Consider the following 144179-nt stretch of genomic DNA (forward strand, 5'->3'; position numbering starts at 1 on the left):
CAAGTGTGTCCCCACCCTCAGGAGAGCCAGGAAACAATATCTCTCCGTTCTCAAGACCGAACTCTCTTATCTGTCTCCCTCTTCCAAATCCTGGTGGCGTCTGGTCAAATCAGTTTCTGGTGTTTGTTCCCCCTCCATCCCCTCCCTCACCTCAAATGGCTACATGGCTGACTCCGCACATGAAAAAGCTGAATGCCTCAACTCTGTGTTTGCCTCTAAATCTTGTGTCCAAAACCCATCCCTCTCTGTACCCACTCATACCCAGATGCTCCTGGACTCTGTGTCCTTTCCTCCTGACAAGGTGGAAAAGTTTCTGTCAACCCTCGACTGATTCTACAACTGGACATGACGGCATCAGCCCACGGGTCCTAAAATCCTGTTCTTCTCTCTTTATCTCCCTCTCTTTGTTCTCTTCACCCTCCCTTTTGCTCAAGGTCATCTGCCATCTGCTTGGAAATCAGCCAACATCACCACTTTGCACAAAAAATGTGCAAAAACAGATCCTAGCAACTACAGACCAATCGGCCTTCTCCTAATTATCAGTAAAGTCATGGATTCCATCATTGCTTCGGATATGAAATCTTTCCTCTTCTCCAATGGCTTGATCTCTGATCATCAATTTGGTTTCAGACCTGGTCACTCTACTCTGGACATGCTGCTTCTGCTTTCTCAACAATGGATGGAGGTCCTCAATGCCAAACAGGAAATTAGAGCTGTCTCCCTTGACATATCACGTGCCTTCGATACGGTCTGGCACCCGGCTCTGCTCACCAAACTCTCCTCCTTTGGTATCCAAGGAAATCTCCATGCATGGCTGGTGGACGTCCTCTCTAGTTGTAGTCAACGTGTGGCCCTGAAGGGGTTTCTCTCATGTCCTCTTCCTGTTCAGGCTGGAGTTCCCCAACGCAGTGTTCTGGGCCCTGTGCTTTTTCTGGTCTTCATCAATGATCTCTCTGACTCTCTTGAAAATCCTCTCTATCTCTTTGCTGATGACTCTACTCTCTGTCGCTCCATTCCTCATCCCTCAGATCAGCAGTCTGCAGCCTACTCAGTCTCTCCAAACCTGGACAAAATCACAGACTGGGCAAACAAGTGGAACATGTCTTTCAATCCTGACAAATCTCACACTCTGACGATGTCTCTCCGAAAAGACCGACTGGACAACCCTCCCATCCACTTTCTGAATAATCCTCTCCAAGAAGTTCTGTCACTCAAGCTTTTGGATCTCACTATCTGCCATGATCTTTCCTGGGAAAACCACATTTCAAATCTGGCCTCCAAAGCCAGTCGCCGACTGGGCATCCTCCGTCGTGCGAAGTCCTTCCTTGGCACACCTGAGCTCCTCACCACAACACCACATACAAGGCTTTTATCCGCAGCTCAATGGAATACTGCTCTCCCCTCTCGGCTGGTGCTCCTGCCTCACACCTAGCTCGTCTTCACGCTGTTGAAACCAAAGCGTTCAGAATCATTGGAATCTCCCGTAATGAAGCTAACTCCAAGGGCCTTTCACTCACTCACCGCTGGCAGGTTGGTGGTCTTTCCATCTTCTACCGACTCCTCTCTGTCCTTGCCCCCCCAGCTCTCTCTGGGCTCTGTCCCCCAAATATTCCTACAGGTCGCACAAGATCTGCCTGCATCCCTCTTATGGTTAAACTGCCAAAATCAAGACTCTCTGCTCACCTTCACTCCTCTTTTCTCCCACCTCTGGAACAAACTCCCTCACTCTCCTCAATCCCACTCCACCCTCCAGGTCTTTAAAAGAGCTGTTCACCACCATCTCTTATCTTCCCCCATCCAAAACCTTGATCTTTTCTACCCCCACTAATTTCACCCCAAATCCACTTTTTTGAAATACCAACTTCTGTCCTGGAAGTCTTTGGTGTCCTTGTGTTTTATACTTCTCCCACCCCCCCCCCCCCCCCAAGCCCTCCCTCCCACACATCTCCCTGCTCTCAAATGTTGTGTTTGTGCGCTTCCCCTTCTCTCCCCATCTTGTCTTCTGCTCCCTCTTTTTATATATTTTGTTGTCCGTTTGATTTGTTTGTGAAATAAATGTTAGCTCTTTCACAAGCCTCGATTCTGTATACAAAAAAAAAAAAAAAAAAATGCTTGACCCCGCTTTTCGCTTTGTGAGGGCAGGGTAATTACAAAAGCCGAATAACATGGGGTTTTTTTTTTCGAAAGGGACAACATTACTTCAATACTTCAGTATTAACCATACCATGCCTAACTACCAAGAAACAGATACGGGCCTTTTTGGGCATGACCAACTTCTGTTCTCAATGGATTATGGACTATGTATGCTCTACTAACGAGACCGTTATATATGAGACAATGACACAAGAGGCCAGAAATAAGGTAGAGTGTACAGAGCATAGGCAAGAGTGCTTTGCAAACCTGAAAATGGCCTTAACAATGGCGCCAGCATTGGGTCTTCCGGATTACGACAAACCGTTCTTTCTTTATGTTCATGAGAAGAAGGGATTCACACAAGCTGTGTTGACACAGACTCATGGAGATAAAATGCACCCAATAGCTTATTACAGCAAAAGACTTGATGTGGTCGCACGAGGTGCACTGCCTATTGCCTTAAGCACTGGCCGCAGCGTCATACACTGTACAGAAAACTGCAGGATTGGTCATGAGATACCCCCTCATGGTTAGAGATACACCTCATGGTGCACTGCATAAAAGCGATCATGATACAGACCAATACCCATCATCTCAGCATCTAGACTCTAGAGCCATTAAATATGAACTGATATTACTACAGGCTGCCAACATAACTTTGGAACGGTGTCCGATTTTTAGCCCTGCCTCATTGTTACCTATAGAGGATGACGGGGAACCTCATAATTGCGCGGAAGTCATCCAGGCGACCACTACATCTTGATCAGATATGCGTGACACGCCATTACAAAATGCTGATCTGACTCTTTACATTGACGGGTCAGCTTCAAGAGTCATGGATGGTAGCCTAAACTTGGGATATGCCGTGTGTTCGAACCATGGGGTGCTTGAGAGTGGATGCCTCCCTCCCACCTTCTCTGCACAGAAAGCAGAACTATGTGCACTAATAGCTGTGTGTATGCTAGCGAAGGATGTGCGAGTTAATATATTAATGGATTCAGCATACGCATGGGGAATAGCCGATGACACAGCAGCAATTTGGAAGATGTGAGGATTTTGACATCAGGAGCACCAATTTGTAATGGTGACCTCATACAGGAATTGTTGCACGTAATACAACAGCCGAAGGAAATAGCCATAGTTAAATGCCAGGCACATACAAAACACACAGATGAAGTTTCAAAAGGAAACGCGAGAGAAAACGAGGCCGTGAAGCAAGCTGCGTTGCTACCAACTGTTAGCCAGATGATAAACAGGGTAGTGGCAGAAGAGTCAACACCCATTGTTGATGATGTTAGACTCTTGCAACAACAAACCGCGCAGAAAGAACGACAGTCTTGGGCTCAGGCAAGGTGCCAGCAGTCAAAGACAGATAACATTTGGCGAAATGCAGCAGGGAAAATAGTGGCTCCCAAAGTGCTCCTCTCATGGCTTGCATGGTTGACACATGGGCATGGCCACACGTGCAAGAGGGGGATGATAACTGAGGTACATAACACATGGTTTGCTCCAGGGTTTAGTGGAGTAGCCACGAGTTGGTGTCAACAATGTATGATATGTCAGCGAGGTAATGCAGGAGTGGCAAAGAGACAAAAGGTGGGTGCACATCCTCCACCTTGAGGTCTGTTCGGCCATGTACAGATAGATTTTGTGCAAATGCCACCAAGCTGTGGTTTTAAGTACCTTCTTGTAGTCGTAGACATGTTCACTAAATGGACAGAAGCATATCCATGTAAGAAATGTGATGCTATTACTGTGGTAAAATTGTTACTGAAATAATATATGTCGGTATGGTATAGCGTACAAGATAAGCAGTAACAAAGGGGGACATTTTACAGCAATATAACAAAGGAACTATGCAAAGTACTGTGGATAAAACAATCCTTTCATTGTGTATATCACCCCGAATCAGCAGGTGCAGTGCAACGACAAAATGGCATTCTTAAAAACAAATTGGAAAAGATTTGTGATCAGACAGGTTTTAAGTGGCCTGATGCGATCCGGTTGGCTTTAATGACAATGCATTCTGCGGTCCACAAATGGACATGTCTGTCACCACATAAGATTTTAATGGGACGAATGCGTGTTCCAGTAACAGTACCTTACAACTTGGAAAAGATGGACATACATTTTATGAACAATGCGGTATTGAATTACTGTAAGGCATTGACAACTGTTGTCAAAAGTTTCCATTCACAGGTGAAAGAAGCGCTGCCAAAACCCGTCACGGAGCAGATGCACCCCTTTCAACCAGGTGACTGGGTGATGGTGAAACACTTCCGGAAGCATTCTTTGCAGCCCAGCTGGACAGGTCCAAACCAGGTATTGCTGGCATCGTTCACAGTGCTCAGGTGTCAAGGTAAGCCCTCTTGGGTACATGTATCTCACTGTAAATGAGCATTTGGAGTCGGGAAAGAGACAACCAGCAACCAGCAAAATCGGAAAGATGAGCAAACTGCAAGGGTGCATGATAGTCCTGGCAATACTAATCCTCAGAAATAAAGAAATAGGGGGTATGGCGGTGGACCGAAGCCTTGTGGACTTTAATGATGACACACTGCAAATTGAGCATGATAAATAAACTGCCTTGCAGGCCAGAGAACCAAAGTCATGTCATATCTACAGCAAGGAAGAAACATGCCATAGTGCTACATGACAATAACTGAACATCCTCTGAATACTTTCTTGGCAATGTCTCTGTAGCATGCCAATTACATGAACAAAAGTAAATGCTGCGTATGATCGCAACTCCCTCATTCATCAAAGTTAGGGCTGCTCCTTTCGGTGATCCCATTCTCGAGTGAAGATATACAGTCACGTGAAAAAGTAAGTACACCCAATGTAAAGTTTTGACTTTTTCAACATATTTCAACATACAGCTATTTGATCTTCATTTCAACAATATTGATAGATTTAGGTGATTATAATATAACAAATATCATGAAATATGTACATTTTGTAGTCCATTGTATAATTTAAATAAACATAAATGCAAATTTCGCATGTGGAAAAAGTAAGTACACCCCTACATTTATCACTACTTCAAATACCTAAAATTAGATTCAGGTGCACCAGCTCAGGTGCAAATGATTAGAACATTGTTAGAGAGGATCTTGGAGGAACCTGTCTTATTTAAACCTCAGACATTTAGTTTGGATTGCTCTTTGTTGTTGAAGTGTGCGGCGTCACCATGCCGAGATCTAAAGAGCTCTCTGAGGCCTTGAGAAAGAAGGTTATAGATACCTACTAGTGTCTGGGAAGGGATTTAAAAAGATCTCCAAACAATTTGAAATCAATCATTCGACTGTCCAGAAGATCATCTACAAGTGGATAACATTTCAAACAACTGCCAACTTGTTTAGGCCAGGCCACCCCAGCAGGTTCAGCCTGAGAGCAGACTGCAAGATGCTGAAAGAAGTCTCTAAGAACCCTAGAATGTCGTCACGGGACCCTACAGCTAGCTCTTGCGACTGTTGATGTCAAAGTGCATGGGTCTACCATTAGAAAGAGGCTGCACAAATTTGATCTGCTTGGGAGGTGTGCCAGGAGGAAACCTTTGCCTAGGTGTTCATTGGCAAACTTTAGTCTTGCCCTGATGTTCTTTCTGGACAGCAAAGACCAGCACTTCTGGAACAATGTGATCTGGACAGATGTCAAAGTAGAGCTATTTAGCCACAGTACCAGAAGACATGTTTGGCAAAAACCAAAGACAGCATTTGACCACAATAACCTGATACCAACTGTAAAGCATGGTGGTGGAAATATAATGGTTTGGGGCAGCTTTGCTGCATCAGGGCCTGGGCAGCTCACCATCATAGAATCCACTATGAATTCTTCATTGTTCCGGAGGGTGCTTGAGGATAATGTGAGGCCATCTGTCGGAAAGTTGAAGCTCAACCGAATATGGACCTCGCAACATGACAATGACCCTAAACATACCAGTAAATCCACCAAGGAATGGCTGAAAAGAAAGAAATGGAGGGTTCTGGAAAGGCCAAGTCAAAGCCCGGATATGAATCACATCAAGATGTTGTGGGGGGATTTGAAACGAGCTGTGCATGCAAGAAACCCCTCAAACATCGCACAGCTGAAAGAATTCTGCATGGAGGAGTGGGCAAAAATTTCTCCCAGTCGATGTCAGAGACTGGTAGACAGTTATAAGAAACGCCTACTTGAGGTTGTTTCTGCCAAAGGGGGCAATACCACCTATTAGAGCCAAGGGTGTACTTACTTTTTCCACATGCGAAATTTGTATTTATCTTTATTTAAATTATACAATGGACTACAAAATGTAAATATTTCATGATATTTGTTATATTATATCACCTTTATCTATCAATATTGTTGTAATGAAGATCAAATAGCTGTATGTTGAAATATGTTGAAAAGGTCAAAACTTTACATGGGGTGTACTTACTTTTTCACGTGACTATGTGGATATTTGGTTCACAGACAGTATCGTCCGAAGCTAAACAAAATACAGCAGACAGATGCAGCGGTGGAAGCAAAAATAGCTGAGATAACGAGAAAATGGAAGCAAGGGGGATATGGTTGTACTGACTACGGTAATTGGTAGTACCCCATCGGAATGATTGTAACCCCATTGAGGGGAGAGAAGGTGACTGACAGCATTTGGTATAGGACTAACATTGCTTCACTATTTAAGGGGGAAGGATTAGAAAAGTACCCACCATATTTTGAGGTAGTGAACAGGGAAATAGGGATGGTCTGTTTAGTTCAAAGGAATGGTAGTGGACTCTACCTGGGAGATTCAGTGCCTGTATTATACTGACCATGGGGAACAAGAGGTAACTATAAAAGGAGTAACCGATGAGACAGAAATAGGGATAAACATCTGGGAAAACAACCTTGTGGCACCGCAGGCTTCATTAAACGGTACCTATTTTGTATGTGGGCACAGAGCATACCCATGGCTATCAGTGGGGTGGTGAGGGGAATGCTTCATGGGGTATGTGCTTCCAAATATCCACATTCTGTAAAGAGTAGACAGAAAAGGTCTATTTCAGGAGTTGAAAGGTTCTTCATGATAGCCGTTCCTTTTTATGGAGCTAGGAAGGCTGCTGCTGATTTCACTAGTATGGCAGCTTCATTAGAAAAACTTGCGAATGATACAGCTGAAGGATTTACTGAGATAAATGCTGAAATGGTTGTGATAAGAACAGTAGCCATGCAGAACCGCATTGCCCTCGCCATACCCCTGCAGCACAAGGTGGCACATGTGCTGGTGTGGGCTCAGAACGTTGTACGTATATTCCAGATAACTTGTAGCAAATTGACAGTTTGGCCACAAAGATAAGGGCAGAAGGTCAGAAGTATCGTGACTACAATAAGGAATGGTCGGTAGGATCATGGTTAACGAGTGTTTTTGGTGGAATAGGAGCAAGTTCCATTCACTATTTGTTAATTCGTTTTGTAATAATTCTAGGAATAGTAATGGCGATGGCGTGTTTGAAGGCCTTGATAAATATTTATCGAAGAAAGATGACAAATACGGAGATGGTGTTTCGAGAAGAGGAAAGGGAAAGTTTGGGGGAAAACGAGTCCGAAAGAAATTTTCACCAATATTTGGATGATGAGCCGAATGGATTAAATCATATGATGTTGCAAATGAAAGACGAAAGCCATGAGGCTAGAGTGATGAATGCGGAGTGACGATAAAGAAGTGGGAAGGATGAGAACACATGCTGTGTTGTGGTTTTGTTAAGTCTGGGTTTATTACCTCCAGGTTATGTTAGTCGTCTGGGAACTGTTTTTACAAGTAATTGCTGGATAGTGTAGTCAATTGCTTACAAAATATTAATTTCCTTTTCATTTTAGCTGTTGACATTTTGCATTTAAAATTGGAAATAGGAAAATAGGAAAATATCATATATGGAAATTAATATTTTGTAATGTGAAAATATATGAAAATATATGAAAATATGAAAATTTATGAAATATGAAAAATGAAAATATATGAAACCATAAACCAAACCATAAATATATGAAACCTCACCATATATGAAAAAATAAAAAATAAAAAACAATAGGAAAAATATATTCATTAGTTGTGGAGATAGTGGCGATTAATATATCCATATATGGTGAGGCTTTGATGTGGGTGTGTATGAGAAAATGTACTACAGGACTGGGTTTTAGGAACATGACGATGCTGAGAGGAGCTGAATGTGGGTGACGAGTCAACAAACCTGAATGAGCCTTCTGAATAAAAGTGTCTTCGGCACAGTGTTGGTGGTTAAAAAAAAAGAAAAGAAAAGGAGTTTAGTCATTTTGTCGGTACTACGGATCAGACAAATGAGGAAAAACCTTGAAGGACACAAGGTATCTTGGGGAAAGATGAGTGCTGTGAGCATGAAAATGTCATGCTGAAGGAGATGAGATAATAGACATGAGCGACAATGTGGATTAACAGGAGTACCTTTCGCTTTTTGACAGTAGTCCACTTGTACACAAATACGAGTTCGTTTCGTTATTTTTTATATGCATGTGAGTGAATGAATGAATGAAATGATGAAATGAAATGATGAAATGAAATGAAATGAATGAAATGAAGTGAATGAATGAAATGAAAGTGTATTATTATTGTGCTAATGGCTTGAATGCCTTTGTGTTGGCAGGATCCTCACCACTGTCTTGTCTGCCAGAAGGAAGGGATCCACTTCAGGGAATTTGTCAATCTCAAAGATTCCAGGGTGTTTGAGGGGCCCTGGATGGAGATTCCGGGGGCAGTGAAGCATAATTCTGGCGGGGAGAGAAGACGGGCCTGGGCCAAGAGTAGGGTGGTGTCAGATTGTCAGAGATGACAAAAAGGAGGGCGCTGTAGGGGTAGAATTGGATAATTGTCATCTCTGGACCAATCAGAGACAGCCATGATCAGAAGCATGTTGGGCAAATGCATCACGTGACCGAGTCGAGCTAGGCAGAAGGAAATATGCTTGTTTGGGCAGGGTCGGCTGAGAGCCATTACACAGTTGCTGGGCAGAACTACTTCTTTGTGCTGAGCTGGCAAAAACATGTTTTATCTGTGGTTTGACCTCGTGCAAAAATATGAAGCCAAGGGTCCGTTCTTACAGCCGTACATCAGCTTTTGTTCTTATCTCATGCTCGAGCTTGCCTTCTGCCTTCCTTTTGTAGTAAAACAATTTGTATATATATTGGATTCAGTTTTGATTGGGATTCAGAGATCTGCTTGCCCAGTGTCAAACATTTCTCTCCGTACTTACATAATTAATAAATGGTCCTTTATCAACAACAAAGTGAAAGCAGTCTTTTTTTTTATATATACAGGAGAACTACTCCCACACATCTAGAAAATTTGTACAACAAGAATGTGAGTACCTCTAAAAAATGTGAACAAGAATGTGAGTATGTCTATAAAATGCATACAAGAATGTGAGTCCATCTATAAAATACGTACAACAAGAATGTGAGTACATCTACAAAACACATACAAGAATGTGAGCACATCTATAAAATACATAAAACAAGAACGTGAGTACATCTATAAAATACATACAACAAGAACGTGAGCACATCGATGAAATACAAACAAGAATGTGAGTACATCTATAAAATACATACAAGAATGTGAGTACATCTATAAAATACGTACAACAAGAACATCTATAAAATACGAACAAGAACGTGAGTACATCTATAAAATACGTACAAGAATGCGAGTACATCTATAAAATATGTACACCAAGAATGTGAGTACATCTATAAAATACGTACACCAAGAATGCGAATACATCTATAAAATACATACAAGAATGTGAGTACCAACACCAGGGCTAGGAAAATTTGCCCTATTGTGGGGCAAATTGACCCCAGAAATCAGTCAATTTCCCGATGACCAAACGGCTTCAATGGAGGCGACGACCAAATACGGATTTGACTACAAGCACGGGGAGGAGGAATGAAGGGGAAGCAGCAGAAGCGCGTACCTGTAATCCGACGGCAGCTCTCGATCCCGCAAATTAATGAACTCGAACACGGAAGGTAAAATGTACAAAAAGAATGATTTATTACGACCCCGATACAATGGAACGCGACAAAAGATAAATAATGATCCTAGATTGGGATCCTGCACACAGACCTTAAATACGAGACACAGGAATGAATTAATAAAATAACTGTCCGTCGTGTACTTGTGAAAAGTGGTGCGAGCTTATTTGTCCGCCGTGGGTGTCTGTCGTCCAACGCGGCACCCTCAGTCTGCCTCGCTCAAGCGCTCCGCCAGGCCCCGAGCGACCCGCCCCGCTCCAAGCTCCTCGCCGACCGCACACGAGGTCCCGCCCACTCACAGCACCGAGCCTCGCTCCCAGCACCAAAAGCACCGCAAAGGGCAGAGCACCGCCCCAAGCTCCGAGCACCGCTCCAAGCACCACAAAGATGACGAACCAACGACCACCAGTTAAGAACGCAGGGAGGAGCGCGAATAAACCCAGGCAAAAAGAGAGTGAAGCATGACGGGTCCAGCGCAGAGGCAAAAAGAGGGCGAATGGCGATCTCCAACACGAAGGGGTCCAGCGCGAAGAAAGGAAAATGTCGTCAAGCCAGTCCTTTTGTCACCTCACGTGTCACGTCAATCCCTTCTCTCCCCCAACCAGAGCCTCGTCTCTCGACCTCTCGAATGTTCTGACAGTGCTGGTGCCCTCCCATTGGCCAAGTGCTTCCCACCCTGTGGTTGCTCGCCCCTCCCCCTGGCCAATCAACAGTCCTCCTGGGCGTGGCTCCCAGCCTTGCTCAATGCTTGGTCACCCATGGTAGTGTACTGCGCAGCTGCTGCCTGCTCGTCTTTCCAGTCAGTCATTGTAAGGGAAGGGAATTATTTAATGTGTTCTCTAAGGGATCTGTCTAATGTCTATGTCAATGCTTTGTCATAAGGGACACAGGTTTGGCGACAGAGGGGACGACAAACGAAGGAATTTTACCCATAATCCCTGCACTATTTAGCACGCCCCGCCCCCTCGTGGTGGGTACACCAATACAGCTTATAACGACAAACCGGGCTAAACATAGAAATTATTATTACAGGTAGATTCCCTATCCCGACAGTCGAGTACCTACCTATACAGATCTATCTGACTCTATATATCACTCTACCCAAATTCATAATACGTACAAGAATGTGAGTACATCTATAAAATACGTACAACAATAATGTGAGTACATCTATAAAATACGTACAACAAGAATGTGAGTACATCTATAAAATACGTACAACAAGAATGTGAGTACGTCTAAAATACGTCATATAAAACCACACAAACCAAGCCCGGACAAGGATATGCAATCTTTTATTACTCGTTCTATTTGAAGTTTGTTGTGTTGATGCTTTAGAGATTTCTGTTAAAATAGTAAAATTAACAAGCGTTACGCCTAGGTACCCCGTCGTTGAAGTGATGTGAGTTGACAAAGTAGAAGACGCAAGGCGGCCATCTTGGATTTTGACGTGGCGACCCAATTTTCAATGGCGTTCTTCCTTATGCCTAGATATACCCACACACCAGATTAGAAGTTGGTACTTCGCTTATTTTTCAAGATATTCCGCTCACAATGTTCAGATATACATGGCGTCAGACATACATGGCGGCGGCCATCTTGGATTTTGACGTGGGTTGCACCCACACACCAAATTAGAATTCGGTCCTTCGCTTACGCACGCACGCACGCATGCACGGGAAAACCATAGTCCCCCTTTCGCTCCGCGGTGCGACGGGGGACAATAAACTGAGGGGTTTTAGGTAGACCGTAAGGTGAACTTAAAACATGTGACTGGAATTAAAATTGTAAATTTTTCTGACCATTTCAGGAATAAATCTCCCCGCTTTCTTCCACCTTGTAGTAACATTGTTACAATGTCTCGACCACTTGATGCGACAGGCGAGTCGATTCCGTTTAATCCCACACATGTATAATGTTTAATGGATTTTTCTTTCAAATCAATAGTACGAGGCATGCCACCCATCGCTTCGCTGATGGGTTTAATCAAAAGACAGCATGTTCTACTTTACCAATACATTGCATGTCTATCTGTCAATCTCAATGAAGATGTAAAGTGAAGTGAAACACACAACAAAGATTTTATAACACATCGTTGTTGTTGCTGTTGTTGTTTGTGCGCTTGTGTCCTTTATAGATTTGTCTATTGCTTTGAGAAATATTCTTCATATTCTCCTTCTCCTCTCTATAAGAGGCGAGGTCCAATGGTATCAACCTCCTGCTCTGCCTTGACCACGATACTCCTCCACTTCCCTCTGTCCTCAGCCAACTTTCTCCACTCTCCAACCATCCCTACCTTAGTGACATCCCTCCTCACACAATCCTCCCAACTCAACCACCTACCTCATTTCGTCTTACCTTGCTCCCCAAACCTACCCGCTCCCTTTGCCATTCTCTCTTCCTCTATCTGCACCAAGTCTTCACCCAACATTTTACCAATCTCAGTCTCAAACTCATTTCACACCAATCTCCTCCCTCAGTTCATCAATTCTCCTTCTATCCACCCTCTCTCCCACAATCCTGATCTAGTCGTTCGCATACACCTGCAACCTTTGGTGTTTGTCGATAAATATTACCATATCAAATTTTGTGCTCTTTCCCTGTCCTTCTAAAGGGTTCCTGCTGTCGTAAAATAATAAAAGTTACCATTGGAATCCCTGTATTTAGCTATAAATCCCACTTCTTCAAACCCAAAAATAGGGCATTTAAAACTGGCATCTGCATGTTTAAACGGACTCAAAATTTGTTCCAAATAAATCGATTATTACCTTTCCAACCAAATAAATCGATTATTACCTTTCCAACCAAATAAATCAATTATTACCTTTCCAATCAAATAAATCGATTATTAGCTTTCCAAACAAAATAAATCGATTATTAGCTTTCCAAACAAAATAAATCGATTAGCTTTCCAAACAAAATAAATCTATTATTAGCTTTCCAAACAAAATAAATCGATTATTAGCTTTCCAAACAAAATAAATCGATTATTAGCTTTCCAACGGTACCATTTGAATGATTTTACGACAGCAAGAACCCTTTAGAAAGAAGCCCGACATGGACAGACGCTTCTCCTTTTAGTAACAGAAGACAATGTACTCTTTTGTACAACACAAACAGAAGATGTGTTCACACTATGACGCGGTGTAATGTCAAGCCTGCGAAGAACCTTTGAGAAGTGGAGCCAGACTCACTTTCTTGTTTGCTCCTCCATCAAATCCTCAGTTGGGGGAATGGCACCACAGTTGGCTAAAACAATACCAAAGACTAAAAACGTTACATGCTGCTTCTTTACTCAACATTCAGCATTTGAAAAGGATAGAGCACAGACAAACCATAGGGTGACAATCATAGCACATGCATGGTAGACCTAATGGCCTCCACCTACTGTTACGTGCTCCTCCCCAAACCCCCTGGTCACGGTGTACCTCCGAGCCCCGAGAGGAGTCATGGCAGAAAAATGTGTTATTCTGTATGTCAAAGATCAATGGTGAAGCCACACCAATTGTTACAAACAAACATTGTATTAAGATCACACAAGAATAACAGTAAAACAACAATAGTAATCAATTGTACAACCAATATATATATTTCCTATGATGGTACCATCAGGTTCGTACAATATAACTCACTGTGCTCTAAGTGAACGAAAAGAAGAAGATTCCCAATGTCTCCAATCCCGGCTTCAAGCCAAAGTCGATCCGCTCCAGCGATCGTCAGAACAATGCCCAATCGAGACCAGAATCCCGTTGGGTTGGCAGTTACAGTCCTGCTGCTAAAGCTGTGCAAAGGCGCCCTCAAGATGACTGGGAAATCACACCCTCGGGTATGGACGTTTCACGGCTCCAAATCGGCGACACGCAGATTTTCCACTCAAAAGCCACGTTACACACACACACACACACACACACACACACACACACACACACACACACACACACACACACACACACACACACACACACACACACACACACGATCAACATCTGAATGCGGTGAAATGGTCGAAGCGAGATGAAACCTTGAGCGAAGCGCAAGTCCTGTGCGAGGTAAAAATGGCCGACGGCCCGTTCTCATGGCGTAACGGCACGACGATGATTCTCCTCGGAATCAACCGCCAAAACCTGACACACAGGTTGATCTGTCACAGCGATAACAACTCTGTCGCAAGAATCCCTTTCCTGGTAAACACCAATGTTCACTCGTGACTCGTTCGTCAATAGTTCGCTCAGGAGCTCAAAGCAACTCAGCTTTCTTGTCCGACTCTCGCTCCGCCTTCTTTTCCTCCTCTTCCTCTTCGTCTTTCGGTTCCGGTTTCATTTTAACATTAACTTTTTTACCTTTTGAAAATAGTTCATAAACAATAAACCTTTTCAAAACAATAGTACATGAAATCAAAAATGTTTAGTGGATGAAAACCACCACAACGGAAGTGAAGAATCCGTAACACTACGCTGAAGTGGCTTAAAAGAGCCACTTGTGTTTTATACTTCTCAGACCCCCCCCCCTTCCCATGCCCTCCTCCCCCCAAGCCCTCTCCCTCCCACACATCTCCCGATGTCCCTGCTCTCAAATGTTGTGTTTGTGTGCTTCCCATTCCCTCCCCATCTTGTCTTCCGCTCCCTCTTTTTATATATTTTGTTTGTCCGATTTGTTTGCGAAATAAATGTTAGCTCTTTCACGAGCCTCGATTCTGTATACAAAAAAAAGAAAAGAAAAAAAAGAGAATATTCATTTTAAAATTGACGAATAAAAAAACAAAACAAGAAGATGTCATGCAGAGCAGACACTTGCAAAATCACAGTGCATTTCAACTTTTTACAAGTGGAATCGGGGATTGTCTAAACTCTAAAGCATCAGACACATACATTGAAGCCCAAAGGGTAAAGGAATGCAGATCAGGGAAACATTCGATAGTCAATCGGGGCCAGTTTGCCTCACCAATAACATTTGAGGAAACCGAGGAGGCCACCAATATCACCCTCACCCTCAAAGTTGCCTTCTGGTTGTTTGGATCCTGTTGTCATTGCAGGGCAAGTAACCCAGGGCGGAGAACGGACGTGCTCGGGAGGGGTCTGTTTGGACATATAATTAGCTGCAACATGAGCAGTAGTATCTACCACAGGGGGAACACTGCTAATTCCAAGGCACTCGGAAAGGGGTACAAACTGAAAATCGATCTGGGAATCAGTAAATAATGTGGTCTTGAGGTTGCACATCATGGGAATCCACAAAATTTATGATGTCATCTGGCACTTTAAGAGCAAAGGACTCAGAGGGGCTCTGCGCTGCCAGACTATAAATACTTCACTGCATTGTGGGGCAATTTCCCGAGAACAGATTTGTACAAGGAGCTGTCGAAGTGACAAAACCTCAGCTTCAAGTTCAGCAATATCCACTGATGGTGAGAGATGTTTGAGTGCTTATTTATCAACAGTAAACCCATCGTTTTCACTTAGAGTACACATTAGACTAGACATAGGAACCCAGAGCCGAAAACATTCCTGACCAACACCTTCACTGAAACACTTCAGAAGTGGACAACTTCCACCTAACAAGAGCATGCCATTCTCCGATGTATCATCGTACAAGTGTGCCCTTCTACTTCAAAAGGTAATACTGCGTAACAAGGAGCACCCGCTCCAGGTGGGGGTCATGTTATTAGCCCCTGTTTGACTTCGTCCAAAACGGGGACTTATGGATTGGGTCTCGTAGGTCCGTCCGTCCATCCACAACCGTATCTCGGAGATGTATGGACCGATTTTGTTTATACTTGGCACAAAGACAAAACATGATGGTATACATATGCACGCCATTTTATTTTGAGATCAGATCCAAGATGGCCGAATGGTGGCCATTCTGTTACTTAAATGTGTTCCTGTAGCGACCCATGGGTCCCCCAAAGCTCGAGACCAGCAACAGAATCTCCTGGCCCAAGCCGGTGACGTAACCGGCAGCCAAACCGCGGCGCCGAGGTTATAATCCTTTGCACCTGTCGGTCACATGACCACCAAAGCGTGCCTCGCCTGAGAGGCGGGGCTTTGGTTCTGATGTATGCTTTTTGGTTTGGATATATATATATATGCGAACCCGATAAACGGGCTTTTAGAGTTCCCGAGATGATTATACAATAAACATCTTCTCGGACGAGTTTGTGTCTTGTCCGTCACTTCGTCCGTCTCAAGCAGGAGCGCTGCTCCTTCACTGGTGACCCCGAGTTTACGACACGCGATGGACACGGCAGTGTCCCTCAAACTGCCCACTTTCTGGGAAGCACATGCCGCCGTCTGGTTCGCTCAGGCGGACTCCCAGTTCGCCCTGATTGGCATTATGGAGGACACCACGAAATACCATTACGTGGTCGCCGCGCTCGGCTCCGTGACCGCCGCCCGCTGCCTGAGCCTCCTCCAGAGCCCGCCCGCTGACGGCAAGTACGACGCCATCAAGGCACTTCTTCTGGGCGCTTTCGCCCTCTCCCCGGCTGAACGCGCACGACGCCTGCTCAACCTTCCTGAGCTCGGCGATACGCGCCCGTCCGAATGTATGGACTACATGCTCGCGTTTCTCGGCGAGCATCCCTCGGATTTCCTTTTCCAAGAGCTTTTTCTCCGCCAGCTCCCGGCCCAGGTCCGGGTCGCCCTGGCAAGCACGACCATCACGAACCCCCGCGACCTTGCCAGGGAGGCCGACAAGATCGATTCGGCAAGCCAGCTCGTCGGAGCGGCGAGCCAGCTCGTCGGGGTGGCTGCTGGGAGCCCGCCCGCCGCCCAGTCGGTGCCCGCGGCGCAGTTTCCCACCCACCCGCCCGACACCCGCGACGCAGCTTCCTTCCCGGAGGCCGCCGGGCCGGCGCGACTGGCAGCGGCGAAGCCGCGTCGCCCGGTCCCGACGCGTCGACCGGAGCCCCCGCCAGACCCGGCCTGGTGTTATTTCCATGCCAGGTTCGGGCGGCAGGCCCGATCATGTCAACCCCCGTGCACGTTCGGCAAGTCGGGAAACGGTCGGGCCGGCGCTCACGACCAACCACGAGCGCCGGCCGTTCCGGAAACCTGCTATTCATCGCGGACCAAGCGTCGGGGCGGCGTTTTCTCTGCGACACCGGCGCTCAGCTGAGCGTCATTCCCGCTTCGGCGGAGGACAGGCGAGCCGCCATTTGCGGCCCCTCCTTAATCGCGGCCAACGGCTCCGCCATCCGCAGCTTCGGCCCACGCACCGTCGCCCTCCGCTTCGGCAGCCAGCTCTTTCGCTGGGAGTTCGTGATGGCGGACGTCCACATGGCTTTGCTCGGGGCCGATTTCCTTTGCGCCCATGGGCTGCTGGTCGACGTTAAACGTCGGTGCCTCATCAACGCCGAAACTTTCAGCTCGCTGGCGTGCGCCTTGAGCCGTTCCGCGCCCACCGAGCTTTCCTGCGTCCTCCCGTTGGCAGATGACTTCGCGCGTCTCCTCGCAGAGTTTCCGGCCCTCACGCGACCGACGTTTTCGGCCGTCACGGTGCGTCACGGCATCGAGCATCACATTCCCACTACGGGCCCGCCGGTGTACGCCCGAGCTCGCCGTCTCGACCCAGCCAAACTCGCCGTCGCCAAGGCCGAGTTCGCCGCGCTGGAGCGCCTCGGCATCGTGCGGCGCTCCGACAGCGCCTGGGCCTCGCCGCTGCACATCGTCCCGAAGCCGGGGGGCGGATGGCGGCCAGGCGGCGACTACCGCCGCCTCAACGACGCCACTACCCCCGACAGGTACCCCGTCCCGCACATCCAGGATTTTTCCGCCCGGTTGGCGGGGCGGACCATTTTTTCAAAAGTGGACCTGATTCGGGGGTACCACCAGGTGCCCGTCCACCCGGCCGACATCCCGAAGACGGCCGTTATTACACCTTTTGGCCTCTTCGAATTCCTCCGGATGCCCTTCGGCCTCAAAAACGTGGCACAGGCGTTCCAGCGCCTGATGGACGGCGTGCTGCGCGACTTGCTGTTCCTCTTTACCTACCTGGACGACATCCTCGTCGCCAGCACGTCCAGAGCCGATCACCTCCTACACCTCCGGACGCTGTTCGGCCACCTCAGCGAGCACGGCTTGATCGTCAACCCGGCTAAATGTCACTTTGGTGCGGCGACGATCGACTTTTTGGGCCACCACATCACCCGGAACGGCGCCATACCACTACCGGCCAAAGTCGAGGCCATCGCCGCTTTCCCGCGCCCCCGCTCCGTCAAGGCGCTGCAGGAGTTCCTCGGGATGGTGAACTTTTACCACCGCTTCGTGCCCCGAGCTGCGCAACTCATGCGGCCCTTGTACACCGCCCTCTGCGGCCAGCCGGCGAAGCGCGACGTCGTCTGGTCCACGGACATGGACGCTGCTTTCACCGGCGCGAAACGGGCCCTCGCCAACGCCACGCTGCTGGCCCACCCAGTACCCCATGCTCCCATCGCCCTCACCACGGAAGCCTCCGACTACGCCGTGGGCACGGTTCATGAGCAATGGGTAAACGGGGCCTGGCAGCCGCTCGCGTTCTTCAGCCGGCAACTCCTGCCCAACGAGTTGAAGTACAGCACTTTCGACCACGAGCTCCTCGGGCTGTACCTGGCCGTCCGCCATTTTCGCCACCTCCTGGAGGGCCGCCCGTTCACGGCCTTTGTCGACCACAAGCCATTGATTTTCGACATGGCCAAGGTCACGGAGCCGTGGTCGGCCCGCCAGCAGCGCCACCTCTCCGCCGTGTCGGAATACACCACGGACATCCGGCACGTCGCCGGAAAGGACAACGCCGTGGCCGACTGCCTTTCTCGAGCCGGCGCCAACGCCGTCCACCTCGGCGTCGATTTCGCCCTGATGGCGACGGACCAGGCCACCGACGGCACGGTGCAGGCGCGCCGGGTGGCGGACACAGGCCTCCGCTTGGCTGACGTCCCCTTCGCGGACACGGTCCTGCTTTGTGACGTCTCCCAAGGCCAACCTCGCCCCGTTGTGCCGGTCACCTGGCGGCGTCGCATTTTTGCTTCGCTCCACGGCCACTCACACCCGGGCCGGAAGGCGTCCCAGAGGCTGGTGTCGGCACGTTTCGTCTGGCACGGGTTGCGACGGGATGTCCGCGACTGGGCCAACGCCTGCACACCCTGCCAGCGGGCCAAGGTCCACCGTCACACCCAGGCTCCGCTGGCTCCTTTCACCGTGCCCGAGCGACGTTTCGACCACGTGGACGTGGACCTGGTGGGTCCCCTGCCCCCATCGCAGGGGTTCACCCACCTGCTTACCATGGTGGACAGGACCACCAGGTGGCCGGAGGCCGTGCCCCTCGCCTCCACCACCACCACCGCCGACGTGGCCCAGGCGTTCATCGCCACCTGGGTCGCGCGTTTCGGCGCACCGGCGGACATCTTGTCGGACCGCGGCCCACAGTTCACGTCCGAACTGTGGGGCGCGGTCGCCCGCACGTTGGGCGTTACCCTGCACCGCACCACGGCCTACCACCCCCAGGCCAACGGGTTGTGCGAGCGGTTCCACCGCTCCATGAAGGCCGCACTCATGGCCGGCCTCCAGGACGAAGGCTGGGCCGACCGGCTCCCGTGGGTCCTTTTGGGCCTCCGCACGGCTCCAAAGGAGGACCTCCAGGCGTCCACCGCCGAGCTGGTGTACGGCCAGGCCCTCCGCGTCCCGGGCGAGTCCTGGTCCACCGCGACGCCACCAGCCCCTGGTCCACCGCGCGCCAGCGCATGGACTTCCAGGAGGCCGCCCGTTTCGCCCCGGTGCCCACGTCCCGCCACGGCGACCCCCAATCCTACGCCCCCCAGCACTCCGCACGGCGGAGTACGTCTTTGTGCGCCACGACACGCACAGGGGGCCTCTCTGGCCACCATACGACGGACCCTTCCGGGTCCTAGGATGGGACAACAAGTCCTTCGTCGTCAGCATCGGTGGCCGGGCGGACCGGATTTCGGTGGACCGCCTCAAGCCGGCCCACATGGACGTCGGCCAGCCGCCACGGCTGGCTCCCACCGCGGCGAGGCCACCCCCCGTCCACTGCACCCCCCGTCTGGCCACCCGCCCCCACACCGGACCCCCCCCCCACGACCAGCCAGGGGTGGTTTCGGTCGGGTCATCCGGACCCCCCTCAGGTTGACCTTCCTGGACCAAGTCGATTCTGGGGGGGGGGGGGGGGCGTGTGTAGCGACCCATGGGTCCCCCAAAGTTCGAGACCAGCAACAGAATCTCCTGGCCCAAGCCGGTGACGTAACCGGCGGCCAAACCGCGGCGCCGAGGTTATAATCCTTTGCACCTGTCGGTCACATGACCACCAAAGCGTGCCTCGCCTGAGAGGCAGGGCTTTGGTTCTGATGTATGCTTTTTGGTTTGGATATATATATGCAAACCCGATAAACGGGCTTTTAGAGTTCCCGAGATGATTATACAATAAACATCTTCTCGGACGAGTTTGTGTCTTGTCCGTCACTTCGTCCGTCTCAAGCAGGAGCGCTGCTCCTTCATTCCTAACCATTTATTGAACATGCATGGTCTGATTTTGTTCAATATTGACAGAGCACAGCACATGATGGCATATCGTGCACCTCACTTTATTTTGCGATATAATCATAGATGGCCGACTTATAGACTGGCAGTCATTTCAGTTGTATTAACAAAAAACAAACAAAAAAAAACAAAAAACTGATATTGACCACGTCCTTAACCATGTCTCGGACATGCATTTAGCGGTTGTTCAAACTTACCACACAGATAGCGAATGATGTCTAACGTCATTTTTTTTCGGGATTAGATCCAAGATGGCCGACTGGCGGCCACTTGGTTACTTAAATATCCATGTCGACTGGCGGCCACTTATATGTCCTCCATCATTTCTCGATATGCATGGGCTGATTTTGTTCAAACTTGGCACAAAGACGATACATGAGAGTTTACATATGCAGAAGATTTTGTTTTGTAACCGGACCAAAGATGGCCGACTGACGGCCTTTAACTATGCACAGCAAAATTATCAAAGCCACGGTGGCTTTGATATTTTATGTCTTTTTCTTCTTATCTTGATTATTAATACCATAGCAGAGAGCCACCCAATGGGTGATCTTGTTCCAAGAGTCTTGTTTGTCCAATGTATCTTGCTCGTCCCCTGCCTCAATGGGCTCCTCTGGCCATTCTCAGGGAACAGCCTCAGCGCCAGCGAGTCTGGCATTTCACTCAAGGAAACTGGCAGGGACGACAAGCAGCCATAACGCTTCAGGACTTGTCTCCTATATCTACCGCCTCTGATAATAATTCAGCTTAGGAATTCCTACACAGAAACCTGCTCTCTCTTATGCACAGATTTAACCCATCTTGTCTTCAGTTATCTTTCTCATCCACCCCACCCACTCTTGGTACTCTGAATCATGTGGCGAGGGTTTAAAAACTTTAAAAAAAATTTATCTGCAGTTGCTTGAAAACAAGTTGCTTCAATTCATGGCTTTATCAAACCATCGCAGCCAGAAGCTGCATCGTCAATGATTCACAATATAAAATGAAAAAAATTGCAATGACTAATAAATCTACAAAAAAATAAAACAAATTAAAAAGTACTACTTCTTTAAAAACAAGCCCGAAAGTCCAACAGACAGCAGCTGAGCCGGGCTTGTTTGATACTTTAGTTGAAGAGGATAGTATGACCTGTGTGGGGATACCAGATACCATTTAGCAAATAATAAATTATTTTTGCATCAAGACACTGGTTTATTCTGTTTCAAGTCAACCATGAACCAACCATACACCGCTTCAATGTAGAAACTTTGCAATACCGATCGTGTATCGTGTACCGATGATCTCAACGGAGGTCCAGGCGCGCAACGGAGAGCCAGGCGCGCAACGGAGAGCCAGGCGCGCAACGGAGATCCAGGCGCGCAACGGAGATCCAGGCGCGCAACGGAGATCCAGGCGCGCAACGGAGATCCAGGCGCGCAACGGAGATCCAGGCGCGCAACGGAGATCCAGGCGCGCAACGGAGATCCAGGCGCGCAACGGAGATCCAGGCGCGCAACGGAGATCCAGGCGCGCAACGGAGATCCAGGCGCGCAACGGAGATCCAGGCGCGCAACGGAGATCCAGGCGCGCAACGGAGATCCAGGCGCGCAACGGAGATCCAGGCGCGCAACGGAGATCCAGGCGCGCAACGGAGATCCAGGCGCGCAACGGAGATCCAGGCGCGCAACGGAGATCCAGGCGCGCAACGGAGATCCAGGCGCGCAACGGAGATCCAGGCGCGCAACGGAGATCCAGGCGCGCAACGGAGATCCAGGCGCGCAACGGAGATCCAGGCGCGCAACGGAGATCCAGGCGCGCAACGGAGATCCAGGCGCGCAACGGAGATCCAGGCGCGCAACGGAGATCCAGGTGCGCAACGGAGATCCAGGCGCGCAACTGAGATCCAGGCGCGCAACGGAGAGTCAGGTGCGCAACGGAGAGTCAGGCGCGCAATGGAACCAGGTGTGCAGCCAGGAGCCAAATCAGTCGAAATCCAGGGCAGTTCCCGTCTAGCCAGCAGCCCAGGGAGCACGGGCACTAAGGCAAAATGCAGAGCCAAGAATGACACCACTCACGACTGCCAAGTTCTCAGGCATTCTTCCATCACAATCCTTGCTCAAAACCTCGCTGATGAAACCCACCTCCAGAAACCTCCCGGCCACTGCAAGAGTGGCCCGAAAGGTCATGAACCCAAACATCACAAAAACCGCCACATTGACAAACAGGGGCACACAGTCCATGCTGGCATGGGAGGGAGGGTGCACCTCGCCGGCACTGAGACCATCAGAGGGTCGGTCATGACAGAACCACGTAGGCCTCAAAGGTAGAACACCAGCACCGAACCGTGCAATACAGGGAGCTCAAGATGTCTGGGCAATCATTATGAATCCATATTGAAGCATTCAAACTCCCTCGTTTGCTAAATTTAAATATGAATGAAAATAAACTAAAAACAAAACTGCAAAACTTAAGGACTTTTCACCACGAGACGCATGCACAATACCGGCTAATCCCGGGATTAGTTTATTCTATGTTTCGAGTCAACAATTAACCAACCATACACCGCTTCAATCTATAACCTTTGCAATAACGACAAAGGGATTGCAGTGTTACGATTATATTTACTATATTATTAGTATTAACGCTATTAGTATTATTACGAAAACAATACTACTGTATTAAGAAATCTTGGCTAATTTATCCGAAGCGGCCTGAAGGTGAGCCCTGAAGGCATGAAGCCGAAGGCCTATAAGTACTGTCGTTGGAAGACCCGTAACACCGATGCTTTCGATATTTTATGGTCATTTTAACAATCGGTTTGTTTGTGTTTCACACTGAATGAAAAATGTAAAGGTAGAGCATAGCAATTGTGATATATGACAGGTTCGACGATATGTTCGGCCTGAACGAAATTGGAATCAAAATGCCGGAGTTTGGAGAGTCAGCCGCCATACCACCGTAATGACATCAGACGTAATCACATCACCCTGTCATGTGACCAGATCCTCAGCTCTGATTGGTATACGTTTGAGGGGACATACATACATACATACCCCACCATAAAATGCCAAATAACATATGGTGCAAAGCCCTGACGAATCGTAATTGTTCATTCCGATGCAATGACATCAAGTTAGCAATTAAATATTATTGTACCGAGTGAGTTACGCACCATCCTCGCGACATTGAAAACACACAACACTCAGATTACGCACAAGTTTTCTTCACAACGGTTTGACAAATTAAACCAAATGTGCCAAGATTGGTGTGATTATATTAGAATAAAAAAAAAATCCCACAGAGTGATGAATATTACATCACCATGGTTATTTAAACCACAATAACAGATAAAGGTGTGTATTGTCAAATCCAAGCCTGGACCAGATGAGACACAAACGTGCTTTGGATTGGTTCATATATGAATGTTGTATTTCAAACAATCGAGTGCAGCACAAAAAACACAATCCAAGGAATACATGCATCATGGCAACCTCGTAAGCACGTCTTCAAACTTTCATATCAACTCCCAATTGGAGGAGATTCAAAATCTTAGACGAGGCTTGCAATTCCCGCACTCAAGAATAAATGGTGGATTCACTTGAAAAAGTGTACTTGATCGCATGTCTGCACGCAGTGGGGGTACGGGGAAGGGTGGCAGCGCGTGCGTGCAGTGGGAGTACAGGGGGAGGGGGCAAGGCGTGCACACAGTGGAGGTATGAGGGGGCAGAGGAAGGAAGGATAGGCCAATCATGTGACAAATTACCTGATGGATAAACAGATGCCCTTTCCGCAGCTCACTCAACACAAAAGCTAATTTTAGGTACAGGTCTTCTCTCTTTCTGCTTCTCACTCCATGTCCAAGTAACAAACACATAGTACCACAAGCAGGCAAAGCAAAGAAGCACTTTTATACAACTTTATCTTGATTATTATTTAAAAAATAATTAAGCTCAATATGCAACAATTCATCAATCCTTTTATGGCCTTCATACCTTGAAGAATAGACTTTGCACAGAGCACGCAACGGTATTGCCAAGATGGACCATGATGGGACTAAACGCTGAATATCATGACGGATTTTCGTGTCGCTGAAAACGCTGAATATCATGACGGATTTTCGTGTCGTGATTTTCGTGTCGAGCGCAACCTGCCGAGGATGGTGTTATTCAAATGGCCAAAGTAAAGGCATGCCCACTCCGAAAGCAGGAATACCAAAAGAGCATCGAAAAAGTTATTTGATAATTTGGAGCCAAGTCGCATGTTCATGTCTATGGGGGGGGGGGGGGGGGGGGGGGGGAGGGGGGAGGGAAGAGAAAAAAAAAAAAAAAAAAGTCCTTCAACAGGAAATCAACACAGCGACCTAAACCCCCGATTATGTCAATTTCAGCAACAAGGTTATCTGGGCAGATGCTGGACACACAATGGTAATCAGCAGATGAGTGTTTTGCACAACAGGAGACCTTCATGATTTGGGCAAGAACGGTCAGGTGGGGTTGATTGCCAGGGGTGAGGAGCAGGGGTTGGTTGAAATAACAGTAAGTGCAAGACAAAGGCATAAATGAAAACAATAATTATGAAAAACACACGAGACCAATCTTTGATGTTGGGACCACCAGGAATTACTTTCTGTACCTGGTGACCATTTATGTGTAACACCCTAGTATCTCATACAATAAGTCTTGTGAAGATCTACATTTAATAACCATTCGGTTCCGAGGCTATTGCATCATTTCTATCGCTTCTTGGGTGGCGGTACGGCTGAGCGTGGTGGGGTCACAGGGCGGCCCGAGTTCAGGCCACCGTACTGGTACTTTGCTTTCTTCTCAGAAGGCTTCAAAATCTGGAACAAATGCAAAACGTCACTCCTATTACAGCTCACCTCATACCAGAACAAAGCAGCCCCTCATTACATCAATTTATAGAATACTGAACTTGCTGAAAAATATTGTCACGTCCACGTTCGATGAAAACCAGCCTTGGACGGAGAGCCGAACAGTCAACTCCGAGGCAGTAGTTCAAAACTTGGCGGTATTATTTTTGGCACGCGCGGGCAAAGAAAACCAGGAAGGGTGTTTACCTCAGACAACCACACGGGGCTTATTCCTCAAACCCATAAACACCGATAGGAGACAAGGAAAATTCACAATAAAAGAAATGAAATGCAACAATAAAGGATTTGATTAAATAAATGCAAGACAGTAAAATGTAAAAACGATAGTTCTACTTGAGGGACCCTCCATGTTGACAAATACACACTGGGGAAAGGTAAAAGAAAATAAATGTCCCCTTTTTATGGCACTCAGCTATGGTCTTGACGAGCACTTTTGTAAGTTAGGTTGACGAGGGGACCGCGCGTCGAAGCACCCAAACAATGGCGCCGGTCAATCAGGCGCGCACCCCGAGCCATGAAGCGGCAGCAAGACGTTTTTTTTTTTTCTCTTTCCTCATTCCTTCTCTCTCTCTCTCTCTTTTTTTCTCTCTCCCTTTTTTTTCCCCCTCTTTTTTTCTCTTCATTCTCTCTCTCTCTCTCTCCCCCTCTCTCTCTCCCTCTTTCTTTCTTTCTTTTCTCTCTCTCTTTTTTCTTTTCTCTCTCTTTTTTCTTTTCTCTCTCTCTCGCTCTCTCTCTCTCTGAAGCACAACATGGCCACAACATCAAACAAGAGCCCCTCCTTCAACGGGGTGACCAATAAGAGTGACCATCTGCCATGAAGCCAGCCCAGCACCAGCAACAGCGAGAAAATGGATTCTTCCTCTTTACTCCTCGCTCTCGAACCTTCCAGCTGTCCAACGTCACACTGTCGAGTCACCCGAGTGCTGTACATCACCCCATTGCTCCTAACCAATCATGAAGCTCGGGGTGTGATCTGTCTGTTACGAGCCGTCGGGGGCAGAGTTTAGTCTGCATTGGCAAATGTGCTGGGTTTTTGTTGGCCCTCGTGGCATTGTGGGCGAATGGAGCCCATTGTATGGCTGGCTGAGTGCATGTAAAAAAAACAAACCCACAAAGGAAAAGTCACAAGGGCAATTACACACTGGGGAATTACTCTTACACCCTGTCTACTTAACACAAAAGCCACGCCCCTTATGGTGACATGCAAACACTCTTAACCTGACAGGTTCCCTACTTACAACATAGAGATTCTTCTCTTCACGTCCACGGTCCATGCTAAAACCTCTACATTCCTATCTCCATTATGGCCATTCGTCACCTACCCCCATAAACATAACAATATCAACCAACATATCTGAGCATAAAACAGGAAGCAGGGGAGGAGCACATGTGGTTTAAGTTGTAGGTTTTGAAGATCGAAAAATAATATTGCAAACCTGGAAAGAGCACATAAGGGTTTCATCAACACTCATCATGCCTCCTGCGTTGTCAAACTCTCCACAGTAGTTCGGAGCCGAGAACAGGGTCACCAGCTGTCGCTTGGCAAAAAACTCGTATCCATCCTCCACCACCTGGCAAGGTAGTCGGTTTGAAACGTGGTTATATAAAAACAAAACAAAAAAAAAACACAAAAAAAACACCAAAGCACTTTATTCATGAAAAGGCGTCGGCAAGTACAATACAAAACGATACGCACTTTTAAAATACGAAACAAATACGGTCGATAAACAAGTTAACAATTACATGAAAGTTTGATCTGCTAAAGTTTTTGTCAAACCACGTGTAATATTTTTATTTTTAGAAGCTTGGAATAAAATATTAAATTAAATGCTTGTTTTTCAACAACGACTTCATGTCTTGTTCAAGTCATGAAACAATCGAGAACAAGAATCCCCAGTTGATGATGCATGAATAATCATCGTGCTGAAACAGGAAACTGTAGCTGCAAACTTAACGGCAGAAAAGAATATCGCACTGTATTCTATTTTGTAAAATGTAAGCATCACAGTAACAAAACAAAAAGCTCAAAATCAAAAACGTCAAAGTTATCCAGAATCGTACAACTCAGAATATGGTATCCAAACTGTTTAAAATAGAAAATGACGGAGGAACAAACAAATCAAATTGATTGGGGTCGATCAAACATTTTAATTAAACAGTTTAAAATTAAACCTTCGTCGTTTGTTGTTTTACTTTCCAGCAAGGAATTGAGTTAATTGCCAATTGGGAGATTTTCCTTGACGATTTGATTGGGAGATTGACGTCCGTATAGTCCGTGGGCTGAGTAGGGTTTACATGCACCCCCCCCCCCCCCCCACAACTTAACTTCCCGGGTATGTCCATGTACCCCCCACCCTAGGGGTTAGGAAAAACCATGTTAACAGAAAAAAAACTCATTCCCTCATAGTTTGACCTCTGGTGACCTCATTTGCATATAACACATCATTGTAAAGAGTGTCCCAGGACAAACATTTTGAGGGGTCATATGCAACCATAGGATGACTAGGTAAAAAGTTATGGCCATTTGAATTTCGCCTACCCCTAATTTTCGGAAATCACTGACACAGGGGGGGTAACATCAAAATATGCGTGGGAGGTACCTTGGGAATGAGTTTTTTTTTCTGTTAACATGGTTTTTCCTAACCCCTAGGGTGGGGGGTACATGGACATACCCGGGAAGTTAAGTTGGGGGGGGGGGGGTGCATGTAAACCCTACTCAGCCCACGGACTAGTACAGGTAGAGGAAGAAACATGGCTGGAACTGGTGAAACAAACAGAGTCTGGAATGAGCACTTCACGTGGCTCAGAAGGCAACGATGCAATTCAGGTGAGGTGGTTTTGAAATTGTAAACAACGGTGTTGTTTTGACTTGGGGCTCCTAACGTATAAATGATTGCATCAATCAAGGCTTACCTCATTCCTTCAATATAATTTTTGACAGAAACAGTAATGTAGCCGAGAATGATCAGAGTGCAAAATAACTCCCCAATCACAACATCAGGAGGGTAAGGGTATGGCATGGTGGTGACGTGACAATCTACCCTTCAAACAGAATTAGTACCTTAGCATAAAAATAAATAAACAAACAAGGAATATGTCGTGCATAGCACGATACTTGGGAAATACCTAAAATATGTTGTTGACCTTTGGCCAATGTTGAGCTCGAAATTTTAAAGGATTTGCACATCAAGTCTTCAAATTTATCCACAAATTACTTTGTCAAAAAAAAAAAAAAAAAAAAAAAAACCCCCCAAAAAAAACCACCTTTAGAGGCCATTTTTCCCTGCAAGCGGGGGTTGGCCTTTTTCGGGGACCGTGGTTGTTGTTGTTGTTTTTCGGTCCCCTTTTTGAAGCAATGTTTTACGGCCGGATGCCCTTCCTGACGCCAACCCTTTTTGCCGCCTTTAACGACAAACAGGGAATTACCAGTGAACTGGTACTCAATTAGCCGACCTCGGAAGGATGACAGGCTGAGTCAACCCCCCTGGCGTTAATTCAGCGATCGACCGAGATTCGAACCCAGGATCCGAGGATCCTAAGCCGGCACCCGAGCCGCTAGCCCAACACCAGGGTTCGAGAATTACTTTACTTTACTTTACGCAGTTTTAGTTTAGGCAGTTTAGGCAGTTTAAAATTACTTTACGTCAATCGGATGAAAATTGATTTTAGAAATTTGACCAAAAATGTTGACTTTTGGCCTATGTTGACCTTTTCACCTTTGAACCTCAAAATCTATAGGCTTCTTCCTTACGACGAACTCTTCCATGTTGTGAAGCTTCGTGAAGATCTGTTTAAAATTGTGACCTGTAGCCGATTGACATATACAAACAGAAAAACGCACACGACCAATCGCTATACTTTAAAAATCGATTTTCACAAGTAATAATTTAAGATTTAATGAGAACAAAGCACTGCACCTGCAGATCTACATTTACATTTTGCCAAATGAGGTTTCATTCAACCAGACTCGGTGGTGTAATAGTTGGAGCATCCACTGCAAGTCTGGGAGGTCAGTGGTTCAAACCCCGGCTGAGTCATACCAAAGACTTTAAAATGGTACGTGCTGCTTTCTTGGTTGATGCTCACCATTTCAAAAAGGATAGATTGCTGACAATCCACATTGGTTGGCATCCACGGGGAGGAGGAAACTCCTCCTGAGGAAATGCCCTGCTGAGCGGGGTGAGCAAAGTGGTACATGTCATGAAATTCTGTCTAACGTCTGAACCCAGGTGTCATGCGTCTTTTGTCCGCTACGCGACCGTTATAAGAACTCGGTCATTCAGCGCTATGATCATACCTGAGACATTTACCATATGCTATGCTGGTGCATAAATAGATGATACGTACTGCCACTTTGTTACGGCTGGCTTGTGCTCATCTGTAAACTCATTACTAGTTCAGATGTATGCTGAATATTGATATTATGTTCGCTGGTTCTCTTTACAGGTATTGTTAGGGCTCGATTGATATTAAACTCATGATCTGAGCCAATGTTGTAACTCTGATTCTTACAACAATTAATATCAATAGTCTCTTGTCTTGATCGACAACGATGACTCATAAGCTGATCCTCGTCCCAATCTTCGGAGCGGATCCACAAGCATCGGACTCAGCTGCCCAGCCTCAGCACCGCTTTGACTGCTGGGAGTTACCTCGGAGCCCAAGCTGATCTCACGGATGAGACAAAGCTCGCAGTGCTTAACTCTCGCGTGTCCCATTCTGTCTATCAGTACATTTCTCAGTGCGTCACGTACGATACTGCTGACGCGGAACTACGTCGAATTTACATCAAGACTCCAAGTGCGGTCTTACAGCCGGTACCTGCTCTCCTCACGACGACAGGACCCCTTGGAATCCATCGATCACTTCGTTCAGGATCTCCGCCGTTTAGCGAAGGACTGTACAGGTGAACCTAGATCCCATGAACAAGTCTGTGATGATTTAATGAGAGATGCATTTGTTTCCGGAATACACTCACCGATGATACGTCAAAGATTGCTAGAAACTGCCGATCTAACTCTTGAGACTGCCCATAAATCTGCGCTCATTTACGACGAGGCGCGGAGACAATCGGAGGCATACGATCGTCCGTACCTCACTGCGGGGCTAACCGGTGAGCGACCGGAGAGGGCTGCGGCAGCGGAGCGAGCGGATGCTGAACCTCCGCTGGAATCGGGGACGACGGACACTCGAGGCTGTGGGCCCAAGCATGACCGCTGCTGCTGCCGCAACCCCATCTGCCGGGGGTACTGCAAAGTGCTATTATTGTGGAAATCGAAATCATTTGAGACCAGTTTGCCGCGCGCGCGAAGCGACGTGCCATTCGTGCTCACAGAAAGGTCATTTCTCAAACTCGCCCGACATTGTCCGTGCTTTTCGCACAGTCCGGGGGCACAATCTGCATCCCACACGAGCTTGACTAGGATCCACTCGCAGCCTACAAGGCGCCATTGCGCGCCCTTGACTGGGATCTCCCCGGGTGGGCCTCATGCCCTTGACGGGAACTCTTTCATCGCCTGCGGGGCGATCCGCGCCATGCTCGACACTAGCTGGCATCGGACCCGCGTGCATGGCTCGATCGCCACCTCTGGATGTTTCGACAACTACAGGGCCACCCGGGTTAACCAACGCTGTTATTCCAGTCATGATTGAGGGACAGATGGTCAACGCCTTGATCGACGCGGGCTCTACTGATAGCTATGTTGAATTGCGGCTCGTCCAGAAGCATGATTGGCCGATTCTCGGGACAACGCGCAGCGTTTTCATGGCTTCCCAAGCTCTTTGGCTGCGTACCAAAGGCGAATGCCGGCTGAAGCTAGTGATCAATAGCCGAATGTTTCCGGATGTGCATTTAATGGTTTTACCAACGTTATGTGCAGAAGTGCTACTAGGTCACGATTTTCTCCGTTGACATGGACGGTTGGAAATGGAATTTGGAGGCGACAATACTCTGTGTGTGCTCTGGCCAGGATGGAAATTGAACCCCTGACGCTGTTTCCAAATTTGACTCCCGACTGCACCCCGGTTGCCGTTAAATCGCGACGATACTCGCGGGCTGACACGCAATATATAGCGGAGGAAACTAGCCGACTTCTAAAGGAGAGTACAATCAAACCTCGTCGATCGCCATGTAGGGCTCAAGTTCTGGTAGTCCAGACAGAAAATCATCGCAAACGCATGGTAATAGACTACTCGCAGACGATTAGTCGGTTTACGCAACTGGACGCCTACCCACTCCCGGGATTGGATTCCCTGGTTTGGCAGGTAGCACAGTACTCGATATACAGCACATTAGATCTCCGCAGCACGTATCATCAGATCCCTATTGCGGAGGCCGACCGCATCTACACCGGGTTTGAATCCGGACAGAGGTTGTACCAGTTCACTCGATTACCTTTTGGGGTTACAAACGGGGTGGCTAACCCTAACCCTAACAACTCGGTGGCAGGAAGGGAATCCGGCCAGAAAACATTGCTTCAAAAAGGGGACCACGGTGCCAGAAAAAGGCCAACCCCTGCTCTGCGGGGAAAAATGGCCTCTAAAGGTGGTATATATATATTGAATAAATTCACATATTTATACTTAAATCTCCACAGAACTTTGCAACTGTACTTTATCTGCTTCAAGGAATAGCAAGACATGCTGCAGGCTTCTCTAGAGACAAAGGTCCCATACAATCATGGTTGGTAAAACAATGTGATGCTTAATGAGATGGTGCATCCTTGTCGACTGGATAGCCAATGGAAAACATCGATACAAACTCTGATAAAAACGGTCTCAAGCATTTTAGCAACGATTCCACCTTGTGCTGTTCAGTTTCTTATCTCGGTAACGGGCTATACTCCCGTGTCATGGTCGACAACAATAAGGAAAAAGAAAAGCAAATTAGTCACAAACATGGACTGACAAAACTCAGGGGTCTTGAACGTCACTGGATCTCTCTCCAAAAGCACAATCTGAAAAATACTTATCATTCTTTAATGGACACGAACCAAGTTCCCTCTGAAGCATCCGCAATGACATGTTTGGCTGACAAAAGTCAACTCATGTCCAAACCAGGAGCCAATTAATCGCTTTTCCTTGACAGGTTCCATTGGTACAGCAAAACTCGATGCATTTATAAAATATGAAGTGTGAATGACATCAGTCATGTAGAATATTTCAGAACATGTGCAGTTTAATGCAGCATGTGTTAACAGGTATGCCGTATCTGACGGGATCGAATGGATAGACAAAATTAATGTTGCTCTTATCAGTCCCCGACCAGTGTATACCGGAGGGGACTATAGGTTTGCAGTCAGTCCGTCAGTCCGTCAGTCCGTCAGTCCGTCAGTCCGTCAGTCCGTCAGTCAGTCCGTCAGTCCGTCCGTCACGCAAAGAACAGTTTTCCGGACTTTTTTTCTAAACGCTTAATGCTAATGATTTCAAACTTGGTACATGGTTTCCTCATGATAAGTTACAGGTCAAGTTCGAACCTCACGACGTTTCGATCATTTTCGACAAAGTTATGGCACTTTGAACTTTGGTAATTCTGATAATTCTGATGGTCCTTAACTCAGTGCCATTTCAAGTTTTAATTTCCTTTAAAAAAGATTTTCTCTGCAATAATTGGACCGATTGAGATCAAATTTTCACCATGAAGGACTCGGTCTGTAGAATATTTTAATGGTAATTATGACGTCACAGGTCACGTGATCAACAGCGCGACACAGCGCGCGCTTTCCGGAGGGGTGGAGCCAAGCCGAGCAACATATATATATATACACATCGATCATTGATCCTGAACTGGAAAATATAATAAATTACTGATATTTAGCGACTCGAAAGGTTCTTTAACAACTTATTTTCTCATGCTTCTGCTGACCTGTCCACAAGGTGTATAAATTGAAGTCCCGAGTGCGAATCACAGGTGAGCCCGACCTGAGGTAATTAGTGATTGGGAACGATTCAGAACCTGTGGATAAATAACCCTTGGAAAATTCCCCAACAGTTTTCCGGACGACAGACTGCCGGTAGGGGACATGTATTGCAGCGCAATACTCAGAATGCTTGTTCATTTTGATGAGCATTTCTATTTTTCCCTGGCCAGGTAAAAAGCTTATACATCACATACTAAAATATGCAATTTTGCGTCGGTCTGTCTTATTTTTGACCATGATACATTCGGTCGTTACTTATCCAATCTGAACCAAACTTCACAGGACTAAGGATAACACAATGAAGATTGTAGCCAATTCATTTAACCCTTCCCCCCATCCCCAAGTGGGACTTTTCCACCAAGGGGTTTTCCCTATCAATGGGGCTGCATTTTGAGGTGTATATCTGTTTTAAGATAGCTTCATCATGGCGTTTTTCCAAGGCCGCTTCTAAAATCAAAACTAATGATAATAGCATAATGTTAATGTTAATACAAAACAATATAAATACAAACAAGAAGAAAAAGACAAAATGTCAAAGCCCCCACCGTGGTTTTAGTAATTTTGCTGTATGGAGTTAAAGGCCGTCAGTCGGCCATCTTTGGTCGAATGACAAAACAAACTCTTCTGCATATGTATACTCATGTATTGTCTTTATACAAAGAAGAAAAAAGAAGAAGAAAGAAGTGTTTTTGTCTGATTTTGACAGCTGTACCAAGTATAGAATGAACGACAAAGACTCTTCAACATCATGATGTCGACCTATATGCCTCCGCGGGCTCCGCCCACATTATTACATCATTATACATACTTGTACCAAGTTTGATTTAAATCCCCTCAGATGTTCTTAAGTTATCACATTTTACCTGACATGAACTCTGACCTTTGACCTCTTGATGCCATAATCCAATCAGTTAATGTTTGCATCATATGTACTTGTACCAAATTTGTTCAAAATCCCATCACTGGTTCACGAGTTGGCGCGGCTACATAACTTTTACTTAACATGACCTCTGACCTTTGACCTCAAAACCAAATCACTTCATCTTTGCATCATAATCTTTGTCCGGTGGATGTGTGGAGTATCATTGAGAGAGAGGAAGACAAATGATGAATTGTGAAAGATGATGGGAATAGAGCCTGTGATTGATGCTGTGAAGAGGAACAGGTTGAGATGGTTTGGTCATGTGTTGAGGAAGGATGAAAGTGACTGGTTGAGAAGAGTGGTGGAAATGAATGTGGAAGGAAGTAGGACGGGGAAGACCGAGAAGACTTGGCTAAAGGTGGTGGAAGAAGAAATGCGGGCAAGGGGGTTAACAAGGAGAGATGCAGAAAATAGGGCAAAATGGAGAAGATTGTCATGGGGCCTGCAAGGCTAACACCCGCTCTAGCAGGGAAAATGGCCTTAAAATGCCTGTTGTTGTTGTCGTTTGCATCATAAGACATACTTGTACCAGCTTTGGTCAGAATACCATCACTGGTTCACAAGTTATCACGGTAACAGGGTAACAGGGTAACAGGGTTTTTACCGAACATGATCTGTGACCCCAAAATCTTAACAGTTAAGCTTCACCACATTATGTGGTGGATGGAGGTTATATTTTCACCCATCTGTTTGTGAACAAAATATCTCACAAAAAGTTGTGGACGGATTCGGACGAAATTTGGCAGATATGTAGCGTACGTCACAAGGACTAAATGATGAGATTTTGGTGAAGATCCGGATTCGGCTACTATAATTGTTTCAGTGATTCTTCACCATTCGAAGATAGGGCCAAAAACGATACATAGAACATCTCAAAAAGTTGTGGACAGATTTGGACGAAACTTGGTGGACCGGTTGGGTGTCTGACAAGGACAAATAGTTTCGATTTTGGTGAAGATCTGAATATGGATTCGGAAATGAGAATTATTTAATTTTTTAAGTGATTCTTCACCATTGAGTGATATGGCCAACCAGGCAGAGCTATGCTCTCTACTGAATGCCGTTCTAGTTTATACCTGCATGAAGTTTGGCCAAGATCCCTTCAGCCATTCTCAAGTTATTGCGGTAACAAAAACCTGTCACGAACAACACGAAAACATAATTGAACACAAAATTCCATTTCATAAATCTCACCTGGTGAGCACGGCAAATTAAGTCCAAGTCATGCCGGTTCAGGAACTTGCTCACAACATCAGCGCCAAAAGTGAACGAGACCCCACGATCGTTTTCACCCCATCCCTGCACATCTTTGTCTGGGTCCGACCAGAGCAAATCACATAGCAGGCCTAGAAGGCAGAACAGATGCGCATTATAGTAAGATTGCGTCAGAATATTTTCCAAAAGCTCAACATCACTAAAAACAAATTCTACAATGGACAGTAGTAGGACAGGCAGAATGACAAGGCAGAAAATCTTTAACCTATATGTAGTGTTATCAACAACTTTTGAAATGATGTACAAGGAAAGCAACAGGCCCAGACTCTTCCACATGAAACAAACAATTCAAATCTTGAACTTTCACTCCACCAGTCGACACAAACGATGCTCAAAATCAGAGCTGTCTTTCCCCTTTAATTTCAAAGATCAAAAAAAGTGCTCTTCCCAGTTTCTGGAATATTTGCTTCAACACCGGTGAGCTTCAATTGTTTGTTTAAATGTGGATTGAACTGTAGATTCATTGGAGCTATCCATAATTTGTGCTTTCCATGGCGACATGCAAACACTCTTAACCTGAACGTTTACCCTGCTTACGTACATCAAGGTGGGCTTCTTCTTCACGTCACACAGTCCATGCTAATTTACACAATCCTGCCTTCACCAAGGTATTTCATCCCCACCCCCCACAAACGTAACAATACAAATGGGTCATAGATCATGTACGTAATTTCAGATTTTTAGGATAAGGCATTCGATTAAAACATTTATGGCTGGTATAACTTACAACTTCATCGATGTCATCATCATGCATTTGTGCTCGTCCCAGCACTGGTGCAAAGTGTTGAATCCTTCCAATATGGTTTCAAAACGGTCATACTAAATACCGAGCAATACTGAATGGGTCGGAAATGTTGCCGATCACTACTTTTGCTGTCTCAATATGTGTGCACAACTCAGCTTCAACCACAGTTCGTAAAACTTTGGAATCGCCACTTGATAATGCTCTTGGTATCATCATGGACAATTCTTTACTTTGTTCTGCACATCGCCAAAATTTGTCAACCAATTTCTTCCATTTAATAATTATCCAAGATGGTCACCTCAGAAGGAGTTCGTTAAGAGTTGACCTGGAATCACCAAACAGTCATTGAATTGGTGGAAACGCTCTCATCCCATCACTTCAATTTGTTCCCCAATGAGTCGAAGCTTCATTGCAATAAAAGAGGCTGGTTCCGGTCTCAAGTCATGTGACCTCCGCAGTGTGTGTGCTAAAAGCTGCTTATTTTCATGCAACACTGGGGATGTTACACAAATTGCATGAGTGGATTAACGTGTATTTTTAACCCAACAGTCAGCACCAGAGGTCCTCTGAATTAAGCCGTATGTGCACAGTGCCAAACTAGTCATCTATATATGATGGAGCAAGTGTTTGTATGCATGTATGTATGCCTGCTCTTCACCCATTGGTTGGACAGCTGACCTGACCACCCACAAATGTAACCTGAAATACTTAACCTAAAGTACCGAGAGGACCCAAGAGTCCCTCCACCCCCCACACCTGCCCCCACCAGCACCGAGGACATACAAGACTGAGAAGTCCCAGAGGACCCAAAAGACCGAGGACCCGAAATACCCCAAGGACTCCAAATACCCAGAGAAACCAAAAGACCCCAAAGACTAAAAAGACCTTCAAGACCCAATGGACCCAAAAGACCGCAAAGACCGCAAAGACCTAAAAGACTGAAAATACCATATGGACCCCAAAGACCAGAAATACCCTGAAGACCCAAAATACCCCAAAGACCCTTAGACTCCAAAGACGATGAAAACAAAAAGACCCCAAAGGCTAAAAAGACCCTGAAGACCCAAAACACCATCAAGACCCTGAAGACCCAAAAGACCCAAAAGAGCCTTAAAAACCCTTAAAGAGGAACCCAAACACAAAAAAAAAATTCTGAAAAAAAAAATAATCATTGGCAATCATTAATCGCGGTTTAATTTGAAGGGGATTTTTTTTGGCCAATCACAAAGTGCCGAAAAAAACCCGAGGTTGTCGATTTTTGAAATTGCCAGTGCACTCACATTGTGAACTCACCTTGATCCTGCCGGCGACAGAACATCGAGAAACGGCGCATTGCGAGCTCGGATTACTATACTGATTGGGGATTATGAAAGGGGAGGGAGGGGTGGTCGTGGGGTATTGTTAGCTAGGGTGATGGTTGATGGGGGATTGTGAGGGGATGGTGGAGGGTGTGGGGGGTGTGGGATTGGGGTCGTGGGTATTGTTAGCTCGGGTGATGGTTGAAGGGGGACTGTGGGGGGAAGTGGAGTGGGGGTGGGGAGGGGGGTTCATGCTTGATGGGCGATTGTGAGGGGATGGTGGAGGGGAGGGGAAAGAGGGAGGTGTGGGTTGGTTGAAGGAATTGTTAGTTAGGGTGACGTTTGATGTTTTTTTTTTCTGGAAAATCGAGATGCCTCAAAAACCAAGGCCATTGAACTTGAACAGAAATCAGCAAGAGCAATATTACCAAAGGAAATCAGCAAGAAATCCAAGTCAAAGTAGTTGTGTCAGCAGAAAATATCAGATGGCAGAAAAATGCGTTGCACGCTTGGAACAAGATCACCCGTCGGGTCGCCCGTAGGGCGGGCACTCCGAGTACTACCAATGAGAAACATCAATTTTAGACGACTTCACAAAAAAGTTGCAAAAAAAGTGGAAAAAGTCAAGAAAGACGGTCCATGGAAACAACCACAGTGCATCATCAATGCAGAAGCAGAGATCAAAAATGCTTGTGGCGAAACTTGCAAAGTACAAAAAGGTCACACGGTTAGATGTTCATAGATCAATTTTCTCACCTGTATCAGGAACATCTGTGGGTCGCATGATGCGGCGAATCTGTTCCATAGACTGCAGGTCAGGAGATAGGCCTGCAGTGCACAATTTGCAGGTTTAACACAGCAAAATAAACTAGAAAGTAGAATTTGACACAAATGCGTCGATAGATATGACTCCACCCATGTTAGACGTCAACCCACTAACGTTTGATCTTAAAGGTCACATGAAAAATTAAAGGTGAAGGCAGCGAGGGAGGGGGGGGGGGCGCACGAGGCAGCGAGGGGGGGGCACAAGAGGGGCGTGAGAGGTGGGGAGAGGGGCGCGAGAGGCAGGGAGAGGGGGCGCGCGAGGCGGGGAGAGGGGCGCGAGAGGCGGGGAGAGGGGCGCGAGAGGCGGGGAGAGGGGCGCGAGAGGAGGGGAGAGGGGCGCGAGAGGAGGGGAGAGGGGCGCGAGAGGCGGGGAGAGGGGCGCGAGAGGCGGGGAGAGGAGCGCGAGAGGCGGGGAGAGGGGGCGCGAGAGGCGGGGAGAGGGGCGCGAGAGGCGGGGAGAGGGGCGCGAGAGGCGGGGAGAGGGGGCGCGAGAGGCGGGGAGAGGGGCGCGAGAGGCGGGGAGAGGGGCACGAGAGGAGGCGCGAGAGGCGGGGAGAGGAGGCGCGAGAGGCGGGGAGAGGGGGCGCGAGAGGCGGGGAGAGGGGGCGCGAGAGGCGGGGAGAGGGGGCGCGAGAGGCGGGGAGAGGGGGCGCGAGAGGCGGGGAGAGGGAGCGCGAGAGGCGGGGAGAGGGAGCACGAGAGGCGGGGAAAGGGGGCGCGGGAAGCGGGGAGAGGGGAGAGGGGAGAGGGGGCGCGGGAGGCGGGGAGAGGGAACGAGAGACGGGGAGAGGGAACGAGAGACGGGGAGAGGGAACGAGAGACGGGGAGAGGGAACGAGAGACGGGGAGAGGGAACGAGAGACGGGGAGAGGGAACGAGAGACAGGGAGAGGGAACGAGAGACAGGGAGAGGGAACGAGAGACAGGGAGAGGGAACGAGAGACAGGGAGAGGGAACGAGAGACAGGGAGAGGGAACGAGAGACAGGGAGAGGGAACGAGAGACAGGGAGAGGGAACGAGAGACAGGGAGAGGGAACGAGAGACAGGGAGAGGGCACGAGAGACAGGGAGAGGGCACGAGAGACAGGGAGAGGGCACGAGAGACGGGGAGAGGGCACGAGAGACGGGGAGAGGGCACGAGAGACGGGGAGAGGGCACGAGAGACGGGGAGAGGGCACGAGAGACGGGGAGAGGGCACGAGAGACGGGGAGAGGGCACGAGAGACGGGGAGAGGGCACGAGAGACGGGGAGAGGGCACGAGAGACGGGGAGAGGGCACGAGAGACGGGGAGAGGGCACGAGAGACGGGGAGAGGGCACGAGAGACGGGGAGAGGGCACGAGAGACGGGGAGAGGGCACGAGAGACGGGGAGAGGGCACGAGAGACGGGGAGAGGGCACGAGAGACGGGGAGAGGGCACGAGAGACGGGGAGAGGGCACGAGAGACGGGGAGAGGGCACGAGAGACGGGGAGAGGGCACGAGAGACGGGGAGAGGGCACGAGAGACGGGGAGAGGGCACGAGAGACGGGGAGAGGGCACGAGAGACGGGGAGAGGGCACGAGAGACGGGGAGAGGGCACGAGAGACGGGGAGAGGGCACGAGAGACGGGGAGAGGGCACGAGAGACGGGGAGAGGGCACGAGAGACGGGGAGAGGGCACGAGAGACGGGGAGAGGGCACGAGAGACGGGGAGAGGGCACGAGAGACGGGGAGAGGGCACGAGAGACGGGGAGAGGGCACGAGAGACGGGGAGAGGGCACGAGAGACGGGGAGAGGGCACGAGAGACGGGGAGAGGGCACGAGAGACGGGGAGAGGGCACGAGAGACGGGGAGAGGGCACGAGAGACGGGGAGAGGGCACGAGAGACGGGGAGAGGGCACGAGAGACGGGGAGAGGGCACGAGAGACGGGGAGAGGGCACGAGAGACGGGGAGAGGGCACGAGAGACGGGGAGAGGGCACGAGAGACGGGGAGAGGGCACGAGAGACGGGGAGAGGGCACGAGAGACGGGGAGAGGGCACGAGAGACGGGGAGAGGGCACGAGAGACGGGGAGAGGGCACGAGAGACGGGGAGAGGGCACGAGAGACGGGGAGAGGGCACGAGAGACGGGGAGAGGGCACGAGAGACGGGGAGAGGGCACGAGAGACGGGGAGAGGGCACGAGAGACGGGGAGAGAGCACGAGAGAGTGGGAGAGGGCACGAGAGAGTGGGAGAGGGCACGAGAGACAGGGAGAGGGCACGAGAGACAGGGAGAGGGCACGAGCGACAGGGAGAGGGCACGAGCGACAGGGAGAGGGCACGAGCGACAGGGAGAGGGCACGAGCGACAGGGAGAGGGCACGAGAGACAGGGAGAGGGCACAAGAGACAGGGAGAGCACACAAGATGTAGGGAGAGGGCATAAGTGGAAGAAACATCCGATGCTCCCCACTCGAGTTATGGTCGGCAAAATGATTTTCAAAGGGTACACGACCTTTCACCTGCTCAATCTAAAATCGAATCCTGTCATCTTGGTCCATACGTATGCAAGCAAGGTGGAAATCTCTCGAGTGGTTCACAAGTTATTTCAGTGAATGAATGAATGAATGATCGTTTCCAGGCCATTTTCCCCGCTAGAGCGGGGGTTAGCCTTGCGGGCCCTATGACAATCATGGTTCCCTGTTTGAGGCAATGTTTTTATGGCCGGATGCCCTTCCTGACACCAACCCTTGGTTGCCTCTTACGATGCGCAGGGATACGTTGTACCTATTCTAAACCGGGGTACACACCGTGATCATTCATCCCAGCAAGCTGGTACTCAATTTGCCGACCTCGGAAGGATGACAAGCTGAGTCAACCCCCCTGGCGTTAATTCAGCGATCGACCGGGATTCGAACCCAGGATCCTCGGATCCCAAGCCGGCACCCTAACCGCTAAGCCAACACCAGGCTTTCAGTGTACACAGATATTCAATTAAACGACACTTGACCTTTTGAATCCAAAATTTAATCGGTTCATCTTTGTATTCCAGTCCGCAGTTGAGCCAAGTTTGGTCAAAATCACTTTAGCAGTTCACAAGTTAGTGGTAACAAAAATCTGGTATTTTCAGGGAAAGGTCCCACATTTGACCTTTGACTCAAAAATCCAATCGGTTAATCTCCGCATCATAATACGCCTTTGTACCAAGATTGGTAAAAAAAAAACTACCTTCAGTGGATCAGAAGTTATCACAGTAACAAAACTTTATGACAGATAACCCAAAAACTGCCTTCGGTTATGGAGGCATACAAATGCAGTTAAAATCCAAAAAGTACAAAAAAACAAGGTTCAAAATTGCATTTATTTGATTTATCTATGAAAAGTATTAAATGCCAGGCCATTGCAATACTCACAAGTAGTCTGCAATGGTAATCTTGCTTTAGTTATCGTGTTCCGAGAAAATCATTAAATATTCTCTGGCAGCGAGAAAAAATAATCACGTGGACGGTAACCTCCGGATAGGATGCAATCACACAGACAGCCACCATTAGCTGAACTCCAAGGTGGCCGAACTAAAACGTTCACAGGCTGCTTTGATCGGTTGCTGCAAGTTGTGAACCAGGTAGGCTATTCATGCAACATCTATCCAATAAATTTACACCAACTCTTCAGGGGGCCAAAAGTAATCAGAATGTGGGGAAAGGGAGTTAGGGTGGGCGTGGGGGGCATGTGCACTGCCCAGTTTCACCGAGAACATGAGACGAGACACTTGACCCATCTCCGGAAGCACAACCTCCCATCTCACAGGGAAATGTATTTATTTATTTATAAACATCGACTCCTTACCTTCAACACACTGACAATAAGTAGTTGTAAAACTAAACGTGGATGCACATGCCATCGAGGGCCTTAAGCCAACTTAACCCCTCCCCACAAGGGCAACAGTATTCATATACTGTTGGACCCAGATATTCACTGTTCATACATTGTGACCTGCTTCTACATTCGCGGGCCTGTGCCCCACGTATTCACGGGATCAAAAATTTTTTAAAATTGTTCTTTAGTTTTAAGTCTCAAGATTTCTTTATTATAATTCTACATGCTACCATGTCTCCTTGCAACCATTGAAAATGGTTTGAAATACCATGATACTGTTTAAAATACTGTTAGCCCGTGTAATATACTGCTTTATTGGCAAGGCCAAGGCTGTGGGGCGTGCTCTCGGGAGATCATAGTCGATGACGTCAGAGCAGGAAGTACATACAGTCATTCACAAAACACGGAACCACACACATGGATCAGGAACATAGCACGACATAGTCAGCACACAATTAAAAGTGTGCTCCCCAAAATAGTTGCCATAGTAACTGCTTGGCCTTTAAGCTTTAAGGAATATACGGGTATTCTGTATTATCTTACGAAGAGGCACAAACACAAACACAAACAAACGTTGAGCGTAACAAGCACTCCCATGCAATCTCCAATGGATAAAAAAAACAAGACCGATGTCTAACAATGGCAAAGCCAGGCTTTTTTTTTTTTTGTATGCAAGATCAAGGCTCGTGTAAGAGCGAACATTAATAACAAAAAGACAAACGGACACATTAATACGAAATAAAGGGAGCAGGAGACAAGATTGAGAGAGAAGGGGAAGCACACAAGTACAACATTTGAGAGCAGGGACATCGGGAGATCTGTGGGAGGGAGAGGGCTTGAGGGGGGGGGGGGGGTGGGAGAGGTATAAAACACATGGACACTGCAAGGACTTCCAGGAAAGAAGTTGGAATTTCAAAAAAGTGGATCTGGGGTGAATTAGTGGGGGTAGAAATGATCAATGTTTTGGATTGGGGAAGATAAGAGATGTTGGTGAACACCTGTTTTAAAGACCTGGAGGGAGGAGTGGGATTGAAGAGAGTGAGGGAGTTTGTTCCAGAGGCGGGAGAAAAGAGGAATGAAGGAGTGAAGGTGAGCAGAGAGCCTAGATTTTGGCAGTTTAACCATAAGAGGGTTGCTGGCAGATCTTGTAGTATGACCTGCAAGATTTTTTGATACTTTAGTTGAAGAGGATAATATGACCTGCAAGGGGATACCAGTTAGTAGTTACCAGTTAGCAAATAATGCAAGTAATAATTTTTTTGACTTCAGGCGTGGACAGCCGGTTCGTGAATGACTTGGATAAAAAAAATAAAACAAAAAACAGCGAATGGCAAACGATGAACCAATAAATTCCACATTCCTGTGCCACCTTCAGTCAAACTTCACACATTGGCAGCAAGTTCTCTATATTTTCATTGGAAACAGCATCATTCTAATCACAAAATAATACCATAGTATTATTACATCAAAATATCGTGTTGAATCAAAATTGCATTGAGATATTAAAGCAGCGAACCGTCATCTGTTCACTTCCAGAATCGAGAGCAAGGTCCGTGTCGATCGCATTTCAGTCATAATTGCATTGAGGAATTTCTGAAACCTACTACCTACCTTACGACAACTGCTGGGACCCCAAAACGTTCCGCAGGAGGTTATTATATTTCCTTTAAGTAAAATAGGCAACTGTATTGGTTACTAAATGCTGTTCCCCTGTCATGTCACAAGATCCTCAGCTCTGATCGGTGTACATTTGTGTGGGCAAAGGACAGACAAATGCTGTTCAAGACGGCATTGCCTTACAGGTTACACTGTAAAATTCCTGAGCATGCGCAGACCAAAGTGTTCCTTCCTCCCGGGAAGCTTCAGCCTGACCACTGAAAAGCTTCGAGATTTATATACAGTATATATATATACAGGTATATTGTTTTTGGCCCCATCTCTCAATGGTGAAGACTGAAAATTCACTAAAAACGATGTTCAGATCTGGATCTTCACCAAAATGAAATCAATTCGGCCTTGTCACACACCCAACCTGCACCAAATTTCAAACGAATCTGTCCATAACTTTTTGAGATATGCTCATCACAAGCAGACGAGAGAAAAACAGACAGGAGTGAAAACATACAGACAGGTGGCTGAGGTAATAATATAACATACCCGATCAACACTTTAAAGGTCCCCACAGGTATCCTTCAAGGCAGAACAAGGAAAACATGAGAAATGATTGTGTAGTATTCCCAGGTGAAGCAATGGAAGGCACCTCACAGACTGGTCTGGTTGGTGGAGATGACATGGATGATTTGGTGCAGGTACACCTTCAGACTGCAGGCGTGTCTTGTCCGACGTGCCTGCGGCCCTCTGTCGCTCTGTCGACGTGTCGGTCTCACTACATCACCCTTAATCTCCGTAGATCTCTGGTGTCTGCTTCTCTGAATCTCTCTCCTGCCCCTGATGTTCCACGCCACATTGTATAGCCAAAGCCTCCCCCCACTCTCCGCTGCAAGGTCAATCGAACCCACCCCCAAAAGTGTCATACATGCACTCTTGCAGCACTAAGGTAGCACATGTGTGGAAGCCATTTGCCAGAGAGTGTCTGATGGGTTGTACTTGGTAGTTCACATGGATGTGCCATTTGAGGTGCCATTGTAGGGTGCAAAAGGACAATGGTGGGTGTGGGAGGGGGGTGTGATGCAAGATTTAAACACCGATGGAAGATGGAAAGAAGAGACAGACAAGGGTGAGGAGGACAGGGAGAGAAGCGATCTACACATACGATTGTGGTTACAAAAACTTACACGAACACTCAAGAGATAACTAATGAATAAGTAAGCACCCAACCCAGCCATTTTCTTACACACTCGGCACTGAGGGTTAAAGTGTTAATGAGCTGATCCGTTATATGTGTAGAATAGATGTACTGTATTGTAAACCCCAATTTTGTTCCGCCTCGACTGTTGCAGGGCCTTGTCTCCTCTATATCCCTTTGTATTCTACATCGTTGAATGTGCTTTATTTCTCACCCATTTCAGAACTAGCTGATCATGGAAAACTGAAGGGATAAGGGGCGAACGTCAAAAGTTTTGTACATTCAAAGTGTGAAACAAAGAACTTCTTGCATAATGCGTACAACGGCAAAATCTTTCATCGAAGTGCCAGGAAACTCGGATAAAGTATATTTTTCCCAACAACGACAGTCTTTTTCATGTGTCTCCTGTTTTAAAGAGTGAGGTTTAGAAGTTTTATTGTTTTTTGGGGGTTTTTTAAAACCAAATGCTGAAAAGTGACCAATAGTTCTTTTATTACCATTGTAGTGAAAATATGATGAAAGTGACTGGTTGAGAAGAGTGATGGAAATGAATGTGGAAGGAAGTAGAGGACGGGGAAGACCGAGAAAGACTTGGATAAAGATGGTGGAAGAAGAAATGCGGGCAAGGGGGTTAACAAGGGGAGATGCAGAAAATAGGGCAAGATGGAGAAGATTGTCATGGGGACCGCAAGGCTAACCCCCGCTCTAGCAGGGAAAATGGCCTTACAATGCCTGTTGTTGTTGTTGTAGTAGTGAAAACATGGTTTTAGGAGTCTTGTATGAAGCACAACTTACAGCCACAATGAATCTTAAACATTGATACCGAAACCAAAACGATTCAAACAGAATCGTCATTACCATCACAGAAGGGAAAGCTCGTCTGGACTCGGAGCTATCCAATCAATTTTTATTTGCCCGCAAATTGCAGTAAAACACAACTCGGGCTGAATCTTGGGTTGGCCTGTTTGGCGGTGCCATACGAAGCGCTGGTTCAAGATGCCAAGACACCAGATTCAAATGCACACTCAACACAGAACGGCATTACAGTCAAACTAGTACCAGCCATACAAAAGCTACAAATTCTCACCTCCATGGCAGCAGAATATTTTCTCATCAACAATGGCTGCAATGGGAAGACAATTGAAGCAATCTGTAAATGTTTTCCAAAGCTTGATGTTAAAGCGTCGCTTGCCTGTGAAAAAGAGAGGAAACAATGCAAGGAAAATGCAATCAGACAGGCCACAGCGACATGGAAAGCATGGCTTTTCAAGGGACTTCCACTTTTCGTCCCCGACTCTTTACGTATAAACCCCTTATTTACCCCCGACCTATCCAAACCCACCACATGGGCTGGCACAGCCTTGGCAAGTTAAGGGCCATCTCAGGTACCAGGTGTTGCTGGATAACCAGAATTGTGCAAAGGGGCACCCACAGCTATAGAAGATGCCAAAATACGTGGTGAGTCGGTTCAGGAACTGCAAGTCCTGTTGTGCAATTGTTATGCAAATTTTATTCAAAAGGAGTAAAATTCAAAGCACAATTCATGTGGACAAAGGGCACCAAAGAAAGATGAAACGATACATTAAACCAATGCAATAAATAAATAAACAGGAAAGGCGTCGTGCAAAGCACAATTCATGTGGACAAAGGGCACCAAAGAAAGATGAAACGATACATTAAACCAATGCAATAAATAAATAAACAGGAAAGGCGTCGTGCAAAGCACAATACTTGCAAAATCCATACCCTACCCCAACAAAAAAAGTTTGTCATGGATACTTCAACTTGTTCATTTCATCAAGATTAAAATTATCAATCTTAATCAATGCTCAGGTCAATTGGATGAAAATTGATAATTTTTCAGATGAAATTTGATTTTAGAAGGTTGACCTTGAGTTGGCCTTTGACCTCAAAAATAGTTTCTTTACCAATTCAGTGACTCAACATGCAAATGCTGGTCAACTTTCAAGTCAATCGGACAAAAAAAACGATTTTAGAAATCTGACCTCAAGATGACCTTTGACATCAAACTCAAAAGGTTTCTCAGTTGAGATTACCTCTACAACTTGGTAATGTTTCATGACGATCGGTTTAGAATCGTTACCTGTAGGTGAGTGACAAACAAACAAACATACAAACACACAGACAGACAGTCAACTGAGCAATATATTTGAAAAAACTTCGATTTTGCAAGTAATAATAAAGCAAGACTACAAAGTAAACTAAAACAGCACTCGGTGGAGCGTACACCACCTCCAGGTTGAACACTATGTTTTGCATCCCACTGATACGCCAGATCTTGATTCGGAACTGAACCAAAATTGAATCAGCTTTTTCTTATCACCGAGCCAACCCATCCACCAAGTTTTGTCAAAAGTCGTCAACTTTTTGACCGACACCGAGACCGAGACCGAGACGGAGGGAGACGCAGATGGAGACGGAGACGAAGGGAGACGGAGACGAAGGGGGACGGAGACGAAGGGGGACGGAGACGAAGGGGGACGGAGACGAAGGGGGACGGAGACGAAGGGGGACGGAGACGAAGGGGGACGGAGACGAAGGAGGACGGAGACGAAGGGGGACGGAGACGAAGGGGGACGGAGACGAAGGGGGACGGAGACGAAGGGGGACGGAGACGAAGGGGGACGGAGACGAAGGGGGACGGAGACGAAGGGGGACGGAGACGAAGGGGGACGGAGACGAAGGGGGACGGAGACGAAGGGGGACGGAGACGAAGGGGGACGGAGACGAAGGGGGACGGAGACGAAGGGGGACGGAGACGAAGGGGGACGGAGACGAAGGGGGACGGAGACGAAGGGGGACGGAGACGAAGGGGGACGGAGACGAAGGGGGACGGAGACGAAGGGGGACGGAGAAGAAGGGGGACGGAGACGAAGGGAGACGGAGACGAAGGGAGACGGAGACGCAGACGGAGACGGAGACGAAGGGAGACGGAGACGAAGGGAGACGCAGACGGAGACGGAGACGAAGGGAGACGGAGACGAAGGGAGACGGAGACGAAGGGAGACGCAGACGGAGACGGAGACGAAGGGAGACGCAGACGGAGACGGAGACGAAGGGAGACGCAGACGCAGACGGAGACGAAGGGAGACGCAGACGGAGACGGAGACGAAGGGAGACGCAGACGGAGACGGAGACGAAGGGAGACGCAGACGGAGACGGAGACGAAGGGAGACGCAGACGAAGGGGGACGGAGAAGAAGGGGGACGGAGACGAAGGGAGACGGAGACGAAGGGAGACGGAGACGCAGACGGAGACGGAGACGAAGGGAGACGGAGACGAAGGGAGACGCAGACGGAGACGGAGACGAAGGGAGACGGAGACGAAGGGAGACGGAGACGAAGGGAGACGCAGACGGAGACGGAGACGAAGGGAGACGCAGACGGAGACGGAGACGAAGGGAGACGCAGACGCAGACGGAGACGAAGGGAGACGCAGACGGAGACGGAGACGAAGGGAGACGCAGACGGAGACGGAGACGAAGGGAGACGCAGACGGAGACGGAGACGAAGGGAGACGCAGACGGAGACGGAGACGAAGGGAGACGCAGACGGAGACAGACGGAGACGCAGACGGAGAGAGACACGGACGGAGACTGAGACGAAGGGAGACGCAGACAGACGGAGACGAAGGGAGACGCAGACAGACGGAGACGAAGGGAGACGCAGACAGACGGAGACGAAGGGAGACGCAGACGGACGGAGACGAAGGGAGACGCAGACAGACGGAGACGAAGGGAGACGCAGACAGACGGAGACGAAGGGAGACGCAGACAGACGGAGACGAAGGGAGACGCAGACAGACGGAGACGAAGGGAGACGCAGACAGACGGAGACGAAGGGAGACGCAGACAGACGGAGACGAAGGGAGACGCAGACAGAGGGAGACGCAGACAGAGGGAGACGCAGACAGAGGGAGACGCAGACAGAGGGAGACGCAGACAGAGGGAGACGCAGACAGAGGGAGACGCAGACAGAGGGAGACGCAGACAGAGGGAGACGCAGACAGAGGGAGACGCAGACAGAGGGAGACGCAGACAGAGGGAGACGCAGACAGAGGGAGACGCAGACAGAGGGAGACGCAGACAGAGGGAGACGCAGACAGAGGGAGACGCAGACAGAGGGAGACGCAGACAGACGGAGACGAAGGGAGACGGAGACGAAGGGAGACGGAGACGAAGGGAGACAGAGACGAAGGGAGACAGAGACGAAGGGAGACAGAGACGAAGGGAGACAGAGACGAAGGGAGACAGAGACGAAGGGAGACAGAGACGAAGGGAGACAGAGACGAAGGGAGAGAGAGACGAAGGGAGAGAGAGACGAAGGGAGAGAGAGACGAAGGGAGACAGAGACGAAGGGAGACAGAGACGAAGGGAGACAGAGACGAAGGGAGACAGACGAAGGGAGACAGAGACGAAGGGAGACAGACGAAGGGAGACAGAGACGAAGGGAGACAGAGACGAAGGGAGACAGAGACGAAGGGAGACAGAGACGAAGGGAGACAGAGACGAAGGGAGACAGAGACGAAGGGAGACAGAGACGAAGGGAGACAGAGACGAAGGGAGACAGACGAAGGGAGACGGAGACGAAGGGAGACGAAGGGAGACGGAGACGAAGGGAGACGAAGGGAGACGGAGACAGACGAAGACCGAGACGGAGACGAAGGGAGACGAAGACCGAGACGGAGACGAAGACCGAGACGGAGACGAAGGGAGACGAAGACCGAGACGGAGACGGAGACGAAGGGAGACGAAGACCGAGACGGAGACGAAGGGAGACGGAGACGAAGGGAGACGGAGACGAAGGGAGACGGAGACGAAGGGAGACGGAGACGAAGGGAGACGGAGACGAAGACGAAGGGAGACGGAGACGAAGGGAGACGGAGACGAAGGGAGACGGAGGGAGACGGAGACGAAGGGAGACGGAGACGAAGGGAGACGGAGACGAAGGGAGACGGAGACGAAGGGAGACGGAGACGAAGGGAGACGGAGACGAAGGGAGACGGAGACGAAGGGAGACGGAGACGAAGGGAGACGGAGACGAAGGGAGACCGAGACGAAGGGAGACCGAGACGAAGACCGAGACGAAGACCGAGACGGAGACGAAGGGAGACGCAGACGGAGACGGAGACGCAGGGAGACGCAGACGGAGACGGAGACGCAGGGAGACGCAGACGCAGGGAGACGCAGGGAGACGAAGGGAGACGCAGGGAGACGCAGGGAGACACAGGGAGACGCAGACGCAGACGGAGACGCAGGGAGACGCAGGGAGACGCAGGGAGACGAAGGGAGACGAAGGGAGACGCAGACGCAGATGGAGACGCAGGGAGACGGAGACGAAGACGGAGACGAAGACGGAGAGAGACCGACAAGGAGACAGAGGAGCGAGACAGAGGAGAGCGAGACGACAGAGGAGAGAGCGAGGAGACAGAGGAGAGCGAGACGACAGAGGAGAGAGCGAGACGACAGAGGAGAGAGAGACGACAGAGGAGAGAGAGAGACGACAGAGGAGAGAGAGAGAGACGACAGAGGAGAGAGAGAGACGACAGAGGAGAGAGAGAGAGACGACAGAGGAGAGAGAGAGACGACAGAGGAGAGAGAGAGACGACAGAGGAGAGAGAGAGACGACAGAGGAGAGAGAGACGACAGAGGAGAGAGAGGCGACAGAGGAGAGAGAGACGACAGAGGAGAGAGAGGCGACAGAGGAGAGAGAGGCGACAGAGGAGAGAGAGGCGACAGAGAGAGAGGCGACAGAGAGAGAGGCGACAGAGGAGAGAGAGAGAGAGAGACGACAGAGGAGAGAGAGAGACGACAGAGGAGAGAGAGAGACGACAGAGGAGAGAGAGAGACGACAGAAGAGAGAGAGAGACGACAGAGGAGAGAGAGAGACAGAGGAGAGAGAGAGACAGAGGAGAGAGAGAGAGAGACGACAGAGGAGAGAGAGAGAGAGACGACAGAGGAGAGAGAGAGAGAGACGACAGAGGAGAGAGAGAGAGACAGAGGAGAGAGAGAGAGACAGAGGAGAGAGAGAGACAGAGGAGAGAGAAAGACGACAGAGGAGAGAGAAAGACGACAGAGGAGAGAGAGAGAGAGACGACAGAGGAGAGAGAGAGAGACGACAGAGGAGAGAGAGAGAGAGAGATGACAGAGGAGAGAGAGAGAGAGAGACGACAGAGGAGAGAGAGAGAGACGACAGAGGAGAGAGAGAGAGAGACGACAGAGGAGAGAGAGAGACGACAGAGGAGAGAGAGAGAGAGACGACAGAGGAGAGAGAGAGAGAGAGACGACAGAGGAGAGAGAGAGAGAGAGACGACAGAGGAGAGAGAGAGAGAGAGACGACAGAGGAGAGAGAGAGAGAGAGAGACGACAGAGGAGAGAGAGAGAGAGAGAGACGACAGAGGAGAGAGAGAGAGAGAGAGAGAGAGACGACAGAGGAGAGAGAGAGAGAGAGAGAGAGAGAGAGAGACGACAGAGGAGAGAGAGAGAGAGAGACGACAGAGGAGAGAGAGAGAGAGAGAGAGAGAGAGAGACGACAGAGGAGGGAGAGAGAGAGACGACAGAAGACAGACGACGACAGAGGACCAGAGACGACCAGAGAGACAGAGATGACGACTGGAGAGACAGACGACGACCAGAGAGAGACAGACAGATGACTAGATGGTATTCTTAGAATACTTTGCCTGCGCAGTCAACTTGGTGCGAGCCAACTGTTCTGTTTTTGAACGTTTTGTTTTTTTGTCTTTCATCCAATATGGCTGCCAGACCACGTGAGCAATTACATCATAATTGTATATTCTCTAATATAATTGTTTCATAGATCACGCTCAATAAATTTCAAACTGATCAAGCGAAACATTGTCCATGTCAAATTATGACGTCATAATTAAGACATCAATGACGTCATCGTTAATATTTATTCCCCATGTGGAGTTCTTTACAATGAGCCATGTTTCAATTTTTTTCATGGGATGGTTTTGGAGATATGGAGGTGTAACGTTTTTCAGTTTTTCCAATATGGCACCTGTACAGCATGACCTATGACGTCATAATTATCATTAAAATATTCTACAGGAGGAAGTGCTCCTCTGGTGAAAATTGTGTCAATCGGGCCAATAATTGCAGAGAAAAACAATTCATATTGATCGAATCAAGCGTTGTACTTGGCGAATTATGACGTCATACACAAGGTAACAATTACATCATAATGAACACATCTTATTCCCCATGGGGAGCACTTGAAAATGAGCCTTGTTTCAACTTTTTCCATTGAGCGGTTTGGGAGATAGAGGTGTAACGTTTTTCCAAGATGGCGTCTGTACCACGTGACCGATGACGTCATAATTATGAATAAACATTCTACAGGCAGAGGCACTCCGATGGTTAAATTTCGTGTCAATCGGACCAAAGGTTGCTGAGAAAATGAATTTTAAAAATGCAGACACGCACTTACACCACACGAGCACCACCGAATGCCTTCGCCCGATTTTCACTTCGCGAGCGCAGGTTTATTACATGTCCCCCGTTTTTTTCAAGAAGCATTCGGATAAAATGTTAAGGGATTGTGTTGATTAACAGAAATACTCACATTCATCATAGAAGCCATATATGCGGTTGATAGACGCACACTCGTGATTTCCACGCAGCAAAAAGAAATTCTCCGGGTACTTGATCTTGTAGGCCAGAAGCAAGCAAATGGTCTCTAGGGACTGCTTTCCACGGTCCACGTAATCACCAAGGAAGAGATAATTTGCTTCTGGAGGAAATCCACCATACTCAAACAAGCGCAGCAGGTCTGTGTACTGGCCATGAATGTCACCTGTGGAATGATCACAAACTTGACTAGTCATATGTAGGAGACAAGGTCATGGCATGTGACATTGCATTGGATGTCATGGCAAAAATTCGTTGCAACCCATGGTCCGTCAAATTACTGGAAATCCACCACAGCAAGAAATTATCAAGAATTCCAACACACCTCCGTGCTGAGAATTGTTAAACATTGGGGTTGCTGGTTGGTCTAAGCAATTTCAGATTTCTCAGCTGCAATTTGGCAACAGATAGAGGTGTCAACTGCCCATTTGGTGATACAATAAGAACACTATGAATTTGCTATCGACAGTAAATCCCACCAAAATGAGGAAGGAGGGGCATGCTTTTCAAGCACCGACCACCCGCCCCCCTCACAAATAGCAAGAACTGGAGATATTAAATATTACCACAATTTAAAGGGTTAACTATAATAATGATAGTCTGCATTCCAGATATTCATTAGCAGCAAAATACTGGGAGAACAAATCATCACATTTAGCGCCAGAATAAAGCATAGGCCAGTTAGGCTATGGCCGAGAGCCCCACACCGCAGGCTTGGGTTTGTAAGTCAAAGGTCTGATTTGGGTATGCGTTTTACTCTGTTTTTTGCTTCTTTCACAGTCAGGGTCATCGTGTCTTTCAATGAAGTGTATTTCTAATTGGGAGAGAGAAGTTTCTTCTGCCATTTTTGTTAAGCAGATTCATCTTATTCCGATTGCTTGGCTGTTCAGTATGCTTGTAATTGTATGTTTAGGGTGAGATGAAGATGGGAGAAGGTTAGAGTGAGTGTCTGTTGGTTTGGTGTATAGTTCTGTTTCAAGTCTGTTGTTTTGTAGTGAGTGACGTGTCCAGAAAGTAAACTATGCACTGTGAGCTGTCAAATGTAAACTTGATGGTTGGATGAATCGAATTGAATTCATTTTGGAACTGTGAGAGACTATGGGGGATTTTGACCAAGTAAACTGGATGTCATCAATATAATGTACGCAGGATTTTTCCAAGATGCCATGATGAGGTTGTGCATAGATTTTAGCCTCTGTCATTCCCATAAAGAGGTCGATGTATGATGGTGCAACAGGGGTGCCCATAGCGGTACCCTGAGTTTGAATGTAATGTCGTCCGTTGAATTGGAAATTATTAAATTTGAGCATCAGCTCCAATAGGCACATACGTACCTTGGGTAGGTGGTATTGGGACTTGTCGTGTATCCAGTGCTTTGCAGCATGCAGACAGGCCTTCTGAATGTGGAATATTAGTGTAGAGGGATGTAATGTCTGCCGTGACCAAAATTATTTGGGAGTTCAAAGGTGAGTATGTTTCGTTCAATCTTTAGATGCGAGTCAGAAAACTGGTCGTATTCTTAAGACACGAGTGCAGATTCATTACGAGAGGACGTAAATAAGGCCACAAATTTCTATATCAGAACAGTGTGCAGTGCAGCCAGCTCCAATTGGCCTACCTGGATCGTTTACCTTGTGTATTTTAGGAAGAAAATAAAGATGGACAACGAGGGTCTTTAAGAACCAAACAAGATTTGATGGTTTAATCTACCTGAATAGAATCTACTACCTTTTAACCTCTTCGAGATGTATAAGGGTGGGAGCTCTTTGCAGGTATCACGATGTAGTTCGACATAATGACCACAGCAGAACCTTTATCTGCTGGCTTTATTACTAAGTCTTTATTATGTTGGAGATTGCGGAGTGCTCGTCGCTTTGAAAATGTGACGCAAAAATAGAATTCCTCCAGACATAAGGACAATCTTACAAAGGCAATTTCATTGCTGACTTGTTCCATACAGACATGTAGATGGGGATTGTCAACACGTGGTGCCCAGGTGCTTTTTGATTTGGGTGAGTCGTGGGGTATTAGTATTGGTGTATGTGATTGTATGTGTTGTTGGTGTTGCCTTCGTGGGGCCGATGGTGCTGGGTGGACTTTAGCAAAGTGTGTTCAATGTACCGGTATATATAGTTTTTAGCCCGATCTCTCACAGGTGAAGAATCACTAAACATTGTAGTATCTGGATCCAGATCATTAAAATGTAATCAATCCGTCCTCGTCACACCCAACCCATACACAAAATTTGTCCGAATCCATCCATAACCTTTTTTTAGATATCCTGTTCACAGAAAATCAAACAGACAACTAGGAAGGTGTGAAAATGTAACCTCTGCTCACCTTCGGTGGCGGAGGTAATAAATGTGCAAGGAAAATTAAAAAATAAAAATAATTATTTGTGCACCACTGGTTTGGTCTTTCCTCACTACAATCCTCCAATGGATGCAGAGTCATACTCCTGCTTCTCCCACAAAATATAATCTTGATTCGAAATGCTGCACGATTTCCAGTTTCCTATACTGATTGCTGAGGCAATCACTTTCAATTTATATCCTGGAAAATAATGCACTCTTCAATTCACATTTGCCAGGTAACGAAGTGTAAAAAAGAATCAGGCAAATACAGGAATAGGAAATTTGGTGGAGAGGACAGTTTATAATTTATTTTTTTATTACATTAATGAACAGGATTATAAATGATTAAATTGATATATGTGGGAAAATTACATGCCCAGACCAAGAATCGAACCCAGGTCCTCTGGTGAACCGTACCAGCTTTTTTGGGGGAGTTTTTTTTTTTCAAGATGGCACCTGTACCACATGACCTATGCCGTCATAATTATAATCAAAAAATTATATAGGCAGAGGCGCTCCTATGGTGAACATTTCGTGTCCATCGGACTAACAGCTGTAGAAAAAACTAAAATTCATACCGATAGGATGAAGCGGTGTACTTGTCGAATTATGACATCATAATGAAGGCACCGATGACATCATTAATAAATCTTAGTCCGCATGGGGAGTACTTGACAATGAGCAATGTTTCAATTTTATTATATTTAATTTTTCCATCGAGTAGTTTTGGAGATATAGAGGTGCAACGTTTTTCCAAGATGGTGTCCGTATAACATGACCGATGATGTCATAATTATGAATAAAAAAAATTATTGTACAGACGAAGGCACTCCGATGGTAAAATAGTGTCAATCGGACCAATAGTTGCCGAGAAAATTAATTTTTAAAATGCAGACACGTACGCACACCACTCAATCACTTAACCCGGCTTTTTGCTTCGCGAGCGCAGGGTAACAAGAATCATTTTATTCCTACTTCATTCACAAACATGTGTTCCCCATGCAGCGTATAACAAGTGTCTTTTAAAATCACATGTTCATTGTGTGTTTGCTTTCATACGAGCGTCCTATATCTAATCCGATTGGTTTCCCAGCAGAGCAACGGCTCTGAAGGATTTCCTTAACCTTAAATAAATCCCTAGTTGAAGAATTCCACAGGGTTATTTATGCAACACTTAAGGAAATCCTTATAAATAAATAAAAATCTACCTTAGGGGAAATCTTTCCTTAACCCATAAAGTAAATCAGGCCACGATTGTGGTTCAATATGGCACACGAGTACATCAGGCACACAAGTCAACTCAATCAACGAATTATGACATTTCTTAATGTACAATACCTGGGTGCCTAAAGAAAGGTTGCTTCTAATTGGTGGAGAAAAGCCGATGACAGGAGTGAGTGAGGGATGGAGGGAGGGGGAGGGGGGGCTCCCCATACATTAAGGATTCAAGGAAAGACAAGGATTTTCTTATATGCAAAGATCCTCAACTAAAGGATGTCCTTAAGGGAAACTTTAAGGAAATACTTAAGTAAACCCTAAAATCTGTCATTAAGGATGGTTTGTGTGACCGGGCCCATGCACTCCTATACAGTGCATTCAGAAAGTATTCAGACCCCTTCACGTTTTTCACATTTTGTTATGTTGCAGCCTTATGCTGAAATCGTTTAAATTCATTTTTTCCCTCATCAATCTACACTCAATACTCCATAATGACAAAGACAAAACAGGATTTTAGAAAGTTTTGCAAATTTATTAAAAAGAAAAAACTGAAATATCACATTTACATAAGTATTCAGACCCTTTGCTATGACACTTGAAATGTAGCTCATGTGCCTCCCATTTCTCTTGATCATCTTTGAGATGTTTCTACACCTTGATTGGAGTCCACCTGTGGTAAAAATTCAATTGATTGGACATGATTTGGAAAAGCACACACCTGTCTATACATTTCCCCCTTCATTGTAAAACTACCAAAGTGACAGTTAAAGGGATTTTGAGTCGATAGGTGTCATGGGCCTTGTGAAGATCGGCCTCAGTGATCAAGACAGCGGTCTGTTAGCTTATGCACTGCACGAATAACTATGTGGCACCCTCAAGCAGAGATTAAATCGACGTCATTAGAAACTTGTACGAGGTCATTATTTACTTTTTTTAGATTTTCAATTCAAAATATTAAATTTTTGCACAATGTTAACGTAAGAAAACTTCTGCCTTTTAACAGAGGCTGAGTAACAGACGAGTTCACTCCACTGCACATGTGCAGTATCCATCCAACGCCGCTTGAAAGAACGAGTGGCCATTGTGTAAAGCGGTACGTACACAATTTGCAGTGCATAATTCTTTATAAACTGAGCTGTGAGGATGAGATGTTAAACCCCACGTCATGCATAATGAGTGCAAATAGTGCTTCACCAAGCACACCAATCGGTGCAGTATAACATTATTAAAAGAGTGTGGTGAAAAAAACAAATTGTTAGGGTTAGGGTTAGTCCCCCCACAAATTGGACGTACATATGGAATCGCTGCATCTACTATGCATTTGATTGTTCAAAGTTCTCCGAAAATGAAGCTCCTACCGTCCCACTCTCCCAACAAGTTTTACGGTCGGTGCAAAACAACCAAAACGATGGCTAATAGAATCATCACATATCGAAAGGTTGGAGCCGATAGGCGTAATGTGCCTCAGGAAGGCGATAGCATGTATATGCCTCAGGGTTCAGGTCTCTGGTGTTAGCCGATGAACCAGCTCAATTGGAATTATCTAATCTAAGCACGATGAACACTATGCTTTTTCTCAATGCACGCAACCCGTGTTATTTTTGGCAATGATTGAGGCTGCTGCCTATACACCACCCAAATAAAATGATGTCAGAATAACCCGTTTCACGCTGGGAACAAGATCGCCCGCATGGTAAGTACTCCAAGTAATCCACGAGTAATAACATTCCAAACAAGAATCTACTGAAATACATGATGGAGATTATAAACTGACTACAAACATACAAACATAGGGGCGATACCCCAGGCGCTCACCTGGTAGAATAAGCAGTATACTGCACTAAGGGTATTTTAAACCAATTTCAATTGTTGCTAGAAGACAGGGCAGCATGTAGAATCATACCAACATAATCATAAGATTTTAAACAAACAAACCAAAAAAATACCTATTTTGGGGGCCAACTCCCCCAACCCCAAATACCTCCTAAGACCCTAATTTTTCTAATGCCTTGAACAAACATTGGTACATCATGGGTGATGAAGGTTGTGGTGAAGTTTCATCGAAATAGTGTGTAGTTTCAGAGGGAAAAGCAAATTCCTATTTTGGGGTGGGGGTCAAACCTGGATCCACTTTGACCCCGGTAAACCCCCTTAGACTCCGATCTTTTTAATGCCGTGAAGAAAAACTTTAGTCACAACACAACAAATATCATTTGTGCCAAATTTGGTCGCAATCCCATTAGGTGTTTCGGAGAAGAAGTTTAAAGTGTTTACGGACTGACAGACTGACGGACTGACGAACGGACAACGCGCCATCGCATAACTATGTTCCAGGGGAGCTTTTGGGGGGGGGGGGGGGGTGGTGGGGGGGGGAGAAGACAGGCTGTGGAATTTCCTGCAAGTTGTTCTTCAATAACTTGTACAGAGAATGTGGAATGCTCGGCTGATCAACAGCCCAGACAAACCAGTACTCCCTCAAAACTGCAAAGGGAGAGATCGAGGTAATCTCCTACAACCAAATAGCAAATTAAACAAGTTTTAAACGCCATTTTCCATATGATCACCCTCACATATATGTCAATGAGTTGAGATTTCTTCGTACAGAAATAAACAGAAATGATGAGCTGGAGTCTCCAGATATTTATACAACTTGCATGGATGCTGTCCATCTTGTGCAAATGTAAATTTATTTATGCTGGCACAAGGGAGACGGATCACTCCGCCAGACCTCACCAAGCGTGCAAATAGCTCAAGAATGTTGACACAAATCGCAGCAGCTTTAACTGTTTGTTCAGTTTAAAACGTTTTGCCTAAAAGCAAATAGCAATGCTAAACTTGCATGAAATTCCATACTTTCTGCAACAGACTGGAGATCCAGGAATATATTGTTGCGGAGATGAGGACTGTATTTTTTTGATTGTGTGCTGTATTATTATTATTATTGTTTATTCTGCGCCCCCCTACCTCCGGAGCTGTGTAAAGGTGAAAGGGCATCCCATAATTAGTCCACAAGCATACACGTCAGCCAAGTAATAGAATACCCCTGTTGATAGTTATCTCTTATTCTGTGTTCTAGGGTAAGGCTGTGTCTCCCATTAATTGAAGTACTCCATTGCACCAGTGAAAGAATAGATCCCCTTTCATTCCCATCCCCAAAATCTCCATTCCCTTTTACATCCCCTCTCGTGATTGCCGAGCCTCGATTGCCCATATTACATCCCCTCTCGTCATTGCTGAGCCCTCGATTCCCAATCACCTCCCCTCCAATAACCGCCATTGACCACGAGGCAGGGTCGGAGAAGAAAGGCGTGTCTCCACCTCGTCATAGAGGGGAGGAGGGGCATACCCGCCCGTCGTCATCGAGGGCGGAGCCCGAGGGTCGCGCGACCAACCAGGGCCGAGGTGAGCACCCCGATGGGCGTGTCCAAAACGCCGGCGGCTTAATCGCTGGAGGCGCTATAAAAGGCGCGCACGGAAGTGAGTCGTGAGTTGGTCTGAGTTGGTTGAGAGTCGGTCGTCAAGTGGAGAGTGGTGAAGAGTCAGTCAGTAGAGTCGGTGGTCAGTTGGTTGCGTTGAGGAGTCGGTGGTAAAGAGTGAGGGACCAAGAAAGAGTTGAGGGTTGGACCGGACGAGTCGGACAAGGCCTGGCAAAGCAAGCGGAGGCCGCAGCAGCAACAACACCCAACAGCCACTTGGGGGCCTGAACGGCGGTTTGGAGCAGGGCCGAAAAGGAACGGCGGCTGCTAAACGCGCCGATCGTGCTGCATGACCCCCTTGGACCTTCCTCTCCCTCCAGCCATCCACCTCCTGCCTTTCCACCCTTCTTGTGTACGTGAGTTTGTTTTGTTTGTTCTGTCCCTGGGTTAATTAAGTCTGTATAAGCTAGTATTTGCACTGTGTCACCTGTGTCTTATGTGTTGTAAATAAACTTGGTTGCTCCTTTTTGCTTGTGTGTGTACAATAAATCCAATTACTCTTCTGTCCGTCTTCTCGTTTTATTCCTTTTCCTCTTTGCATTCGTCGTTTTTGTCTTTTCCCTCATTGAGCAGCTGCGGTGCGATACAGCCAAAGTTCTGGGTGAATCGGGTGAGTCAGGGATCCTGTAACGGTCGCGGCAATACCACCGCTCGGTAAATAACATCTTAATCCGCGATCAGTCACAATATATATATAAATTATTTATTATTATTATTATTATTTATTTTTACATTTGTCATTTTCTCAACAAAATTTAGACATATTTAACCCTAATCAGGCCGGGGGCGGGGATGGTGGACCTCACCTCCACTTTCAGAAAAAAGATGTTCTTGTGCTGCGATTTCGTGACCTTCTGGTCAAGTCTTGCGCACGTTTTGATGCTAATTCTATAAAGATCGGATCGGTTGCTGCACAGTGCGCAATTTGTCGATGCTACCCACCAGAAAGTGTTTCTTCATTCACTTGAAACAGCACGTTCATATTTTCCATAGGTATTTATGTGCTACATTCAATATCTTTCAGTTTCGCACAATCACAATCTCTATATCATTATCTAATGCTCCTGTACATGCCCCAGTGTTCGTTTTCATGGTCGCCAAAAAAATTCCTTCCACTAAAGATGTGCCGCGTATCTCGCTATTTGTAAAATGTGACAAATGGAACCCGATTTCGTCCATACAACCAAATTTGGCACTCAATATTGTCTTGAGCAGCATTTCCCAACCTGCGGGAAATTTTAGGATTCCAGGGGGGAAATTTGTAGGTTTGTATGTATGTGTTGAAGTGTGTGGGTGTGTGTGTGTTGTTATATTTTAATGTTATTTATTATGTTATTAAGCAAATATATTTTATGTTTTGGCTACTTTTTTTCCTTGTTTGTTATATATATATATATATATATATATATATATATATATATATATATATATATGAGAGGGGGAGGGGTGGGGGGAAATCCGGATGGTTGAACTGGTTGAAGGGGGAAACGACAGAAAAAAGGTTTGGAACCACTGCTCTTGTGTAAGATGATTAAACTTCATACATGTTCACCTTGCCATAATCTGCATGTATGCAAAATGTGGTTTTATTTTGCCAATTTCCGGCTGAGATCCCGGGGTGGGGGAGGGGGAGATATCCCCCTCCCCCACCCCGGGACTGATCTTAGACAGAGAAAAAGGTGGTCTGCTCGAGGTGTAAGGCTTCAACAGTCAAGTGGTCATCTTAGACAGAGAAAAAGGTGGTCTGCTCGAGGTGTAAGGCTTCAACAGTCAAGTGGCCATCTTAGACAGAGGAAAAAGGTGGTCTGCTCAAGGTGGAAGGCTTCAATAGTCAGGTGGTCATCTTAGACAGAGAAAGGTGGTCTGCTCGAGGTGTAAGGCTTCAATAGTCAAGTGGTCATCTTAGACAGAGAAAAAGGTGGTCTGCTCGAGGTGGAAGGCTTCACTAGTCAAGTGGCCATCTTAGACAGAGAAAAAGGTGGTCTGCTCGAGGTGTAAGGCTTCAATAGTCAAGTGGTCAAGTGGTCATCTTAGCCAGAGAAAAAGGTGGTCTGCTCGAGGTGTAAGGCTTCAATAGTCAAGTGGTCATCGTAGACAGAGAAAAAGGTGGTCTGCTCGAGGTGTAAAGGAATCCATTTGGGAAAGAGTTAAATCATCTCAACAAAAGAGGAGGTTTATGTCACGTACGTGGGACAAGGCCATAATATCTCTCCCATGCCATGTATAAACCATCACGTGATGCCCGGATTGGTTTACAGACCAATTCTTCCTACCAACAGTGGAGGTCACATGGCGATTCTCAAGCTTCACTTCAACATCTGCCGTGACCAAGGCGAGTCGAGTCGATTCTCACAGAACCTACGGCTCCAGACCAGCAAGTCCAGATTTTTTCCAATTCTAAACTTCTACCGATTTAATTCGACTGGATAAATAATAACAATCTGCATCGATTTACTTTGCATCGAGTTTACAAACTAACAATTGTTAATATCTGGCATATCTGAATGTGGTCCATATCAGGAATGGTTTTTTGTTTTTTTTGTATACTGAATCGAGGCTCGTGAAAGAGCTAACATTTACTTCACAAACAAATCAACCAGACAAACAAAATATATAAAAAGAGGGAGCGGACGACAAGATGGGGAGAGAAGGGGAAGCACACAAACACAACATTTGAGAGCAGGGAGATGTGTGGAGGGGAGAGGGCTTGGGGGGAGGAGGCGTGGGAAGGGGGGGGGGGGGGAGGGAGAAGTATAAAACACAAGGACACCAAGGACTTCCAGGACAGAAGTTGGTATTTCAAAAAAGTGAAATTGGGGTGAAATTAGCGGGGGTAGAAAAGTTCAAGGTTTTGGATGGGGGAAGATAAGAGATGGTGGTGAACAGCTGTTTTAAAGACCTGGAGGGTGGAGTGGGATTGAAGAGAGTGAGGGAGTTTGTTCCAGAGGCGGGAGAAAAGAGGAATGAAGGAGTGAAGGTGAGCAGAGAGTCTTGATTTTGGCAGTTTAACCATAAGAGGGTTGCAGGCAGATCTTGTGCGACCTGTAGGAATATTTGCGGGACAGAGCACAGATAGAGCTGGGGGAGCAAGGCCAGAGAGGAGTCGGTAGAAGATGGAAAGACCACCAACCTGCATGCGGTGAGTGAGTGAAAGGCCCTTGGAGTTAGCTTCATCGCGGGAGATTCCAATGATTCTGAATGCTTTGGTTTCAACAGCGTGAGGACGAGCTAGGTGTGAGGCAGGAGCACCAGCCCAGAGGGGAGAGCAGTATTCCATTGAGCTGCGGATGAAATCTTCAGCTTCTGAAATGCGGAAAAATCTTCTGTTTTTGGGAGATCTTCAGCTTTTTAGCCAAAACTAAAAGAGTCAGCTCAATGTCGGGGTGACCATGTACACGCCATTCTTGCGACAACACGAGAGGATCCATCAATATTTACAAACATGGACAGAAGTCACCATTGGTGATCAAATTGCAGACTACATACAGTGCACAGTGCACACGTTCATTAATGGTATCCAATGTAAATGGTTGGCATATCATTCCATTAGCACCATGCATGTACTCCATCACAAACTTCCGAAAGATGTTTACAGTACAATATATAAAATGACCGGACAAAGACAGCTCGACCGAGTACAAAACCCCACAATTGAGACAAGATAACGGTTTGTTGATTTTGGATGCCAGTGTATAGATTGTTCAGCTTTAGCAATCAAACAGTTTACCTTTCTCGAAGTCGTTTGCAAAGACGGCGAAACGCCATGCAAAAGTCGCTTTATAAACAGAGCAAAATGGCGTGCCCACAGTTTTCTTTTTACACCAGAGTTGTCCCTCAAAAGTTACAACTTATTGAACATAACTTTTCCCAACGTATTGCACGAACATTTAAAACATGTTATAAACTACGTCAATTGTACAACACCTTTAAAAACTCATTCTGATCGCAAATATCTAAATGCTTCATCACAAATTACTAAATTTTTAAGCGATTGACCGAGCTACCCAAACCATCAATTCGGCTCAGTTCTTCATAGGGGTTTCTACTTTTTCTGCCCAGAACCTCTCAAAACATTGGGTCCACATCAGTACATCCATGGGAGACAGGATGGCCTACAGGTACACACACTCGCATCCGAGCTGTCTACCCTTGGTTTGAATCCCAACCCGGCCATAAATAGCCATCCCAGGATTTCACAGGCAGGGATATTCATCAATGAGTGCAACATCCCTCGGATGGACGTTAAACTTGCATGCTGTCGGGTCAGGAAGCATTGGTTAGTGGACGTTGAGAATCCCAGTGTGCTTCACGAAGAGTGGGAAAGCTATCGCCGGTACCATGAGCAAAGTACAAATTCCTGCCCTAACCAGCAGAGGGCATTGCCTCAGCAGCACAGCCATGCCATTAGCCAATGATACTACCCCACAGCCTTGTGCTGCATACAAAACAAAGAAAAATAAGAAGTTCGTCCAAGACACCAGCTGATTTCAGACAGCCAACCCAACAATGCAAACTCACTTTCAAACTGCACAGCCGAAGCTTTATCTCTAGAAGTTTAGCATTTATGCTCCAGTCTTGGGGATTCATGGACGAGATATTCAATCCTAACCACACAATAAATCATCCAATGCATGCGCTATCTCAAACAGCACACCATTGTGCACATGCATGCAAACAACATACGTGCATGCACACAACAACAACACTATGCTGGAGAGTTTCATGTACGATATACAGTATTCACTCATCCCACATTACGTTACACATTACATGATAATTTATCACGGTATTAGAAGCAATCATTCTTATTTCCAAATGTCCAGACCAACTAAAGATTGTGCAGCACCAACTGAACATTGCAACTGCAACAAAAATTTTTTTCCAGTTGTACAAAAAAAAAAAAATTCAAGTGTGTTCAAATCTGCATTAAAAGTATATATATATATCTGCATCGATGGAAGAAAACGAATTTGTGAATTTCAAAATAACCTCAATCAGAGCAACAATCACACATTTAGCGATTCATAAAATTGAATTTTGTCTCAAATCATTGCATAAAATACACTCACGCCCTCCTGCTCTACGAGTTGGTTATGTCACTGACCAACATTCGTTTAAATCATTCACGAGCCAGCTGGCAAAGATTTGGGGGGAGGGGAGGGGGGGGAATAATTCCGTGGCTCGCAGGGGAAGCCAAAAATAAGAGGGGCGTGGAAGGGGCAGGAATTAATCAGCTGTCATGAAAGGTTTGTTATCATGAACAGAGTCAAGCACTGATCACTTTTTTTGTATACAGGATCGAGGCTCCTGAAAGCTAACATTTATCACACAAAAAAATCAAAACAGACACAAAGTATATAATAAGGGGAGCGGTAGACAAGATGGGGAGAGAAGGCGAAGCACACAAACACAACATTTGAGAGCAGGGACATCGGGAGATCTGTGGGAGGGCTTGGGGGGAGGAGGCCTGGGAAGGGGGTGGGGTTGTGAGAATTATAAAACAAGGATACTTCAAGGACTTCCAGGGAAAAAGTTGGTATTTCAAAAAAGTGGATCTGGGGTGAAATTAGCAGGGGTAGAAAAGATCAAGGTTTTGGATGGGGGAAGATAAGAGATGGCGGTGAACAGCTGTTTTAAAGACCTGGAGGGAGGAGTGGGATTGGAGAGTGAGGGAGTTTGTTCCAGAGGCGGGAGAAAAGAGGAATGGAGGCGTGAAGGTGAGCAGAGAGTCTTCATTTTGGCAATTTCACCATAAGAGGGTTGCTGGCAGATATTGTGCGACCTGTAGGAATATTTGGGGGACAGAGCCCAGAGGGGAGCAAGGCCAGAGAGGAGTCGGTAGAAGACAGAAAGACCACCAACCTGCCTGCGGTGAGAGAGTGAAAGGCCCTCAGAATCGGCTTCATTGCAGGAGGTTCCAATGATTCTGAAAGCTTTGGTTTCAACAGCGTGAAGCCGAGCTAGGTGTGAGGCAGGAGCACCAGCCCAGAGGGGAGAACAGTATTCCATTGAGCTGCGGATGAAAGCCTTGTAAAGCCACTTACTGGCTGAAGTTCGGTTTTAAAATAGAAATTAAACTAGAGCGAAGTCACCATCACAAATCCCTTCAACTCCAACCAAAAGCAGAGTTCAAAGATCCCAAATAGTTCCACCAGGAATGACCCAATATCAAATTTTGAGTAAAAACAAATATTATGTTTTTACCCCTTTGACCTCAAGTCCCCACCACCTGAACTATGAACCAAATCCAATAAAATTGTTACATATTTCATGACGCCCCTCGAAGTTGAATGAATATACAAAGTTTCATCAAAAAACATTGAAAAATGTGCTCGTAATTGGATTTTTTTTGTATTTGACCTCCTCACCTTGTTCCAGGGAGCATGGCCAAAATGACATTGCTCTTGCACCATGTGATCACAATAACAAAGTTTGGTGAATTTCTACCCAATCATTTACGAGATAGCGAGACAGACAAACATGCACAGTCGATTAAAATACCTCCCTGATTTTTTTTCAAGAAGCACCCCGATGGATAAATAAATAAAACCCACGGTGTCAATTTTGGAACCTCCAGTAATGCTCGTGCTTGGAACTAATGGAAAGTTCTAATTTTAGAGTAACTTCATCGTTTTAATTTGGTCGTTTGAAACGTGCAATCCACTTGTTTATGTGACCTGATTGCAAAACACATTTCACCTTCATGCCTACTAAAAGTGAAAAAAAATAATTAAAAAAAACCTTCCAATGGTGATAATTTGATATCCTGTTATCAGAAAAGCCTGCTTGGGTTAAAGATTGCATTTGCGAATATCATTGGTGGCTAAAGAATAAAAGGCAACATGGTAAACTCAGAGCGTCATTGGATTTTAAAAGTTCGAGCCTCATTTTCGTAATTTTCGGTCATGAAATGCCTTCACTGAGAATAAAATAAGTATTTGAATATACAGCATCCTGATTGATTTGATTTGTTGATTTGATGATTTGTAATATTCAGTTCCAGAAAGAGGATAATAAGCTTGTTACATACACGTCAGGTGGGTCGACGACAACCGTTGACTACCTGATGGTGCGTAGGAGAGATGGGGGCACCTCAGGGACACAAAGGTGATCCTGGGGGAGGAGGCTGTTTCACAGCACCACTTGGTTGTCTGCGACATAAGGGTGAAAGGTGCGAGGAGAGCTCGGCGGGTGAAGTACCAACCGAGAATGAAGGTGTGGAGGCTGAAAGGTGATAGTGAGGGAGGCATTAAAATAGAGGCTGAGTATGGTAGAGGATGATGTGGTTGAGCTTGAACGTGGTTGGATGTCCATGAAAGATAGTCTAGTCTGTTGGGAGCCGTTGGTGAGGTATGTGGATGAACCTACAAAAGGACCACCGAGGCACTCGGAAACATGGTGGTGGGATGATGAAGTTGGAAAGAAGATTGACAAGAAGAGGAAGAAGTTCAAGGAATAGCAGAAGGTGAAAGGTACAGGCAGAAAAGGCAGAGCATGAAAGTTATAAGGCAGCCAAGAAGGCTGCAAAGAAAGAGGTAGCAAAGGCGCAGGAGGCATGTAGGAAAATGTGCGGAGAACGCTTCGATTTCGAAGAGGGTCAGAGAGCGGTATTCAGGATTGCAAAGCACATAGCGAAAGAGGTGTGATGTGATGGGGGTGAGTTGCTTGAAGGATGAAGTGGGACAAATCGTTGTGGACCCAGATGGAATTAAAGGAAGATGGAAAAGATATATGGAAATGCTGTTGAATGCAGAGAATGAATGGGATGGCAACACAGAGAGTAACCCAGTTTTAGGACCGGCAGAGAAGATAACCGAGAAGGAAGTTGAGGAAGCGATAAAAGCAATGAAGAGTAGAAAAGCGGGAGGGCCGACAGGAGTTGTGGGAGATATGTTGAAGGCAGCAGGAAGTTGGGGTGTGAAGAGAATGACAGAGATCTGCAATCTGGTGGTGAAAGAAGGCCGCATTCCAGTGGATTGGGAACCGAGTACACTCGTCCCTCTATACAAGGGGAAAGGTGACCCTCTGGAGTGTGGCTCGTACCGAGCGATAAAGTTATTGGAGCATGGAATGAAGGTATTGGAAAGGGTGTTGGAGAGGAGGATAAGGAAGAAGGTGAAGATCGACAAAATGCAGTTTGGATTTATGCCAGGAAGAGGAACGACAGACGCGCTTTTTATTGTGAGGCAGTTGCAGGAGAAGTACATGGAGAAGAGGAAGAGGTTGTTTCTTGGGTTTGTTGATCTGGAGAAAGCATTCGATAGGGTTCCACGTGAAGTAGTGACATGGGCATTGAGGAAGTTAGGAATGGAGGAATGGTTGATCAGAGTAGTGATGGCAATGTACAAAAGAGCGTGCACAGCTGTAAGGACAAAGGACCGGAACAGTGGTGAGTTTGAGGTGAAGGTGGGAGTGCATCAGGGGTCGGCACGAAGTCCACTACTATTTGTAGCTGTGATGGAGGTGCTGGCTCGGAACGTTAAGGAGGGTTTACCGTGGGAGTTGTTGTATGCAGATGATCTGGTGTTGATTGCGGAAAGTATGGATGGACTGAAGGAGAAGATGAACAAGTGGAAGGAATGTATGGAGACGAAAGGTCTGAAGGTGAATATCGGAAAAACGAAGGTGATGGCAAGTGGTAAAGCATGTGGTGAGGTGGAAAGAACTGGGAAGTGGCCGCGTGCTGTGTGCAGGAAGGGTGTCGGAGTGAACTCAATTCAATGTACAATGTGCGCTGAGTGGGTTCATCAAAAATGTAGTGGTCTGAGAGGGTCATTTACCAGTGTGGCAGCTTCATTCAAATGTAAGGTGTGCACAGAGGGAGCTGCAGATGGAGGAAATGTTGAGTTGGATCTTGGAGACGGCGTGAAGCTGGAAGGTGCGAAAACATTTTGTTACCGAGGAGACATGCTGAATGGAGAAGGTGGATCAGACTCGGCAACGGTTGCTAGAGTGAGATGTGCATGGAAGAAGTTTCGGGAACTGGGTGGAACTGAGGACGGGGAAGACCGAGAAATACTTGGCTAAAGATGGTCGAAGAAGAAATGCGGGGTACGGAGGTTAACAAGGGGAGATGCAGAAAATAGGGCAAAATGGAGAAGATTGTCATGGGGATCGCAAGGCTAACCCCCACTCTAGCAGGGAAAATGGCCTTAAAATGCCTGTTGTTGTATATACAGCATCCTGAACCTGGGGTTGGCTTCGCTGTTAGGGTGCCGGCTTGGGATCCTAGGATCCTGGGTTCGAAATCCGGTTGATCGCTGAATTAATACCAGGGTGGTTGACTCAGCCTGTCATCCTTCCGAGGTTGGCAAATTGAGTACCAGTTCACTGATAATTCCCTGTGTGTCGCAAGAGGCGACCAACAGGGTTGGCGGCTGGACGGGCATCCGGCCGTAAAACATTGCTTCAAAAAGGGGACGATGGTGCCCGAAAAAGGCTAACCCCTGCTCTGTGGGGAAAAATGGCCTCTAAAGGTGGTTCTTTTTGTAGCATCCTGGTTACCATGAGCAGTTCACAACAAAACGATGGGAAGCACCACAAAATTGTCGATCAGAAAAGACAGCAGGCACCAAGTGCAGTAGCAAATGTGAACAACACTTCGGAGTGTTTTATACAGGACTGAACATGATTGTGCTTCACCTGGATGACTAGGCCGTTGCATTACAAATCCAGTGAGGTGTGCTGGAGAGCATGTGGGAATGATTTAAGCATTCAAAACGTCACTATTAGCAGGCATCAAAGGCCTTCAACGAAAAGGCAAGATAACTTTTTTTTCTTTTCTTTTTTCAAAGGCCAAAGCTGTAATCCAGTGTGAATGAGGCACAGACTTTAAAAATGGAAAAGAGCCCTGGCCTTCCTAGACTGAAGCTTAATGCTAAAAGTAAATCTGAAACTCAACTAACTTTCATCCATGGCTTACACGACCATCTCACATCCTTCCCCTCATCTTTATTACTCCCATCAACCCTCTTACTGGCAGGTTAGTTTGTTCTGTATTTCTCCATCCTACCCACTCCCACTCCCTTTCATTCATTCATTACCTTGCTTATAGGGTCAAGTAGTAAAAAATAAAAGTAATATTGTATAAATCTTATGAGGGGATGCTAAAGATAATTAAATTAAACTGGAGCACACCTCCGCCAGGCTGAACAGTTTACGTTTTGTATCCCACCAAAAGGCCAGATCTGGATTCGGACCCGAAGCAAAATGGAATTGGCTTGTTTTTGCGACCGACAACTCATCCACCAAGTTTTGTCACAAGTCATCCACAATTTGAGATATCCTACGATGTATAGTTTTTGGCCCCATCAATGGGGAAGAATCACTTTTTTAAAAATTATACTAGCTGGAACTGGATCTTCACCAAAATCTAATCATTTCGTCCTTGTCACACACCCACCATCTCCACCAAATCTTATCCGAATCCATGCACAACTTTGAGATATCTTGTTCACAGACAAACAAGCAAACAGTGGTGAAAACATAACCTCCATCCAGCTCCGGTGGTGGAGGTAAAGACACAACAAATACGTTTAATACAGACAAACATTTGAAGGACATTTCCAGCAAACAAGATTAAAAAGAACCACAAAGCTTTTTGGTGTGCACTCCTCAGGTGAAATTCGCACAAAGTGAATGGAACATGGAAGAACCTAAATAGGCCACATATTAAAAAGACCAATTCCGATTGGATGCTCTCTGGTGACAACTTCACCTCAATGCTTGAGGTGGGAGGAGCCTGTTCAGCGTTCCAATTGGAGGTTGCGGAGACTGGGGCAGAACAACTCGGTCTACTGCAGAATCCTCATCATCAACATATGTGACATAACTAGTTCATGTTACTTTTCTTTGCGCAAAAATAAATTATTTTTGCTTACTTATCATAGGATCCATGGTGGAGACAAATGTTGCTTCGAGTATTCGGAGATGTGTTAGACTTCGTCATCTGCTCTATCTTTACGATATCCACAATATACTCTTCGGCACAGTTTGAATTCTCAATCAAATGTCGCCCAATGGCAGATGCACAGCACATTGAGCTCGATGATGGAACCTTCCTACCTTCAGAGCAAATGTCAATGTCTCGTTCACTTTGTGCGGATTTCACCTGAAGAGTGCACAACAACAAATAAGTAGAAAGGTTGGATGCCACTTGTAAACCAACCAGAGCACCGACATAATTGTGAATGTTTTATTTACTTCAAGTAGAAAATAGTCATTCAAGAAAAATCATACCCTGGCATAATAAACACATTTCTCTGAAGTACGGTTCAAACACCTTGGCCACTTGAGGGCATTTCAAGGCCTTTCTCAAACATTTTGAGGCAAATTTAAATACAGATAATTACAAGGATGTTTGAAGAAATTAATTCCACATTGTTTAAGCATATGAATGAATGAATATGAATGATCGTTTTAAAGGCCATTTTCCCCGCTAGAGTGGGGGTTAGCCTTGCGGGCCGCATGACAATCATGGTTCCCTGTTTGAGGCAATGTTTTTATGGCCGGATGCCCTTCCTGACACCAACCCTTGGTCGCCTCTTTCGATGCGCAGGGATACGGTGTACTTATTCTGAATCGGGGTACACACCATGATCATTCATCCCAGCAAGCTGGTACTCAATTTGCCGACCTCGGAAAGATGACAGACGAGTCAACCCCCCTGGCGTAAATTCAGCGATCGACCGGGATTCGAACCCAGGATCCTAGGATCCCAAGCCGGCACCCGAACCGCTAAGCCAACGCCAGCATTGTTTAAGTTTGTTTAAGTTACGCCAACATTATTTAAGCAAATGAAGCATTCAAATAGAGCTTCCAGGGAAGCAGACCTCAACTGAACTGACTGGACAACTTTAAAGTAGGTCAGTTGTCTGTACTAGATTTGACTTAAGATAGCAACCTACCTTGTGTGGTAAGAGTCTCACACACCAAGTTTGATCAAAATCCATAAATATTTGTGGACGTTAGTCTTAACGTCGTTTCGGAGCTGAAAACAATATGGCGGCCTATGGCAGCCATTTTGTGACGGATCGGGTTGGAATGCAATAGCAACCTACCTTGTGTGGTAAGGGTTAAACATTCTAAGTTTGATCAAAATATGTTAATATTTGTGGACGCTAGTGACAACGTCGTTTTCATGACCAAAAACAAAATGGTCGCCTAGGTCCACCATTTTTCAACGGATCGGGCTGAAATGCAATACCAACCGGGCCCTTGGGGTAAGGATGCTGCATGTCAAGTTTGATCAGAATCGGTTGATATTTGTGGACGCTGGAGTGTTAACGTCGAAAAGTTAACGGACGACAGACGACGACGACGAGTTCAGTATGTGATGACCTCAACTGGACGGTAGTCCAGTCGAGTTAAAAAGTCAAATTATCTAGAAATTTAAAGAAATTGTTGGAGATGTTGTGGTCAAAGAAAAACTATGTGGAGTATTCCAAAGTCGAAACATAAGCTATATGTTTTAGCTTACAAGACCCAATCAAATCTCTCACCCGATACATTAAAAGTTTATATACCAAACAATGTCACTGACCGACAATAAACAATGCACACAGTTTTAATTTGCTCTTTACAGACAGTTGATCTAATTGATTGGGTATTGTGATTGGAGAGCCGAAATACATGATTGGGTCTTGTTAGTGCCTATAGAAAGTGGATATCCCCTTTCAAATTTTACCTTTTGTTGCCTCAGTCTGGAATTAAAATACATTAAATCAGAATGTTCTACCTTTATTTACAAATCCTCACCCACAACATGCAAGTGAAAAACAAATTCAACAAATTTCAGAAAACTAGTTAAAAACAAGTACAGATACATCCAAAGTACACCGCCCCATGCCAAATAAATAAATATCCTACAGCGCGGCATTGCCAGGGTGCCCCAGGTGCCCGGCAATACCGCTGTGCAGCTCATTGAGGCTGCATTGGGAGGGACAGGTGTACAATAATTGATTGATTAAATGCATAATTAAAATCAACAAATAATGATTATACAATCTTTTCTTAATCAATTGACTAATAACATACCTAAACCACCAGTGCTTCATCCGAAGCTGCAACTTTTTGAAAATTAATTAAGTCAAGAATCCAAAAAATTAAATAACTAATCAATAAAATAATCGATCGATTAATTGACGAATCAATAAATCAAAAATATCCTTCACAGCCACATCGCTTGGTCACTGTCATGTCCGAATATCAGCTTCCTAGCACAAAAAGTGCCCGAGATATTGCCCAGATGAGAAAGAAAATAAAATAATTAATAATAATAAAATATTTAAATAATTAATCAATTGGCTAATAGAATACATAAACCACCACCATTTCATCCGAATATATAGTATCTTGTGATCGAGTTGTGGATTTAATCCATTTACATTCTTTAAATGTTTTAATACTCATTTCAGTCGATTTTGGGGATGGAGGGGGAGCGGAGGGGGGAGGGGTGGGGAGGGGTGGGATGGTGAGGGTGGGATATGTATCATTTTCAGCTAATGGATTTGTCCATTCCTCCCCACCCCCACACTCCCCCAATCACCCTCCCTCAATCCTGACTTTTTTCTGTTGAGTCCATATCAACATTCTTTTTTAAAATAACCCAATGCTTCATGTTGTACATGAATTTTGTTATGGATTAAATCAATCTGATATTAAAATGTTTTAATTCTCATTTCAGTTGATTTTGGGGATGGGGATGGAGGGATATGTATTGCTTTTCGTTAATGGTTCTGTCCATTTCCACACACCATACACCACCTCCCCTCCCCCCACTCTTGGCTTGTTTTGGTCGAGTCCAAACTTGCATTCGATATATTTTCATAAAACACATTGTTTTATGTATGTCTAAAGTTTGGGTTGCATGGAATGCAGCAGAGAAAAGGTAACGTCCTCGGGTTGGAATCACCTTAATCGCTGCAGGAGTTATTGTGTTTGCTTGGGGAACAGTTGACCATTGTTTTTGGAGGAGAAGATGAAGAGGAAGAAGTACAATTAGCGATCTCCCGATGTTCTACTTTAGTTTTAAATACTAGTGTATGCTGGCGTCTAAGTATTAGCAGTTCAGAAAACGCTCGAGAATAAAAAGTATGGCTTATAAAAGGCTGATATTCTCACCCCATATTATCTTCTCAGCATATCACTGACCACATTTTATGCGGCAGAAATTTTGTCCATGCTCATCCCTCTATCTATATGGAGTACTAACAAACCCCATGATGCACAAAGCCCAATCACGTCTCACCCAGAATTGGAGGGAATAATCAATCAACTCTCACTTAATCAATTACCCCCAGGTGGCTACGATTACCAAATAAATCAACACCCATGAGCTCCCAGCCAAACGAAGTTCCATAAAACAAGCAAGAAAAGCTACACAAGGTAGCGCCTGCGAATGTGGTTACCTACAAAGCCAGTGCGGTCACCCACAACGCCAGTGCGGTTACCCACAACGCCAGTGCGGTTACCCACAACGCCAGTGCGGTTACCCACAACGCCAGCATGGCTTTCGCTATTCTTTCTCTAATGGTGACATGCTATCCTTAATTATAATGGATCATTTCAATGGGTCATTGGAGCTCAAGGGTGAAGCTCAATTAGTTGCTTTGGATATCTCAAAAGCCTTTGATAAAGTGTCATAAGGGTCTGCTCCACAAGCTTCAGTCACATGGTGTATCTGGAGGGATACATCCAATCATTTCGGCTTTCTCTACAAATCACAAGATGAAGTTGGCACTTGAGGGTCAATCTTCTCCTACTTGCTCCATCAATTCTGGTGTTCCACAGGGTTCTGTCCTTGGTCCCACTGTGTTCCTTGTTTATATCAATGATCTTCCTGATCATGTTCTGTCTCAGCTAGCCATGTGTGCTGATGTCTCAATTTATTGTACATCTGCCGATTCATTCAACGCCACTCGTAATGAGGTTGGAGTTTCTCTGGACAATGATTTGGAGAATGGGTTGAAGTGGGGGCACGAATGACTGGCTGGTGTTGTCCATGCCTTGCTCTAGAAACAGGTCATTCCATTCTGTGCACATCGGATCTTCAACCTTGACAGAATCAGAGCTTCGGCTTCTTGGTCTGGACTTCTAACCTCCATTGGGACAAGTACATTTCTGGTATTGCTAAGAGTGCTTCCAAGCGAGTTGGTTGTCTTTATCGAGCGCAGAGGTATTTTTGTGTCCTGATGCGGTTTTGTACCTGTACAAGACAACTATACGTCTCCTCAGAGTACTGTTGCCACATTTGGGCGACAACCTGCCACGTATCTTTACTTGATAGGGCCCAGAAACTCATCGTCAACCTGGCTGGGTGGAGATGGGTTCAACTCTTCAATCGCTCTCACCGTAGGTCGCTTGCCACTTTTGGTTTGTTCTACAGATATTTTCATGGTAAATGTTCTGTTGGACTTCATAACTTGGTTCCTTCCATATGAGTGCTTGGGCAACAGGATGACAGTTTATTGCTGGGTCAAGATTCGAAACCAGGCTACACAGCTTAAAAACGAGTGCAAGTACCTCGAGGCCATCATGCCAGCCCTGACAAAAACGAATCGCTAAACCGTAACGACATTTATGCAGAATTCCTTTACAAGTAACAGTTACAACATAGAACTTCCAGCTTCAGCTTGAAAGATACAAAACCACCGACTGCTAAAAGCCGTGTCAGCTGATATACTGCGAACCAAAATATTTAGGCTTTCAAAGCCTTTTTTGGCAATGCCAGCCCAGCCAGCAGGACGATAAATAATAATCAATCAGATGCATTTCAAGCTCATTGGGCCTTCCATGGAGAGCACTTCCTTTTATGAAATAGAAAACATAAAAAAATTATTTTTTTAAAACAAGCCTGCAGTATAAACAAATCCGAGCCCACATGGCCAAAATGTTATGTTTGGGGATCACTTGCTGTTCGTTGAGAAATGCCTTTTATAGCAAAGGCTTAAAAAACCCCAAACATTAGAACAAAGCTAAACATATGTACTTTTGCCTCAAGTACATAGTCAAACCAATACAAATGGACTTTGTTCCAAACCCAAAGCTCCTGATCAAACGAAAACATACATGTGAACCCACAGGGCCAGAATGCAGGATCATGCCATAACCCTTTTTGGTTTGGGAACAACTGGCTGTTAACGGTGCAGAGTGGATTCCCTTGTGCTAAACCAAGAGCTGACTCATCCCTTATACTCTCATCTCGAATACCACATCATCTCCGGAATAGTATACATGAACCCTTGGGTCGACACCAACACTTGCTGCAAACGTCCTCCTGCCCAATAGGCGGTCACCTGCTATGGATGCACCCCACTTAAGTAAGCATCCATTACACCCTTTACAAGGATTTACAATTTTAGCCAGGAAATAAGATATTACAGTTAATATGGAATTCCTGGGTTCAGCTGCCTCAAAGACCTCAAACATAAATGCCACAAATGATTGCAAATATGTGCCCGAATTCTGTGCCTTTTGCACCGAAGGTGGAAAACTTTCTGGCAACCCTCGATTCTGACTCTGCAACTGGACCAGGTGGCATCAGCTCACGTGTCCTAAAAACCGGGTCCGTTTATGCAAGAGTGGTCGAAACGCTAACAGCAGGTCCACCACCTCCTGCGTAATCGACGTGACCATTTATTCTGCATGCCAAGCCTCCAGAATGAGTGTTCTGGTCCTGTTCGGTGTCAAACCCATAATGCTAACCCTATCCCACAGGGGGTGTGTACTCTGCCTTGAGACCTAGTGTAGATAATTGCACTTAAAGGCCTAGCGGTCAGTCACGATCACGATCACGATCACAATCACAATCACAATCACAATCACAATCACATCTCTCCCACATATTCACCTCCACAACTACAGATACAGATATATAGTTTTATTGCTATATGCATCCATGAATATCACAGAACGACGGACACTGTGTACACCACCCTTGCTCTGTCCTCGACCCTCACAATAACTCACGAGCGTGACGCCAAGTTTTAATCTTACCCTCACTCCTGCCCCTTTCAATACTCTGCGATACACTCGGTACAAAAGGCAGAACACAAAACCCCTTGGTTTTCACCGTGTATTAGTCTGACAAACATTAAAATATATATATAAAATAACCACATTTAGAGGCCATTTTTCCCCGCAAAGCAGGGGTTGGCCTTTTTCGGGTACTGTGGTTGTTGTTGTTTTTCGGTCCCCTTTTTGAAGCAATGTTTTTATGGCCGGATGCCCTTCCTGCCGCCAACCCTTTTTGTCTTTTACGACAAGCAGGGAATTACCAGTGAACTGGTACTCAATTAGCCGACCTCGGAAGGATGACAGGCGTTAATTCAGCGATCGACCGGGATTCGAACCCAGGATCCTGGGATCCTGGGATCCTAAGCTGGCACCCTAGCCGCTAGCCCAACACCAGTCTGACAAACATTACACAGCAATAATTGCAAATTGCTCTACAATTACAACTTCAGAGTTGCTCATTGCGGTGGAATCGATATCTGAATCCACGCTCGAAATACACCGTTGCCCCATGTAAACCGTCATTTGAATCAAGGTGGGTGTTCTCATTATGACATCACTGGCAAAAATCGACACTTGAGCTTTTTTGGCAATTTGTGATTTGCAAAAACAAAAACAAAATTATCTTAAAATTAGACAATGATTCATGATTTTACGATTTAATTATTTTTTGGTGTGTTTGGGTTTCCTTTTAAGTTACTGTGCATTAGTCCGAGAAACATTACACAGCAATAATTGTATATATAATTTATTAAATGTTTTTTTTCATGACTCCCTAGTCCATGTGAGAGGACATAGTTCAGGCTGGCCTGGTATGGCTAGGTTTGAGGTCTGATGGATAACTGCTTAAGGCTTAATTGTTGGAGAGGTGCAGTGGTTGATGGGACAGGTAAAAGCCAAACATTCCCTCCCATGGAAGGGCTGGAAAAGAAAAAGTAAATGGTGACCTGCTGGGAGTGAGGACGATAAACCTTTTGCTTTCTGCATGCCAATGCAATATGTATTGCTTTGTGCTTATCCTTTCAGTAAACTCAAGTTTGAACACCTGAGTGCTGGTTGAACATCGATCCATAAAGCCGGGGTTTTGTGACAGCAAGATGATGATGAAAGAGAAAATTGTGAAATGTATTGTCGATACAAAAAAACAAAAAAACTAGAACGGCACTCAGAACATACCTCGGCCAGGTTGAGCAGTTTACGTTTGTTATCCACCGATAGGCCTGATCTGGATGCGCACCTGAACCAAAATCTAATCAGCTTGTTTGTGTCATTTAACAAACTCATCCACCTAGTTTTGTAACGAGTCATCCACAACTTTTTCAAATGTCATGATTATATTATATATATTATATATATATATATATACATATATACATATATATATCATTTTTGGCCCTATCAATGGTGAAGCATCACTTAAATTTAAAAATTATAGTATCCGGATCCAGATCTTCACCGGAATCTAATGGATTTGTCCTCGTCACACACCCAACCTGTCACCAACTTTCACCGAATCCGTATATCCGTTTTAGTTGTCACAATGGCGAAGAATCACTAAACAAATTTCAGATCTGTATCCCCACCCCCAGCCCTCTTCCTTCCACAGATCTACTGTTCTCGTTCGTTTTCTCGTTCTCTCTCTCTCGTTCTCTCTCTCTCTCGTTCTCTCTCTCTCTCGTTCTCTCTCTCTCTCGTTCTCTCTCTCTCTCGTTCTCTCTCTCTCTCGTTCTCTCTCTCTCTCGCGCCCCCTGCTGGCCGTTCGTGTGTTGGGCGTGGCAAGATGGCGTGCACTGGTGTTCGTGTGCTGTAGCTCCGTGCTTGTGTTGTGTTGTCCCCCCCCCCCCCCCCATTCCTTCCTTTCCTATCGCGCTTTTGTCGTGTCCTTCTTTACCACCTGTACCCCTTTCCCTCCCTTGAGACAGAGAGAGTGAGAGAAGAGCCCAAAGGTGAGAGCAGACCCATTCGGTTCAGTTTACCTGCTCCGTCGGTGCTGTTTACCTTACTCGCGTCGTGTGAACTTTATTATTCATTATTTCATTTCGACTTTATTTATTTTGTGTCCTTTCCGCCTGGTCAAGGTGGAAAGGTGAGACATCGCCGTTATGGCGAGTGTTCGTGCACGGCAGGAAGGGTTTGAAACCCTAACAAGGAAGCATGCTTTCGTGTGTGTCCCTCCTGAAGGTGTTCCTACCGAGGACATTATCCTAGCTGTAGGGAATGTTATCGGCGATGAAAATGTCCGCGCCGCGTCGCGGATGAACCAAAAGTTTGTTGTTTTCGTGTCGGACGAGAAGTTCGTGCATGATGTTGTTAGTACCGGTCTGTCATTGAAAGGTGGGCAGTTCGTCATGGTTTCCCCGATGGACACACCGGCGATTAAAGTTATTATTTCAAATGTCGCTCCGTTTATCACAGATGATAAGTTAATGGCTGTTCTGACCCGGTATGGAACTGTTGTTTCCCGAATCTCGATGATTCCCCTGGGATGTCGGGATGAACGAATGAAACATGTTATGAGTTTCCGGAGACAAGTATTCATGGTGCTTCCTGATCGCGGCGACGATACAGGACTAAACATCTCGTTTAAAATTTCGGTAAATGATCGTCAATATCAAATGTACGCTTCGTCAGGCACCTTAACGTGCTTCCTTTGTGGAGCCTTCGGACACGTTAAAAGGTTTTGTCCCAAAGCATCTTGTATGAAGTGCGGCAAATTGGGACACACCAATGTGGGCTGTAAAAAAGAAAACGCCCCGACCGTGCTTCCTCATGCCTCGACCGTGCTTCCTCACGCCTCGACCGTGCTTCCTCACGCCTCGACCGTGCTTCCCCACGCCTCGACCGTGCTTCCCCACGCCTCGACCGTGCTTCCCCACGCCTCGACCGTGCTTCCCCACGCCTCGACCGTGCTTCCCCACGCCTCGACCGTGCTTCCTCACGCCTCGACCGTGCTCCCCGACGCTCAAACCGTGCTCCCCGACGCTCAAACCGTGCTTCCTGGCGCTCAAACCGTGCTACCTGAAGCCCCGACCGTGCTTCCCGACGCCCCGACTGTGCTTCCTGATGTCCCAACTGTGCTTCCCGAGGTCCCGACTACGCTTCCCGAAGCCCCAACCGTGCTACCTGAAGCCCCAACCGTGCTACCCAAAGCCCCAACCGTGCTTCCCGAAGCCCCGACTGTGCTTCCCGACGCCACGACTGTGCTTCCCGACGCCCCGACCGTGCTTCCCGACGCCCCGGTGCTACCCAAACCCAGTGAGATGGCACTTGGTGATGCTAGTACTGCTGACGAACCCATGAATGAAGAACTTGTCATACTGACCAAAAAACGGAAAGCACCACTAACAAATAGCCCTGATGGTGCGATAAAGAAGGCTGTCTTAGGCAGAGACACTGTCTCTGCAAAAGAGGGCAAAACGTTTACAGCAAACGAAAATATCGAACGCCAAAGTGGTAAAGAAGATGTTACTGATTTCCCAAGCTCTGAGAATAAAGCCGACATTGATCCGAACAATGCGGCCACTTTTGAGCCTGAACGCGAAGCCCCACCAGTCCCCCCTCCAGTAGCTGAGCGGACTGGTGACCAAACAAATTGCTCTGTCTCACAAACAGAAATCGTAACCCCGGCTACGCAGAGATCTGCAGCCATTTGCCAAAGCACACATAAAGAAAGTAAGCACCAGTCTGCTCGTGAGTGTGTACCAGAGTACCCAACGAAATCTCAGGAGATGCCTCCAGAGGAGCTCGTGAGAGCTGCAAGTAAGGCCCAAGATCCAGGTGGGACATTGTCAGACCTGTCAGAGTCTGAGGACGAGGTGGAAGTGACTGAGCTGTCACAGTCATCAGCATCTCAGTCACAGATACCCCCCCAACACATCGTGTCGTTTCTAGCCGAAACGTACAGACAGCGCAACATAGTCATTAAAGACCATTTTGACGATTTGGCTGCATTCATCCACACTGCAAAATCCATAATTAAAACGCCTGAACAATTTGACCTGAATAAGTCACAATACCACAGGTTAAGAAAATTCATCACACGTGCAGGTGTAGAGTGTTCCCAGCCACAGGCTGATTTCATCAATACAGGATGAAAACTATAAAACTCGCAACCTTAAATATTAACGGTGGTGGTGCTAGACACCTCCGCCAGGTTCAAGTAAAAAACATATTTCAACGGAAAAAGGTGGATGTGATCTTACTTCAAGAAACTCACATCACACCAAATGTGGAACATAACTGGCATCAACTTTTTAAGAGCCAATGCTATTTCAGCAATTTATCAGCTTCATCTGCTGGAATCGGCTTCTTGCTGAAGCCAGGCCTCGTGTGTGAGTCATGCCATTTTCAGGAGGTAATAAATGGTCGGCTTAGCTCTCTCAAACTAGTAAGCCATAACTTCCATTACACCATTTTTAATGTGTATGCGCCAAGTGATAGCGTAGAGCGTAAGTCCTTCTTCACCGCAATGATAAATCACTTAAGATCAGTTGATTTTGATCATTGTGTGTGTGTCGGAGGTGATTTCAATTGCACCTTCGACCCATCGGTTGATAGAAATTCTGCCGAACCCCATCCTGAGTCCCATGTACACTTATCCAATTTTTTTAGCACAATGGGCCTCGTTGATGTTTGGCGGTTGCACCACCCAAGCACATCCCAGTACACCTGGTGTCGATGCGCCAATAGTCGAGTATCCTTGGCAAGGCTTGACAGATGGTACATCAACGTACCCTTTAAAAATACTGCGGTTTCTTCAAATATTTTTCCTTCCGTGTTTTCAGACCATCATATGGTAACCCTAAACCTTTCCTTTCCTCAACCCGCAAGTAGGAGCGCTTATTGGAAGTTTAATGTTAGACTTCTAGAAGATGGTATGTTTAAGGAAGCCTTTCGTGTTTTCTGGGCAAGTCTAGTAGCAAAGAAATCTTCCTTTTCTTCATCCAGCATATGGTGAGTAGTGTAATAATGTTGCTTCTGGGACACCTCCGTTTAACATGGGAAATCCCTATCTAATGTCATTTACCCCCTTGTCTTTTTCAAAAATCATAAACACCTCTATTTCTCCCACCCTCATCTTTATGAACCTTTTGTCTGTAGTACCTATCCTTAATGTTGTTCATTAGACCACTCAAACACTACAAATATTTGTTTTCTCTTATAGACCTATCATCCTTCTTCTACATATCATCTGGCAGATTAATCTTTGACCCACTCAAACATTGACCCATTCACTTCCATATTAATTCTTTCCCTCCCTCATTGCCCCTAAAGACCTCTATTTCTCTCACCCTGTTCTTTACGAACCTTCTAACCTTTTGACATGCTATCCTTATTCATTAGACCACTTAAACACCTGTGATCCTTCTGACCTTATGGACCTTTTAACCTTTTACTCTTAATATCATCTGGTGAATATAACCCACTCAAACATCGACCCGACAAATATTTGTTTATGCGTGGGAAATAATTTAATTCTCTTGCCACTCTCTTCACCATCTAATATATTAACAAAAAATATGTTTGAGTTTGGTTCTTTATTAAGATATTTTAACTGAGCTAAGATAAAATGGTAAACCTCCCTCAATGTTCTTGTTTGAGCACCTCCAGTGCCACACTTTTTGGTAGGCTCTGCCCACCTTTTGTTAAGCTCCGTCCACTTTTTGGAAAAACCCGCCCACTTTTTGGTAAGCCACGCCCACCTTTTACTAAGCCCCGCCCACTTTTTGTTAAGCCACGCCCACTTTTTGCTATGCCCCGCCCCCTTTTGCTAAGCTCCGCCCACTTTTGCTAAGTCCCACCCACTTTATAAACTCTTCAGCATTGTATCATTTCCAGGTAAAACATTACATCATTTTCAGGGAATTTCCATCACATCATTTCCAGTTAAGACACGCCCAGGGAATTTCCACAGGAAATGACACACACCCAGCCCTTCTTATAAAAGGCACCGACCACACAGGCTTTTTCAAACACGCTTTCTGCTTCACTTGAGAATGGACTCCTATGCCGAAATGGAATGGGATAACTTTGCTATTCCTTGGAGTCCTACTACCTGTGTAGAACTCAACCTTCAGATTGATGAACTGGACTCGAACCTCTTATCAATGGAGGTAAGTTTGTTTATTTATTTATTTATTTATTTAATTAATTATTTATTTAATTATTTATTTTAATATTTTTTTTTAGATGAGACTCGTGTAAGAGTTAACAAAGTTAATTTTAATATTCATAGAGCTTGATTTATACAAATAAAAAATATTGTATTAAATTAATACATTGTTATTTTCTTTCACAGGAAATTGTATCTGAGATACGAAATGAAAATTCTGCTTTTAACACAACTTGGGATGAAGTTATTTTTTTGTTTGAAGACATTTTGAACAACCAAGACCCCCAGAACGAGTTCTACCTTGATGACCCAGCCAAAGAGTTATACCTTGGAGATCCACAAAATCCTGAAAAAGAGTTTTACCATGATGATACTTGTTGTGAGTTATCAAAACAAAACCCACTGAACAAGTTCTACCTTGATGAGCCAGAATACAAGTCATACATTGGAGACCCACAAATTTCTGAAAATTGGGAAAGGGGAGTTCTCCCTGATGGTCCGCAGTTATACTATGTGAGACACATCATAGAAACCCTAAAAAATTGGGCAAGGAGAGTTCTCCCTGATGGTCCGCAGTTATACTATGTGAGACACATCATAGAAACCCTAAAAAATTGTGAAATGGGAATTCTCCCTGATGGTCCGCAGTTATACTATGTGAGACACATCATAGAAACCCTAAAAAATTGGGCAAGGAGAGTTCTCCCTGATGGTCCGCAGTTATACTATGTGAGACACATCATAGAAACCCTAAAAAATTGTGAAATGGGAATTCTCCCTGATGGTCCGCAGTTATACTATGTGAGACACATCATAGAAACCCTAAAAAATTGGGCAAGGAGAGTTCTCCCTGATGGTCCGCAGTTATACTATGTGAGACACATCATAGAAACCCTAAAAAATTGTGAAATGGGAATTCTCCCTGATGGTCCGCAGTTATACTATGTGAGACACATCATAGAAACCCTAAAAAATTGGGCAAGGAGAGTTCTCCCTGATGGTCCGCAGTTATACTATGTGAGACACATCATAGAAACCCTAAAAAATTGGGAAAGGGAAGTTTTCCCTGATGGTCCGCAGTTATACTATGTGAGACTTATCACGGAAACCCCAAATATTTCTGAAAATTGTGGTTCTACCTTGGGGACTTCGAAAGATGGTTATATTTTTGGAGACTCGGAATGGGGGTTTTGTTTTGATGACTCGGAATGTGATACCTATCTTGGAGGCTCAACAGGAATGTGGTTATACCTTGGGAACTTGGAAAGTTGGTTTTATTTTGGAGACTCTACCTGTGGGGTCCATCTTGGAGACTCTTTGGATTCTAAAGCAATGAACAATGTTCTTTGTTTAATGACGCTTGATTTAAGCAATATCAAGAAAGTTCGAGGAAGAAAATGCTGGAAAATTCTTTCTTCCCATTTCTACTTCTTCAAACTTGAAAGCCTTGAAAGACAGAATTGGAAGAATAGGAAAAAAAATAAAAATGAAATACATATTTTTAAAAAAGAAGAAAAAAAAGATTATGTTAGGGTTTGGGTGGGATTTTGAATGTGAGGGTTAGGGATGGGGTTGGGTTAGGGATGGGGTTGGGTTAGGGTTGGGATTTTAAATGTGAGGGTTAGGGTTGGGGTTGGGTTAGGGATGGGGTTGGGTTTGGGTTGGGATTTTGAATGTGAGGGTTGGGGTTGGGTTAGGGATGGGATTGGGTTAGGGTTGGGATTTTGAATGTGAGGGTTAGGGATGGGGTTGGGTTAGGGATGGGGTTGGGTTAGGGTTGGGATTTTAAATGTGAGGGTTAGGGTTGGGGTTGGGTTAGGGATGGGGTTGGGTTTGGGTTGGGATTTTGAATGTGAGGGTTGGGGTTGGGTTAGGGATGGGATTGGGTTAGGGTTGGGATTTTGAATGTGAGGGTTAGGGATGGGGTTGGGTTAGGGATGGGGTTGGGTTAGGGATGGGGTTGGGTTAGGGATGGGGTTGGGTTAGGGATTGGGTTGGGTTAGGGATGGGGTTGGGTTAGGAATGGGTTGGGTTAGGGATGGGGTTGGGTTAGGGATGGGTTTGGGTTAGGGATGGGTTTGGGTTAGGGATGGGTTTGGGTTAGGGATGGGGTTGGGTTAGGGTTTGTATATTATTATGACTCACTCACACATACACAAAAGTTAAGCCCCAACTGGAAAGTTGAGGGATTCTGTGTTTGGGGTTCACAGATTTAAAAACGTATCCCCATTATACACACACAAAAGTTAAGCCCCAACTAAAAAGTTGTGGGATTCTGTGTTTGGGGTTCACAGATTTAAAAACGTATCCCCATTATACACACACAAAAGTTAAGCCCCAACTGAAAAGTTGTGGGATTCTGTGTTTGGGGTTCACAGATTTAAAAACGTATCCCCATTATACACACACAAAAGTTAAGCCCCAACTAAAAAGTTGTGTGATTCTGTGTTTGGGGTTCACAGATTTAAAAACGTATCCCCATTACATTTTATTTATTTATTTATTATTTTCAAGGGTATTAGCTGCTTACTTGTGTTTTTTGTAATTCTTGCGAGTAAAATGAACCCAAGATTTCTTCTCCATTTAAATCATATAATTTGTAGGTCCAAGGGACTGTATCCATTACATCAATGATTTTAAATAATTCACGAGTCCATTTTTGTGTATAACCTTTCTCAAAATGACTTTTCCATTTGTATATTCTTACAATATCACCAACTTTAAACTTGGGCTTTCTCAAATTAATCTCCTTTTCATATTCTAATTTTGTAAATGTTTCTGATGGTTTTGATTTTGTTGATGAATGAACTGTATTATTGTAATTATCTACAATATCCTGAATTAAATACACCCATTTTTGAGAACCGAGTTGTGTGAATTTTTTATATAATTTCTCTTTTAAAGTACGATTAAAACGCTCAATAACAACTGCCTTTCCTTCATTAAAGGTGCTGTATAATTTAATACCCTTCCCCTTAAGAAATTTCATGAATATTTTGTTATAGAACTCTGTTCCCTCATCAGTCCATAACTTCTTTGGTTTCCTTTTATCCCGATCAAATATTAGCTTAAAGGCTAACATTAAAGTATCACCCCTTTTATTTTTTAAAGGGACAACCCAGGCAAATCTACTCCTCAAATCAATAACGGTTAAAGCATACCTGTATCCCCTGTCATTATTCAATTCAATTAAATCAGCGGACCATATGTGGTCGGTGTATTTAGAATAAACCTTCCTTCTTTTAAACTTTGTGATTATAGGTTTGTGTAATTCTTCAGCCAAAAGCTCCTCAGTCTTGATGACATCATTAGAGCCTAATAGTTTTTTGAGGAATAACCAAGACCAAGTTTCAATTTAGCATTTATCAAATTTCTCACAATAAACCTATCAACTTTCTCTCTCAACGTTGGATTTTGTATCAAAGACAAATTATACAACATTTCGCTGTCGGCTTTATGTTTTTCAGTCAACGTAGTGGTTTTCCCATAAGCAATATCATGCTTCATACACACTTCATCAACCCTATTTGTAGGTTTAGACCAAGGTTTAGGATTGTCAGCCTCATCTAATCTTTTATCCAAGTTTGTTCCTGGACCACAGAAAGAATACCCTGGAAGGTGTAATTCCCCTGGAATTCCAGTTGTTGTAAATTTACTTCCTGACAGAAACTTTTGTATGTCTCCTCCTCTTTTAGGAGAGATGAATTGGCACTTTTTAGAGCCACATACTTGACATATTCCTTTTTGATAAACTCTATTATTTTTAGCTTTAACATAAGAGATATTTTTAGATTTAGTTTTCTTTTTACATTTGAGACAATAACTCATATTTATTTATCAGAAAAATTCCGACAGAGTATCAAAACCTTTTTGGTTTTCAACATATACATTTCAATCTTTATTTTTAAAACATAAAGAATCCTAAGGAATGCCTTCACTCTCTCCTCCATTTATTTACAAATAAAAACTAACTAAAGTCAATGACACCAACATCATCAATCACATAATCTTTTCCTTCTTCTTCTTCTTCTTCTTCACCACTTTCTCGTTTAAATCTCCTCCCTGAAATTGAAGACATTGACGTTCTTATTTTTGAAACCATTATCTTCATAAGAGTTGTTAATTCTTTAATTTCCTCTTCGGTGCGTTGAGATTGATTTATTTGCTTTAATACACTCAATCTTTTATGAATCTCAGTGATTTCCATCTTTTTATATTTTTCCTCCCTCTCTCTTTGCTCCCTCTCCTCCTCCTCCATTTTCTCCCTCTCCTCCTTCTCCTTTTTCTCCCTTTTCTCCCTTTCCTCCTTCTCCCTTTTCTCCCTTTCCTCCTTCTCCTTTTTCTCCCTCTCCTCCTTCTCCTCCCTCTCCCTTTCCTCCTTCTCCTTTTTCTCTCTTTCCTCCTTCTCTTCTTCAACTCCTTCCTCATCCCTTGCTACCCTTGAGTTTGAACCCCAAAGAATATTATACATATACTCATCTGGATTTTGAGATATTCTTGTATCTATAATTATTTTTCTCATAATAGGATACCAATAAGATTTGTTGACGATTTCTAAAAGAGTTTTATATTTCATAACTTTGAGAAGTTCATTTTTATTTAATATTTTAAACAAGTCTCTATTTGTGGGTTTAACAATATCAGTATAAGGCCAGTTTTTTATGACAAAATTCCCATGTATATGCTCCAAATCATAAGGTATGTAATACCGAGCACCCTTTTCTTGTAGGTATCCTTGAATACAAAAATTATAATTCTCTTGTAGTCTTCTTCCTGCCATTTATGTATCAGAAATATATGTGAGATTAATATTATGACAGGTAATACCACCCCATCTTCCCACTACCAAATCGGTTTGTATTCCTCGGCTTTCTATCCTTATCTCATTACCTTCCTTCTTTGTCATGCGAACCATCGCTATACTATCATATATTTTTATTTTCTTAAAATCACGTATTTGTTGTTTACTAATTGTACTTCCACATAAATCCTTATCTTCACCAAGTGGATAATATTCTTCTTTACGAGACTGATTTAAATCATGTAGGTCTTCTATGTTTATTGAAAAAGACCAATTATACCCTAAATCAGGCATATCATACCCCCATTTATTAATTCGCATATTAACTAAATGTCCTTCTTTATAAAATTTAATTGTAAGCAGGTAGTTAAATTCAATGAGGAAAGGTGTATGGTCAGTATAACCAGGTGTTGTGGTTGTAAATTTTACTTGTTTCACAAAACGTGCTGTTTTCTTTAAAGATATATATTGTGATAAATCACTGAATCTAATTAAGTCATTCGCATCTGTAGGGTTTGGATAATTGATTAATTTATAAGTATTCTTCATATTAATATTTTTACTTACACTATATTTTTGTCGTTCAGCCTGTGCCTTTGTATAATAATTTGATAAATCAATATCCTGAGAGGATTTTCCAAAGATAGAACCATCTTTTCCAACATAAGTCATTTATATTAGATTAAAAATGATATCATAAAAATTTTCATTATTGTTGAGTTGAAATAATACATATAAACATAATTGACCACAACATTTAGAATTAATTTCTTGAACTTGAAATGTTTGATAAACACCATTCTGTAAGAATTGTATTACTTCAACAGGTGGTGGCATACCATAACTATCAAAATAATATTTATCCTGACTATTATGAATACAAACCCAATGAGAACCATTCTGTGTGTCTAAATTCATAATAATATTCTTTGTATTCTTATTTATATGTATTAATTCATCTCTCATACAAATAACCACATTATCAATTTTTAGTGTTTTACAATACTTAGCTAGTTCTATATTTGACGTTGTATTCTTTCCAAATTGTTTAAACCATTTATCCATTTATTTATGAGAAAGATACAATCCATTACCCCGTTTAGTTAGTTTAACACCCGCTTGAGCGATAGAGGAAAGCATATCTCCAACCAACAATCTAGCTTTATCAGGTAGACTTTCAAGTTTTTGAGCAAAATCTACAATTACACCACTTCCACTAATTTGTTTCTCCAACTCCTTGTTATGTCTTTCCAATTCTTTTTGAGCTTTTAGTTGTGCCTTCCTTTCGTTAGCAGTTTTTACCGCTGCTGAAATACCACCAGTCAATGCTCCCGCCGCACTTAAACCAGCAAATAAAGGAATTAGAAACGGGAGAAATCCTCCTCTTGACTCGTCTATTGAATATTTCTTTAACATAGGTTTCGTCATTTTAATTTTAAGTGATCCAACATCATTTAGTGTTTTTACTTGTGTGTGTGTGAGTAAAACATCAATTCTTACAGCTCCTTTTCTTTGAATTGTATTAACATTAATAATACAAGGCTTTTGATTTTGAATACAAGATGTTAATTTATTAAGATTGATTTGATTAACATATACCCCAACCATTTATTTATGAGAAAAAACCTATGTGATATTAATCATAACACCATTATCTGTATTAATCTGTAATTCTGTTTCCTCCAAAAGCAAACAATATGCATTAACCTCTTCACTCTCCCCTCTTTCAATGTATAGAGAAGTATCCACTCGATTAGACTTTATAGTTTCCTTTTGAGAACTCAGGTCAATTGCGTAGATTGTATAAAGTTTTTGAAACGCAACCATATCCAAAATAGGATCATTATTACCATTACTTTCACACACCTTTTGGTAGGACTTGTAGGCTTCCGCATAATCATTTTTTTCCCAATCAATTTCCAATCTATCTCGCGGATAAAATGTGCCATCAAGAGAAACCCGAAGTTGTTTCACCTTTGCATTATCACTCAGGGCATTATTCTTATTAGTACCGTCCTCTCCATCTGGTTTTTTAAAAATGAGCCAGAGGTATCGTGGCTTTCCTTGAAGAACACCTAAATTCCAAGTGTAGGTAGTGTGTTCCAGTTTAACGTGTTGACATCTTCTTTTAAGGTATGATACATTTAGCGGTTTCTTTGAGTTAAGTCTTCTATTTAACATCTCTTCCGTTTTAAGATTAGGAGTATATTCACTGATATACCAACACAAATCATTAATAACAAATTTATTATTTTCTCCAAAAGCATTTTCATCCCCAAAAAGCAATCTATTTACATTATCATTCCTTTGTAGTTGAAATCTAATTTTAAGCCCATACAAAACTTTATCATAATCACAAAATCCAAATATACCTTTCAGAGGTACTGCTACGGTAAAACTATTCTCAGCTTTTGCGTCATCATTATACATTGACTTCCTTTGACTATAACCAGGGTCTGCGTTTGTACCCGTTGACATATCAGGAATAAAACCCTCAACAGCTCCCTTACCCATTCTATCACTAAACGAATATAGTGTAAATTTCATCATTTCAGATGTAGCAGAGACATAATCAACCGCTTCAACCTCTTGTGTTCCAATATACAGGCGGACACTGTCAAACATTTTCCAGAAGAAATCATTTACGAGTGTAGCATTAGTATTATTCGCAGCCTTAGTGAATTTAAATTTACACAGCAAGAAACTATCAGCTATATTCAAGTAAGTTTGTTGATTATTTATTTCAAAACTTTTTGTTCCGTTTGAATTCCAGTCTGTTCCTGTTATAGCATTTACCTTAAAATAGTCTTCCTTTTTAGTGGAGTTTGAAATGATAATCGTATCATCCAAATCATAGATACTATCAATCGCTTCCATACTTGTATTTATATAGCATTAAAATTGTTGAAACCCTGACCCAAGTATTTTAATGATTTTTTGTCGTTCTTGTGAAGATAGTTGAGTTTTACCTTTTTTTATTTCTTTGATTGCTTGTAATTTATGAGACTCCTTTTGAGCATCTTTTATACTCTTTATAGCACCCGCAACGGAGCCCACGGCAGAAGCAGTTGAACCAATTAGGTCTTTATGTTTAAGGATGGTTGAACCAATACCCATTAGAGTATCAATTATCCCATCTCCTTTATTTCGAAATTGATGACCTACACCTCGTTGTCTCTTAGGTTTATAGTATCCTCTACCCACATACCTTGTATAGTCTGGTGAAAGGAACATGCCCTCCCCTGTAATTATTTTATATTTTCCCAACTCGTGTTTTCTCACAATAACCATTATTTATTTATTGAAAAACTTCACGTAGGTGAATTCTGATGGATATAATTTCATCATTAAAGGATATCATACGATTATCTTGGTCGGTTATCCTAAAATTTACTCTGTATATGGTTTTTCCTGACACAGGTAAATAGACAAGATTTTTTGGTTCCATATTAAATTTATAACCAATCGGGGTTGAGTATGCACTGAATGAAAATATTGTATTTGTTCTTATTCCATCGTTATAAGCACCATCAATCAAATCACAATGAATTAATACTGAATTTATACCGGAGGATATTTGGATAACATTATCACTGTAAAACGTCCCGTTATTTTCAATCTTTTTTGAAGAGAAACCCAATAGCTCTCTAAACGAATTTTCAATCGTGAAATCAACTTTATAATTATTTTTAAGTTTAATAGTTGATTTTGAAGTGTGTTTTTGAATATCTATTACAATATTTTTTGGTTCATCACCTTTTTCTTTCATAAGGCGAGAGACTTCTGAAGATATTTGAGAAATCTCGTAAGCTCCAGGTGAAACGGTTATAGTTTTATATCCACTTCCTGGATTATAACTAAACTTGTTGTTTTTCTCTGTGATATTAAAAAGGGTATTGTAAGTTTCCATTGACAACAAAGATGCCTCATATGAGGTAAGGGGGTCAAGTTGTAGTGGGTAAGGGAATGAAGCTGTGTAATCGCTCGTTGTGAAATTAAAACTAAGAATTGTGCTTCTCATCTTATTTAATATCTAATAAAATATCTTTGTATTGACATTTATTAATTATTTTCATGTTCATCAACTGATCTAAAATGGCTGAGGATTCATTAAAACAATTGTTGTTTCCAGCCTTCTTACTACCTAACAACAATAATAGCCTATTAACTAATTGTGATGGGTCATTTGGAAGAAAACTAACACCCGAACCAAGCTTACTTAAAGCATCAATAATATGTTTCTCCTTCTCATTCTTCTTACTTTTACCAGCAACAGAAACTCCATAATCAAGTGCATTTAGCAACTCAATATATACCCTATCTTCCTCTCTTTCCATATCAAGTGGTTCCTCAAAATATTTTGAACCGCTGAATCCGGGGTTTGTTAGAAGAAACATTAATCTTGGAGTTAATTTAACATTTGGTTGAGTAGAACTCAAGAACATCAATTCATCATTAAATATCAATACCTTTTCTTCCACAAGATGAAACACTGCTGGTTCTTCTGTTGGAATGAGACCTGCTCTGGTTTTTGAACCCGCCGAATATTCATTGTTTTGAAGAGCTTCCACAACATAATTAGGGGGTTGATTTACCTCCTCAAGTTTCCGAAATAATCCCTCGTCATCATATTCTAATTCACCAAGTTCTTGTTTTGTTATCTGACTAAAATCTTTGAGCATTTGAAGTTTTTTCGGAGTAAATTCTACCGTGGGTACTGTAGGTGAGTGTTGAGTTTTCAAAAGTGGTTTAAAGAATTTCTCTTGTTTTCTTTCAAAGGCTTCTTCACCAGTTAGTTTCTGTCTCCGTTTCTTCTTTATCTCTTCCTGTTGTTTAACAACTTTTGAAACTAATTGTTGATGTTCCTTAAACTTTCTTTCTCTTTCTTCAGTATTCATTTTCTGTATTTATTTATTGAAAAATATCATTTAGTATCTCATCTTGTTTCACAACAATATATTTATATTTTCCAATCGTGTGTTTCATATAATTTTCAAATTCTTTTTTACTACATAACGTAGAGCAATTATCTCTCCAAAAATTATTTACATCTATTGAATTTAACTTAAATAAAATAAAAGTATTGGCATTGTTTCTTATTGAGCGTCGAGGGAGTTGAAAATATGATTGACTAAGATATATACAATTACAAGAAGAATGTCTCCCTCTTGTATAGTAGCTATCCATTACTGTTTGGTTTCTCTCATTAACACAATCATCAAAGATGACGAGGTTCTTTTTTGATTTATCTAAATCTTGAGGTGAAGGTATATCATCCGTATTATCACTGAGAATACAAGTTATGGGTTTCGATTTTGATTTCTGTGTATCACAAAATAATTGTATTATATCTTCAATATTATAATCATTCAGTTTGTTTTGAAGTTTAAATAAACCGATAATGTCTTCCTTTTTAAGACCTGCATTAAAACCCTGTGAGAGTAGTTGATACTCGGGTTGAAAACTTGACTTTGTAAAAATTATTAAATTATCATAATCTAAAAAATTAGGACCAAGGAGCATCTTTAAAAGTAAACAGGTTTTCCCACATCCGCTTGAACCAACTATTAGACATCTCAATGAATTTGGAATGTTTTTATGGTTATTAAATTTTATCTTATTTTCCCAAACGGGTAAAAAATCATTCATTTATATATTTGGAAAACAAGTCATCCAACTTTTTTTGAGCTATTTTAGAAACTCTATATTTTATCCTGAGTTCTGGTTTAATTTCAAAATAATTCATTATTTTATTTATGTAGTATCTTGTATTAACATTTCCATTAAAATTATTTTGAATAATAAATATCATTAAACCCTTATACATTTCCTCAATACAAAGAGTCTCTTTCCTTGTAAGAAATGGTGTATTATCACCATAATGCTTAACATTCATCTCTCTTATTAATCTTGTAAAGTAATTCATTTTTGGTTCTAATTTAAAAGAGTTATATGTTTTTTTATATTTCTTATTATCATTAATTAGAATATAATCACAGAATAAACATTGTTTATATGAATCCTCATCATTAAGCCCCACTCTATCACAAGCCGGACAATTCTCTAATTTATCATATGGAGAGTCTGGAAATTCTAAATATCCTTCAGAACTTATCATATTTATGTGGTAAATTTTTACTTAAACTAAACGCAAGTTTATTCATTAATAAATACAATGTTTCAAAGCACAAAAGACAAATTTCAATCAATCTCTACTTCGGTGGAAGATATAGAAAAATATGTCAAAGATGTTAAATTGAACAAAGATAAATATGGAAATTTTTGGGTAAAACCAGTTATGGAAAATAACATGAGCCCCTCTATTTCATTTAAAGGAAGAGCTCTAACTATACCTGGAAAGACATCCATTAAAGTAAATCTAACAAAAGTTTCTCCTCTACTCCTGGCAATTTATTCAAAGCTTGAAAAAGTGATTGACCACGATACTTTGAAAAAGAATGATAAGACCATTAATAATTCTAGAGGAGACATTTGTATTTTCTTTAATAATCCAAAGGGTGTAGATCTAAGTAAAATGAATGATGTTAATATTTCTGGTGAAATGTCATTTCGTTCTATGATAGTTAGAGATTATTTAAAGATAACTTTTGATATAAAAATTGTAGAGATTGAATCTGTTAATGAAAGAAAGTATATAGATATTGATGGGAATATTTTTCTTGCTAATTAAATATGAGTCAATACAGCAGTGAAGATTTTACTATTTCATTGAACTCGGACGATAGTGATGATAGTATTTCATTGAACTTGGATGATGGTGATGATAGTATTTCATTGAACACAGATGATAGTTATGATACTAATAGTTTGTGCTCAAATGATAGTTATGAGAGTAGCTTTATTGATGACTCTGAGTATGATTCTGAGTATTCATGTGATAGTTATGACTTAGATGATTCTGAGTGAAAAAGTGTTTTAGTTTAAGCACAGTGATATATATAAAACGGAGCTGTAAAGCTCAAAAGTGTTTTATTTTAAGCACAGTGATATATATAAAACACCACGTTTTCTCACGCTATAAATATGGTTTATTGTGATACTTGCGAGAAGGAAGTAAAATATTATAAACAACATATTCTCACCGCAAAACATACATACAACATTTTAAACAAACTTTCCCCTCTTCCACCTGAAACAAAACACTGTTCTACATGTAATAAAAATATCCTCAAGAAAGGCTTCAAAATACATCTTAAAACAAATCTACATTTATCAAATTTTATCACAACTAAAAACTCTGATGGAGCATTCAAAGGACATATTAAAATAAGAGTCTTTAACTTCAAACCTCCTGAACCAGAGTCTATAGTTGATGCTGTAGAAATAGTTAAACCTGCTGTTCAAACGTTGATTGAAAAAACACTAAAGGAAATGAAACCACTTAAATTTTATATGAGAGTAAAATTAGAAATGACAAAGGATGAAGGAGTTATAGATGCACCATACATGAGAACTGAGCCACACTTTATATCTTCATATCAAGATTTTAAAACATCAGGAGTCTATGATGAACTTATTAAACAAGAGCAAGATGTGGATAATTCAATCGTAGGAAGTGGATTCAATATAGGAAAAATTATTTACATAGACATTCATATTCTTAAATCAGATCCTCTAAAAGCTTCTTCTTACATTGATTTACCCAGTGTTATCAAAAATAGAAAAGCAGTTATCAATATCAAAAATAAAGACAATAAATGTTTTCTCTGGTCTATTTTAGCACACTTACATCCTCCACATTTTCATGATGAAAGAGTATCTCATTATAAAAAATATGAGAATACATTAAATACGAAAGATCTAAAGTTTCCGATGACTTTAAATGATATTCCTAAATTTGAAAAGATGAATAATTTATCAGTTAATGTTTATGGTCTAACAGAAACAAACAACATTCAGGTTTTAAAGCTTTCTGACAATTGTAAACAAACTCATATTAATCTTCTATATTTTAATTCAGACGAAAATTCACATTATACATACATCAAAGATATTGCTAAATTAATAAAACCACAAGTCTGTAAGAGAACAAATAAAATATATATTTGTTTGCGTTGTCTTAACTTCTTCAATTCACAAGAAAGATTAGATAAACATTCAAATTATTGTGGCGAACATAAATCAACGGTAATCAATATGCCTAAAGAAGGCTCAAAGATCACATTCAAAGATGAAAATAAAAAGATCAAACATCCATTTGTTATATATGCTGATTTTGAAAGTATTTTAGAAAAAATTGATACTGCTTCTCAAGATCCAAAAGAATCATACACAAATAAATATCAAAAACATACTCCTTGTGGTTTTTGTTATTATATCAAATCATCCGTTGGTGATAAATATAACAAGTTAGAGATGTATAGAGGCTCAAATACCCCAGAGGAGTTTGTGAAACGACTAGAAAAAGACTGTGTTCGATTAACCAAGATAATGAGAGAAACCAATAAACCAATGTCCTTAACAAGTAAAGAAAAAAGGGAATTTATAAAAAACAATGTCTGTCATATTTGTGAGGAGAAAATTGGTAAAGGTCTAAAGGTTAGAGACCATTGTCATCTCACTGGTAAATATAGAGGTCCGGCTCATCAAAGTTGTAATATTAATTATCAACTCCCCTCTTTCATTCCTGTCTTTCTTCATAACAACGCTCATTATGATACACATCTATTTATCAAGGAACTCTCAAAGACTTCTGGAAGTATCTCAGCAATTCCAAACACGGATCAGAAATACATTTCATTCACAAAAACAATTCACACATCTCCTATTACTCATATCAGATTTCTTGATACATTTAAATTCATGGCAAGTCCATTGGTTAACTTGGTTCAAAATCTAAAAGAGTTTCCATGTCTTTCAGAGTATTTTTTAGATAAAGATTTTCTAACACAAAAGGGAATTTACCCCTATGACTATATGGACTCATTTGAGAGATTCAATGAAACACAACTTCCTTCAAAAGAAAATTTCTATAACAAATTAAATAATAGTCATATATCTGATAAAGATTATGTACACGCACAAAATGTTTGGGAAAAATATAACATCAAGAATCTTGGCGAGTATCACGATTTGTATCTCAAAACTGATGTGCTTTTATTGGCCGATGTATTTGAAGCCTTTAGATCTGTTTGTCGCACTGGATATGGATTGGATCCTGCTCACTACTACACAGCACCTGGATTGGCCTGGAGTGCGATGTTGAAAATGACAAAACAAGATTTGGATTTGATAACCGATGTTGATATGCTTTTGATGATTGAAAAGGCAAAAAGAGGTGGAATTTCACAAGTCTGCTCGAGTAGATACGCAAAAGCAAATAACAAATATCTTCCAAATTATGATCCAACGAAAGAGAGTTCTTACTTGATGTACTATGACGCGAACAACCTGTATGGCTGGGCAATGTCTCAGGCTCTTCCTTATGGAAAACTTAGATGGGTAAAGGAAAAAGACTACAAAAACGTTTTACAAGATGTATGTATCTCTACACAAAAAGAATTGGATGAAGAAAAAGTTGGTTATTATTTTGAAATTGATTTAAAATATCCAGAGGAACTCCATAACCTACACAAAGATCTCCCATTTGCTTGTGAGAAAGAAAGTCCAAAGAAAGAATGGTTGAGTGATTATCAACGATCGTTTGATAGAGGTGAATCAACAGAAAAATTACTTACTACATTATATAACAAGAAAAATTATGTTCTACACCAAAGAAATTTGCGACAATATTTATCAAAAGGTCTAAGAGTAGAGAAGATCCATAGGGTTCTAAAGTTCAATCAAAGTCATTGGTTAAAGGGGTACATTGATTTTAATACACAAAGAAGAACAGAGTCAAAAACAGATTTTGAGAAAGACTTTTATAAATTGATGAATAATGCGGTCTTTGGTAAGACTATGGAGAATGTGAGGAAAAGACAAAATATCAGACTATCAACATCTTGGGAACAAGCATCAAAATTAATTAATAGACCGAGTTTTACTCGAGCTGAGGTCTTTACTGAGAACTTTTGTGCGATCCATTTGATTAAAGAGAGTATTGAAATGAACAAACCTATTTATATTGGAACAACAATTCTTGATTTATCAAAGTCATTAATGTATGATTACTTTTATAATAACTTGAGGAAGAAATATCAAAATGATGTTAATCTACTTTATATGGATACAGATAGTTTTATTTTGAAAATTAATACCAACGATGTTTATTCAGACATGAAAAGAGACATTAATATCTATGACACGAGTAATTACAGTCCAGAGAGTGAGTTGTTCTCTTCTAAAAATAAAAAGGTGATTGGAAAGTTCAAGGATGAATTAGGAGGAAATGTTATGAGTGAATTTGTGGGATTGAGGTCAAAGGCTTATGCTTATAAATACATTGTGAATAACGTTGAAAAGACTGATAAGAAGTTAAAAGGTGTAAAGAAAAATGTTATTAAAGAAACAATAAACTTTAAGGATTATTATAACTGTTTAACAACAAAGAAAGAAGAGTTTAGAAAGATTAATGGAATAAGAAGTTATAAACATCAATTATATTCAGAAGAGATAAATAAGAAAGCATTGGGGGCTTTTGATGATAAGAGGTTTATTTTAGAAAATGGAATTGATAGTCTCCCTTATGGTTATATAAGTATATAAGTGATAAGATATATATATAAGTGATAAGATATATATAAGTGATAAGATATACATAAGTGATAAGATATATATAAGTGATAAGATATATATAAGTGATAAGTTAAAAAGGGGGGGGGGGTTGGGGATTTTAACGGGCTACCGCCGCCTTTTTTACTATTATATAAATGATAGAACCAAGTATCAACCAGACTAAAGAGTGGAGGTGTAATCAACCTTGGTATATAAATGGAAAACATAATGAATGTGAAAAATATCAAATAGGTATAATTGAAAAGGCAACTGGTAAAAAAATTCACAAAACAAATAAGAGAATTAATTTAAATACCGGTGAATTGGGTAAAAAAGATGGAAATATTTTTGAGTGGACGGAAAACTTTGATGGTTGTCAGGAAAATATATACTTTAATTTTAAAATGGTATGTGGCACTGGAGGTGCTCAAACAAGAACATTGAGGGAGGTTTACCATTTTATCTTAGCTCAGTTAAAATATCTTAATAAAGAACCAAACTCAAACATATTTTTTGTTAATATATTAGATGGTGAAGAGAGTGGCAAGAGAATTAAATTATTTCCCACGCATAAACAAATATTTGTCGGGTCGATGTTTGAGTGGGTTATATTCACCAGATGATATTAAGAGTAAAAGGTTAAAAGGTCCATAAGGTCAGAAGGATCACAGGTGTTTAAGTGGTCTAATGAATAAGGATAGCATGTCAAAAGGTTAGAAGGTTCGTAAAGAACAGGGTGAGAGAAATAGAGGTCTTTAGGGGCAATGAGGGAGGGAAAGAATTAATATGGAAGTGAATGGGTCAATGTTTGAGTGGGTCAAAGATTAATCTGCCAGATGATATGTAGAAGAAGGATGATAGGTCTATAAGAGAAAACAAATATTTGTAGTGTTTGAGTGGTCTAATGAACAACATTAAGGATAGGTACTACAGACAAAAGGTTCATAAAGATGAGGGTGGGAGAAATAGAGGTGTTTATGATTTTTGAAAAAGACAAGGGGGTAAATGACATTAGATAGGGATTTCCCATGTTAAACGGAGGTGTCCCAGAAGCAACATTATTACACTACTATGGTGGGATAACATGAAATCTCAAATTCGGGTTTTTTGTCAATGTTTCCAATCACACAGCACAAACGACAAGCACATTACAATGGCCCGGTTGGAATTGGATATTCTACACTTGGAGAATAAATTGGCTCATGAAAACAATGACGCCAATTACCGGTTATTGCTTGTAAAGAAAGCTCTTTTAAGGGAGTTAGTTCAAGAGAAAGCAGCCGGAACATTAATTAGACTTAGAATACAGAATGTAAAGTTATCAGACACCCCAAACAAGTCTTTTTCATTTAGAATCCTTAAGCAAGCCATCACGGCTAATCTCTTCTGTTTTGGACTCAAGAGGCAACGTTGTTGTCAACGAGGATGATGTTAGAATAAACATTATTGAATTCTTTACAAAACTTTTTGAGGAGCAGACTGTTTGTAATGATACAATGATGGATTTAACCTCTCACCTCCCCTCCCTAACTGAGGCTCAACGGTTGGAGCTTGACCTACCAATCACCCTCCTTGAGCTAACCTGTGCTCTTGCTGCCATGGATTCAGGGAAAGCTCCGGGTATTGACGGTCTACCTCCCGAATTCTTTCTGACATTTTGGGACCTTTTAGGCCCTGAGTTGCTGAATGTTTTGGACACTTCTATACAGACTGGTATAATGCCGCTGAGTCTAAGAAGAGCCGTAGTGTGCTTGCTCCCGAAAACTGAAGATCCCCGACTTTTGGTGAACTGGCGACCGATCTCCCTGCTGTGCACGGACTACAAGCTTTTTTCAAAAGTACTAGCTAATCGACTAAAAAAGGTTATTGGTGATCTAGTACTGCCAGAACAGAGTTACTGTGTTCCTGGAAGATCCATCCATGATAATATTTCTTTAATCAGAGATCTCATTGATGGTAACCGTGTTAAAGAAGACTTTGGAATGATGTCGCTTGATCTTGAAAAGGCATTTGACAGTATCGACCATAAGTTTATGCATCATGTGTTACAGGCATGCGGCCTCGGAGCAAACTTTCGTTCCTACATTTCCTTGCTATACACGGATGTATTTAGTTTAATTAAGATTAATAATGTGCTGGCTCCCCCCATCAAGGTTCGGAGAGGGGTCCGGCAAGGGTGCCCAGTCTCTGGTTTATTGTTTGCTCTTTCTTTAGAGCCTCTTCTCAATCTACTGAGAAAGAAGATTTCTGGAATAGCACTCACTCCCATGAGTGCACCGCTAACCCTATGTGCTTATGCGGATGACGTCTGCATCTTTGTAAAAGATAAGGATGATATTGATATCGTTGTTGAGTGCCTGTCAAAGTTTCACGCTGCCTCTTTAAAAATCAATTGGAACAAGAGCAAGACGTTATGGATACCCTCCCTTTATCGCAACCTTCTTCAGCCTGTACCACAGCCGCCCCCATCCCTCCCCGCAGGGTTGCTGTGGGGAAGTGAGGGAATTAAGTACTTGGGCATATTCCTTGGTTCCCCACAGTATGCTCAAAGAAATTGGGACGGGGTAATTGAGCAAGTGGGAGAAAGATTGAACCGATGGAAAAGGGTTTTACCTCATTTGTCCTTCAAGGGCCGTGTGCTAGTGATCAACAACTTAGTTGCCACAATGTTGTGGCATAGGTTCATCTGCCTGCAACCGCCGGAGGCCCTACTCAAAGCACTCCAGGGCAAACTGGTGGACTTCTTCTGGGGAGGCTACCACTGGCTACGACCCGATGTGATATGTCGCCCCTCGGCTGAGGGTGGCCACAACCTCGTCGACATCAAAGCCCACCTAATGGCCTTCCGGCTGCGGTCCATTCAACGTCTCCTCTACATGGAACATCTGCCAGGCCGGCTCCCTGCACGCCTTGTACTGCAGCGAGCGGGTAGGCTCGGGTACGGGTTTGAACTCTTTCAAATGAACCTCCAGCATGTCGACATATCGGTTCTCCCTGCTTTTTACCAAAGCCTCTTAAATGCCTGGCAGAGCCTTTCTGTGAGTCGTCAGGCGGACACATATGTAACGAAAATGCTGGCACACGAGCCTTTGTTCTATAACCCTCTTTCCCGACATTCCAAAGAGTCGAGATTTTTGCCAACACTTTATAGCAGCTGGTATTGTGAAGGTGCGGCATCTCCGACATGACTCAGGGTATGGTTGGAAATCCGTAAGTGAAATCGCCGACCTGACAGGGATTTGGTCCCATAGGATGATTGCAAAAATTTTGAGGAAAATGATTCAGTTGGGACGGCAACTTGGCCTAACTTGGACTCGAGGTACAGAAGAAGATCTAAATGAGCCGACAGTGCCTAAATTAATTGTTGAACCCATTCAAAACGATTTGCCCCCTGTTAGCGATGGGTCAAAGCTTTTCCAGACAATGGACAGCAAGGGCATCTACAAGATGTGCCTCAAGCTGTTAAATGGGAACCCTTCGTTAAATGGAGTTACCCGATGGAAAGGATTGTTACCCGGAGGACCCCCCTCCGAACCTATCTGGGAAGCCATGTACAGTGAGCCCACATCCAAAAGAACAGGTGATCTCCAGTGGCGTTTGGCCCACTGGATTGTTCCCTCTAACACGTTTATTAGACATTTTTCTCCTGTATCTGTTTGTTGTCCCTTCTGTACAGTCAATGAGGACTTGTTTCACGCATTCATAGACTGTATCCGATTATTTCCTTTGTTTCATTGGTTGAATTACATTGCACATGAAATGCATGTTACCTTTTCTTTGAGAAGTTTCGTCTTTGGTTTTGCCCCTAAACAGAATCCTGCATCTAAACTGTTTAGTTTCCTAATAGCAACTGCGAAGCTTGCTGTTTATTTAACAAGAAAAGACAAACTATCTGGCAAACCGATAGAGCACTGCAATATCATGTCGTGTTTGAATGCATTAATCTCAGCAAGATTGAAACTGGAATTTACCCTGTCCAACGAGTCCGGAAATTTTCATAACTTTGTTGATACTTGGTGTGTTGGTGGGTTTTGTGAGGTTAAAGAAAATGAATTTAGAATACTGTTGTGAAATACTGATTGTTTTTTATTTGATGATCATTGGGTGCTTCTTCTTTTTCTTTTTTTCTTTTTGTTGGCATTATTGATTTTATTGCAAAACGTGTATATTGTTACTTTTATATTTTTGTAATAAAAGGACTAAAAAGTCAAAGTCTCTCTCTCTCTCTCTTTTGTTTTCTCTCTCTCTTGTTCTCTCTCTATCCGTGTGTCAGTTTAAGTTTTTTGTTTTTTGTTTTTTTTGTTCAATGTGATTGCTCTTACACGAGCCTAGACTCTGTATATATTTAAATAATAATAATAATAATAAACCGGACATTTCAGAGAAAACCTTAGCCTGCGCTGTCTTGCGAAAAAAAAAAGGGACATGGGTGGGGTCTATGAGCGACAAATTTGATTGGTCGTGATGGTGTAAAATACCGTAATATTTTGTGTAAGTAACTTACTGCTAAAAGGAAGGTTTTTAAAGTGCCAAAAAGGCGATTTGTGTTCTCGTGTTCAAGTGCGCAATTCAACTGAAATAAAATATTTTAAAGAATGTGGGGAAAAAAAGGTTTTGGGAAGCTTATTGCCATTGACAGCACCTTTTGCACCACCTTATTTAACACATAACATTATTATTCATGCCTGTTGTTGGTGTCCTTTAGGAGTCTTCAAAAAAAGTTTCCTGTTTAGAATGATTTTCAATTTTGGTTGACTGCCAGACAGGCGTAAAACAAGACCAATAATCTAAACAGCGTAGCCATGCTTGGATCCGCTGAGTGGAGGATCTGCTGTCCCCCGGTCATGTGACCACTCCTCAGCTCTGATTGGTGGACGTTTGTGAGGGACATAGTCACGTGAAAAAGTAAGTACACCCCATGTAAAGTTTTGACTTTTTCAACATATTTCAACATACAGCTATTTGATCTTCATTTGAACAATATTGATAGATAAAGGTGATATAATATAACAAATATCATGAAACATTTACATTTTGGAGTCCATTGTATAATTTAAATAAACATAAATGTAAATTTCGCATATGGAAAAAGTAAGTACACCCTTGGCTCTAATAGGTGGTATTGCCCCCTTTGGCAGAAACAACCTCAAGCAGGCGTTTCTAATAACTGTCTACCAGTCTCTGACATCGACTGGGAGAAATTTTTGCCCACTCCATGCAGAATTTTCAGCTGTGCGATGTTTGAGGTGTTTCTTGCATGCACAACTGGTTTCAAATCCCCCCACAACATCTCGATGGGATTTAGATCCGGGCTTTGACTTGGCAATTCCAGAACCCTCCATTTCTTTATTTTCAGCCATTCCTTGGTGGATTTACTGGTATGTTTAGGGTCATTGTCATGTTGCAAGGTCCACCTTCGGTTGAGCTTCAATTTTCCAACAGATGGCCTCACATTATCCTCAAGCACCCTCTGGTACAAGGAAGAATTCATAGTGGATTCTATGATGGTGAGCTGCCCGGGCCCTGATTCTGCTCTGATATGCACCGTCAACTGTGGGACTTTATATAGAAAGGTGTATTTCTTTCTAAATAATGTCCAATCAATTGAATTGGTCACAGGTGGACTCCAATCAAGTTGTAGAGACATCTCAAGGATGATTAAAGGAAATTGGATGCACCTGAGCTCATTTTGGAGTGTCATAGCAAATGGCAACCAAAAAGCAACCAAACCATAATATTTCCACCACCATGCTTTACAGTTGGTATCAGGTTGTTGTGGTCAAATGCTGTCCTTGGTTTTCGCCAAACATGTCTTCTGATACTGTGACCAAATAGCTCTACCTTTGACTCATCTGTCCAGAGCACATTGTTCCAGAAGTGCTGGTCTTTGCCGAGGTGTTCATCGGCAAACTTTAGTCTTGCCCTGATGTTCTTTCTGGACAGCAAATGTTTCCTCCTGGCACACCTCCCATGTAGATCAAATTTGTGCAGCCTCTTTCTAATGGTAGACTCGTGCACTTTGACATCAACCGTGGCAAGAGCTACCTGTAGGTCCCGTGATGACATTCTGGGGTTCTTTGAGACTTCTTTCAGCATCTTGCGGTCTGCTCTCGGGCTGAACTTGCTCAGGTGTCCTGGCCTGAAGAAGTTGGCAGTTGTTTGGAATCTTCTGCACTTGTACTTGATCTTCCGGACAGTCGAATGATTGATTTCAAATTGTTTGGAGATCTTTTTAAATCCCTTCTCAGACTCGGAGGCATCTATAACCTTCTTTCTGAAGGACTCGGAGAGCTCTTTTGATCTAGGCATGGTGACGCCGCACACTTCAACAACAAAGAGCAAACCAAACTAAATGTCTGAGGTTTAAATAAGACAGGTTCCTCCAAGATCCTCTCTAACGATGTTCTAATCATTTGCACCTGAGCTGGTGCACCTGATTCTAATTTTAGGTATTTGAAGTAGTGATAAATGTAGGGGTGTACTTACTTTTTCCACATGCGAAATTTGCATTTATGTTTATTTAAATTATACAATGGACTACAAAATGTAAATGTTTCATGATATTTGTTATATTATATCACCTTTATCTATCAATATTGTTCAAATGAAGATCAAATAGCTGTATCTTGAAATATGTTGAAAAAGTCAAAACCTTACATGGGGTGTACTTACTTTTTCATGTGAGTGTACATAAATATACATACATACGACAAACAGAAATGCCGTTCCAGACAGCATTGCCATACGGGCTATGCCATACAAATATGGCTGCCAAACCACATGACCCATGACGTCATAAATAATTTTTCTCAAAATCATGCTCAAGAAATTTCATACCGATTGGATCAAGCATTCTACTTGTCGATTAATATCATAATGAAGGCACCTGTCACATCATCATTAGCATATGTTAATCCCCATGGGGAGGACATTACAATGAGCTAGAGTCCCTGTATAAAGAGAGTTGCGCCATGCGCTGACCCGAGATTTCTGGTCACGTGATTTCGTGGCGCCATTTTGTGTCTAACTTCACCGTGCGTGAACGTCAGCTTGGTACGGGAATGTTGTTTATTGCCAAACAAAATGACTGGTTGTTCTGCTTTTGGTTGTTCAAACCAATCTGGGAAATATAAGATGTATAGATTTCCAAGTGATAAAGTCAGAAGACAAATTTGGGAAGCGAAAGTCAGACGAAAGAGCTGGAAAGCGATCGACTCCGAGACTCTGCCAGGTAGGCCCACGCCGCTTGATGATCGATGTTCAAAAGCAATTCTATCTGCTCGGTTTTTTTTTGGTTGTCTGTCTGTTGAAAACCCTTTTAAAGGGAAGTGATTTGTGTTTGTTTATAATCTTCAAGGAGCTGACCAAAAATGCATTTCCGTGGGAAGAACCCTGCTCAATTTTTTTCGGGTAGTCCTAGCGGACCGCATATTGTCATTGATTGATGAAATGTCCCGGTACAGTGACATTGCCTGGTCTGCGGTTGGGTCGTCTGCGGGCAATGTCACTGTACTTTTTCAGAGGGAATTAATTTTGATTTTATAGGGGTGGGAAACCCATGGTCCGTTTTGTTTTCAGTTGTCTGTCCGTCCATTCAAAACTTATTCCGAGGCAAGTTATTTTTTTGGTTTAAAATCTTTAGCCTAATCGGCAATCATAAAAGCAATTTTAGGGGGGGACCTGCTCAATTTTTTTGCGGGTTGTGCAGCCAAGTCGCCAGCTATGAAACATATTAATCGATCAGGCAATATCCATCAGAGTTCTGGGCAAGGGTGTAGTAATAAATGAACGTTTCAATCTTACTAGATGCCGATGACATTTTCCTTATGTCAGAGACAGAAGCTGACTTGCAGCTTGTTAAATCATTACAATGGAAATTGAATATAAATGTCGATAAAACTAAAGTTGTACACTATAGAAATATGGCAATACCACGTACAGAATTTGTTTTAAGTGTGTTAGACTATATGTCGGCTGGAAGTCCTACACCGGAATTGCTCTCGGCACCCTTTAAAAAATATTGGATATGCCCACACTCCTTTCTAAAAGTTATTAAAATTCAGAGAACGACAGCATTGGTTTGTCTTACTTATAATGTTAGCTCTTATATGCAGTGTTGGCTTGTAATATGCATTGCCATACCACTTTTAATATCACCACACAGCTCTTTTTCACGGCAATAGCTGAGTTTTTGACAAAACAAATATCACCTGTATGTAATAATAAGACTAAATATGTGTAGTAATTTTTTTTTTAGCAGGTTTAGAATATATCACCCCATATCGCGAATGTACATGTATATCTAATCCGACACACTTAGACACAAAATGGCGTCCAAATTTGAGTTGACAACTCTCTATATACAGGGACTCTACAATGAGCCACCTTTCGATTTTTGTTTGATGGAGCGGTTTCAGAGATGCAGTTGCAAAGTTTTTCAGCTTTTCCAAGATGGTGCCCATACCATGTGACCTATGACGTCACATTTATCATTAAACAAGTACAAAAAGTTTTAATTAAAACAAAAGCCGCGTCGATGTTACACAATGCCTAGATGCAGCTGTGCCTATAACGTCGATGTTATAGGCACAGGACATTTCTATTGATTCGATTACTTGATGTTATTTTTGTGCAAAGTGAAAATATATCTCGGCAATTTCCCGTGTGTGGCGACGAATTTTTAATATATCTCGGCATTTTCCTGTCTGTTATTTCAGGCGGTGTATGACTGACCATGCCGCGATTTAAAAAAATATATATCTCGGCAATTTCCCATATGTGGCGACACGTGAACGAAGCTATGGCTGCTCTCTCCACATTATTGTGACGTATAAATTAAATATTTCATCGTGACGATTGTCATCAAATGGACGAATTTTAAATATATCTCGGCATTTTCCCGTCTGTTATTTCGGGCGGTGTATGACTGACCATGCCGCGATTTAAAAAAAAAATATCTCAATGGACTTGAAGTTACAGGCCTTTGAGAATTCATTTCGTTCTATAAAGGGCAACTTTCATCGGAATTTCTTCCCGTTTTTTTTCAACCGAGTCTAAAACTATGTTAGCGACTGTGAAAAATGAAATTATATATCGAATTTGATTTGAAATAAAACTGACAGAGGAAGACACCACGGGCCTACAAAACAGGCCTCAAAGCTATGCGAGTTAATAAAATGGTGGATATTTGTTTATATGAAGCCTCTCCCACAATGGGTGGAGCTATGGTTCCCAGAATGGGTGGAGCTTTGAGGTTTTGTCTTCTCTGCAAGAAGAACAAGAAGAACAAGAACAGCAGAGGGCACTCTATGACCAGCGTCTTGCGACGCGGCTAACAAGAACAACAGCAGAGGGCACTCTATGACCAGCGTCTTGCGACGCGGCTAAAAAATATTACACAGGAGGAGGCGCTCCGATGGTGAAAATGTCGTGTCAATCGGACCAACAGTTGCAGATGACGAATTTTAAAGGGAATAAACCTGCAAAATGCCGGCAAAAGGGACATACATACATACATACATAACCCTGTTGCAATCGGCATTGCCTCAGGTTAAGCCGTAAAAGAACATCTCTCCTCTCTGCACATGGGCGATCAGGACAAATTCAGAGGCAAAGTAGTGATAAACTCCAGGTTCGCCTTCCAATTCATGATCAAAACAACATTAAAACTTAAATTAAGTCGTCATAAACAGACATCTGTTTGTGTCCGTCTCCAAAGTACAGACACAGTGAACCAACTGATCAAGTGCACTTTTCGCTTTGCAGGAGCAGGGTAACAAAAACAAGCAAGTACAGTGACAGACTTAAACCTTACCACAGATTTTGAGTGGAGCCTCAAGCTCCAGAAGGATAGGTTGGCTGAGAAAGATCTCACGTGACTTGATGCAGAGACCACGTACTTCAGCTTCTGTCATCTGCACCGTCTTCCCTGGGCGGCAGCCTCGCACTGCATGCAAACAAAGGAGAAGAGGGAGGGTGAGGCAAAAGGAAGCAAGCTCCAATGGTTTCAACGTAAGAGCATGGTGCTATCATTCAGACCAGGCAATCAAAGTCAAAAACAAACACTTGGCCGTACTCCATCTTGAGCTAACCCCAAATACAACCTTGTCCACTTGGAGAAAAAAGCAATTGAATGTGCACACACACACATATATATATATATATATATATAAAATTTATTCCACAAAGCTGTTAAAACAACACGTCTGACAAACACCATTCACAAATAAACACCTGGTGCCAAAGGAAAATGCTTTTCCACCATGGTGCAATTTTCCCAACTTGCTCACAGCTGTTGAAGCAGATTAACGAGGAATCCTCTGCACAAAGCAAATTACGATCGATCATCGAAATACAGGCTTGCATTGTACCGCTGCAAATACAGAACCGGTATTGTACCCATTGCACTCTAAACTCCATGACCGTTTGGGTTTATACCTCTGCACATTGTGCAATGTTTCAGTTCTTTATAAAAGTGTGCCAGAAACCAACACAGAGCTGGCACGCCAAGCGAGCGAGCAGCGTTTCATGATCCAACAGGAAAATCGCAAATGCTAAGTATTTTTGCCATAACTAAAATCCCAACAAGCTGATCTAAAAATAAAAACACCATCATCAATCTATGCCAACAGCTGTTTTATCAGATGTCCAACCTGTCAAACATTGGTATCAAAGATAAGATGATGGTAAACATGAATTTCTTCTGTGGACTATTAGTCTCAACTTGTGCAAGATTAACCTCACATCAAAATAGAGATATTTATACAATCTTAATTCGGCTCACAGAGGGCCTTGTAATGTGTCTGCAACACAAGGCCAAATCTCCACCAGAGAGGCATTCCTCTTCCCATTTAATTACATCTTAAAACCTGGTTTCGTTTATTTATCAAAGGTCTTTGATTCGCTCCTTGTTTGTTTGCCAATTATTTCCCCTTTTCTTCCGGTCCCAGTCCTTTGGACTTTTGTAACCCCCCGAACCCAGAACCTCTCTCTCATAGTGTTTAAATCGAGTCATGTCAACGCCACATTCTCCCTGACCAGTTGCACTCACCTCTGACTCACTCCCATCCGATAATCAATATTCACCCCAATCCGACCCTATCCCACACCGACGAAGGATGAACACCCGAAACCTCAACTTCTTCTCCTTTCCACAGCAGTGACTGTTGATTCAATCCATCGAGCTCTAACGTCTGCCGTCACAGAATGACTAGACCTCACGGGCAAGACTAGTTCTTCACACGGTCAGGTATATTTGTTCACCTTGTATTCAAGCTCCACCGTGGCATTTTATCAACACCTGTGTGGCATCAAGTGCACCGAGAATCGTTTGCTCCATTAAGGCGTCACACTGTTATCGCTCAAATGACGGTAGATTCATCCACAAATACAGCATCATCATGTAACAATTGCCACAAAACTTCCCAACAGGGCTCCTCTTGCCTCCAGCATCAATGGAGGTGGCCAAATTGTAGAGACAAACGTTTGCAGCAAGAGAAGGCTAAAATAAATGGTTTGTGCCTGGTCATTATATTCCATGCAACAAAGCATATTGAAATGGGGGGCGATTTTTGTTTGACTGAAAAAAAAAAATCCTTCCTTTGATCAGATCTTAGTGCTTTGGATTAAAGAGAGCACCATCAGTGATAAAGCTTCAACCTGTCAAGGTCTGCATTTAAACTACGAAAAACAAGGAGTGAATCGGCCCATGATAATAGTGGATGGGAATTTCATTAAAAATATGACAGCAGGTCCTGAAGCTCACCTGGATCAGGAGCAACAGTCACTCAAACCCTCCCCCCCCCCCCCCCCCTCACACCCCTCTTCTCCCCACAGACCTCGATATTTTAATGCTGTGAACAAACTTTGGTACATCATGGGCGATGAAGGTTGTGATCAAGTTTCATAGAAGTTGTGTGTGTAGTATTGGGGAAGAGAGAAAATATGCGGTCAATACACGGTCATTCGGCATCAGACATGAAGCTTGTGGCCAAGTTTCATCAAAATCGTGTGTTTGGTTCAAGCAATAATGAATGAAGTGTTTACAAACTGACTGACTGACCTACGGACACTGCTCGATCGCATAAACTCACCGGACTAAAGTCCAGTAGAGCTAAAAAAAAAAAAAACCCACAGCCCCATTAAAGTCATGTGAAATGCTCGTTTTTTGTATTCAATTTTTTTTTTCTAAATGGCAGACTTGTTGAAGCGTCGTTTGAAGGAAAAACTGCAACCATCAGTCAAACTATTGATTTTGAAGATGGCATCGTTATTGTGGAGTCTTACTTTGCCAAGTCATTTAATAAAACTCAAACCCGATTCAGAAAGAAGTTCGAGACCAGATTAGTCCCAGACAAGTCTGCTATATTTCGATTGATAGAGGTTTAAGTCCCACAGGACAGTACAAAATCTTCATTGTCAAAGTCTCACGTCTGGTCGCCCGAGGATTGCAAGATCATGAGTAAACAATGAAGCGGACAGACCATGAAGCAGTTTTGAGGAGCCCCAGGAAATTGCTGTGTCCTCCATCTCAATAATTTAAATTATCGTTATCAAGTACACAAATAAATCTGAAGCAGGAACTAAAAAAAACATGTTTATCATCGGTACAACTTTGTGGGACAATGTGTGAATGGTTTGAGGAAAAATGCGTAGGGATCCAAATTGAGTAATACGTGGTTTTCTGACGAGGCCCAGTTTCTTTCAAGTGGTCATGTTTACTCGCCAAACAATGCATTTTGGGGTTCTAATTCTCCTGATGAAGTTCTTGAAATGCCGTTGCACGGCTGAAAATGCGCTGCAGAGGTTACCTACCATAAGCAAATCTGGCATCATTGGGCCTTTCTGGTTTCAAGATGAAGGTAAATTGGTAACTGTAACCACTGAAGGGTACTAGAGAAAGTTATCCAGAAGTTCTGGGTTGCATTAGTGAGGAAGCGTCTATCGACAATAACAAATGTATGAAATAAATATAAATATATGTAAATTGTTGTATAAATAGACAGAATTGTGCAATTGTTTCAGCAAGATGGGGCCACACCTCAGTCTCCCAACAGATCAATACAGTGGTTACAACCGGAATTTAGTCAAGATGGGGCCACACAAATCACTCCCAACAGATCAATACAGTGGCTACAACATGAATTTAGTCAAGATGAATTTAATTTTGACTTCCGCTTCTGGTCCCTTGAGCAAGGTTGCGACTTCGACCTATGCACGGCATCAAAGCTTTAAGTATTTTTCCAATTTGTGTCTGTCAATTTTCCGCTTGTTATTTTATTGTGCATGTGTTACTGTGTGTGTTTCGAGTTAATCTTGGTTTGCAATCCATTCAAACTTGTGTATAATTAAATCGTTTTCTGTTTGCACCGTGTGTGTGGCCTGGTAACGAGGCTTCCCTCACCCCACACACCAACACACACCGTTTTGTGTATTTAAGTTTTCCTTCGCTGTATTGCTTATTTCTTAGATTTTCTTTTCTCCCCCCCAACTTCCCCAAACATCTACCCTTTGTCTAACGTTTTAAATACAAAAAAAATAATTATTATTATTATTTCCTTCTCTCCTCACCCAACCCCCTTTATCTCCTTCTCTTCTACCACTCCCTTCCATCTCCAGCCATAACTAGGCTTTCAAATTCTAGTTTCCTCCATCTCATTTAAACACTTTCTCCTTTCTCTGATCGACGCCCTCACTTCACGGACTTTTCCCAGATTGGTTTTCACGGTTTTGTTTAAATATGTTTAAACTTTCCCCTGCAGTGTTTTATTCAGTGGTTTATTACAACACGCTGTTTTTCTTCCTATTTAAAAGGCTTTTTTCAATTTCCTCTTCAAAAAAAATTCAATCTTACAGTTATTCCTCCCTACATAATAATTGAATATTCATTCAATTATTCAGTCATTCCGCCCTACATTCTCCAAACTCACCTTCATTCCACCCCTCTATCGTTCTCAAACGGATCTCTGACTTCAAAACTCTCCCCCTCACCCATCCACTTCAAAACTCCCCCCCTCACCCATCCACTTCAAAACTCCCCCCCTCAACCATCCACTTCAAAACTCCCCCCCTCACCCATCCACTTCAAAACTCCCCCCCTCACCCATCCACTTCAAAACTCCCCCCCTCACCCATCCACTTCAAAACTCCCCCCCTCACCCATCCACTTCAAAACTCTCCCCTCACCCATCCACTTCAAAACTCTCCCCTCACCCATCCACTTCAAAACTCACCCATCCACTTAAAAACTCCCCCCTCACCCATCCACTTAAAAACTCCCCCCTCACCCATCCACTTAAAAACTCCCCCCTCACCCATCCACTTAAAAACTCCCCCCTCACCCATCCACTTAAAAACTCCCCCCCCCCCCCCCTCACCTATCCACTTCAAAACTCCCCCCCTCACCCATCCAATTCAAAACTCCCCCCGCACCCATCCACTTCAAAACTCCCCCCGCACCCATCCACTTCAAAACTCCCCCCCTCACCCATCTACTTCAAAACTCCCCCCCTCACCCATCCACTTCAAAACTCCCCCCCTCACCCATCCACTTCAAAACTCCCCCCCTCACCCATCCACTTCAAAACTCCCCCCCTCACCCATCCACTTCAAAACTCCCCCCCCTCACCCATCCACTTCAAAACTCTCCCCCCTCACCCATCCACTTCAAAACTCCCCCCTCACCCATCCACTTCAAAACTCCCCCCTCACCCATCCACTTCAAAACTCCCCCCTCACCCATCCACTTCAAAACTCCCCCCTCACCCATCCACTTCAAAACTCCCCCCTCACCCATCCACTTCAAAACTCCCCCCTCACCCATCCACTTCAAAACTCCCCCCTCACCCATCCACTTCAAAACTCCCTCACCCATCCACTTCAAAACTCCCCCCAGTCGCGTTGAGGGCACCTTTGCGCAGCTTTGGCAGCGGGACTGTACTTGTCATCCGAACGGGATTCTGGTCTCGATTGGACATCGTTCAGACGATCGCTGGAGCGGATCGACTGACTTGAAGCCGGAATCAACTTTGGCTTGAAGCCGGAATAAACTTTGGCTTGAAGCCGGAATAGAGACATTGGGGAATGTTCTTCTTGTTTCACTCACTTGGAGCACAGCGAGTTATATACTACGAAACTGATGGTACCATCATAAGATATATATTGATTGTACTTTTGATTAGTATTAATGTTGTACTGTTATTCTTGTGTGATCTTAATACAATATTTGTTTGTTGGTAACAATTGGTGTGGCTTCACCATTGATCTTTGATATACAGAATAACACATTTTTCTGCCGCGACTCCTCTTGGGGCTCGGAGGTACACCGTGACCGGAGGCTCGGGAGGAGCGCGTAACACTATGCTCTGCCCCCCCCCCCCTCCTCCCACAACACCTCACCATGCCTCTTCCCATCACCATCAAACCTTTTGTTCTACTCATCCTTCCCCTTCTCCCAACTCTTCTGCAATCTCCAACACACCATCAACAGCTCTCCCTACCTCTCCGCCCTCATCCTACCCTACCCCTCCCCTCCCCTCCCCTCCCCTGTCATGTACCCGATGCTCCCCTCCCTTAACGGTATGGACCTCAAACATCTAGGGCCTTCGCTCAAACCTGACTGATATCCCCATACAGGTTGCTTCTGACAAACCAGACGTAATCTGCTTAACAGAAACTTTCCTCCTTCAAGATATCTCTGATTCTTTAATATCTCTTCCTGGTTACTCCCTCCTCCAGTATGATAGACCTGAGCCTCATCCTAGAGGTGGGGTTGCTATCTTGATCAAAAACTCTTCCTCAATCTCCTTGCACTGCCCTCTCTCCACCTCACCACCAGGAGCACCTCTGGCTACGGCTTCCCCATCAATCCCACCTTCTGTTCATGTGTTCTGTAACGTCCTCCAAACAGTGATGACTCCATTTACATCTCCCTGTCTGACAACATGGACCAACTTCTATCCACTCATCCCAACTCTCTCTCCCTCATATGTGGCGACATCACCTGTCATCACGTCAGCTGGTTGGGTGTGGGTACCTCTCACACCAGCCATGGCATCTCAGCAAAGGACATCTGCGACTCACTGGGACTGACACAATCTGTCAATTTCCTGACCCGGATCTCAGTCAATGGAGTATCTTCTCTTCTAGACTTGGTTATGACAAACTTCCCTGCAAATGTCTGCTGCTCTTCTTCTGCTCCAATCGGTTCTTCTGATCATGTGCTTGTAAAAGTGGACATCTCTCTGGCCATTCTCAGAGACCCTCCTCAGCGCTGATGAGTCTGGCATTTCACTCAGGCTGACTGGCACGGTCTTCAAGCAGCCATCAATCATCTGGACTGGTCTACAATCTCTACTGCCTCTGACATTAACTCTTCCTGGGAATTCTTCCAAAGTAAACTGCTCTCATGCACAGATTTATCCCCATCTCGTCTTCAGTTGTCTTACCCTTCCTCCCGGCCATGGTACACTGAATCTTGTGGCGAGACAGTTGCCCTGAAACAACTTGCCTTCACCTCATGGAAGGCTAATCCAACTGAAGGCAATCTCAGTTCCTTTCACAATGCTCGGAACAAGTGTGTATCTACCTTCAGGAGTGCCAGGAAACCATCTCTCTGCTCTCAAAACCACCGATGCCGACACACATCCACACACACCCACGAACACTCACCCACACACACACTGATACCCACACCCACACACCGATACCCACACCCACCCACCGATACCCACACCCACATACAAACACACACACCTATCACAAACACACACACCTATCACACACACACACACACGATCACACACACACACGATCACACACACACACGATCACACACACACACACACACACGATCACACACGATCACACACACACGATCACACACACACACGATCACACACACACACGATCACACACACACGATCACACACACACACACACACACACACACACACGATCACACACGATCGATCACACACACGATCACACACACACACACACACACGATCACACACACACACACACACACACACACACACACACACACACACACACACACACACACACACACACACACACACACACACACACACACACACACACACACGATCACACACACACGATCACACACACACGATCACACACACACGATCACACACACACAATCACACACACACACGATCACACACACACACGATCACACACACACACGATCACACACACACACGATCACACACACACACGATCACACACACACACGATCACACACACACACGATCACACACACACACGATCACACACACACACGATCACACACACACACGATCACACACACACACACGATCACACACACACACACACACACGATCACCCACACACACACACACACGATCACCCACACACACACACGCGATCACCCACACACACGATCACACACACACACACACACGATCACACACACACACACACACGATCACACACACACACACACACACGATCACACACACACACACACGATCACACACACACACACACGAGATCACACACACACACACACGAGATCACACACACACACACACGAGATCACACACACACACACACGAGATCACACACACACACACACGAGATCACACACACACACGAGATCACACACACACACGAGATCACACACACACACACACGATCACACACACACACACGATCACACACACACACACACACACACGATCACACACACACACACACACACACGATCACACACACACACACACACACACGATCTCACACACACACACACACGATCGCACACACACACGATCACACACACACACGATCACACACACACACACGATCACACACACACGATCACACACACACACACACACACGATCTCACACACACGATCACACACACACACGATCACACACACACACGATCACACACACACACACGATCACACACACACACACGATCACACACACACGATCACACACACACACACACACACGATCACACACACACACGATCACACACACACACGATCACACACACACACGATCACACACACACACGATCACACACACACACGATCACACACACACACGATCACACACACACACGATCACACACACACACGATCACACACACACACGATCACACACACACACGATCACACACACACACGATCACACACACACACGATCACACACACACACGATCACACACACACACGATCACACACACACACGATCACACACACACACGATCACACACACACACGATCTCTCACACACACACACACGATCTCACACACACACACACGATCTCACACACACACACACGATCTCACACACACACACACGATCTCACACACGATCTCACACACGATCTCACACACGATCTCACACACGATCTCACACACGATCTCACACACGATCTCACACACGATCTCACACACACACACACGATCTCACACACACACACACGATCTCACACACACACACACACGATCTCACACACACACACACGATCTCACACACACACACACGATCTCACACACACACACGATCTCACACACACACACGATCTCACACACACACACGATCTCACACACACACACGATCTCACACACACACACGATCTCACACACACACACGATCTCACACACACACACGATCTCACACACACACACGATCTCACACACACACACGATCTCACACACACACACGATCTCACACACACACACGATCTCACACACACACACGATCTCACACACACACACGATCTCACACACACACACGATCTCACACACACACACGATCTCACACACACACACGATCTCACACACACACACGATCTCACACACACACACGATCTCACACACACACACGATCTCACACACACACACGATCTCACACACACACACGATCTCACACACACACACGATCTCACACACACACACGATCTCACACACACACACGATCTCACACACACACACGATCTCACACACACACACGATCTCACACACACACACGATCTCACACACACACACGATCTCACACACACACACGATCTCACACACACACACGATCTCACACACACACACGATCTCACACACACACACGATCTCACACACACACACGATCTCACACACACACACGATCTCACACACACACACGATCACACACACACACACACACACACACACACACACACACACACACACACACACACACACACACACACACACACACACACACACACACAGATCACACACACACACGATCACACACACACACGATCACACACACACACGATCACACACACACACGATCACACACACACACGATCACACACACACACGATCACACACACACACGATCACACACACACACGATCACACACACACACGATCACACACACACACGATCACACACACACACGATCACACACACACACGATCACACACACACACGATCACACACACACACACGATCACACACACACACACGATCACACACACACACACGATCACACACACACACGATCACACACACACACACACACACACACGATCACACACACACACACACACACACACACACACACACACACCGATCACACTCACACACCGATCACACTCACACACCGATCACACTCACACACCGATCACACTCACACACCGATCACACTCACACACCGATCACACACACACACCGATCACACACACACACCGATCACACACACCGATCACACACACACACCGATCACACACACACACCGATCACACTCACACACCGATCACACACACACCGATCACACACACAGACCGATCACACACACACACCGATCACACACACACACACCGATCACACACACACACACCGATCACACACACACACACCGATCACACACACACACACCGATCACACACACACACACACCGATCACACACACCGATCACTCACACACACACACACCGATCACTCACACACACACACACCGATCACACACACACACACCGATCACATACACACACACACCGATCACATACACACACACACCGATCACACACACACCGATCACACACGATCACACACACACACCGATCACACATACACACTGACACAGTCACACACCGATCACACAGTCACACACAGTCACACACAGTCACACACGACACGTTAGCGGAAGAGGCCGTCTCAAACTTTATATCCCTCAATTCATTCCTCACCTTCGAGCAACCTTGCGATCAAGCTGTCAACATTCAGCTCTCCGTCCGCCATTCTCGATGGTTGGTAGCACCACGTCTTGCCTCACCAGACCGATCTCCTAACCACAGTGTTCCGCCCAACACCCGCCAACCACGGTAACTAAATACAGAAAATTAACCACCAGAGGCTGTCTTAAATAATCTTTTTTTTTTTTAGTCTTGTTATGGTTACTACCGTGTTATAGTAAACTCTCAAAGGACATATATATGTGAGTTGTTTGTTTTTATAACCGTTTAAGGTGAGCTATGTAACATACGCATTGATTTCGAGAGAGAGAGGAGGGACCTCAGCCTTGCTAAATAAACCCGTCGATACACCTCTAGTTTCTATGAACTAGTTATTTTAGTAAAGTGATTATTTTGAATTACAACTTAATATTATAGGGTGAAATAACAAAAACGATTGAAATTTATTACTATATCAGAATCTATAATGATCATGTAGCTTCGTCGGCTTGCCAAGCAACACTGGAATATCAAAGGCCTATATTAAGAGTTGCAACGGTGCAGTGGTGTTACTGTGTTGGCAGTGATAAAGCACCCAGTATAACCCCTGCCAAGAAACTGTTTCGGCACCACGAACGCTCTGTGAAGAGTATGCAACAGAGAATAAAACAGGAGGGTCAGCGGACAGTTTGAAAATTCAGTTGGACAGGTATCTGGAGGAAGTGTAGATGGTGAAGTCCTATTACCAGTAGACGTTGCCAGTTTTGTTGTTTATGCTTATAGTTTGCAATGCGATGGAATGTTGCACAAATACTTTTCACGGCATCAAATCAATGATCTCCCTGATAAAGAAAACGGTTGGCCTGAAAACGGCACATCACGTGATCAAACAACACCTTTTTATTATGAGGAGGTTTTTGCACATAGGAAGCTTTTTGGGATTTTCTGAGACTCATTAACTTGCACTTCTGCTTTTTATTCCTTCCATACAAGGTCGAGGCTCATGGAAGAGTGAAAACAGAACGAACCCATAATATCGAAAAAGAAGAAGATACTGTTAAGGAGGGAAGAATGAGATGAAGTGGAGGAAGAGGCCACGGTGGGTGAACAAGCTGTGGGTGCAACCTCAGTGCAAACACAGCAAGAAGACAGGAAAATGGGGGTGTGCAGGTGAAACATGTTGTGGATGACGCAAAGAACCTCGAAAGAAATGGCTAAGGTTGGAGAGTGTTAATGGGGGTAGAAATATCAAGAGTATGGATGGAGAATGACCTCAGGTGGTAGCAAACACACCCATCTTGAAGCCCTGGGGGGAAGATTGGGATGGAACAGACTGGGAAAGTTGAATCCGTACAGGTGAGAGAAAAGTGAAACAACCGAGTGGATATGAGCATTGAGCCGAGATTTTGAAGTTTCATGAGAAGTGGGTTACTGGCAGATTACGTGCATGTTGCAGAAACCTGAGAATAAAGGGTGTTGATGGGGATTGGAGGTGAAGGGGGGAGAGGGAGGACAACAATATAAGGGCAGATGGTGCAAGACCAGAAAGGACGCAGTAGAAACAGAGACGCTATACCAACCTGTCTGCAAGAGAGCCGTCTCCCTTGACATTTCACGTGCCTTCGATACGGTCTGGCACCCTGCTCTGCTCACCAAACTCTCCTCCTTTGGTATCCATGGAAATCTCCACGCATGGCTGGCGGACTTCCTCTCTGGTCGTAGTCAACGTGTGGCCCTGAATGGGTTTCTCTCATCTCCTCTTCCTGTTCAGGCTGGAGTTCCCCAAGGTAGTGTTCTGGGCCCTGTGCTTTTTCTGGTCTTCATCAATGATCTCTCTGACTCTCTTGAAAATCCTCTCTATCTCTTTGCTGACGACTCTACTCTCTGTCGCTCCATTCCTCATCCCTCAGATCGGCAGTCTGCAGCCTCCTCACTCTCTGCAGACCTGGACAAAATCACAGACTGGGCAAACAAATGGAACATGTCTTTCAATCCTGATAAATCTCACACTCTTACGATGTCTCTCCGAAAAGACCGACTGGAAAACCCTCCCATCCACTTTCTGAATAATCCTCTCCAAGAAGTTCTGTCACTCAAGCTTTTGGGTCTCACTATTTGCCATGATCTTTCCTTGGAAAACCACATTTCAAATCTGGCCTCCAAAGCCAGTCGCCGACTGGGCATCCTCCGTCATGCGAAGTCCTTCCTTGGCACACCTGAGCTCCTCACCACATACAAGGCTTTCATCCGCAGCTCTATGGAATACTGCTCTCCCCTCTGGTCTGGTGCTCCTGCCTCACACCTAGCCCGTCTTCACGCTGTTGAAACCAAAGCGTTCAGAATCATTGGAATCTCCCGCGATGAAGCTAACTCCAAGGGCCTTTCACTCACTCACCGCAGGCAGGTTGGTGGTCTTTCCGTCTTCTACCGACTCCTCTCTGGCCTTGCCCCACCAGCCCTCTCTGGGCTCTGTCCCCCAAATATTCCTACAGGTCGCACAAGATCTGCCTGCAACCCTCTTATGGTTAAACTGCCAAAATCAAGACTTTCTGCTCACCTTCACTCCTTCATTCCTCTTTTCTCCGGCCTCTGGAACAAACTCCCTCACTCTCTTCAATCCCACTCCACCCTCCAGGTCTTTAAAACAGCTGTTCACCACCATCTCTTATCCTCCCACATCCAAAACCCTGATCTTTTCTACCCCCGCTAATTTCGGTCCCCTTGTGTTTTACACTTCTCCCACCCCCCCCCCCTTCCCACGCCTCCTGCCCCCAAGCCCTCTCCCTCCCACACTTCTCCCTGCTCTCAAATGTTGTGGTTGTGTACTTCCCCTTCTCTCCCCATCTTGTCTTCCGCTCCCTCTTTTTGTATATTTTGTTTGTCTGGTTGATTTGTTTGTGAAATAAATGTTAGCTCTTTCACGAGCCTCGATTCAGTATACAAAAAAAAAGAAGAAAAAAAAAGAGTAACAAGCGTTACGCCTAGGTCCCCCGTCGGTGAAGTGATGTGAGTTGACAAAGTGGAAGATGCAAGGCGGCCATCTTGGATTTTGACGTGGCGACCCAATTTTCAATAGCGTTCTCCCTTATGCGTAGATACACCCACACACCAGATTAGAAGTTGGTACTTCGCTTATTTTTCAAGATATTCCGCTCACAAGGTTCAGACATACATGGCGGCGGCCATCTTGGATTTTGACGTGGCGACCCAATTTTCAACAGCGTTCTCCCTTATGCATAGTGTTACGGATCCCGGATTTAGGTGAATTACTATTCATGTCATTGCTTATTAATGTTTATTCTATTAAAGGTTGTTGTGGTTAAATGGTTACAGAGGCTCCGGATAACAGGAGACCGGAAACGGGATAGTGAACCGGAAGAAGAAAAAGACACGAGGTCCGGGAGAAGCGGCGATCTTCTTCTTCATCGCCCAGCTCCAACGCGAGCGGTGTCGATATTGAGCAGCGTGGGGGACGCTGCGTTTGAAAGCCCGTCTGGCGAAAGGAGTTACCTGCGCGGGGTAATTACCGATTACACGTCAAGTTGCCGTGGGTTCGTGCACGGAACCAAGCATCCGGCACAGTTCGCCTCAACGTCTACAAGGACGCGTACGGGTTGCACCTTGGGCCTCGCACGCTTGGCAAGCCGCGCTTTGCTTTGCCCGCTTTGCTTTGCAAGGAGGTGTGCGCTGCAGCAGCTGTTCCCGGTACGCGACGTGCACGTTTGGAACACGTCAGCCAGGGGTTCGTTCAACTGCCCGTGTGCGGAGAAGTCGACCTTCACCTTGGTGTGGAGGAGCCCAGAGACATTGTGAGGGACAGTGACCATTGAGGGGTCGTGAGTGGGGAAAGGAGGGAAATATATGAGATGGCCATCTTAGTAAGATTGTTGATGGATTGTTGATTGCTGATGATGGATGGAGAATATATTGTTACTGATCGCGGATTAAGATGTTATTTACCGAGCGGTGGTATTGCCGCGACCGTTACAGGATCCCTGACTCACCCGATTCACCCAGAACTTTGGCCGGATCGCACCGCAGCTGCTCAATGAGGGGAAAAGACTAAAACGACGCATGCAAAGAAGAAAAGGAATAAAACGAATAGACGGACAGAAGAGTAATTGGATTTATTATTTACACAAGCAAAAAGGAGCAATCAAGGTTTATTTACAACACATAAGACGCAGGTGACACAGTGCAAATTTTAGCTTACCTACAGACTTAATTAAATACCCAGGGACAGAACAAACAAAACAAACTCACGTACACAAGAAGGGTGGAAAGGCAGGAGGTGGATGGCTGGAGGGAGAGGAAAGGTCCAAGGGGGTCCTGCAGCTCAACCGGCGCGTTTAGCAGCCGCCGTTCCTTTACGGTCCTGCTCCAAACCGCCGTCCAGGCCCCAAGTGGCTGTGGGTGTTCTTGCTGCTGTGGCCTCCGCTGCGTTCCCAGGACTTGTCTGACTCGTTGGTCCAAACCCTCAACTCTTTCTTGGTCCCTCACTCTTTACCACCGACTCCTCACCGCAACCAACGCAACCACTTGACCACCACCTCTACTGACTGACTCTTCACCACTCTCCACTTGACGACCGACTCTCAACCAACTCAGACCAACTCACGACTCACTTCCGTGCGCGCCTTTTATAGCGCCTCCAGCGATTAAGCCGCCGGCGTTTTGGACACGCCCATCGGGGTGCTCACCTCGGCCCTGGTTGGTCGCGCGACCCTCGGGCTCCGCCCTGGATGACGACGGGCGGGCACGCCCCTCTTCCCCTCTATGACGAGGTGGAGACACGCCTTTCTTCCCCGACTCGAGCCTCGTGGTCAATGGCGGTTATTGGAGGGGAGGTAATTGAGAATCGAGGGCTCAGCAATGACGAAAGGGGATGTGATAGGAAATGGAGGTTTTGGGGATGGGAATGAAAGGGGATCTATTCTCTTTCACTGGTGCAATGGAGTACTTCAATTAATGGGAGACACAGCCTTACCCTAAAACACAGAATAAGAGATAACTATCAACAGGGGTATTCTATTACTTGGCTGATGTGTATGCTTGTGGACTAATTATGGGATGCCCTTTCACCTTTACACAGCTCCGGAGGTAGGGGGGCGCAGAATAAACAATAATAATAATAGTACAGCACACAATCAAAAAAATATACAGTCCTCATCTCCGCAACACTGCACCCTCCTCGTCTTAGGCACGTCCCGGGCCTACAACTTTTATTTTTAGTGTGACACGTAGGTGTAGTTCCCTCTATTTTTAACCTGACCCTGAGTGCGACAGTTTTAAAACATAAATAAATGTGTCCCGCTGCTCCATTGCACCCTGCCTAACAGACTTACGCCCACAGTTAACCGAATTGCGGAATGGTCTTCAAACTATACACTGACGGTGGGAAGCGTTATTTACAATGGCGCTATTTTTATTTACAAAACTAACCCAGGACCTGTGATTGTTCTTTCTGGGGGGGAGACAGTCTGCTCTGCATCGACGCACCATGAACGCACCCAAAAATGCACCAATACAAGCACCCTCAAGCACCAATCGGTGCAGTCACCATTGTTCATCAATAAAAATAAACCAACAACCCCTAACCCTGCAGGTGATCTCTTGCTCTTCGGCTCCCTCTGCTGGTTATTATTATTTCTTCCAGTTGTTGTCTTTTCCTTCATTTTCTTACTGGCGGCCTATTTGAACTGAAAAATGCACCCAATGTGTCCTTTTTATTTATTTTATTTATGGCCCACAGGGCCGACTAGTGTGGTTCACCTGTGGGGCATCGGTGCCCTGTGGCCAAGGTCCGCCAGCAAGATTTCGGGCCCTCATGGCCGGTTCCAGCAGAGGGGCCATGCCCCAACCCATGGGGTCCATAAGTGGTGCTCGGCCACAGACATGTGGTCCATAATGTGGTGCATCGATGCAGACAGCTGGTTCTGGGAATTTCGGGTGCACAATGGCCGACCCACGCACGCTCCCCTCGGCACCCAATGGCGCACAGGTCATGTGGGAGACAAAAGGGGAAAGACAATTGAGCGAGGGGTAAGGTCACAAGGGTACACATCAATAAGGCAATGCAAGGCGAAATGCGTATGGAGGGCGAAGTGAGAAAGCTCGTCCCTACCGTACGTCACCCCCCTGTCACCTACCCTACCCTTGCCCGTACCCCATATGTACAAAAATCTACACATTTACAAATTCGTCACTACTGTCACGTCGTCCCCATATTTCCCCTATACCAAATTCGTCTCCACAATCCCTCTACTTCAAAATTTGCCATCACCAAATTCATCATCAATCCTCATAAGGAGGCAGCGATGGAACATCAAAGCACAATGTCACACCCACGTCATGATGCGTCTCACCATCCAAACATTTGCACAGTAAAAATAATTAAACATGGCATGGTGCGGAGTACCTGTCACCTCAGGTGAGTGGATGCAGATGGTGCGAGGAGACTTCATCCTAACTACTTTCTAAATGACATTAACACACTTTACACTACCCGGGGTCTCTCCCTGCCAATCCATTGGCCAACTTACACTATGGGTTCTAAAAACCAATTCCCATTGACCAAACTGTGGTGCTTCTCAATTTGGGGTCTCACTCCCCCGATTCATCTCCCGGTGCCTCGCACAATTTCTGGGCTGCGCCGTGTAGCTCTCCCAGCAGGTCTACCCACCTGCACACCTCCACCACTGCAGTTGCCTCCGAGCTTACCTGCTCCTTACCCTAACCTAACTACCTGGGGAAGGCCCTCTGGCGCTCTCCCCACTCGGTGCCCTCTCTGGCACTGGGCTACCCGGGTCCGTCCTCCGGATCCTCGGGCCCTATCCACAACTCTACCGGCTCCCAGAGCCCACCTGCGGCCTCACCTGGCCGACATCCGCACAGTGGTGGAGCGCCCAACCAACTACACACACTAACAGGCTACACGCCCAGCCATTTCCACAACACTAATGCACCCATCCAAAGACCATTCTCTCACCCGCACCACAGATGCCAATATCCAACCACAATTTACCTGTACCCTCTACCTAACACTTACACTACCCACCCCGGGTATCCGTGATGGGGGTCCACTCTTCCCCCATTCACACCTTCGCACCATCCACTCCACTCCACGATTTCCACCATACTCACTCCACGACCATCCATTCCAATACTCCATTTATTCCACACAGCCACATACACCTGTTGTTGCACACCTGTGCAATCACCTGGTGCCACCTGCACCCTCCTCCTCTTCCTGGACCAGTTGGTCAACACAACACACATCACCATTACTCACTCATACACTGCTCCACACACCTGTTCAGTTGCACACCTGTGCAATCACACCTGTTCAATTCTCAAACACACGGCATCATCTCAGCTAACTACTCCCCTCTGAAACTTGCGCTTCCCAGTCGCCCCTTTAAACTATTGCGCTCCCACGTCATTATTATCCACACTAATCTACCTGCGTCCCCACTACAGGTATCAGTCACTATCTAATCTTAACGTTACCTAATGTCATCTTCGCTAGATCCCTATCATTATCCTAACCCACCCGGGCTAGTTTTCACTGCCATACACCCCATAATCTATAGCGCATTTGCCCCACTATCAATTTGGCACACCAAATTTCAGCCAATTCAAAAATTTTCCATTTACTGCCAACGCTACCCATCATCTGCCAATCATTACTGCCAATCATCAAATTTTGCTTTTTTTTCTAATTTCGGGGCCAAAACACTATCCTCATCACCCGTCTACTTATTACATCCTCTCGGTGCGCCAATTCACGTCTACAGCCCGGCTTCGTACAGCCGAGCAATGAACGCGGGTTGTTTTGTGCCAGCGGCTGGATACGTCCCGCATTCGTGGCAGGGACGGGGGCTTACCCGGGCCGAGATCCCACGCACCACCTCGGCGTGGAGCCATCCAATGTCCCGATCTCGACCTGCCGGCACGTCTCAATAGAAAGTGGTCGCCATGACGACCCTTCCTATCGGGCTGCCCGCTCCGCCTAGTGGGGCCCGGACGCGGCCGTTCCAAGCGAGGCACAGCGTGGATCGCGTACGGCGGTTCTTTCGAAACCGCCGTGGTTCGGATCCCCGCTGGTCCTCGCGGCACGCGAAGCTGCCCGACGCGCACCGAGGGCCCGATTCGGCTATGAGTCGCTCTAACCACTAACCCGGTTACCGTCGATGCTTCACCTGCATGCTTACATGCATACGCTACCCCTTTCTTGCTCATACATGCAGCCGTTTCCATGCTCCTCGTTGTACCTTTTCTTACACACCTCGGTACACTCATTCCGCTCACCGACTTGGTCACACACCTGACCACCGAACACCTTGGCACACATTCGTCGCTCGCACACCTCACCAACACACCTCTTCGCGCCCCTTCCTCTGTCACCTCCTCTGTGACAACCACAGGTGTGCTCTCACCCGCACACCCAACCACGTGCCTCACGACCAATTCCAGCGTGCATTCCCACTCACGCTCTACCATTCCAGGTGTGCATCCTTCCATTCCAGGTGTACATCCTCGCTCACCTGTCACAACCAACTCACGCTCCGTGTCACTCTCACTACTCTCACCTCCATTCTTGACAGCGCACTCACCCTTACTCTCGACAGCACACTCTTTCCTCATGCACCCGTCCGTTACACACCTTTCTCGCGCACACTCTCCCGTTACATCCTCTGTAACACTCACCACCCCGCGCTTCCATGTACCCCCTCGCACACGCGCTTCGACCAACTCACTCTTGACGGCACACTCACTCCTCGGCGTGCACTTTTTCCTCACACACCCCATTGTCGGACATTCTCGCACACCTCTTTTTTCGCACACCAGACCTGTCGCACACTTCACCAACGGCCTTTCACGAACACCCGGATCCAAACCAATCCCCAAGCCGACTGAAGCTTTCCTCACATCATATACATTGCCACTCACCTCCGTACCTCGTCGTCGCACCTCCTTTGCCACCTGCAAACTCTTTATTTGGTTAGTGAGCATCACATCATGAGTTGAGCACCGACCTTGTACCAATCCATTACCTCCTCCTGGATTTCTCTCTTAGTTTCTGTCCGTCTCTTCTTAATTTCACTCACCTCTTCTTCCACTTCCTCTAATTTTTGTTTAACCTCTTTTATTTCTCGGTGCGTCTCCTCAATTTCGTCCTCTAAGGCTACCGTGACCGTCTCTATGTGCATCCTCACCTGCCGGTCCTTCGTCTCCATTATCTCTGTCACCTCGTCCACCCTCATTGTCAGTTCCTCACGTACCATCTGACATTGCCTCTGCGTCGCTATTAATTCGTTTTTAATTTCTTTTTGTGTCGCCTTTAACCCTCCTAGTACCGCAGTGTTCTTTTGAACCTGCTCCACTAGTTCTTTTTGTCCCTCCGTCAGCTGTTCCACCTCCTCCGTCAGATCTTCTATTCCCCCTTGTAACTTTGCCGTATTATTTCTCACTTCTTTCTCCATACGCTTCTCACCTCGCTTTACCTCCTCGCGTAGCCCCGAGACCTCCTCACCCACACCTCGTCGTATCTCCTCTTTCATCTCCCCCATCTCTTTTGTAGATGCCACCCTCATCTGTCCCAATTCATCCCTCTGAGCATCCAGTTTACTTTCTAACCCGATTTGCACCTCCTCTATCTGGTTTCCCATTCGTTTGATTTCCCTGGCAGATTGTTCCCCTATTTCCCGCAATTTGTCCTCCATCCTATTTTCTAGCCCCATTAACCCATTTTTCATCCCCTCTATCTGATTCTCCTGGGCAGCCATTCTATTTTCCACCCCCGTTAACCCATGTCTCACCTCTTTTATCCCGTTGTCTAACCCCTCAAAATTATTGTCTAACTTCCCAAATTTCTTGTCTAACTCCTCAAAATTATTGTCTAACTTCCCAAATTTCTTGTCTAACTCCTCAAAATTATTGTCTAACTTCCCAAATTTCTTGTCTAACCCCTCACTGGTACCCCTCGCTTCGTCCCTCATTACCCCCATTTGGTTTCCCATTACCCCCATTTTTGCTTCTAGCCTCTCCATAAGGGCCCCCATTTGCAACATAAAAAGGTTCGAATCCACCAGCGGCGCTGCTACGGTCGCGGGCGCGGTCGCCGTGGCCATGTGCGAGGCGCCATTTTGCGCGCCTGATACTCCCTCAACCGCCTCCTCATTGCTCCCCTCCATTTGATCCTGGGTTACTCCTAACCCCTCTATCTCTCCCACCGGCATCCCGTCGCCTTGACCAGCCATGGCGCGATTTCAAAATTCGTGTTTTTCTTTAAAAAAAACAAATTTCGGCAGCTCGTAATTTTGACCAAATTTTTTTTTTCTCTATTCGTTTTAAAAATTTGGTTCGGGCCTCGAATCTCACTCCCAGACACCAATTGTTACTCTAATAGTACAATTGGTGTTCCAAAATTTGGGCCTAACAAATTTAGTCCCAGGTCCGAATCCAACTCCTGACAACCAATTGTTACTGATCGCGGATTAAGATGTTATTTACCGAGCGGTGGTATTGCCGCGACCGTTACAGGATCCCTGACTCACCCGATTCACCCAGAACTTTGGCCGGATCGCACCGCAGCTGCTCAATGAGGGGAAAAGACTAAAACGACGCATGCAAAGAGGAAAAGGAATAAAACGAATAGACGGACAGAAGAGTAATTGGATTTATTATTTACACAAGCAAAAAGGAGCAATCAAGGTTTATTTACAACACATAAGACGCAGGTGACACAGTGCAAATTTTAGCTTACCTACAGACTTAATTAAATACCCAGGGACAGAACAAACAAAACAAACTCACGTACACAAGAAGGGTGGAAAGGCAGGAGGTGGATGGCTGGAGGGAGAGGAAAGGTCCAAGGGGGTCCTGCAGCTCAACCGGCGCGTTTAGCAGCCGCCGTTCCTTTACGGTCCTGCTCCAAACCGCCGTCCAGGCCCCAAGTGGCTGTGGGTGTTCTTGCTGCTGCGGCCTCCGCTGCGTTCCCAGGACTTGTCTGACTCGTTGGTCCAAACCCTCAACTCTTTCTTGGTCCCTCACTCTTTACCACCGACTCCTCACCGCAACCAACGCAACCACTTGACCACCACCTCTACTGACTGACTCTTCACCACTCTCCACTTGACGACCGACTCTCAACCAACTCAGACCAACTCACGACTCACTTCCGTGCGCGCCTTTTATAGCGCCTCCAGCGATTAAGCCGCCGGCGTTTTGGACACGCCCATCGGGGTGCTCACCTCGGCCCTGGTTGGTCGCGCGACCCTCGGGCTCCGCCCTGGATGACGACGGGCGGGCACGCCCCTCTTCCCCTCTATGACGAGGTGGAGACACGCCTTTCTTCCCCGACTCGAGCCTCGTGGTCAATGGCGGTTATTGGAGGGGAGGTAATTGAGAATCGAGGGCTCAGCAATGACGAAAGGGGATGTGATAGGAAATGGAGGTTTTGGGGATGGGAATGAAAGGGGATCTATTCTCTTTCACTGGTGCAATGGAGTACTTCAATTAATGGGAGACACAGCCTTACCCTAAAACACAGAATAAGAGATAACTATCAACAGGGGTATTCTATTACTTGGCTGATGTGTATGCTTGTGGACTAATTATGGGATGCCCTTTCACCTTTACACAGCTCCGGAGGTAGGGGGGCGCAGAATAAACAATAATAATAATAGTACAGCACACAATCAAAAAAATATACAGTCCTCATCTCCGCAACAATATTATTAAGTAATCCGGATCCTTGGTGTGGGGTTTCTTATTGACTTGAATTATTGTGTCTTTCATATTGATTGCGCTACGAAAGCGTATAAATCAGATATCTTTCTGGCGGGGTCCTCCCACGGTCCGGGGGTCACCAAGACCAGGTAGTTACCGGGAGGACCACGTAACAGAATTGGGGGCTCGTCCGGGATCTAAAATTGTATAACATAATAAAATAATAATTTTTAGTAATTAAAATTAATTAATTAATTATTAATTGGTAAATCTTTGAGAAATTGTGGTAAAGTCTTGGGTGAAGGTTAACAGGTGTTAACGATAGTCACCATGGCGTTTGTTGCACAGAACTTTGCGGTAACACCTAGTGAGGCACAGTTCCGAGCGTTACTAAAAGCGGACCTCTTGAAATTGGCCAAACATTTTAACTTGGAGGTCCGAACTAATTTGAGTAAGGCAGAGTTGCAGACCACGGTGATACAATCTATGGTGGGATTAGGAACATGGGACGAGTTAGCCTGGCAGTGGCTACCCGAAGAACCAGAAGACGTTGAGCTCCGGAAACTGGAGTTGCAATTATGGAGCCAGGAACGGATCAAAGAAGAGGAAAGGAAAGCAGAAGAGAGGAGAGGAGAGAAACAAGCAGAGGAAAGGAGAGTGGAACGAGAACTCCAGGAAAGGTTAAAAGAAGAAGAAAGGAAAGCAGAAAAGGAAAGAGCAGAAGAAGAAAGGAAAGCAGAAAAGGAAAGAGCAGAAGAGGAAAGGAAAGCAGAAGAGAGGAGAGAAGAGAAACAAGCAGAGGAAAGGAGAGTGGAACGAGAACTCCAGGAAAGGTTAGAAAGGATGAAAACAGAGGAAAGGAAAGCAGAAGAGAGGAGAGAAGAGAAACAAGCAGAGGAAAGGAGAGTGGAACGAGAACTCCAGGAAAGGTTAGAAGGGAGAAAAGCAGAGGAGAGGAGAGCTGCCAGGGAACTCGAAGCAGAGGAGAGAAAAGCCGAAAGGGAGTTGAAGGAACGTGATCTGGCGCTTCAGCAAGAGATTAAATTCAAGGAGCTGGATTTAATGAGAGAACGGGGAGAGGTACCACCCTTGCTGACTGGGCCGACACCTAGCCAGAACACCTGGAATGTGGGCAGACATGTGAGGCTGGTTCCACCCTTCAGTGAAAAGGAAGTCACTCAATTTTTTCCACACTTTGAGAAAGTGGCTCGACAGTTAAACTGGCCGGAGGAGGCCTGGACCATACTAGTGCAAAGTGTGCTGGTGGGTAAAGCTCAAGAGATTTATTCGGCGCTACCAATGGACCAATGTGCAGATTATGAGGTATTGAAGAAGCACATCCTCAAAGCCTATGAGTTGGTTCCTGAAGCTTACCGGCAAAAATTCAGGAATGTCAGGAAGAGGGAGAGTGAGACCCATGTGGAGTTTGCCAGAGTGAAAGAAAACATGTTTTATCGGTGGTGTGAGTCAAAAGGAGTCGGGAACGACTTCGAAGCATTGCGTGACTTGATCCTGGTGGAGGAATTTCAACAGTTTGTCCACGAGGACATCAAAGTGTACCTGCAGGAAAAGAAAGTACCGAAGTTGTGGGACGCAGCCACCATGGCAGATGATTATGCCTTAACACACTGGATAGGGGTCCACGAACCTAACTCCTCGCCTAGATATCCGCATGGGAGTTGTGGAACAGCAGGTGCGGAGAACGACAATACATGGCGGCGGCCTCGAGATGATTACGGGGACAACGCTGATACCCGAACTGTTCGAAATCAGAGGGCGACGGGCCCAGGACAAACTTATTTTTCGGGGGGCCCGAGGCAGACCACGAGTTTTTCCTCTGGACCTACTTGCGCTTTTTGAAAGAAACCTGGACACTTGATGTCCAGTTGTTACCTCATGAAAAGGGAAAACCCAGAGCGGAGTCCGACTATTACAACTCCGAATGCGATGGCAAGCGTAAGAAATTGCCCACAGAAGAGTTACCAACCATTTATTTATGAGGGGTGGGTCTCACTCTAGGGAGACTTGACTAACCCAAGACCTGTTAGGGTATTGAGGGACACAGAAGCCCATCAATCCTTAATGCTTGAAGGCATTTTGCCATTGTCAAAGAGTACCGCAACTGGTGATAGGGTTCGGTTACAAGGGATCGGTGGCTGTGTTAGTGCCCCACTTCATGTTATCCATTTGGAATCCGATTTGGTGTCAGGACCGGTCACCGTCGGTTTACAAGCCACGCATCCTGTAGAGGGAGTATCTGTGATTATCGGGAATGATTTGGCCGGGGGGCAAATTTATGGTAACCCGAGGGTGGGTAAAGAGCACCGCAGGGGAAATAACACCACCCCAGCTCGGGATGGCGACAAAAGTGCCAAGTTATTTGTAGGGGGACTGAACTTCAACACAGAGGAAGAAGTTCTGACCTCTGTCTTCAACATATATGGGCCGCTGGTGGCAGTGCGGGTGGTAAAAGACAGGGAAACGCAACGGTCAAGAGGGTTCGGCTTTGTCACGTTTGCAAGCACAAAAGACGCCAGGGAGGCAGAGAAGAATTGGAATGGTAAGGATTTGGAGGGTCGGACCATAACAGTAGGGAAGGCATTTCGTAGGCGTCGAGAGGTCTACAGAAGAGGACCACTTGGCGGTAGTTTTGGTGTTGGCAGCAGCCGATATTACTATGGAGGCTCCCAGAGTTACAGCATCTCCCGAAAGAATGATTGGCAGAGGACTGGCCGAGAAGGAGACAGCCAGTCAGGTGACTGCTGGGACAAGTGGTCCCACCATAACTGTTAGGAGTCCGGAGAAGTTGAAGCACTCTATATACAGCGGAGCCGCCGAGCCTGGGCTCCTACACGGGCTAACCGTGAACGCCACGTGCTTAAAAGGCGTCCCGGTAGGGAACGTTCCTGCATGGACTAACCGTGAACTCCACGTTCTTAAAGGCGTCCATGTAATGAACTTTCCTCCCCGGATTAACCGTGAACCCCACATTCCTTAAGGCGTCCATGTAGTGAGTACTCAGCTGGGCCTCCATCCAAGATCAACTAGAAGTTGTTGACGCTTGGTCGAGAGGGAATTACCTTGGAATCTCTGGGGGGTTTTGGTGAAAGTTTGTTGCTTTATTTTTGAGATGCGATAATTGTGCCCGGGGGGAACTGATGATTTGGGGTATCGGGTTTGTTTATCAAAGTTGGCCGGCCCAGAAAGTTTTCGCGGGGCTCAAACTTTCTTTCTTGAAGGTGGGGAGTGTTACGGATCCCGGATTTAGGTGAATTACTATTCATGTCATTGCTTATTAATGTTTATTCTATTAAAGGTTGTTGTGGTTAAATGGTTAAAGAGGCTCCGGATAACAGGAGACCGGAAACGGGATGGTGAACCGGAAGAAGAAAAAGACATGAGGTCCGGGAGAAGCAGCGATCTTCTTCTTCCTCGCCCAGCTCCGACGCGAGCGGTGTCGATATTGAGCAGCGTGGGGGACGCTGCGTTTGAAAGCCCGTCTGGCGAAAGGAGTTACCTGCGCGGGGTAATTACCGATTACACGTCAAGTTGCCGTGGGTTCGTGCACGGAACCAAGCGTCCGGCACAGTTCGCCTCAACGTCTACAAGGACGCGTACGGGTTGCACCTTGGGCCTCGCGCGCTTGGCAAGCCGCGCTTTGCTTTGCCCGCTTTGCTTTGCAAGGAGGTGTGCGCTGCAGCAGCTGTTCCCGGTACGCGACGTGCACATTTGGAACACGTCAGCCAGGGGTTCGTTCAACCACCCGTGTGCGGAGAAGTCGACCTTCACCTTGGTCTGGAGGGGCCCAGATACATTGTGAGGGACAGTGACCATTGAGGGGTCGTGAGTGGGGAAAGGGGGGAAATATATGAGATGGCCATCTTAGTAAGATTGTTGATGGATTGTTGATTGCTGATGATGGATGGAGAATATATTATTAAGTAATCCGGATCCTTGGTGTGGGGTTTCTTATTGACTTGAATTATTGTGTCTTTCATATTGATTGCGCTACAAAAGCGTATAAATCAGATATCTTTCTGGCGGGGTCCTCCCACGGTCCGGGGGTCACCAAGACCAGGTAGTTACCGGGAGGTCCACGTAACAATAGATACACCCACACACCAGATTAGAAGTTATTAGTTCGTTTATTTTTCAAGATATTTCGCTCAAAAGGTTCAGACATATATATGGTGGCGGCCATCTTGGATTTTGATGTGGCGACCCAATTTGCAATGGCTTTCTTCCTTATGCCTAGATACACCCACACACCAGATTAGAAGTTGGTACTTCGCTTATTTTTCAAGATATTCCGCTCACAAGGTTCAGACATACATGGCGGCGGCCATCTTGGATTTTGACGTGGCGACCCAATTTTCAATAGCGTTCTTCCTTATGCCACGATACACCCACACACCAGATTAGAAGTTGGTACTTTGCTTATTTTTCAAGATATTCCGCTCACAAGGTTCAGACATACATGGCGGCGGCCATCTTGGATTTTGACGTGGTGACCAAATTTTCAACAGCGTTCGTCCTTATGCCACGATACACCCACACACCAGATTAGAAGTTGGTACTTCGCTTATTTTTCAAGATATTCCGCTCACAAGGTTCAGACATACATGGCGTCAGACATGGTGGCGGCCATCTTGGATTTTGACGTGGCGACCTAATTTTCAATAGGGTTCTTCCATATGCTTAGTTGCACCCACACACCAAATTAGAATTCGATCCTTCGCTTACGCACGCACGCACTCACGCATGTCCACACGCACGCACGCACGGACGCACGCACGGACGGACGCACACACGGACGGAGGGGAAAACCATAGTCCCCCTTTCGCTCCGCGGTGCGACGGGGGACAACAAACAGGCCCAGAGACTCAGATTTATCATATGAGATTGCAATGATTTTAAGGGCCTTCATTTTAGTCCTTGAGCCAACCGGCCATTTTTTGAAGTGAATGCTGAGGGGGGGGGGGGGGGGGGGGGAGTAATTCTCATTATGATTTTCCATTAGACCAATGTCTCAAGTGTCAGAAAAGGTGTGATGAACATCTGAGAACGGTAGCTTAGTGCCCGGATGGACGCCATCTTTGAAACCACCCAGCTCGAAAATGCCCATTTGGTGGGGTACATTGTTGCACGTGTATCTGGACTTCTATACTAGCTATCGATGTGCGGTTGACGACTAAATATACGTCCGATGTGTACCGTCTAAATAAAAAATAATATGAAGCATTTTGTTTTAGATTAATTATTATAAAAATCAATTATCGAAAAAAAATCATATATTTTTCAATATTTTATTATTAGACTTGTACTTTTTTTAGTGAAACAACACTGGTATGATTTTCCAAATTATGCATTGTGCTACACCGTTTATCTGTCTATAAAAATAACTCAAAAACTAAAACATATCATCCACCACGAGTGTACACAAAAAATATATGAAAAGGCATGCACTTTCCACAAACCGAAACTATGTCAGTTGGAATTTCCCGCCGATAAATCAACCCACAAAACCCAGTGCCGAAAGTGACGTCAGTCTATTCTATATCTATATTCTATATTCTATATCTCAGTCTGAGATTTGTTGCGGTGACCTGATTAATTTCTGAGGGGGGGGGGGGGGGGGGGGTTGGGTGGCTTAAGAACTAAAAGTGAACATGTTAGATGGCGCCACATACAACTCTATTATAGAGTTGTATTGTGGCGCCATCTAACATGTTCACTGACTTGGATGAGTATGTCTATGTTAGCTGGCGAGCTTTTCGGATATCGGAGTAATCTAACGTCAGTCTTTTTGTTCTTTCAGCTGAGATGGCCGGTGTCGAGGCGAAACGGGCGAAGATTGAACCTGAGTCCGGAACGTGCATCCTGTGCAGCAAGAAGTCGCCACTCTCTGAACTAAGCAAGGCAGCGGGCAACAGTTCTTGGAAGACATTGTGTGACGCAGCCGCAGTTAGAAACTTTTATCCAATTCTAAAGCTAGTCCAAGAAGGCGCAGTTGAACTTCCTAATATTCCAATATTATACCATAGGGCTTGTAGATCAGACTTCACTCACAAAAACCACCTAGCTACTTTGACCAATGCAGCTAGAAGTTCTTCAGTTGATACTGGCGATGCGGTGTGACGGCGATCATCACGGGAAGAGACAGGATCAACTTCAACGGTCTACGATGATAAATGCATTTTTTGCCAGCGTGCTTCAAAATTCATAAAAGGCAGTCGTACCCGTGAAACAGTTGTCTTGGCTGTTGAACTTCGAGCAGATAAGACAATAAGAGATGCTGCGACAGCTCGCAATGATGAGAGAGTTTTGGCATTGACTACACGAGATATGGTTGCAGCTGAGGCTCACTACCACTTCTCCTGCTATAGAAACTACACACGGCCCCAAAAACCTCAAGTAGAAACTGACATTGAAGATAATATCGAGAAAAAAGAAATGATACGATGTATATTCAATTTCATTCGCACTGACTTGTTCTTGAACCCGAGGATTGTTCCAATAGTTGATGTTGCAACAGATATCCTGTCTTCAGATACATTTTCAGTTGATGTTCGTGACTCCATCAAGAAGAATCTGCAGCGCACATTACAAAGAGAGTTTGGAGAATCGCTCATCTTCTTCAATGTGAAACACCGTGTATACTTGATGCCCGATAATCTGACAAAGCGAGAGATTGCTGCAGAGTGCGTAAACCTGAAAGCAGAAGTGAAAGCATTTGAACGAACGGACGGTGAAAGTAACATTGTGCGTGCAGCTACTTCACTGCGACACCAGATCAAAGATGCTCATTACAATGAACGTTGGCCGCCTCAGCCAGCAGAACCCACTTCAGATTACGTGAAGATACCAGATTCTCTTCGTGTATTTCTGCATACTTTGATTTGCGGGAGTGGGGGTAGCTCTGCGCGTGCCGACACACTGGTATGGTCGATGGCTCAAGATATCATCAATGCTGTACACCGGGGTACCATCAGAACATCGAAGCATGTCCTACTTCCGTGGGTCATGAAAACGCTCACCGGTAATACAGAGGTCATCAGAATATTGAATCGACTCGGGCACGGATGTTCGTACACAGTTCTGGAAGAAATCGAGACAGCGCTATGCATAGACAAATTAGCAAGTGTGGAGAAAGATACAGTACCACTTCCGTCACATGTGCACCCTTCGGTCCCGACTGTATTAGCATTCGATAACATCGACAGGCTAGAGGAATCGCTGAGTGGTGGCGGAACATCGCATCGCGTCAACGGTATCATCGTCCAACCGAAGTCGCAGTCGTGTTTGCCGCCCCAACCTCCATCGGCAGTATCCAAAGCAGATAAGAAGCGATCTATCCCGTCATCCAGCGATTTAGTTCCAATATACAGCGGTGGGAAACGAGAGGGCCCACCTGCAATCAAGCCTGCAGATCTTTCTGACACTCTTGCAGGCGCAACATCCCTTGCGCAGCGCCGAAATCACGTATGGATTATGACTCGCATGCTGGAACCATGCGACCAGACAATCAGTTCGTGGACTGGTTTCAACATCATGACTAGAGATCGTGTTCAGGTGACGGAAGATGTAGTTGGCTACCTGCTGACTATAAACGCGCCTGCCACAGATATGGCAACAGTGCAAGAAATCCTCAGAGAAGCTCTGAACATCATGTCATCACTTCAGCTTGAGCGTATACCGAGGTGCTAGTGGTGCTAGACCAGGCACTATTTGCTAAGGCGACCGAAATAGCATGGAAATGGAAGAATCGTGCTCATGATGGGGAACTTCCATACCATCTGTAACTTCATGTCGAGCATTGGGAAAATGTTTGGAGATGCAGGCCTTCGGGATGTAGCTGTTGAGTCAGGAGTAATCGCTGAAGGTTCCATCAACAGGGTTCTGGAAGGCAAGCAATACAACCGTGCTGTGCGACTCCACAAGTTGATGTATGAGGCACTAATGCGCATCATTTGGAAGGGCTTCCAGGTGTGGATAGAAAGCAATCATCCTGGCAAGGAACCCCAGATTCGAAGCACTGACCTCAAAATTCGCAGCATCAAGGAGGATGTTTGCCACGAGACTCTCGCTGCTGCTCTCGATGATGATTCATGTGTACAGAGCTTTGACATGTTCGCGAACTACCTACATTTTCTGCGAACCAAACATGGAGACCTGGCTCGCTTCTGGATGATGTATATTGATATGGTAGAGACCCTGCTGGGGTTGATTCGTGCGGATAGAGAAGGCGACTGGATGCTTCACTTGGCTTGTGTCAGAAGAGTGATCCCTTGGTGTTTCGCAATGAACAAGGTGAACTATGCTAGATATCTACCAGTGTACTATGCACAGATGACGCAACTCCACGAAACATGCCCCGAGTTGTACAGGCATTTCAATCAAGGCTACTTCTCCGTACAGCTTAGACCAGGGAATCCATTTGCCAGAATCGCTGTTGATCAGACAACAGAAGAAACAGTAAACAAAGATACGCAAACAGCTGGAGGAACACGAGGTTTTAGTCTTCGACAAGGGGCTGTGTCACGATACTATCTAACTGCAGAAAATCGGGCTACTGCACTGAGGCAACTACGAGAAACTATCCTTGTGAATGGCAGCGACACATCTCACGCCAAGCACCCTGACTTGTCTACTTCTCGCATCAAACGTGATGAGTCTGGCGTCACAGCTATCTGTGATCTACTGGAAAATGACTGGACCAATCCATTCGCCGATGATCCGTCATGTCTTCTCAGTATATCTACCGGAGCGGCTGCGAGGGAGGACGTTTCTAATGACCTACTCAACACCCTGCAAAAGGGGGAAGCGGCGTATCAAAGCTTCCAGAAACGTCTTGAAGAGGGAACAGGCTTTCATGACACATTGAACAAGCTAAACTTGAAGACCTTTGGTAAGATCAAGCAGAAAGTTGTGAAGGGCACAAACAAGGAGATCGTCCTGAGAACTGACAGACAACTGTTTGCCACCATGATACTCATCGCCAAGACAAGGAACCTCGACATGCAACTTGTCCTTTGTCACCCACTAGGGCCGTTACCATGGTCTTTGGCAAACGTTGATGGGTCAATGAAAAAAACGAACAAAGCTGCACTTGCGAAACACATGGAAGGTCTTGTGGAACCAGCCGAGAACGTTGACAAGCGAAGTGCAACAATAATTGATGCGATGGCTCTCATACAAAAGATGCATGGCGAGAACGACACGTTCGAAGAACTATCTGACCGCATCCTTGCTGCAGCGCTTCACGCTGGTCAAGGCAGTGAGCGCATCGATGTTGTCTTTGACACATACACAGAAGAATCCATCAAAGCAGCTGAGCGTGTGAACCGCGGTTCAAATGAAGGCATCAGTTTCAGCGAGATCAGACCCGCACACAAAATCATGAACTGGCGGCGTCTCCTTGCTTGCAGCCAGACAAAGGAGAAACTGGTTGTGTTTCTGGCGGAGTCGTGGAAACATGAAACAAATCGCGAAAAGCTAGGCAACAGAACACTGTATGTCACCTGTGGTGAAAAATATCTGGTACTGACCCGCGATAGGTGGAAGTTGGTGCAAGCACTCGAATGTAGCCACGAGGAAGCAGACACGCGTATGTTTCTCCACGCAAAGCACGCCGCTACCCACTACAAGACGATCATCTTAGTGGCAGATGACACCGACGTTCTGATCATCAGTCTTCATCTCAGCAGAACCATCGATAGTCAGCTCTTCATCAGACGAGGAACAAAGGTTCGAGTCAGAATGATCGACGTTGGAAAGTTGGCTGCGGTATTGGGGTCTGGAGTTTGCAGTGCATTGCCAGGGCTTCATGCATGGAGCGGGTGTGACACTGTGAGTGCTCTGGCTAGCCAAGGAAAGATAAAGGCTTTGAAGCTTGTGCAAGCGAATGAGCTGTATCTTCAAGCATTCACAGATCTGGGATCTTCGTGGAATGTACCAACAGACGTCTTCAATAGCATTCAGGCCTTCACGTGTCAGCTGTACGCCAAGAACACGAAGATCGTCGGTGTTAATTCGCTCCGTTATCACATGTTCTGTGCAAAGAAGGGCCAGATCGAATCTGGACAATTGCCGCCTTGTGAAGACTCCTTGATGCAGCATACGCTTAGGGCCAACTATCAGGCGGCTATCTGGCGACGCAGCCTTGAAAACCTACCAGACGTCCCAACACCATCAGCAGGACATGGTTGGGAACTCGATGATGGCGGTTCGCTCACAATCCGATGGATGGCGGGTCTACCAGCTCCAGATGTCGTCTTGAATCTCATCTCATGCACATGCAGAAGGACGTGTCGACCGTCAGATTGCTCCTGCATACTGAATGGGTTGAAGTGCACTGTTGTGTGTAAGCTGCAGGGATGCTCCAACATGGTGCAGGATGATGCTATCGTGGCTCAGGATGCCAATGACTCTGATGGCGACTCTGATGATTAACTTTGTGTGCACTGTATATTGTATAGCATATGTTGTTCTCTATTATAATGCAGGCCAAATTGCCTGAAAATCTTTATAGACAGATAAACGGTTTAGCAAAATGTATAATTTGGAAGATCATACCGGTGTTATTTGACTAAAACATGACATGTTCAATGATACCTCCGTTTGCTTATTAGGAATATACACCGTATGGTGTTAAAATCAGCTCCATACGTCTTTCCAAACTCTAGTAATGAATAATTAATATAATTGGCGGCCATTTTGAAATCCAAGATGGCCACCAAAGTGCAGATTTCCTATGTAACAATTTCCGCCTGCTTATTAGATATCGTATGGTGTTAAAATCCTCTCCGTATGACATTCCTAACTTGCGTTATCGTCAGAATAGATAATGCCAGCGGCGGCCTAAGTCATTTTATGCCTCTTTACATTTATTTGTTGTAAACTCGTGGTGGATGATATGTTTTAGTTTTTGAGTTATTTTTATAGACAGATAAACGGTGTAGCACAATGCATAATTTGGAAAATCATACCAGTGTTGTTTCACTAAAAAAAGTACAAGTCTAATAATAAAATATTGAAAAATATATGATTTTTTTTCGATAATTGATTTTTATAATAATTAATCTTAAACAAAATGCTTCATATTATTTTTTATTTAGACGGTACACATCGGACGTATATTTAGTCGTCAACCGCACATCGATAGCTAGTATAGAAGTCCAGATACACGTGCAACAATGTACCCCCACCAAATGGGCATTTTCGAGCTGGGTGGTTTCAAAGATGGCGTCCATCCGGGCACTAAGCTACCGTTCTCAGATGTCCATCACACCTTTTCTGACACTTGAGACATTGGTCTAATGGAAAATCATAATGAGAATTACTCCCCCCGCCGGAGCATTACTTTTGGTCTGGCTCAAGGACTATTTCCACAGCATTAACCAATGCAAGATGTGAAGCAGGGACTTCAGCCAAAAGGCGAGAGAAGAACTCCACCGAGCTACGGATGAAAGTTGATTCAAGTTCAGATTTGTCAAAAAAAGACTTCGCATGATGGAGGATGTCCAGGTGACATCTGACATCGGACGCCAACTTGGATATATGAAGAACAGGGCTGGACCCAAAACAGGACTTGGGGCACTCCAGCCTCGACAAGGGGAGGAGAGAGGTTTCCTTGGAGAGCCACATGCTGACTGCAAGAGTGGAGGAGTCTGTAAGCTAGGACAGGTGACCTTGGATGCTGCAAGAAGAGACTCTGGAGGTCAAAGCAAGGTGCCCAACTGTCAAATGTTCACGACATGTTCACAAAGACAGTCCTGATCACATGTCTGGGATTGCAGGCTTGTATCCATTGTTGGGACAGCAGAAGCAGCATGTGCAGGGTGGAACAACCTGAACTGAACCAAAATGTTGGTTTGAGATCAGGCCATTGGAGAAAATGGAGTATTTAATGTCAATAGTGATGATGGATTCCATGATCTGGCTTATACATTAATTGTAAGTCAGATAATAGGCCTTTAATTGAGAGGATCTGGTTTTGCACCATGATTGTGTATTACAATGATGTTGGCTGTCTTCAAACTAGACAAAAGGTGGCTTCAGGTAAATTATAGGTGACTGAGTGGGATAGCAGGTTTATGAACACACGGCCTGTTACACAATCGGTGTTAGGGATTGCCAGAAATGTCACTACCTGATCAGGTGAGAAAGACAGTGTTCAGGAGTAATTGGGTATGAGAGGGTAGGGTAGGTACAGGCAGGGAGAGGTTGCTTTGTGAAATTTGGAAGCAAATACAGAATTGAGACATATGGCTTTCTCACGGGTCAGCTGTGGTGCTATTTGAAAAGATGGAATGGATCGAGAGGGAGCATACACCCGAGGCGGACTTGACAAGGCATCACCAGGTATTTGAGGAAGAAAACGAGCTCTTCTGAGAATGTACACACACCTATTCCGGGCTTTGTGAAATCTATCGGAGGGAGCTTTTGGTCAGATTTTCCTGAAGTTGTTTGAAGGCAACTGCCTCACCATAGTTTACGAGGGACGAGATAATGGGAATGATAATTGCAAACGAGATTTCATCGATGTAATAAAACGCTTGTCTGTCTGTCTGGAACATTCCGTCCCACCATTGGTTGGACAGTTTGCCTGACGACACCGACAATTTCCATTTGAACCAAATCCTGCTGTCGCCATGTTGGCGCTTACTGCTATGCGAAGTCAAAGACATCTTTGGAGCTGTCGTATTCACAATCGCCATGCCCTCCCAATAAGTTTTCCCTTCATTGTAAAATGAAGGAAGAAATATTATTGGATGCGAAGGGAAAAAATTTTTTGTCAGCCTTTAGCTCTTACTCGAGCCTCGATTCTGTATACAAAATTTTTTTTTATCACAACAACATCTAAAATGGTGCAGGTAGGCGTCGCAGGCCTTGTGAAGATAGGCCTCAGCGATCGAGGCAGCGGTCTGTTGCCTTATACATCGCTCAAATAACGATGTGGTATTCTCTCGAGCGGGGCTTAAACCCAGGCAATGTAATTGAAAAGGTCTTTACTTTTAATGATGTGTATATATGCATCAGGAAGGAGATCATTGGTTTCAGATTATTTGTTGCGGTAGTTGTCAACTCTACCGATTTTGGCGGTATTAAATTTATCGTTTCTTGTATAATTGAACAGCCTACCGATTTCTCTTGCCCAATACCAGTGAAAAATACCACTTTCACTGAATATGTCTCATCGAAGTTTTTGAGCGATTTTCATGTTATGACAAGCAAGGTTGCTGTCAGCCTTTGGGCATTTTCCCTCATTGCTGCATGTACAATCATACCTGTAATCTCATTGCATTTGATTGGCGACAGCTACTAATCAATGTATGTGGCAGCAAATAACAAATGATGGCCCATTTACAGGCATTATTGACCCATGAAACAGAGGTTGTTTCTTATTGGTTGTTGGTGTTGTTGTTGTGTTGGCCCAGTCAGTTCTGGTTGAACAGATCAGCACATGGAGATAGCCGATCAATCTCACAAGAGCGATCCAGAGATCCCTCACATCCAAGATGTTGTGTTCTTGCCTACGTGAAGCCAGGACTGCGCAGTCTTCCATGATATGTCATATTTTGTGTGGAGCGGCCTGTCAGCGGTTGCAGGTATCGTCAGTAGTGTCGTCGAGTCTATATCTGTGGTGTAATACTTGTGGGTGGTGTCCACAGCGAAGGCGTGAAAGTTGAACACGATCAGACCTGTGGAGTAGTTTCCCTGCGTCGTCGACGGGTG

At 44.8% G+C, this 144179-nt stretch overlaps 1 protein-coding gene across 1 annotated transcript; it reads right to left on the minus strand.

Annotated features, from left to right (window-relative positions):
• Positions 1 to 24073: 24073 nt before the first annotated feature.
• On the minus strand, positions 24074 to 118941 carry LOC137435653 (serine/threonine-protein phosphatase PP1-beta catalytic subunit). Its single transcript, XM_068129595.2, has 8 exons — positions 118725 to 118941; positions 108309 to 108440; positions 52779 to 53009; positions 46262 to 46366; positions 38473 to 38544; positions 35593 to 35744; positions 26994 to 27128; positions 24074 to 25506 (listed from the first exon to the last, which is right to left on the minus strand). Exons 1-8 carry the CDS (start codon positions 118774 to 118776, stop codon positions 25399 to 25401), a joined length of 987 nt encoding a protein of 328 aa, XP_067985696.1. The 5' UTR covers positions 118777 to 118941; the 3' UTR covers positions 24074 to 25398.
• Between the last annotated feature and the right edge of the window lie 25238 nt (positions 118942 to 144179).

This window comes from Myxine glutinosa, chromosome 9 (genome assembly GCF_964187855.1).
Source record: "Myxine glutinosa chromosome 9, kmMyxGlut1.1, whole genome shotgun sequence".
Taxonomy (NCBI): Eukaryota; Metazoa; Chordata; class Myxini; order Myxiniformes; family Myxinidae; genus Myxine; species Myxine glutinosa.

Bases quoted from the DNA above. Each gene is read 5' to 3' on its own strand.
- LOC137435653 (XM_068129595.2), bottom strand. From the start codon at position 118,776: ATGGCGGACGGAGAGCTGAATGTTGACAGCTTGATCGCAAGGTTGCTC. The intron at 53,010-108,308 runs GTAAGGTTTAAG...ATCATTCCACAG, and splicing joins GGCTCCACTCAAAATCTGTG to GTGACATTCATGGCCAGTAC. The intron at 27,129-35,592 runs GTGAGATTTATG...CTACCTTGCCAG, and splicing joins TAATTTGCCGTGCTCACCAG to GTGGTGGAGGATGGATACGA.